At 35.3% G+C, this 138,104-nt stretch overlaps 1 protein-coding gene and 1 long non-coding RNA gene across 7 annotated transcripts in view; one reads left to right on the top strand and one right to left on the bottom strand.

Moving 5' to 3' along the window:
• Nucleotides 1-22,808: 22,808 nt before the first annotated feature.
• LOC120535374 lies at nucleotides 22,809-86,628 on the bottom strand. Of its 6 annotated transcripts, none has more exons than XR_005634890.1 (10): nucleotides 86,543-86,628; nucleotides 86,179-86,299; nucleotides 77,857-77,959; nucleotides 68,827-68,972; nucleotides 68,384-68,447; nucleotides 63,924-64,052; nucleotides 60,929-61,096; nucleotides 35,700-35,882; nucleotides 23,263-23,326; nucleotides 22,809-22,926 (listed from the first exon to the last, which is right to left on the bottom strand). It is a non-coding gene; the product is annotated as an uncharacterized LOC120535374 (long non-coding RNA). The 6 variants fall into 6 exon arrangements; XR_005634892.1 differs by having other exon boundaries at nucleotides 68,384-68,444; XR_005634891.1 differs by lacking the exon at nucleotides 60,929-61,096.
• Nucleotides 86,629-96,134: 9,506 nt separating this feature from the next.
• Nucleotides 96,135-138,104, top strand: part of tshz3b (teashirt zinc finger homeobox 3b) — a 93,921-nt gene continuing 51,951 nt past the window's right edge. Inside the window, exons 1-2 of the mRNA XM_039763166.1 lie at nucleotides 96,135-96,723; nucleotides 97,217-97,629. Of these exons, the coding sequence (XP_039619100.1) occupies nucleotides 97,590-97,629 (40 nt within the window). The 5' untranslated portion in view covers nucleotides 96,135-96,723; nucleotides 97,217-97,589. The remainder of the gene's footprint in view (nucleotides 96,724-97,216; nucleotides 97,630-138,104) is intronic.

Raw genomic sequence — 138,104 nt, 5'->3', positions numbered from 1 at the left:
AGAGCTTTGAACTATGGCCAAAAGGAACAAATCTCTGATGGTTCACTCTCAGGTTTTCTGGCAGATCCAGATGGGCCCTTAGATGATTCTGTTTGAGTTACAGTTTCTGTATCGCTACTTTCGTATTAGGCTTTGGTTATGCTCTTGATATTATTGACTGATGCATCTGTACTCCGCTCTCTGTAAATTTCTCAAGATGACATCTGGCCTCCCAGTGGCTTCCCTCACAAGTATTTTTCATTGTCTTCCTTTTCTAGACAGTGTCTGGGCAGTGGGATGTAGCTTTCATTTCCTGATTTTTGAGCCAGCAGTCCTCAATGTGATATCCAGACACTAAAAGTAGCTTTTTTTAAAATGTTTTTCCCAATTTTATTTTGTAATCTTTGATACCACTTTGGAATACTTTTTAGTACTCCTTTTCATTCCTCTTTTTCATATTCACCGTGTGACTAATAATTTATCAAAAATATACTGATTTGAACAAGATGTGTAAGTATCGTAAGTATCACTTATTAACCAGAAGTATCTGAATGCACAGCTGCCTCACAATAAGGAGGCCAAGGTCCACGTCCCAGGTCCCCCCTGCCTGAAGTCTGCATGTTCTCCCTGTGTTGGCATGGGTTTCTTCCAGGTGTTCAAGTTTCCTTTCACAGTCCAAAGACATGCAAGTTAAGTGAATTGGTGATGCTAAATTGTCCATGGTGTGTGTGTGTTTGTGTGCTCACCCTGTGATGGAGTGACGTCCAGTTTAAGGATTGCTCTTGTCTTGTGCCTGCTGCTTTCTGGAATAGGCTCCAGCTTCCCCTTGACCCTGCCAATCAAGTTTTGAATATGGATGGAAAGACGAATATTTCTGAAAGACACAGTATTAAAATATGGACTTCTTCATTTTATCTAGTAGAGAGGTCCTGAAGTTCTGCATATAAAACCATTTTAGAGACATCTTTTATGTAGTTGAAAGTCAGAATCTACTACCTTGTTGTTCCCACTAATAGATCAAATTTCACAAGTATGGAGCCACGTGATAACTGAATAAGTTCAACTTTACTAATAGATAACACCAAACTAAACTACATGAAAGTGTTTTCACTATGCATATTCTAATTATATATAACTTCTACATTTAGGCAATATTCCAACTTCTCTGCCTGTTACAGCACTGCCAGGGTTATTGTTCTGGCACAAGTTTACTCCTTGTTTATTTAGTCTTTTAGATGTAATTTAAATATAGGTTTTTAATAGTTCATTTTGCTTTTCTGTTACATTATTATTTTCTTTATTGTACTGTTTATTATTTTTATTATTGTGTGTTATGATATTTTTAGTTCTTTTTTTTTAATATGTCCTGCCTGCTTTATGTGGAGCCAAATGGGGCAGCTGGTGGACTTCCCCAGCAAGTAGGTTGCCACTTCAGATTAGACATTGTTGAATTGATTGTTAGTGTCTCACTTGTTTTTGCTCATTCTTATTTAGATTTACTGGTTTTGACCCCTGGCTGTTGGATAAGGTATTGTTTTTGGATTATGTTTGATTTATGTTTCTGCCTTTTTAGGCAAATCTTATTTTCCTGCCTTGCTTTTTGTTCTTTTTTTAATTTCCTTTGCAAATCAGAAAAGATTTGTTTCTTGTGGGAGTTGGAGATTTTAATGGTTTTCCTCTTCTCCCTTTTGTAGACTTTTTTGATATTTGTCTGCTAAAGCTCATAACTTCATTTTGGGTCTGGGCCAGTCAGTAGGCCTACCTTTTAAGTTTAGGGTTAGGCTGCCTAGAAGTGAGGCCTAGCCAGTATCTTAAGGAAGAGCTGTTTTTTTCTGTGTGTCTTTTAATGCCCTTATTGTGCTTCATTTGGCAGGACAAAATAAAACTAGAAAAATACAAAACATATACAATATACAATGATATAAAAGTGAAACAAAAAATGTATTATTAAAAATAAGCAATATTTCTTGTTGATTGGAAGGTATGTATCTTTAAGAAGGATACTAATAACTTTATTTTACTTTAAGCCTATATTATTTTACCATTGTTCAACTATTCATACTGATAAAGTGCACCCAACTTTTCAAATGAAGCAATTCCAGTCAATTGTGTTACAAGACAAGAGTAAATACTTGAATTGATCTTCTACTGGAACGGTCATTCCTCCAGGTTATACTCCTTTTATATTCATAAAGAGTAATCCTGTCACCTCCTTCCTAACTCTGATGGATTGAGTTTAAGCATATCCAGTCTTTCAGATGGAGCATATCCGGGGTTGTGCTCATCTGGTTCCATGAAAAGAGAGAAAAGTAGGCTCTGAGGCTTCCAGAATCCAGCCAGCAGCTTTGGATGTCCTGTCAGGTACATTTTAAGGAAATGTCTCAGTTGAACAAAGGTTGTAGTGGGAATGGTGGTTTTTTTTTAATGGATGGTTCTTGCTTATCAAGGTGGTTGTTAGGTAGTTTTCATTTTATAACACACCACTACTACCACCACTAATATATATTTTCCAGGTAGTAACTTGTAAAACTGTGAAGCATACCAGAATGGTACATATAGAATACTATTATCTCTTGTGGCAGACGATCAGGTACTTTGCCCCACTGGGAGAGGGGCAATATATTCCCCTGGACGCAAGAGGGCAGTTCCCATGGATTTCGTCAGGGCCACGGATACAGAGCTGTGGGGGTCCGTGGCCGCCACCAGGGGGTACCTCGATAGTTACTGAGCCATGGACTGCAGCACTTCTGCCACACAATAAAGTGCTGCTGGAAGATCATCAGGGAGCACCTGGAGCACATCTGGGTGTGCCATAAAAGGGGCCACCTCACTACATTCAGGGAACCGGAGTCAGGTGGAAGAGGATGGAGCTTGTGACAGGAGCAGAGGCAGCAGAAGAAAAGAAATGCAAAAGGGACTGTGAGCTATATTGTGGTGTTTTGTGCACTGTGTGTGTTGTGCGCAATAAACGGGTGTGCTTTTGACATCTGGAGTCCGTGTCTCTCTATGTCGGGGCTGATCTTTCACACTCTATATATATATATATATATATATATATAAAATCCGAAATCTGTCTGTCTGTTCACTTTTCACGAGAGAAGTAAGAAAGTGGGTTTTTTTCTATAATTTGCTTGAACATTCCGGTTGATTTCGCAACTTCTGTCGTCGCCCCGAGTATTATAGTTCACTTGCAAGAGCGATTTATTCACGCTAATCCGAGACAGAAGCTGAGGGGAAGGGGAAACTTGACGTCAGGAGCGGGGAGCCTGGCAGGGCCCTCCGCACTTACGCGCCAGCCTCCATTCGAGTTGGTGTACCTGTTATCATGTTTTGGAGCGTACCTTGGCTCTGCTTAGCTAGTGATACCTGTTTGTTTATTGATTTTAAAAGTTTGTCCTGTTTAACTACTATACGGGCGGAGCTGTGGGGGCCAGCTAGTAGATTATAAAATAAATAAATGAAAATATTTCAGTATTCCAAACTACATAATCCAAATTGAAGGCTGGAGGGAGGCCAGCTTAACTACAGAGAATATAATAGCAAATGAATGTTACAATGTATATGTATGACAGATTAGTAGCACAAATAAGCAAGCATTGAAATTAAGATTTAATTCTATACATCAGCGTTTCTCAACCTTTAAGTATTTGCGACCTGAGTTTTCATAACAGTTTTAATCGCACCCCCCTAACATTTTTTTGACATGTAGATGCATATTTTATTATACCTACTTAACTTTTATCGACATTTACCTAACTCTATATTGTGGTCCCCGGCTGGGGCTGGAGCCTGGCCGGGACACCCAGGAGGAGGAGAGGAGGGCTTGTGCCTCCTCCAGACCGCAAGGGGGCATCCATCCTGGTTATGTTGGGGGCCACGGGTTCAGGGCTTGGAAGCCCAGCCCTGTAGGGACCCGTGGTCTCCGCCCGGCGGCGCCCAGATGCCGGTTTACCCCGTGTGGTCTTTGGCCGGGGATGGAGCCCGGCCGGGCGCTGGAGGACCAGAGGAGGGCGTGTGCCTCCTCCAGACCAAGAGGGGGCGTCCGTCCTGGTTATGCAGGAGGCCTCGGGTAGGGGGCTTGGAAGCCCAGCCCTGTAGGGATCCGTGGCCACCGCCAGGCGGCGCCCCAGTGCCTATTTGTCCCGGGAGCCCGGCACTTCTGCCACACCAGGAAGTGCCGGGGGGAAGACGACAAGGGATACACGGACGGCTTCCGGGTGCACAGCCGGCACTTCCGCCACACAGGGGTGTGGCCAAGACTAATTGCCGGAAAGCAGCTGGAGCCCATCCGGGTTCCCATAAAAGGGGCCGCCTCCCTCCAGTCATGGGTGGAAGTCGGGAGGCAGTAGTGACAGAGCTGGAGAGAGGACAGGAGGTGGCCAGGAAGCAAGGCACAGTGACTGTGGGCCCTGGACTTTGGGGGATTCAGTGCCAGAGGCGCTGGGGATTGTGAGTGCACGTGACTTTTGAGATTGTACTGTGTAAATAGTGTAAATAAACGGTGTGATGGGTGAAAACATGTTGTCCGTCTGTCTGTGCCGGGGCCAGCGTTCACAATATTTATTGTTCTAGTATAAGAATGTAGTTTAAGTTAATTTGTTTTGGTTTCAACAGATGTTTTTTTCATATTTTTGATTCTTGTTTTCTTTTTTTCACATCTTCGCGCCCCCCTTTTTGTTACTTCATGCCCCCCTAGGGGGGCCCACCCCACAGGTTGAGAACCACTGCTATACATTCATATTTAATGCAAATGACAAAATATAAATTACACTTGGAGAGCATTGATTTAAATCTAATGAAAACAGAAAGAGATGTACTTGTTAAAACAAATAAAACAGTTAAAGTAAATCAAAACATTTGTTACAGTTCTGAATGTTATTTCCCATTTCTTCAAGTACGTAAATCCTGACTCTTTGCATAAAATATAATAGTTGAATTAAAATGTAGTAAAAGAGAAGCTAAATATTTGTTCTGTGAAATGTTAACATTTTAGCCATTGCACTGCCCCTAAACTCAGTGTGAGTTATAATGAATTCTTTGGAGCTTAATTAAGAATTCTGAAAAAATGTTCAGGTTTTTAATTGTATCCCACATTGTCATATAGATGTTTAAATCTCATTTTTAATTTTATAATTTTTACTAAAAGGGCATTTATCATGCATACAATATTATTGGCTAGAATCAAGTTCATTCAGCAGACCTTTATGAATGTATTGCAATATTCAATGCTGCAATACCAAGACAATAAAGCACTCATTCACAAAATAAGACTTGTATTTATTATGTAGTAAAGACACAGTAGAAAGAAGAATATTTTTAAAATTGTGTTATTTTATTTAAATATTATTCTGATTGCCTCTCAAACCACACATTAAGAGCTGCTAACAAAGGCAAAGAATTTTGTTTTATTCCCTTATCATGCCATTTTAAAAGTTTTTTAATTATCATCTGTCCATTTCAATAAATTGATGTTTATGCACAATTACTATTTGAAATTCATGGTTTTGTGTATCCAGCTTGAAATGTGTGGTCTAAATAATATTTTGGAATATACTGAATGAGGAACTGCCTTCACATCTATTTATGGTTTAAACTGTTCTTGGCACCACAGCATTCTGGCTTCTTAATAATCCAAACATGTTGACGGTACAGTTGCTATAAAACGGATTGCATTTTTACAAAAGTACACTCCTCAGTAGAGAGATTTGCAGTCATCCATGCATGTCTTTTGCCCTGTTCTTAGTGAGGCTTTGCAACCATCCCAAACACTGCTCGATGATGAAAATTACCGACAAAAGAAATTAGGAGCAGAAACCCATGATTAGGCTAATGCATTGATCAAGTCAATTCTTCTCTATTTCAATGCCAGCACACCACATATAAAAGCATCATTAAAGAAACTTTACTGTCTCTCCCACTAATGGCTCGCAATTTGAGCATGCCCAGATGATTGACAGGCCTTGCCAGGCCTGCCTGTGTTGTCTGCAGAAGCCACATCAGATCAGCGGAAGCTTAAAGCTAAGCATTAATTATAGATATATGTCTGTTTCTTTGATGATGGGAGACTAGTAGGTGCATCCTACTTCTATCACACAAAGAAATGCACTTTCATGCCTCTTTTTCACTTTGTCACATCACATTTGGGAAAACAACAGTGAAAACATAACTGTTCTCTCTTTTACTTTCTTCCATTACCCTGCTTCCTCCACACAAATACTAAAGCGAAAATATAACCAGTTAAAGGTTGAACACTTGTCTGCCAGCTAACATGAGTTAGGTATTTTGAGGCTTTAGAAAGTATATGCTTGAATTACTGATTTTATGATTTTATTAGTAATGATAAGGCTATCCTTATATACTGTATATGTATAATATATATATACAGTATATAATGTGGCACTCTCGCCTGTTTGTTGTTTATAATTCATGACATTAAAGAAAACACTGAAAACTATAATAATTTCAAAATGTATATCATATAGCTGAGCATAATATTGTAACACAATAAAAAGTTTCTATTTGAAACAGAATCTGAAATAACAAAAAGAAAAAGGTTTAGTGATCAATCCTTGACTAGCCATTTATTTAGACTTTTATGGCCTGTGACTAAGGATAGTATGTAAGTAGTGTTGTATAATAACAAAGTGTAAATACCTTATGACTGACTGTATTGGGGTATGGTTTGTGAATATTTCTACTTTACTTAAGTATACCATTTTGGTCCTCCTTCACTTAGACTTCACTATATTTTCAAACACAAATAGCTACTTTTACTCCGATCTATTTTTCTGGATGCATTCATTACTGAAATATTAATCCAAAAAACAAATGAGCTGAACAAATACACAGAAGGCTTTACTCAGTCAATGATCTAAAATACAGGATTAAACTGTTTTAAGAAAATTTGCATATATGAAGCATGTGGAACAATTTATAAAACCTGATCATCTGTGTAGATATTCCACCTCACTACAGTCCACAGAAAGGAGGTGGAGCATAACGTTGGTTATGAACCATCCCGGTCTCACTCAGATCCACAGCTGGTGCCACTGCATTAAGACACTTGTCATTGCAGCCTGCCAAATGGGGCAGGGCTAGATTCACAGGCTGCCGCGAGGTGTACTTGTCCGTTCATGTGCTGTGGTTTATGCACTGCATCCAGCAGGGGGTGTATGCTCCCTGGGAATATCTTCATTAGAGAATGCAGCTTTTACTAAAATAAAAACTCTTGGTTTTTACAATATATACACACAAACACACACATCTACTCTATATACAGTATATATAATCCTAGGCCTTAAGGTGCAACAATTTTTTGCAACGATTTTATGTGACGTTTTTATGTCACTTTTTTGTCACAGTTTAAATCGGGCTTATTTTTAAAACCGACATATATATGTTTGGTATCATTATTTTCAGAGTTTATCAAACTTTAATGAGATGTTATTAGATTTTCAGATTCTTACTTTCATTTTTAAATTATAAACTAAAAAATATCAAGAACTAACATCCCGCGAGACAAGACTTTGTGCCAAAAGATTTAACCATGCCCGGGGCCAGAAATAAAAGACAAAGAGTAGGACAGCTACTGTACAGGCTTTTAAATGTTTGAAGTGCTGCGCGAGATGCAGATCACGCGGCAAGGCAGCAGCACCAGCAAGTCAGCAGCTGATCGAGCAAAGAGGAGGTAAAAAAAAACTGTATTTGTTTCTCATTGTATAACTGTTTAAGAGGAGGTTTCAAAGGAGCGACCGTGTCTCTTTGGGGTGCATTCAGCCTCCCTCTTCACAACGCGAGTGGCAGAGATGCTTCTACTTCACTGGGGGTGGGGTGCTGATTCTTAGATATAGGCAGAAAAAATAACACTAAAAAATGATACACTTAGCTTCTTTTATCACTGACATAATAATACACTTTTCGAAGGAAAGCTTCTGGCAAAAGCATGCGAACGCAAGGTTCCTGCATTTTTTTCTGGCCACATTTTAGACTGCAGCAAGCATGGTTCCTAGCTCCATCTGTCTGTAGGTGAGCCATCCTTTTCATCTGTCTGTAGTTTCAGTGTATTCGCCAGAGCTTTATACTTTTCTCAAAGTCTTTGGTTCCAAAATAGGAACATGCACTTGCCAAACATGGGCTGCAATCTTTAGCTGGCATAAGTGAAATGGAAATAGAATACAGTAACTGTTGACCATCAACTGACCATCAGAACCACTCTCTTTTAATAGCCTACCTTAGTTGTCTCCTCTTGTCTCTTCCCATCTCCCTGTCAGATTGCTTACATGGCAGCAATGCTTTCTGCCTGTCAAGCTTGTTGGCATAGTTTAGATGTTTTCAGCTGTGTCAATTCGTGATCTTAGTTACCTGTTTTCAGTAAAATATACTATGGAATAAATCTTACAGATCACAGTGGCATATTTCAAACCTTAAGCTACATGCATCTTGCAATGTGTATTCCTCACATGTTTTCTCACATTATCCTGGACATTGCAGCTCCAAAATAGATCATTAACTAGTTGAAAAACCAAAAGATGATTCTTTTCAATGTAAAATTAGAAGTGATAAAGTCTAGGTAAAGCAATTTAATAAACATTATTTAATGAAGTGCACTGCTTGATTAGGGTCTATTATGATGACTTATGCGATTATTCAACTAATTCTACCAACTTTCTGTAGTTTGGTGTTATTCAAATAAAAATGAAGATCTGTTTGGGCCAGGGAACACTTAAACACTTTCCATTTAAATGAATATTAATTAGTTGTCCACATTATGAATATTCACTCTATGAAGGAGATTTCAGGAATGGATGAGCACCTTCTTAAAGTGGAGAAGGTCTGTTTCCTTACACATATTTGTGCCCTTTCCACTGAATTAAGATACAGTCATTAAGGTGTCCAGCTCTCACTGAATGTCACTGCTGTACAGTATATTCCAGGTATGTGGCTCACATGCAAAAAGAAGATGCCCTGCATTATTTTAAGTTTTTAATGACTTTTGTGACATATATAAAACAGGAAAAATTTGAACACTTACTTGTACTTTACATACTTAAGCACACTTAATATCAGATACTTCAAAACATCTAAAGCCATCATTTTCCCCTGGGGACATATGAAGCTTATGGGAAACTTTTACTTTTGAGGCATTTACCAGAAAGCAAATTTCTACATTTACTCAAGAATAGCTGTTATGTAGACAGGACAAATTAAAAAAAATATACCACACTGTGCAGCCACTATGGCACACTCTTAGGTGTCTTGAAATAATAACTCTAATTTCACAGACTGTCCCTTCTCCTAATTTATATCTAACTTATGAGTAAAGTCTTAGGATTGTTTTTGACATGACACTGGTGTGCAGAGCTTGTTAAAACACTCCCTGTCATTCAGCAGCAATGAAGGTAAGGAAAAACTTGATCTTTCATGCATTCCCTTTTTCGGTCCCTGTAATGAAAGTAGAACTTTTGCACGCCTGTCACATACTACAAAAAGAACAACTTTGCAGGTCAGATTATCTGTGTGTTTATATGGGTTTTATGTTCCAGTTAATCAAAAGACATGCACAAAGATGACCTGCAATATGAGTTAATATGGGTTTGTGCTCTGTGATAGTCTTATACACCAGCTGGGCCATTTCCTGCTTTGCACTTCTAAGAATGACATAGAAAACACAAACACTGGAAAATGGTGTAGATTAAGATTTTCTAGTCATTAATTTTATTATGTTTAATCCTTAAAAAAAAAAAAAAACGACAGAAATCCAAAGCCTCAAATAACCTTTCAATTAGGCCAAGGTTCTGCGAGTCCCACAGGGTTATAGGGTATTTTATTTTTATTCTAGAAGGGGTACCTGGTGCTGCCTAGGGTGGAATAATATGCAGATGCAGTCATTAAATTCCCTATAAATTTCACTAACTGAGTCTGCGGTAGGGAGCCACTCCTAAAATACGTTCTGCAGGTACTTCCTAATAAAACGCACATGTAGTCACTAAAAAAAAAAGTTATGTGGGGGAAAAGTTTAGAAGGAAACATTCTGTCTGATCTTACCTGATCGTACAAAAAGGTAACCTGGAGGAAAACGTTCAACAATGTGGATTTGCGTACCAGACAAGCACACATTCAGCTTTATATATTTAGAACTAACAATATTTCTATGGTTATTTGAATGCAAACATTGGCTGCTTTGCCTGTGTTCTATACAAACAATGAATTGGAAATTTGTAATTCTATTATGTCAGTGATGGGCATCCACCTCATCCCTGCTTGCTACCTTGTGCTAAGTTTTTCTAGTTTGGGCCGTCGCTTACAATGATCCTTGTATAAAGTCTCATAAAATTGATGGATGAAAATGTATTATACTTGTCTTGTAATCTTATCAGTGACTATAACTCCCAATTGGGTGATTTTTTCAAAAATGTTATACTTAAGTAATTTGAATAATAATTAGTCACACACCCTGCCCCACTAACAACAGGACATCAGTCGATGCCATTTTTACATTACTTGAATTGGAACCTGCTGTTCATTAAAGCTACTGAGCTGTGCTTTTAACTACATGACATTCAACAGTACTGTTAGAAAGTGTGTATGCAAAGTTCTTTCCTAACCAATGGAACTGCATTCTGTTGCCACTGTTCTTTTTGAATATGATTTAACTGTTACAAAAATATTTATAAAACAAATATATGATTATTGACCCTTTAATGAAAAAAAGCTGAAAATACACCAACTCTAAGGTTAACTTAGTCCCTAAATGCACTTAAATGTTACACCATGTATGCATTTTTTAACTTGCTAAGCCATAATTTTGATTATTTGCAATGTTCAATCTTCTGATGGTCCTTAGTTTTTCTTGCAAGTGTGATGTTAGAATGATGGTTTTATGCAACAGATGAACTGATGATTATATAAAATATATGCTATGGTAAAAATAGCATCCCTGGTTAAGAGTATAATAAAGAATATTTCTGCACGTAAAAAGGCATTTTATTCTTGTCAAAATTGAGATGGATTATTTGAATTGCATACATTTTAAAGCTACTAATTAGCTTAATTATGCATCCAAGTGATGTAATCAAAGATAAACTAAAGTACAACTGATAATCAAAAAGGCTTCCAGAATTTGCATCTATTGAGCCAAAAGTTTACTTACTAACACATTGCACTCACATGGACAAAAGATAATAATAACATAATATACTATAGATGTGGAGCCTGAAAGGTCTTGAATAAGAAGAAAAATGACCATTTTTAAAAGGAGTGAAGAAGAATTAGCTCTTCACTTTGGACTGAAATACTCAGAACAAAGGAGCATAACAAGCAGCTAAGGGACCTTTCTTTAGGGCTTTGGTCTTCTGTAGATAAAATGAAACCTCCAATTATGAATTCCAGTACAATTGACCTAATGGTCTCTGCACAGCTCTAGTGTCTCCATATATCCCTTAAAGAAGTCACAGTTGTGCTTTGGCCTGTCTACTAAATGTCCAGTCTCCCTCCAGATATGTAAAAATTAACTTTGGATCTCAGTTGTTGTTCCCAGCTTCTCATGTCCATGTGAACTGTGTCCAATTTACTGATATTCAGGATTTTACCTCTTTACAATCTCCCTGAATATCTACAGGTACACCAAGTTACACTATCAACAGTAAACCCACTATGGTTTACATAGTCTATTAAATAAAGAACAATAATAATAAGAAAAAGAAGTAAAAGAAGAAAACTATGATACACAATAAAACAGTATAATTTTATGGACTAAACTTAATGTGCAGCATATTTGAGGGAAAGACAAGAAACTGAATTTTTTGTTTACACTATTAATAATTACTTAGTTTAAGGCATTGGACTTTAAACCAAAAGGCTAGAAGTTCAATCCCTGATTCTAACTCATTGTTTCACACAACTAAAGTAATTTATTCAGCTATCCTTTGATTGATAAGTCAGTGTAAAATTAAACACTATTGGTATCTGTAAAGGTCTTTTTTAAATTAGGGAACTGTAATTTATATTCTGGTTTCCTAGACTATGATATAAAATGAAAAATAAGAACATTTTATGCTAATGTACTAATCCAACACCAACATTACTGGCTTTTGAAATTGCAGCATAGTTAGGAAAACATGTTTCTTGTAAAATAGAGAGCCATTGATTTTATTTACTTCAGTTCGTAAGTGTGGTATTCATTCTCACTTTTGAAATGAATTAATAGTGCTGCATCTTGTGCACATTATGGCAATTTAAATTTTGATGCATATTAGTGCTCTTAAAAATCTTTCATTACTAATGATAAACCATTGTGATTTGTAAGGGGCATTGCAAACCCCAAATCCCAGACACAACCTCACAGCCACAAGTCCCATTTTAAATAAAAGGTTTATTAATACAAGTACCTTTCCATACAGGCTTTTTGTTAAACACACAATATAATAAATCTTCCTCTCTCTGTGTTGTCTCTTCTTCTGCTCCACTCCTCCCAGGCAAGCTTTATCCTTTCTCCACTCCTGACTCTAACTTGCCTGGATGAGGCAGAGCGGCTTGTTTTATCTGAGACCCAAGTGTACATTTGGTGTCAGGGCATTGCCTCTATGAAGTACTTCTGGGACAAACAGAAGTCAGAGAAAGTAGGGATCATATATCCTTGCAGTACACCCTGGCAGCATTCATTGAAACCAACATGGCTGCACTCAATGTCACCAATTGTAGGCATTCCCTGTGGGTAACCTGCTGGGTATTGATGCCCTGGGATGCTGCCACCTAGCCGGGAGACAATACTCAAATGTTATTGTCTTCCCTGGACCTTCCACTGTATTGGATCCCGGTTCCATCCTGAAAATTGTAGGAGTTAAATCTTGATTGTTTTGATTGCTATGAGGACCTCGGTTTTCTAGAAGGCTAGGACAACAACCTTTTAATCTCTTTTCGTATTAGTGTCCCCTCTTTTCCTCTCTGCCATTCGTTCACTTTTTTGTGCCCTTTAGTTATTCAGTTCACTTCAAGCAGAGCTTAGTCTCAGTATAAAAGTTAATCAACGTGCTTAAAGTCCTATTCAGACAGGATTAGTTGTACACTAAGAGGTAACCAAAGTTGACTGCCACTCTCAAAGAATGTGTATTATAGTTTTATTTTCCTTTATGCTTATATTTTATTGGGAGAGGATAGGGGCCATGAAAATCTTTATATTGATTTGGGGTCCTTGGAATAAAATAGTTTGAGAAGCACTGATCTAAACCATGCAGTAGGGTCAATAGGTACAGGGGTATATGGAACTATTCACTGATCACTTTTATTATATGCAACAAAGAGACCTCAAACAGATCAACTGCTGCCACTCATGGTTATCTTTCTGCATTTAGCAAAGTTGTCGTCTGCCGCTTCAGATGAATTTACAGCTTCCTTTTTAAAAGAAAACGTTTGTGAATACAAGCCTAACAGATTATGTCCCTTCTTGGCCACAGCCACCATAACTGTCGGTGAATCTCTCAGCCTATCTACCATCGTGACCATCATGACTTATTTTTGTAGCACATGCATCAATCCATGAAACTGCTTTCTAGAAATTTACAAATGCCTTGTAAATGCCCTGTTTATTATTATGATGTAACGCTTTTAATTGTACGTATTAAATACATAAATGCATACCTGACATGTTACACGGTGAAGCAATAGTCTGTGTTTTTGTTTTATAACTCCAGGAAACTATGTTCAAATTCCAGCATGCTCACTGTCAGCTGTCATATTTTTACTTTGTATGTCTGCATGAGTTTTTCACTGAGTACTCTGGTTTTTCTCTCACATCTAAAAGTTGCACGTATTAGAATAATTGGAAATTGTTTCTTGGCCTGGTATGCAAGAGTTTTCACTTTTGCATATTTATAGCTTTCGATGGGAATGTGTACCTTTCTTAGGTTGATTCCTGCCTTGAGTACGGATGGGACAGGCAGTGACTCCCTGAAACCCTGATTGATTAAGCAGATTCAGTCAATGTATAGATAAATGCAGCATAGAGAGGCAGAATATTAACCCTGCTTCAATTTTTAATTTGAATGCTTGATTTATTGCGGCTACACTGCTCTTTTTATGCACAGTCAAAATGCATGTGGATTAATTTTTGTATTAAGTGTATTATATGTTTACTTGTTTATGTGTGCCTTACAACGGACTGCTTACCTTTCAGAAATGATTCATCTTTTGTGCAGATGGGATAGAACAGCAACTCTGAAATGGAAAAGTGAGCTGAAAAAATAGGAAGCTGCATGGAATTTTAAGTGGTTAGCTTAAGAAATAAGTTGAGCGGAGAGGTTTAAATTACACTGGTGATCACAGAGCATGAAAGTTTAAAAGCTATTTCTCCATCCACTTCAACATAAAAGAAAGTCATTAGTCAGTTCATTTACATGCCCATCCATATGAGTAGAGTTGACTTGGTTGGAGTTTGCCAGTTTAGCTGTGCTTTGTAAAAATACTTGTCTAGGATCTCTTTCTTCAGAGATGAGACATGTTCTTTCCCCCAAGGTCCAGAGCGCTGCGCATTGACTTAATTCTGCACAAATCGCTCCACTGGTGTAACTGAGGCAGTCCGAATTCCCCCCGGATCATGGTCCTTGTAAAGGCACCATCTCACACTTAACTCTGCCTCGTCTTTAAATAAGTTAAACCTAAAGGGACTTGTTTGACTCACCACCTCCTGAGTGGCCTGAATTATTGATGCCAGCTTCAGATGTGTTCGTTAAGCCTCAGAAGTCGTATATGAAGAAAAAAAAAAAAACTGTTTATGCTCCTACACATATTCAAGTGCCACACAAAGTGTACCAGCTGCCATATGGATTGAGAAATTTGGTTGTTGTATATTTTACTGTGAAATCAAAGAAAAATGAAAAACAGAACCATGTGGATATGCATAGAGTACAATATTTTCTGATAATTAAATATGTTGCTTTTAAAAAATATTTGTTGATAATGTTCATCTACATAATATAATATTGGAATGTTCACTGACTTTCTTGTTGCAGGAAAATTCTTAATATCATTTTGCTCTAAGTTTTAATAAGTGGTCAGTGGCATGTAAACAGAAGCTCTTCAGATACAAAAGCTAAGAGGCTACTGGCAAATCAACAGTGTTTAAATGTAGGTTAAAAACTATATTCATTATATCATGAAAAGGTTTCTAAATGGGTGAATTTTAATGATGGTATGATATCTAGCAGGTCACCTAGCTAACTAATTAAGTTTTCTTAATTTTGTTCTCTTGGCTTTAATTATGCTAAAAGTACATTTGTCCAAATTCTTGCCATGCATTTATTCTAGATTTTAAAATTCTGCTTAATCCTCGAAAATTTTCAGTTCCTCATGGTAACCTACCAGAGAACATTTTCAAATATTTAATTTTTGAGTGTGCTTTTTTCATTACAGATGGTTAAAGGAAGCCAAAAGATATCCTTGCAGCATCTGACATAAGGAAGCTATTGACCTTACACAGAACATTAACCAATAACAATGCACTCACTCATGCATCATATATTAATTTGTTTGGGATATGGGAGAAAACTAGATTATCTGCAGAAAACCCATGCAAACAGTGAGGACATAATGTGTAAACTCCACAATGAAATAAGCTGCACTGGATGGCACCAACAAGTAAGTGTAATTGGCAGAAGGAGACAGATCATGATCAGGGGGTTAAACTACCCACGGAGGTAACCAAAAGACAATGGAACAAATAAACAAAGCCCATGATGTGAAACAGAGACCACTGTAAAAGAAACAGTGAGAGAAGGCCAATAACCAGAAGTTCAAGTTACCAAAGCCAAATCATCATAGTCAAAACATGCAGAATTTGTAACCAGGGAACCTTTTGAACAAACAACAATAATGCTAGTTTAAGAATAAACACTTGATGTTTTGACTTAATCCACAAACCTGGACAGCCAGGAAGTGCAAGACGTTGACCTTTACACTTTCACGTATTACACACTTTTCTAACAACATCTATAGACACAAAACATTTCAAACAGTGTTGCAATAGAATGTAATTCATTATTAACAATGTTAAAGAAACACAAAAACAATAAACAAACACAACCACTTGAATCTTTGACCTCTGAAATCCCCAAAATAATACAAATTTTAAGACTTTCAAAAGATGTAGAAAAATCAAAATGCGAGTCAGATCATAACACTCAATGTAGAATAACAAATTTCTTCAACATTCAAGAAGTTGTAGCGGGGCTACATAGTAGTAATAGTGTTGTCCGTGTTCATACCACGTGCGTCTTGTTTCCATTGTCCTGTTTGCTGTTTGTGTGTGTCAGTGAACGCCGTCCCCGTAAAGGGGGATGGATAATGGAAGGAGACCGTAGCCCCAAACCTGGAAAACACCGGTTTACAATTAATGAATTACATCCGTCACGAGACTATAAAAACAATCAAGAGGGAACAAAGAGGGGGAAGAGAAAAGAGAGAGAAGAAGACTTTCATTTCACGACCACGAACCACCTGTACCTGCTGTATTCCACATTGCGCATTTCCATCCAGTTTGTTTTTCATTCTGCCAGACTTACTCCAATACCCTCATCACGAGAGACTTCGGGGGCGGATTTCATCATCCACCACACGCCGAGGATACATGGTGAGGCTGTTCCATTTTGTTCCGGGAATTAAAAACACTCCATATATCGGTTAACCAGTTATCTGCATTCAGGACAATTGTTACTCGGACTCAAGTTCATGACCGTTCATTTCCGTATCTCATTCATTTTTTGTTATTCATGTTGTTTGTTACATGTTACAAGGGCAAGGGAAATAATTTTATGAATTCCTTATATGGTAGGTGACTTTGTTTTCTGTTTGTCCATAAAACCAAAGGTTGTTTTTTTGTTTAAATGGTGTCCCCTCTACTCTTAAAATAGTATTTCTAAACTTTAAAAGTCTTAGCCCCATTTTTGTACTTGTGCAGATCTTCCTTTTTGATTTGGGGATAGGTTTCCTTGGGTGAGTCTAAATAAGTGGCGCCCAACCTAAAAATAGGGAAGGTCTGGCTTTTTGTGTGGTGCATCCATTTTGCTGTTTTTTTGAGTCAAGAATCATGGCAATAAGGAAACGGGATTTTACACAATTATATATATGTAATAATTCATACCTCCATTATCCAACCCGCTGAATCCGAACACAGGGTCACGGGGGTCTGCTGGAGCCAATCCCAGACAACACAGTGCACAAGGCAGGGACTAATCCTGGGCAGGGTGCCAACCCACCACAGGACACACACAAGCACACCCACACACCAAGCCCAATTTAGAATCGCCAATCCACCTAACCTGCATGTCTTTGGACTGTGGGAGGAAACCCACGCAGACACGGGGAGAACATGCAAACTCCACGCAGGGAGGACCCAGGAAGCGAACCGGGTCTCCTAACTGCGAGGCAGAGGCACTACCACTGTGCCGCCCTAATTCATACATGTAATTATTATTGTTAAAAAGAGCAACCATATATTTCCCACTATTTTCACATGTGACAGCTGCATAATATAAAGAAACTCTTCTTAAGCACTAACATCATATAGACTGCATCGTTATTGCACTGAAGACCATGCATTAAGAACATTAAGTCAACAATATAAACAAAAAAGAAAGCAGACCAGGACCTCTAACAATAAACTGTAATATCAATTTTTCTTCTATATCAAAATACAATATAATACAATACAATTTATTTTTGTATAGCCCAAAATCACACAAAAAGTGCCGCAATGGACTTTAACAGGACCTGCCTCTTGACAGAGCCGCAGCCTTGACTCTCTAAGGCAGGGGTGTCTAACTCCAGCACTAGAGGGCCGCGGTGGCTGCAGGTTTTCATTATAACCATCTTCTTAATTAGTGACCAGTTTTTGCTGCTAATTACTTCTTTTAATTAACTTGACTCAGGTCCTTTAGTTGTATCTTGTTCCTTAATTAGCAGCCAAACAATAACAAGACACAAAACAAGCCGCCACATCACACAATATCTGAAAATAAAGAAAGGTGAAGGTCTCAGTAAGGGTAATCTCTCAACTCACCAAAACACTTTGACAATGTTCTTATGAAAAACAGAAAAGAAACAGTTTTGGAAATGTCAGCTATGGCAGAACGAGAGCAACAACAAGCCGTGGAATTAAATAACGAGTTTAATTAACAGCAAGAATTGGCTTCTCATTAAGAAACTGGCTGGAGTTTGAAACCCCAGTTTAGCTGGTCATCTGTTGGCTCATTTCACGTCTCATTTCTGTTTGGCTGCATTTTAATGAGGAAACAAATCAATTCAGAGGACTGAATCCTTCTAACAGGGCTATTAAAATGTGAATTAGCAGTGAAAACAAGTCAATGATTAGGAAATAGGTTAGAATGAAAACCTGTAGCCGCTGCGGCCCTCCAGGCCTGGAGTTCAACACCAGTGCTCTAAGAAGACAAGATAAAACTATCAAAAAACCTTGTAGGGAAAAAATGGAAAAAACCTTGGGAAAGGCAGTTCAAAGAGAGACCCCTTTCCTGATAGGTTGGGCATGCAGTGGGTGTCAAAAAGAAGGGGGTCAATACAATACAATACAATACACATAACAGAACAAATCCTCAATACAGTATAAAAATTAAAAAAAAGTATGGAGCAGAATGAAACAGTAGATGACATCACATAATATGATTTGGATTTGTTTAGACCAGTCATTAACGGTATTTTGCAAAAACATATTTTTATTTTCCTAAATGGAAAAACTGAAGAAAACGTATCTGTCATAGCACACTTTTTGCAGGGCACAATCATGGCTAAAACAAGCTATCAAGACTGTTGACATAGTAGCAGTGCTCTTCTCAAGTAGCAAGGTTCACAGATTGTCTATTGGGACAGATCTTTTCTGTTTTGGATCAAACTAAATAATACGGTACCGTGGCTGTCTGTTTGTCTGTCCAGGATTTTAAATCACCTGTAGCTCGCAAAACGACCCATTGACATGAAATTTGGTAAACACTTACTATGAGACCCCTATTATCCATTTTTGGGGTGAAGATTGGCCTCCAAGGTCAAAGGTCAACCCAGGAAGGTCAAAAATCAAATTACCTGAAGCCTGAAATGTGGTACACATATACTACTCTGAACTACAGCTTTATATTAAAAGCGAAGAGTTTTGGAATTATTACCCTTTTTATTTTTATTTTATTTTATTCTAGAATCAACTCTCGGCAGCAGGGTGGCTATGGGTCGCATGCATACGGGCGCCATTCACATCCCTACCACCTTCGCTGTCACTTCCCCTGCCTCTTCATATCTTAAATCATTCTTGAGGCGGATTGAAGACTTAAGTGCCAGCTTAAGTGAAAAAATAAGGAAAACGCACTAAGTAATTGCAACACAAAAACTGAGTTAATCAGTTTTAACATGAAAAGATGCTGACGAAAGAAGAGAAGAAGCGGGCCGCTAGGGTGGAGAAAAGAAGAGCTGCTCAGGAAGCAGGAAGCACATTGATCTCTGAGCAAACAAATGGTAAATGTACAGAGAAAGAAAGTCAAGTGTATTTACTGCAGAGGTATATTTGGATACATAAACTGGCACTGATATGTGAAATACAGTATGTGGTACATCTGTTCCTCCTACCTAACTGAAACTTGGAAGACAAAAGAACCCAATATCCTGAATCTCTGAGAAATATTACTGTAATGATGAGAAGAATGTTTAATAATGTACTATCATCATATGTTTAAAAACAGATGAAAGTATACCTCTTAAGAATCTCCTTTCAAGCTTTGATCATTTGGGGTATCTGTTTCTGACAGGCCTTATAAACAAATATATGTTAGGATAAATCAGTGAGTGAATGAATGAATGGGTATCTACTTAATTATAATAAATTATTTGTGATTTGGAATTAGGTAAGGGTTAAAAAAATGCTTATTAATTTTAAACATTAATGTGTGATTGTTTTCTTGACTGAGCACTGTTTTACTCATTGCAAACTATTAAGTTTAATAAAACAAAAAAGTAATGGCTTTGCCACATTAGGTGGATTTTATAATTTATAAAATATAAAACTTTGAATGTGTTTAATATTCTAATGTTTTAATAAATAGGTATCCCATTATTAGAGTTGAATTTAAAATCGCTGTCTTTTCAGACTGGCCTTCATGAAACTGAACTTAAGAATCAGTCATGATGAGCCGACTAAATCTTTGCAACCACCTTATGTACAGCACTCACCGCATACTGACACATAGCACCTTCTCGTGTTGCTTGCCAAATGGAGTTCTCAGTTAAATAACTTTTGTGTAGTTTCCTATATTGCAACTAGAGTTTACTGTAAATAAATGGAGCAGGTTTTTGATTTGCTGACCAAAAACTTGCACCATATTTTTGTATCATATAGAGCAGAAATCCTCTTGTCGGGGCATACCACCCTCAGGAATTTAAATGTTTCAAAGTACCAGTATTTTTTGGTCTTAAGTTGTTAAGTGCTGAACTGTTATTAGGTAAAAGTAAAAGTGATATTTCTTTATCCTCTCTAAATATTGTATTTGGGGTTTTCCAACAATGTATTACTTATAGTTTTTTGTGCGTATGTGAAAGTATGTGTGCGTGTCTTTTAATTTTTCTTATGTAGACCTACCTTTTTTTGTGTTTATTCTTTGTAAACAAGAGCACAGCTTGGTATAGAATAAAATTTATAAAGCCTTAAATTTTGAAACTTCCACTTTGAACAAAATACAGAGTTCAGAGATTGAACTTAATTTTTGGCAAAGAGGGAGTGATTTTCTTTCAGGGTAACAACAAATGATGAACAATTTATTGGCTTTGGGGGAGTTCTGGCTGGGGTTTATAAAGAACTAGCCAAAGTACCCAGAGTTACCCAGGTGTAAATAAACGGAGGAAAGCTGTATTTTAGAAATACAATAGGGATAAACACAGCCCACAATAGGACAAAAAATGTACTCTTGGACAGAAGCTTAATCCAACAATTTAATGAAATTGTTATACAAATTAGTTGCGAAGACAATGCTGTACATACCTGTGGTCTTTAATGAAATTCTCCTTTGGCCGTTACATACCTTTGTGCATTTTGAAAGCATCTTTCCATCAGCCCTAGCTGCACTCCTACAGCCTGATGATGATTGTAGTCCCTGCACCAGTGCTGGCTTTTGGGATACCCCCTTCCATTATAACCCCTCTCTTTCTCTCTAGAGTTTAAATTGGACCAAAAACATAACACATGCAAAATGTGTAATTGGTGTACAAATGGACCTACATACATCTTATGATTTTATTTCTATAAATTGCTTTGTAAATTACTGAATACTCAGATAGTTCTGAATATTTTCATTTACGCAAACTCTTTAAAGCTGCTTTTATAACACCATTCTTTTCAAATCTTTGTCAGGTTTGTGAGATGTGTTGTTGTGAGACTGCTTCAGCGTACGGAGAAGCATTAGCTGGGTAATACAACTTATGGAAGATTAATATTTAATAAAAAAAGTCAAATTGGTTCAAATTTCAAATGTCATGCACCTAAAGCTTCAATTTTCTCTTTTTTTTTTTTTTTGCTAGCGTTGTTAAATCAGACTTACCAATTTAAGGTTATTATTTCAAAATTGCCATACAATGACCTTTGTTCTCTTGTTTTTGAACTACCTTATATGAGTAATCAGACTTTGTTGCTGCTTATGCCAGTGCATTAATAGTCATTGAATTGGGCTGATTATTATTGCAGAATTTAGTCATAACTGGAGGCCAAATCACATTTGCTCTTGTACCATTCCCATATTTGTTATATGTGCTTTAGTCAAATTATAGTTGCTATACTTATAAACTGATCAATATTACTTTGTTTTTAATTTAATAAAAAACAATGACTAATAAAAATTAAGTGTTTGTTTATTCGTTTTCAGGAATTAAGTACAGTATACTGTTTCAGTAGCTCTTCTAATTGTGTGTCTCAGAGAATATGCATTTCTGGTAACACAAAAATATTTTGTCACATTGGAGAGATTTGCCTTTTGTTTTAAAACATTACCAAATGTCTAACTAATGTGGAACTTTTAAAAGACTAACTACATTCATTTGATTTTGGAGTGATGTCTAATCAGATGTGTTCATGGCTTAGCACCTTGTCCAAGGCTGGATCCTGTTTTGCGTTCAGTAGGGATTCTCAGGGATTACTCATGATGCGATATCATCATGATATTTTGCCAAGAATAACAATAATATCTTGATGGTTACACAATTGCGATAATAAATCAAAAGACAGTTGTCTCTGATATCATCACAATAACTGATTTACTGAAGGAAAAATAATCAAACAATTTATCATCTTATATTTTATTAACTAAAGCTTGAAAAATATACATTCTGGTAACTTGGAAAAGGCTGAATTTACATTAAAAGTCACAGAATTACAATTAAATTTGCTTGTGATTAACTTGAATAGTTAGACATTTGTATAATTTAATGTTGCTGTTCAACCTAACAAACATATAACATCTTTGGATGTGTTTAAATTTCAAATATGCTTGTTCTTATTATCATGTATGCTCCATTGAGCGGAGATTATGTCACTATCGGTGGAAAAGGTTCTTTCTGCAGACACATTCTGGATACATATAAATATTTTTGCTAGATTTGCAAGGATTGGGTATACTTGTCCCTGCGATTTCCACCAATCCAAAGGGTCATCTGTGAGGGATAGAGGTGGACACTGTGGGTATTGTTTCATCTCCTTTTCTGCTTATGAAGCAGCAGTCACCAAAGGAGCTCTGGAGCTACAGTTGCATGTCTGCCCAAGGAGGTCAGCCAGTGCAGTTTTTCTTTTCTTTGGAGTCTCAACATTCGAAGTATCAGTCCCAGGTTCATTGATTGTAAGCTTTTCTGTCCCATGCCTCCTCCTTGTACAAGAGTACATTCTTGAGAATTTGTTTTCACTTCTAATGAGGAATCCTCCTGTGAAGTAGGGCACATTACAATATTATTAAAATAAGTAGTACATAAATAATATGTTATATAAACATTTTATTATGACAAAATTGTATAAAAATAACAACAAATGAGGAACATTTTATTGGTTTTGAGAAAATTCTGGGTGAGGTTTATAAAGAACTAGCCAAAATACCTAGAGTTGCCCAGGTGCAAATTAATAGAGAAAAACTGTGTCTTGGAAATACAATAGGGCTAAACACAACCCACAATAGGCCTGTGAAGAATACAAAATGGGATCACAGTACAACATAAACAAAAATCCAACATTGTTAAGAGTAAAAAAAAACACAAAACAATTACCTCAGATTTAGATTCCCTTTACTTCAAAACCCCATACTAGACATCTGAAAGTTCTAAGCCATTGCTAGAATGAACACAGAAATGTATAAATATCAGAGATCATAATAAATAAAAGACTTTTTTTATACTGAAAGCATTTAAGTTAAACAATTTAGCATTTTTAAGTAATAAGAGGGTGAGGTGTAAATGCAACTATTCTATCAGTGAACTGGCAGATGAACTTTTGAGCAACAACTACGAGATGCCCATAAAATCAAAACAGAAAAAAAAAGATGATAAAGCAAAACAAAACTGAAGTCCAATACAAGAGACAATAGTCATGGCCTAGAGAATAAGAGGGTCAAAATCAAAAGTACACGCGAGTAACAAGCACAAAGATAAACTTTGAATATTTCAGAGAATTTGGTATTGGATAAGGACTTGCACTCATAGCCATCCTTTTATCCTGTCACATCGATTACACATGGGTCCTAAACTCAGAGGCCACACCCCTGGCAACACTGGAAGTTAGACCTAATGATGGAAATAAATAAATAAAAATAATTTTTTTTAAAATAATATTTAATTTATCTCTTTTTTGTCATTGAATCTATAATAATGTTCTGTCTGATCTCTTAGCAGCTGGAGAAGCTAATTGACTCAGTGCATGAGTTTTAAATTTTGCTTCACTCAACCAATTAAAACATTGCTTATCTATGATGCCAGCCCACTACCATATGATTTAAAAGTAATACTTAGAAATAGATTCCTATTTTATTAGTATAATTATTTTTTCACTGTGCTATTTTAAAAATGCCTAGCTCTACTGCTAGATATCTTTTTGTTATTATATAAGTCTAAAACAGCTGTTTCTGACAAAAGCAGAGGCATGATATTCATTTTTTTTCTTCACTAAAGTTCTCAGTGACAACCGCTAAGAAAACATTCCTGATTTTACTTGTATATGATTCTTCAGGCTGTCACAAAGCATGCACTGACATATTTTGTGGCAGCTTTCCTTACTTTGTATGAGCACAATGTGCCTGATACTGCCAGGTTAGGCTCCTGCCCATTCTGATTCTGAATTGTATAAAATGGGTTCAAAATGAATGGAGGTTGGAATGAAATTTATTTCATATTCATTATTCACATTTATATTTTTAAGGTTTAAGGTTCCCAGTAATGTGACGTCAGGGGTGGAATTGTAACTACAATGTAAAATAATCAAGCACACTTGATTCTGCTTTTTAAGTTCAGTAATAAAAGATTTAACCACACCTGGGGCCAGAAATAAAAGACTAAGAGTAGGACAGCTGCTGTACAAACTTTGAAATGTTTAAAGCGCTGCGCAAGATGCAGATCACGTGGCATGGCAGCAGCAACAGCAGCAGCAAGCCAGCAGCTGATCGAGAAAAGAGGAGGTATAAAAAAAACTGTATATGTTTCCCATTCTATCACCATTTAAGAGGGGGTTTTGGAGGAGTGATCGTTCAGCCCCCCTCTTCACAACACGAGTGGCTGGTGTGTAGCGCAAGGCTCGGGGGTTGGCGAGTGAAGTGAGCAGGGGCGAACCCTCTAGTATTCAGTATCTATGTATATATATTGTTAGTGTGCTTGATGGCCATGAAAGCTTAAAAGTTTTATTGCTCCCAGGTAAATAAAGAATTTCTTGAGTTAATCTGTTTACAGATTCTCGAATTTGTCCAGCTGCTTGAGCAAAACTATTCAACAATGTTACTTCATTCTTATTGCACGTCTTTCTGTTTTTATTTTACATTAATGTTTTTAGTTAAAACATTTCATTCCAGCAAAGCACTGTGATGAACTGTTTTTGTGATTTGACAGCATTTATATATAAATATGTTTGTATGTGTATAAGCATTATTTATATATATTATAATTATCTTATTATAATGTTATTTGTGTTCCCAAGGTGCAGGAAGAAAATAGACATCCTAATACTGATATATTTTTATTAAACTTTCAGTTATTCAACAGCAGTGTTAAAGAGATAAGAAATGTGCATGCTTAATAAGCCCTGTGTAATTAGCAAACCATGAATGACACTAATTACTAAGCAGTTATCAAGAAAAGCTAAAATTATTATGTAATGATTGCTTTATAATAAGAGTGTAATTTTTCTACAGTAATCAAACATTTACCCCACCTGTAAATTATTGTAACCTATATGTTCTTCATCCCAGAAATTTCTTATAAAAAATCATCTACACAGTACAGATTTGTTGGCTCAACGCTCAGCAATATGAAAATCTTGATACAAATGTTTCTGTATTCAAAGATCATAGAAGGATATTCATTTGAAGGTTCAATGACATTTTGAAATGAGAGCATCATATATAAAGATGTCATAGAAGTAGCCTCCTGCAGTGAAGTTAAAAGCAAGAAGAGCAATATGAATGCTATCAGAGTTTCTGGAGGCTATGAAATTTTAAGGGCTTTTTATTTCCTTTTTAAAAGAGAGAAGAAAGAGTTTTATGTTTTAAATGTAAACTTTTTAGACTGATCACTTCATTCTCTGTGTAGGTTAAGTTAATCTTGGCAGTAATTCTCTTTTATGATAATCCTGAAAGTGGAAATAACAGCATGTAAAAGAATAGCTATGTGCGGTGTCTGATATGAGCAGGTCATATTTGATTCTGAGAGGTATTTTTGAATAGTTACTGAATAATTAAGTACTGATGATGAGTCTTAATTCCACGTATTATACTGCCAAGTTCTGCAAGATCTGGACTTTTTTTTGAAAATTGAAATTTTGGTTAATAACCTGGTCTACTGAGCAATGCCAAATCACACTTATGTTACACAATGTATGTTATATAAAATCTTGAAAGAAAAATATGTGGATATGTTCTGTTTTCTGTATTTAGGGTACAATGAGAGATCCACGTAATGAATAGTGTTCAGGGTAAGGATGGGCAACTTTAGCCCTCAAAACAGCTTTGTGCTGCCTCTGTACAGTTGAGATCTATCTTGTATCTAGCAGAGAGCTGGTTTTACATAAAATGATGACATTAAGCTAAAGTACCCATGCACTTTTCAGTTCTGAGCTCTGTTTTCCTCTATGTATGTGGCACTGTGAAATCTGCATGCTTAAATGTTTACTACATATGCAGTACTTTATGTTTCTAGCTTGATAATTGATTTACAGTTGCAGAAATAAAATAAATAAGTTGTTTTAATAGAATGTATTAAGGTGAATACAGATCTAACATACAGCGTTTATATCCTGGTCCTGAATTTGCATGTATTTGTGTAAGTTTTTCTCAAGGTACTCAGGTTTCCTTCCACATTCCAACAATGGAAATGTTATCATTTAATAACTTCAAACTGGACCAATGTGAGTGAATGTGTATGTGTGTGTGAGTGTGCCATGCCATGAGCTTGTCTGTCCTGGTATTAATCGGAATACGATCAGGCTCCTGAAACTCCATAACTACATTGACTATGGAGGATAATATGGGTTTATCGTATTTGAGAGAGTGAGATTAAACTATATTATTGATGACAGACTCGAACCTTTGAGACTGAAACTCAATGGATGGATTTCTAGCTGGCAGAAAACACTTAGTAAGGCAAAGTAGAATGATTAGGCCACAGAAGTGAGGTTTGATCTCTGTATCCAAAGTTCAGACAAGAACTAATACTGGTCCTGCAGAGACTAGGATCCTTGAAGACTACAAATATGGTCTCATCAGTAGAGGCTGCTACCAATGACAAATGTTACTGAAATGGTAGACGGGACCCAATGGGCTTACGTTCTCAAAGAATGGTGCATTTGAAGATCTCATTAATTAGACAAAATGCTTTTTCCAGTCCTCATGCCCTAATACATTATTTTAGGTATTCATAAAGTTCAACAACCTACTGTAGTAAATCAAAATAAAAACCTCTCTGCTGGGAGTTTCACAGCATTTAGATAAATTAACAAAGATTTGTTATTTTTTACATCTTTGTTCTCCCTGTTTTACTTATATGGAGTCCTCATTTAACATCTTAGCATTTTTCCAATACATTTCCAAAAGAATAACATGCTGAAGGAAAGTTTTTCAGGATGTATATACAGGGTGTATAAGCCATTACAAGGATTTAAAAATTGTTTTCTTTTATTTATTTGGAAAACATCTTTTAATATTGCCGGGAGAAACTGTGATGTTGGGTGTTAGTTTCCAGTGACAACATTTAGAGAGGTTAAAGTTAGGAAGGGAAGATAAAAGTTTCACATGACTGGTGTATCATGGAAACACTGCAGACTTTGATTTTTATGAACTGACTTTTAAGGAGCCGGTAGTTTCATTTGGCAGCCAAACATTGACTTCTTTTTGATTTACAAAATATATTGTCACTTTTTCATGTCATTATGCAAACACAAGTGTAGTTGCATAACCTACTGTATTACCAGTTTTTAAACTGCTTCATCCATTCTAGAGAGCAATAAATGGATAACTGAAAGAAAGGTGTTACAAAGCTGTTTTTCTTCAAATTTTTCTGAAATTCTCCTTATGTTTTTCTTACAATTCACTGTTATGGTTTAGGTTTTGAATATTAGGGATTTCAAGTTTATTAGCTTTTTGTTTTTGATATATTTTAACAAACTAAAATATTTTTGTGTGATTTTCTTAGTTTTAATGGGCACATCTTTTTCAGTATATTTTGATGTAGCCTTGGTACAGAGCATGATATGTCAGTGTGAAAGGATCAAAGGTTAGCACCTCTTGATTGAATTTTTGGCTTTGATGTCTGATACTCTGCCTTTCTGGTTTCAATCCTCACTATTTTTTTTTGGTTAACATCTTGTATCTTGATCATTTTCCATTTACTACTTGTATAGACAGAGAATAAAATGCAGTCAGGAATAGAATAAGGAACGAAAATCTGCAAAGAGGCAACCCAAACTTTTCCACTTGCAACAGAGTAATTAAAAATAATAACACCCAATTGTTTTAAGGACAGTCATTCTCAAAATGACTGCTGAAGTCTTCCAGTAGGACTAAAAGGGAAGTAGACAGTATCCTTTTGAACACCAACCCTACTGTCTCTAAAACACTGAATTGCCCTAAAGTCTCTAAATATTTAAACTGGTTACATTAACACAGTCAGTGTTTTTATATATGTCTAATGAAATTGGCAAGTAATCCATGCTTACTCTGGTTTAAACTTGTGATGTACACCATGTAGCTGGTGCTTCATGAATTTGAAAAGGCCAGAGTAAGAGTGACACCACTCTTCATAAGAAGGTTTGGTTCCAGTGGCAAAGACCTTCATACTTCTACTTTGCCACATAAGTTAGATTTCACATCTGAATAATAAAGTTTCATCTAGCAGTACCTAGATTTGGTCCACATATCCTTAGCAATCAGCTTCTGGATGGTGAGCCCACAGGTCTACATGCTTTCTTTGGGCTGAGAACAGCTGGGAAATACAGGACACATTTCCATCTGAGGTACACTACACTAACAAACATCAGCCACATGGCTAGATCCATAAGAAGGTCATAGTACCCATGGTTCACATTGATTGAATAAGAATCATCCTGAATCTAATTTAGTATTTTTTATAGGCTCTCTTCTTGGTTTAATTTTCTCAATGTAACTCAACCAGAAGCACAAGAACCCCATATACATAGTTCTAACAATCAAAGAGTAGCATAAATCCTTCCAACAAGGCAAATGAGAGTTACCAAAGGGTCAGTGCAGCCGCTACAGTTTTGTACTGGACTATGGAAATGAAGAAGAAACTACAGTAGGTCCATGCATAAAATGATTAATTTATTGGTCAGTTTATGCCCTGTCCCTCATCTATGATAACAAAATTCAAGTTGTAACTGAAGGTATGAAGTTGAGGATACACAAACTGACATTTATATTTAATTTTGTTGAACTTGTTCCGTATGACAGGGTGAAGAGTTACATAATCCAGGACGATCATAGATTTGAGTTGCTGCTCCTCATGACTGAGTAGAGTACATTACATGAATCAGGGCATCTTTTGAGACATCTAGCAAGAATTTCATCCAAACACCTAATCTATGTCATGTTTCAAGGATGATTCCATAAGAAGAAATCCAGTAGTAATTCCCGGACATGCCGGAGAAATGTTACCTGGAAATTCCCATGAATCATGCAGAACATTATTGCTGAGATTAAGGATTTCTGGTCTGACTAACACAGCCTGTTCCCTCTCAACAGGAGACATGTGTTGAAAATGAGAAAATAATAATCTGAGCTTTTGTGAGTTTGTGAACAAATTTGTTCTTTTTAAGTTGACTGCAAGAAGAATGTGTCTGTGATATATGCACCTGCATATTGTACATAGACAAGAAATACACCAAGCTTCTACTTGTTGATCTAATTACAAGCAAGAAAATATTTGCTATCTGGTTGGAAGGTAGGCCCATTTGATCTACATTATAAAACAAAAATAAAAAAAACAAAATATGTCCACTTACATCTACAATCCCCATTTGCTGTTCTACCTCTCTGCTAGAAAATCATGTTCAAATTGACCTAACCCTCTGAACTCATCTGTTTCAGACAAGGAGTAGCTTTTTACACTCGACAAGGGGAAATTTCACCATTTATGAAGAAGTTATGTGCTTCTCCAAAAGGTCTCTGTGTTACCATACTAAATTGCCCTCTGGTTGCTCTTCAGCAGAATGCATCACTGATCTCTGGTTTTGTTTGAAAGCTCTAGGCAACCACTGCATAAGTGTTCCCTTGCTACCTAGCATAATTTACATAATAGTAAGACATCACCAGAACCTCCATATACACCAATACGTTTTCTTTTATTAGTGTCAAGAAATTATTTCAAGACAAATATACGATTCCTACTGAGGTGTGGCTCAGTATAAATTGAGACATGGAAATTTATATGGTGGTTCATGTGGACCTTTTAATTGAAGAAGAACCACTCCATCTCAAATCCTATTGACTGCAATCTCAGACTAGAAAATGATAAGAATTAATTTTCTATGGTCCTGGATGTACAGTGTAATATTTAGGGTGATATTATATAGTAAAATTACAGCATGAATGTTAATTCAACTAACACCAACTGTAAGTAAAAAGCAAATGTGAAAGCGCTCACTTACATAATCACTTTTTGAAAGACGTTCAAGTGAAAATTGAAAGAATTTGCAAAATACGCCAATGTAAAGCTCATAAATGGAAAAGTATTTATAAAGAGGTAAACACCAATTCTGCACATATGGATTTCCTTCTTTTTTAAAGACAGTTTAAAATTTCAATCTAGTTTCTAAATGTATACCAGAAATTATTTTTTGTTGTTTTTTTTTTCGCTTTTTCTGTATTCATAAGACTGTGATCTTTTACTCATTGTATTAATAGGTTAGCAGTTGTTTTCTGGGTTACATTTATTCTTACTTGGTTAACATGAAATAGTATAGAGACAGATGTCACAAACTGTAAGAATGCAAGCTGTTTGATACAGAGATACAAGAATACCTCAGACCAAAACATATCACATTACTAACAATGATTTTTTTTCCCTTCATACAGACCATCAATGAAACAAAGGAGACTTTATGTTTTTATTTATTTATAAACTGATAAAAACCCAAGGGCAAAAGGGTATTGTTTATTCATGTTGATTGTGACTTTAAAACCACAAATCATTGCAGCCCAGAAAAAAGTTAGAAACAGATTATTTCCAATATTGCGTTTTCAAGAGAACTGTGAACCTGGATTTCATTTTCATTAGTATATTAACAGGTATCATTACAGCAATGCATAGATTACATTTTTTAGTATCACTTTACAGAAAGGGAAGAAAATGCAATTGAGACATTCAGTCTCGCTTGCCTATATCCTTCTCTGGAGTTTTATATATTCTTCTGTCTACAACAGAAGACATAGTGGCTGGTCCTTTTATGGGAAACCAGCATTCAATCCGCTTTGTCTGAATGAATCAATATTCTTGTGAAATGACACCATGTTCAAGTTATTTTATGTTATGTTGATGGTCAGCTAATTTTGGAATGGAGACATTTCTCCTCGAGGCAGAGTTAGTATAATTTAGTGGAAAAATCTCAATCAAAAGAGGCATGTAGGCCCCTGTGTCGGACAAAAAAGAGGGCAGATGTACACGTGAAAATATTTACACAGTTTTACATATTTTTAATATGGATTGTACCTTTTGGATGTAATTTCTTTTAAATTACATGTACCTATGCTTCTAACTAGCTTAAATAATACAGAAGTAGAACCATTAATTACATAGCTATAGAGTATTTTAATCTTCATGTGCGTTTAGAGTATGAGCTAAATGGATTGGGGGTGGAATACTCAAGCAAAAAGCATCGGTCAGTTACTATAGGAAAAAATTATGTGAATAACAAAGATGTTTAGCAATTCCTTGACATCATGCTTGGATTTTTGCCAAAGGGTGTTTTTAATCCACATTTAATGAGGAAAATTAATTATTAGCCCTCAGCAGTGTGACGATACCTTGAGAGATGCAACTAAAATGTTACTATTTTTTTCTTATTTCCTTGCACATGTTGGGCACCCACTGTTATAGTTTTTTTTTTTTAAATGGTGCAGGCACTGGAAAGGTAGAATTTAGTGTGTGACTCATTCCAATCTTCATTTCATAGGGATGTTTCTTTTTTTTAGAAATGGGCATATATGTATTTAATTGAGACATATGAACACAACTGAGAAATGACCACAAAACCTTGAACAGCAGGCAGACAGACAGACAGTTAAGCAATTCATTGAAATTATTGAGTCAGGTGAAGCCTTCAAAAGAGCAGACTGAGCAGTGCCGATTCATGCACAGAGATAAAGTGCTGGCTGCAAATATTCATTTAACACTAAATAAGAACATGTAAATATCCATGATTGCCAGACAGAGAGTTAAGCAGGCAGCTAAATAAAAATTACATTTTATTGCAGACATAAAGTTTGGTTTAACGTGTGAATAAAAAATAGAATTAACGTAGAAAACATTTTCATGGCCACTATTACTCTTAGCTTCTGTGCTTGTTAGTATTATCTTTAATTCTATTTCTTGTGCACATATTATGCTTGTCGTAACTCCATTTGTATTCAAGAATATTTCGAAATATTTGTTTTATCTCATGAATGGTTTTGAAATCAAAGATTTAATAAGAAAGCAATTTTTTTATTGTGTGATCCTGCAATTACGCTACTAATGTTATTCACAACTGTGAAAGGCTCATCTATGCTACCCTATGTGCTGCAGTTTAGATGATATGACAACAGCCCAGCATGTTTTATGAGAAGCTTGACTGTAACAAACTATGCCACTTTCATCTCTCTCTCTCTCTCTCTCTCTCTCTCTCCTTGGTTAGCATTATTAAAGTCATTGGACGTTTCTAATGTTTGTTTTACAGTCTTTACTGAAATTTTAGTTGGATCATAAAGGCTCTGTGTGCATTAAAATGCAGTCAATACCTGTCATAAAAATTAAAGTGAATAATTGCTCTAATTCATAGCCTTTGGCTCTTTAATATTGATAGTGGACTCCTGAGTGCAGTTCTGAGGAGAGCTATCAAATACTTGTGTGTTCCCGGTTTTCAGATGCTAATAATAGCTTGTACTTGATTAAAAAAAAAAAAAAAAAACTGTCCTGTTCAGGATCTTTGCAGAAAAAAGCAAACGACTGCACAAACACATCATTTATCCCAGACTGACCGTGTGACATTGCTACTTTTTTTTCAAGAAGGCTCACATGCAGTGCATGCCTACAAATTTGACATTGTTTTTCTAAGCCTAATTTATGTCTCAAGTTTGAATAACAAAGTTCATAAACTGCAGTTTGAACATCTTCATAGGCAAAAAGGGAAAATGCAATGAACTGATTTTATATGATTTTATATATATTTACAGATATACATATCCAGCATATACAGTGTTGATAATGAATAATATATGTGTAGAATGCATATCAAACATAAAATCACATGCTAAATGAATAACTCATTATAAACATTTTGCTGAAAATAAAATTACTTAAAATATTAGTCAAAAGAAAACTCTTTAGTATCTTCATTACTACAGCATGATTAAAACTCTCTACTTCATATTCTACTTCTTTATTTTGTTTTTGTTTTTATTCACATCTCAGTAAAACGCAATTCAATTTTTGCTGACATGAACACATAACTATGCACTTTATAATCTAGTAGGGATTTCAAACTGACTAAATTAGTTTGCCAGAGTAGTTATAATGAAAAACAAAGTGATAACCAGAGTGTTCATGAGAAACAAAGGGTCAGTTTCCAAAATCAGAGAGATGCAACAATGGGAAAGAACTATAGAGTGCTAAGGGCATTTATTAATGTTAATTCCTGCATTACAGGTTAACCTTAATCTTTAACAAATCATTTATAAGATGTGAAATACTATATAGTACTACAGTAAAAACTATAGTACCACAAATTTTCTATTTGAGGCAATTGAATTTATAGATTAATTAATAACATTTTAATAGTTGTATCTAAATATCTCTGATTAAGAAAGTATGTTGTTATCATATTTTACTTTAATGTTTGCTTTAGATTTCTTTTTCAATATTATATTTTCATTGTGACATTTATAGGCACAGGGATACTAATGTACAACAGCTTTCAGAGAAAGAAACCCCATGTCTGATTACGCAAAAAAGTAAAATAAAAAATTAAAATAACACATTTTGATAGTAAACACCACAACAGGCTTTCTTGAAATTCATTCAAATGTTAACCAATGTGTCCGGACTGAATATTACAACATGTTGTTAAGATCTTTAGTATCTCAGTTACATGTGTAACGATATTCAAGAACTATAATCTTAAATGACTTTAAGCTATAATACTTGTTCCTTTAACTATAAACCTGCCATTTGCAACAATACAGTTCACGTTAGCCTCAGTAGGTTAATGGAAAAGGGGATATTATGTCTGTAATATTGTAGGATAAATGATTATTGATTTAATAAAGGTTGAAATAATCATTAGCCTTCATCCATTTTACTGACTTTTGCTGACCTTTTTACTTCTCATTCAGGGATCAAATTTGATTTTTCAATACTGTGATTTGATCATCTCACACATTTATTGGAAGTACAGTAGAAAGACTGTGTAACATTCACTCCAGGTCTGCAGAATGCCCAGCCTTTGCTTAAAAAAGAGCAATTTTTTCCACTTCTAGTTTGTAATGCTGTTTGTAAGTCCTTCACAGGGTAGTATTTAAAGATTTTCCTTTTAATGCTTACATGATAGTATAATGCTTATAGATAGTACACTGTTTTTTTCTGTAAATTATAGCAACAGTATGGGTGTTCTTTACAGTTTTTATTACCTTTCATTGTTTACCATTTAGCACATTTTAAGACAGACATGTGCACTTTGCACTTTTTGTACCTGAATGACTAGAAGTAATAGCTACTAGCCTGTTACAATTAGATGATACAAAATTGTTTCATATAAAAATATTTCATAGCATTCATGTACATGTACACTGTATATGTTGTGGCCTCCGGCTGAGGGTGGAGCCCAGCCAGGATGCCCAGGACGACCGGAGGAGGGCTTGTACCTCCTCCAGACCGTGAGGGGGCGACCGCCCTGGTTGTGTTGGGGGCCACGGGTAGAGGGCTTGGAAGCCCAACCCTGTAGGGACCCTTGGCCACTGCCAGGCAGCGCCCCGGTGCCTGTAGACACCTGGAGCCCAGCACTTCCGCCACACCAGGAAGTGCTGGGGGGAAGAAGACAGGGGACACCCGGAGGGCTTCCGGGTGCACAGCCAGCACTTCCGCCACTCTGGGGCGTGTCTGTGGAGGAATGCCGAGAAGCAGCTGGAGCCCATCTGGGTTCCTATATAAGGGGCCGCCTCCCTTCATTCAGTAGCGGAAGTCGGGTGGAAGAAGGACGGAGCTGGAGAGAGGACTGGAGGCGGCCAGGAGAAAGGCAATCAGACTGTGAGGCCTGGACTTTGGGGGATCGGTGCTGGAGGCACTGGGGGTGCACATAACGTAAATATTGTAAATAATATTGTAAATAAAAGTGTGTTGGGTGAAGAAATGATGTCCGTCTGTCTGTGTCCGGGTCAAGTTCCACAATGTATATTTATGAAGCAAAAGCTACTGACATTTACAAATCACAAGACAAGGTTGCCAGACAGCTTTTCTTATAAAAGCTCAGAGGTTAGTAGAGCAATTCCTCCTTTCCCTTTTATCAAAGAGGGCAGTCTCTTCCTAAGAAATAAATGACTAGTATGTGAAATTAGAATTTTAGGGTCTCTCCCCCAATTAACAGAGCTGTGGGCCTGTTTTGAATCATTTCAATCAGAAGCAACCTTTCAGGTTAGTTACCAGTGGCAATAACAAGCAAATTATCCTTTATTTTATCCAGTTGCCTTTTTACATCTCTTTGGTTATGAAATCAGAAAGAGTAGTCCTCTTACATCGCCACATACCTTCGGTTTTGGAGGTTACTGTAAACATCTGATCATCCTTCAGGGGCTATCCTTTCTAATACACTTCTGCTCCCGTCTTGAAAACAGAGCAGAGCAGTTTCAAAGGCATCTGACATTGCCAACTCTCTTGACAGTCGTTTCCCCTATGATTCTGGCTCATTATGCAGAAGAAGGTGGAGCAATCTATGATGACACACATGTAACAAACATACTGTAAGCAAATTAAAAGTTTAATAAAGGAAGTAATTCCAGGCTAAAAAACCCTTATGTTTACAGAATGAAGTTAAGTTTTGTGAGAACATAACAAGACTAAAACAGCTTACAAAAGCATTACAAATGTCTGTTGTTTATATATTGCAATACAAAAACAGACTGATACATTAGAAAATGTTAGGACACCACGAGGGCCTTCATGTAATGATGAAATTTTATGAAAAGGAGTAACACATGGATAAACAATGGTTATGTGTCTTGCTTCTTTGCTGAGGACCTTCTGTTATTGTGGAAATTTATGATTGCTGGATCAGAAGATCTTGGACTGGAGGCCAGGCTTATACTTACTGTATGTCCTCTGGTGTCCTATAATTAAACACCCTTCAAAGTCTGGAAGTGATTAATATAAACAGTGCTATATAAATGAAACACAATTGTTTTAGCATGATGCTTTTATGATTGCTGGATCAGAAGATCCTAGACAGGAGGCCAGGCTTACAGTTATGTCAATTTGTCCTCTAATTAAACACCATTCAAAGTTTGAAAGCGCTGTATAAATGAAACACAATTGTTTTAGCATGATGCTTTGAGCTACTAAGCAGAGAAAACAGACCTGATACCCATATGCTTTTCAAACTAAATTCCACTGGAGGTTGGAATAACTTTATCACAATTACATTTACATTTCCAATAAAAAATGATTTACTAAAGCAAAGCATTAATTAGAGGAAACCCCTTCCAATGTATGCATAGAGACAAGAAGACCACAGACACTGACAGCAATGCTTAGCCATCATGCTGACTGAAATTTGAAGACTGGTGCAGTTTATAACATGCAGTAAACAGTGGTGTGTCAATGTTTTGATGGATGTCAGTGAAGTGTTGTTCATTGAATAACCGCTCTTTAGAAAAAGTCACTCATTTTCAATGGCCTTTGTGTCTTCTGTGGCTCAAGCAGAAATCTAAAAATATTCTGCAAATGCTTAGTCCCTATTATAATCACACTTTCTTGTTGACTCAAACATTAAGACAAAGGATACAATAAAACAGTAGTTTTCAATATAAAGAAACATCGTATTAGATCAATTAGATTTTGATAAGAGTAGGCATCATTTACGTATATTAGTAAAATGTTCTTTATAAAGTCAAGCTTATTGTCTAATGTGTACATAGTACAATAACATTTATGTTTGCCTGCTTGCATAAATTTAAGAAAAGGCATTAACAGCACATGAACTGGCACTGAACATTTTTTATAAATAACATCTGGAGAATAGATGACTTGCCAATATACCCTGTAGTAGATGAGGCACCATCTAACCAGAAGCTAAAGTAGGTGAAACCCCAATTGTGTCCTCTCATTTCACTGACTACAAAATCGATGGACAAAACCCAAATATCAGAGATTTTAATGTGATAGCTTTATACATAAAGATCAATGATGTATGTGGAAATTAGAAAATACCTGGCTTCTGTTAAAATGCTAAAAACGTTAACAATGGTCAGCTTAGAATTCTGTCAGTTATTAGAAAAAGATGTTAGAAATTACATCACAAGAAGTCCTCATCCAGTGCCTTATCAGTTAATTGGTACTTAAAAAATTGAGACTAATACCAGCCAATATGGAGTAATTCCTATCAAATCATAAATGAGTAAGAAACATACTAAAGCTGGGAAATAAATAGCCAGTGAAAGGAAGGAATAAGAGAAAGAAAACGTACCGTTATGACAAGTTCATGCAACTGCAGGCCTATTTGGCCTATCTGCTGAGACATTGATGCGATTCCCTGCATTTTTAAAGATTAATGACAGCCAGTTTGATAATTTATTTGAAAGTTTCTCCAGAAAAATGGAGCCTTTTGGCATGAGGGAAAAGTAAAAGGCCAAATCTTAATTTTTCCTGAAAAATCACCTCTTTATTTGTCCCAGGAGGGAAGTTTAGCTTTTTTACACAAGCCCAAGAAATATTATCATAACAAAGAAAATAACAACAATCCTTCTCAAATGCACACAAGATTTACAAAATGAAGAAAATGTCTTTCTTGGCTAAAGATAAAAGAGAGGTCACACTAAATCATCATAAAGGTGTATTACTATTAGTATAAAGGAGCCCCAGTAGCATTTCCTGACACACTTTTCCTGAATAATATGTTGGCTGGAAGTATTTAAACATAGTGTGTTAGAGAGAGAATGTGCAGAATTGTTTATAATGGCCACCAGTTTCACCATCATTCTCTGCTTTGCTACTACTTCCAGGGTGATTGAAAGTGCATCACATAACTGAGCCTGCCTTCTTAATTAACTTGATGATTCAGTGGGCCTCTCTTGAGGTGATGCACCACAGCTAGCAAAATCGCACCAGACATCAAGAAGTTGTAGAAGATGTGAAGGATGTCACTACCATATTAAAGAAATGCAGTCTCCAAAAAAAAGAATCTGCTCTGCCCTTTCTTACTTAGTTCTTCTGTGTTATGAGACCAGTCCAGCCTGTCATTGATATGGAGCCCAAATATTTCTAACAGTGCATCACATCCACATCCACTCAATGAATACTGACAGGATTTAGAGGCTGTTTGGCACAGAGAAGACTATAACCAGTTCTCTACCTGACTCATATACTTTCTATCATCTCTCTTGATTGTACAAAAAGCATATCTTTTAATGACAACAATCGCAATTGACCTTACCATCCAAACAAAATGGCTAAATCTAAGTCTAGCGGGAATTTAAATATGATGGTAAAGTACATGTTAATTCACCAACAGACACCTACTGTCTTAGTGCTACCACTAAATAATTACAGTTTTGCATTTGTTATCCTAAAAAAAAGGAAGTAGAAATGGTTCAAACCAAAAGTGGAGAGCAGTAACCAATGGTTATGACAACTAGCATCACCGAGTTCAAATTCCTGCCACATCAGTGTCTTTGTGGAGTCTACAAATTCTGCCCATGTCTTCATGACTTTTACTTTAGGTGCTCCAGTTTTCATCTTAAACTGACTGGCCATCTAAACTGGCTCCATATGGTAAATAGTGGTGTTTGCGAGTGCAGTGGACTGGGGTTAATACCTGGCTTGTCCCAAATACTTCTTGTAAAGTACTCGGATCATCCCCAGCCTTTACAGTGATACACAGGCTAAATAAATGAATGAAGGTTTCATATTGCAAACAGCTGCCAGAAGAATTTAGAAATGAAATCATATTCTAAAAATTCTGAAGCACTTTGTAATCATACAATTTTTCAACAGTGTATGTACAGTTCCTAGTAAGTAACCCATTCCAGCAGTCCTCGAGTGCAAGGCAGGAGCAATCCTCAGACTGGGCACCAGCCCATTGCAGTGTGAGCACCCCTACAGTCTCACTAGGGCCAATTTAGCAACACCAATTCACCTAATCTGGAAGGACACTAGAGCATGTCCTAGAGCACTAGAGCATGTGAACACTGGGAAAACATGCAAAATCCATGCAGATTAGCATCTGGCATATAAACTCTGGTATCCTTGTTGCATGCATCACTACGACCAGTGTGCTACCGTGTTACTCCCCTGCTTTATTATATTGTTATTTACTATGATAATATGAAAACAGAAAGCACTTCTTTTATTTCCAATTGGGATTAATAAAGTATCTATCTATCTATCTATCTATCTATCTATCTATCTATCTATCTATCTATCTATCTATCTATCTATCTATCTATCTATCTATCTATCTATCTATCTATCTATCTAATTAAGATGTAGAAATAGGTACTCTGCTGTTTAAGAAATAGTTCCCCTTTGCAGCTGGTATTAACATATTTTTTTAATTATCTTATCACAGTTAGATGGAAATTGATCAAATTAAAAACCAGTTATAAATGATCTTATATATTCAGATCATTCAGCCCATTCGGCAGTGGTCAGAAGTGGATGGCAAGATGCATTTAACACAAGTGTAAATGCAAATGTATTCTCTTTTTGCATGCAAAACTCATATATAACTAGAAAAAAATACAATTTTGCACAATAAAAGTGACATCAGATCTCTTTGGACAAAATGCTCACCCCAGAGATGCATTTTTAACACCAGGTATAAATGTAATCTGCCTAGATTATAAATGGATACAATCCATATTCAGAATGGATGTCAATACCAAGTGTAAAGGGACACAAAGTAACTGCATAAAATAATCAGATAATTTAATGACAGATAAGATAAGGAGCCATAAGTGAGATTCTTATTTAGTGGCTTCTTATTGTTATCTTAATATAACTTTCTTAATCTAAATGATTGTCATTGTACAGTAGAATAGAGCCTATCCTGGAGGTAAGTGGGAGCAAGACAAAGAACCAGCCATGAAAAGGGTGGGAGGAAATAGCAACAACAACAACAATGTTTTCTTGTATAGCCCAGAATCACACTAGGTTTGCCTCAATGGGCTTTAACAACCTAGTTTTTTGATAGCCCCCAATCCTCGACTTCTTTAAAAGACAAGAAAAAAATCAAAGGGAAAAAAAGAAAGTGGAAGAAATCTTAGTAAAGGCAGTTCAGAGGAATACACCCCCTTCCCCCCTTCCAGGTAGTTTGGGTGTGTAATGGGTGTCAAAAATAGGGTAAATACAATACACAAAACAGAATAAAAGTAATCCTTTTCACAGAGGTGGATGGCTAATCTATCATTGCCGTCTCAGAAATACAATACAACAGTACAAACTAGTTTATTCCTGCACAAAGTGTAAGTGTAGAGTGCCACAACGATTCTTAAGGCAAAACTCAGATATGTATCTACACTCACACAAAGCCCACTTGGAACTTTTATATATTAATTATGTATTATGCTAATAATAAACTACAGCTTTTAATTAAAAGATGCTATTTTCATTGATCGTCATGTTGATTCCTGGGTGTTCAAGTTTCTTTTTATTTCTATGGGACTAAACTGCAAAATATCTTTCTGCACTTTGTACATATTGTAAAGATAAAGATCCCATTACAATATGACTATTTTTTTGTTTTTTTTAAACAAATCTTAATAATTAATGGTTTGTATAAGAGATTAGTCAGAAGAATACAGTTTATGAATAGAAGTATGATGGTCTAGGTTTAACAATAGTATTAATTTCTTCCTCTCCCAGCTGCTATAATGTATAAAGATCTGATTTAGTGGTCTTTCACTTCAGTCCTCAAAAGCTGAAGTGTCTTCAGTTATTCTCTGCAAAGGAGCTATCATTAACTCAAGCAGTTGGATCATTTTTTCTACATGAGATAAATGTAATGTTTTTCAAGATAAAAATTCAAAAATATATATCATGCTAAAACAAGGAATAAAATGAAACTGTATTTGTGTATAAATTTCTATTCAGCTCTCTCCAGATGATGAGCTTTTTAAATATATCTTTTTGTAAATGATGCACTCATATTATGTGTGGGCTTAATAAGTTAATTTGTTATTTAATGCATATTCTTAAACAAACTATAGACTGGCAAATTAGCAAGTCAGAGACCATGATGTTGACATCAGCTAATTACAAGGTACTTCATTGTTTTAAAATTAGGAGAAATGTTTTCCACATGCAGCAGCAAGTTAATATCTGTTATCATTAATTAACTACAAATGACAGGGGTGTTTTCAAACAAAAAAAGAAAAAAAAAATCAATTTGTATTGTAGCAATATTGCTTTTAAATAAAATTCAAATTATGCTGTCTCTTGAACATATATAATTGACATATATTAATATTGACATAAAAAAGATTTTCCTGTCAAATTGCAGAATCTGTTTGTCCTTATACTATATTTTATCTCCCCAAAAACAAAATAAAGGCAACCCTGTGCCTAACCTTGCCATCAGAATTAAACTTCTCAGCTACAAATCATGCATTCTTTAAAGAGGAACCCACCACCTGCTGCTTATTAAGCAAAAGTGTCATATTGATGCCAGCAGTATACTGATTCAATGAGACACTTTCATAACTACAAGAACCTCTTCTGAACCAAGCAGCAGATAAGTTAAAATAAATCACATCTGCAGTCAACCTGCACTTTAGAACACCAAAATACTCTTTGGTAGAAATCAACAAAGTAAGCCATCTGAATGCCGCCCAAGAATAGAAGAGCATCTGAGCAGTTACACATGGAACACTGCCTCCCCATTATGATGCAAGTGCAAAGTTTGTGTCATAAATTTTTTTTTTTTATTATTAAATTAAAATGTACATATCAAGTTGCTATTAAAGTCAATCTTGGATTTTTTTTCTATTATAAAAAACAGTGGACTTGACTAGAAATATTACATTAGTGTTGCTAGAATACTTATATGTATCAAACATGAATACAAAACCTTAATAATAACTGTTTTTGTGATATAATCACATTCATGAACATGTTACTTACCTACAGAGCATTATATCTAATATCTATGTTATATACCTGTAAAAAACCACAAAAAATAGAGTTTAAGTTATAAGAAGGTTTGGTATACCAGTTGGTATTCCCCATTAAGTGAAATTGGTAGGGCGTGTTGAGTCTGACATACCTAACTCTAAATTATATTATCTTCTATTGGAGTGGTGGAGTTTTAAGTATTTTTGACCAGAAGAGACAGGGTTAGAGAGGGAAATCTATGTCGGGATCAAAATTTTACTTTCAGGTCATGGTTTGTGGTCTGATGCAGCATTCACATGCTATCGGACATATTGTAAATGGGAGTTTCTGAAATTCTATATGTACACCTTATGAACTTGAAGCTATGAGTCTGATTTCGGAGAAAATAAAGCTACCCCAGTTCTCCAGTTTGTAATATAAAGCTGACTTTTTCGAATGTATAAAATAAAAAATATAACCTGGTCAGCCAGAAATGCATTTTTTGTGGTCATATTGCATATTGCAACTTGATACACATTTAGTATGTTTAGTTTACTCTTTATTTTAATGAAAAAGTACAGTTTATCTTTTTTTGCTTATTTTGGAAACCAGATAACAGATCAATAATAACTTGTCCAACTGGAAATTCATGCAATCGTACTGAATTGGGAAGGTAAAACATCACAAGCCAGAGGGCCGAAAACTCCAGTATCACACAAGGGTAGAATGAGGATGAAAGAGAAAAACATGTAAGAAGCTTTAATGCTCAATTTCTTCTATCATGTACTCATGAAACCGGTCTTGACAAAAAGGCACACTATGCTTCACCTATTCAGCAAAATACTATATTTTTGTTCTCTGTTTATAAAACTTAGAGGAAATGAAGTAATTCTTTAAGTAACTATGATCCCTCTGCCTAATCACTTATTCATATTTAAATTAAAATTAGCAGTATCTGTAAATTTGTGTAAAAAGAAGGTGATCAGCTTTCAGATATTTATTTACTATTTAAAGACAAGAAGATTACAAAGTAAAAACATGTCCAAATCCATCATACAAGGATTAGCCTATATTATTATTTAAGTGATAGAAAGGCTAACATATACAATTCATGCAAAGAACTGGATTTGAAAAATGCTGCAGATGTAACAGACCAAAAATTTACAGGAGAATCCTTCAATATAGTATGAGCCATACTAGACAGAAGAAAAAGACATTGAGAAACATTGTCATTATAAAACTCTAATTTATATAAACATTAAGTCAGATATCTAATTGTTTAATTAAAACATTTACAGCTTGCACAGATAACTACATTTCTTAACTAAGTATGACATCTCAACATATTTTAATGGTGAATTGAATAATGTAGTATCACAAAATTGTATGTGCAGTTAATTAAATAATTAATTTAGTTCTTTAACTGAGAGTCAGAAAACTTGACAACACAGACTGTTTTCATTTGCTGCCTGATCTCAAAGTGTAGTTTGGCGTTTTAATTAGCCATAAGAGTTGTTCTCAGTCTGCCACCTGTTGTGTGAATATGGGAGGCATCTGAAGAACTAACTCGCAGAAAAACTTCAGTCAGGAAAGTCACTTCACCAATGTGGAACTTTTCGGCGCAATCATCACTGACATTCTTTTGAACGCACTTGGCCAAAATAATTTGTAAATGTCAAATTTTGCAAATATTACACTTTCCGTAATAGTATTCATTTAATGCCACCTCTTTGCTTTAAACAAATTACAGTAGCTGAAAAATTCAGTTGCTCTGGTTTTGACAAAATCTAATTTACAAAAGCACATAACTCCTCATATTACATTGGTTGCTTGTCAAATACTGTATTGATTTTACAATTTTGCTGCTGATATAAAAGGCTCAAATGTACTTGACAGATCTGCTTGAGGTTTATTCTCCCATTTGACATTTACAGTCTATGGATTTTGAACTGCTTTGCATCCCAAAATCAAGTATGTGCTCTATGGGCAACTGGGCATTCTACTCCCAAAGGCTGACTGTCTAATTCTCTTTCTGTGTCAACCAGAACCTTTGCTTAAATGGGTGTTTTCAAAAGTAATTTGCAAGTAAGTTCTCTTCCTGTACATTGTTTTACAATTTCTTTTAATTATTATCTTGCAATTCTGTTTAATCACTAGAGATTCACGACTATATAGGCATAATTGTATATGTTTTATTGACAAAAGAAAAGAGTGTAATGGTTTAAAAAGGTTGGGTTGGATTGGTTTATGTCTTCAAAATGAATTACTATATTTGTTGATCTCGCTAGCCAGACGTTTCATATTGGCTGGCTGGACAATGAGATCACATTATTTCTGCACAATGAAGGCATTGTTACTCTACTGGAGCTAGTTACTCTTTTAAAAATGTAAAGAAAAAAGATGACAGTTTACTTATTACTTTAATTCACAAATACTTAATCCTTAAATATTTCTAATCCAGTGATATCCATTACACGGGTTACAGATAATTGGAGCCTACGCTGGACATGTAGAAGAAACCTGGAAGGCACAAAGGGTTTTTGAACATTTCCTAAATATCTTACATTCAGTGACTGCTAAATATTTTTTATTGCTGAAAAACAGATCAAGCATTATTTCACACTGGATATTTTATTATATGAAATCATCAGCAGCCTATACTGAATAGACTCTTTTACAAAACATGATTGCTACAGTTAGACAGTTTTATATTGAAAACAATCTTCTTCAAAGAATACATTTGATATAGAATGATACAGTTACAGGCTAATTCTCTTTTTGAAGGTTCAGTCATTCTTGTATATCTCATTTTAAATTAATTACGTGGGGAAAACTAGTGCAAACAAAGAGAAATGTGAAAATTCCACTGTAAAATCAAACTGTGGTCACTGGAGATTTGAGGCAGCAAATATTTTGTTTTCGTGACACCTAAGATTCAATTACAGGGAAAAAGTTATAACATTCTCAAAAACCTTTATTCCAGGGTTGTAGGAAGCTGGAGTCCATCTTGGCATTATCAGGCACAAGGCAGAAACCATCAGTGAAATGGACACTAGAGAACTGCAGGGTTCACACACGCACACATACTGTTCGTATACGTTCATACATACACACACACAGCTGTTCGTACAGGCACAAATTAGAATCAACAATCAATCAAACATGGACATATTTGAGGAAGTCTGGGGAAAAATGGGGTAAACCAGAGAAAAACTACGCTCTATGGAAGAGAACACGTAAACTCCACGCAGACAACAGCAGCAGCAGAACTAACTATTGTACCTGTGTGACTCCCAACAGCGAAATTATATTTTTTCAATGATTCTTTCTGTTAATTCACTTATACTTGTTTCACACATCACACAAGTTTTTAAAGCCATTGTTTTATAGATATTGTTTTTGAGTTTTGACTTGTGCAACAATGCAGTAAAATGTTATAACTATATTTCTTATATAATACTTCCTTTTAGTATACTGCAAATATTTTATTCCAATACTTTCAATAAAGGGGAAGTTATGAAGCAAAGAACAAAGGTATTTTCAGGAAACGCTACCTTATTTTGTAGAAAAGTTAGGTGCATTTAAAATAGGTACAAACGTAAGGGCCTGCTTCAAGTCACTAAATGCAGCGACTATCTTTTCAGTCCATACCACAATGTTTGGGGCCCTCTTCTTTGTCAAATCAGTCAAGGGCGCCGCTCTCTCTGAGAACAAACCAGCGGTAGTTCCCTGCCAACCCAAGAAAGACTTGGAACTGCCGCTTGGTTCGTGGATGGCTATGGGTATGGCTTCACAGTACCTAGACCCACCAGGTAGCCTAAATACTTGCCTTCACTCAATCCAAAGGTACATTTCTTGGGATTAATCCGAAGTCCAGCCTCACCAAGTGTCCGCAATACCACTTTTACCTGCTGTAGGTGTTCCGTCCATGTGCTGGAATAGATGACCACGTCATCCAGGTAGGTAGCACTGTATGAGTTATAAGGCCTAAGCAGTTTTTCCACCAGACGCTGGAAGGTTGCCGGAGCCCTGTGTAACCCAAATGGAAGGATACGATACTGCAAGTGTCCACTAGGGGTGCTAAATGCTGTATTAACCTTCACAGATTTCGTTAAAGGAACCTGCCAGTGCCCCTTTGTCATGTCCAGCGTGGTCAAATATTGAGCTTGTCCAAACCTCTCGAGAAGGTCGTCCATTCGTGGCATTGGATAAGCATCAAATTAGGAGACTTAATTAAGTCGACGGAGGTTGTTGTAAAACCTCCTACTCCTATCAGGCTTAGTTACTAATACAATGGAACTGGACCAGGGACTATGACTTTCCTCAATTACTCCTAGTTCCAGCATGTGCTTGATCTCAAGCTCCACTTCAGCTCTTTTTGCCTCTGGAAGACGAAACGGATATTCTCAGACTATAACCCTGGGCTCTGTCACAATGTTGTGCTCAATCAGAGAGGTCCTTCTTGGGTTTTTCACTCACTACCTCCGGGACAGACAGGATAACTGTTTCCAGCTCCCGTCGCTGTCTGGGACCTAAATCCATACCAAAGTTAAGGCTAGCCATGTGAGCAAAGAGCGTGTGGGGCTGACAGGAGGAGGGATCGGGATCCCTGTCCTTCCACGGTTTCAGCAGATTTACATGATAAACCCGCTCCCTCGGCCAACGATTGGGTTGACTTACCAAATAATCGATGAGTCCTTTCCTCTCCTTAACTTCATAAAGACCTTGCCAATGGGCAAGTAATTTAGAGTGGGAGGTAGGTACTAGGACCATGACCCGATCTCTCAGGTGGAACTCCCGGAGAGACGTGCCACGGACGTAATATTGTACCTGTGCTGCTTGTGCCTCTTCCATGTGACTTTTAAGAAAGGGCAGAATTTTACCAAATCTTTCCCGTAATTGTGCGATATCTATACTAATAAAAGGCAAAGCCCTCACTGACTGACTAACTCACTCACTCACTCACTTACTGACTCATCACTAATTCTCCGTGTAGGTAGAAGGCTGAAATTTGGCAGGCTCATTCCTTACAGCTTCCTTACAAAAGTTGGGCAGGTTTCATTTCGAAATTCTACATGTAATGGTCATAACTGGAAGCTATTTTTCTCCATTTACTGTAATGGAGTTGAGCTCGATGGCCGTGGGGGGGGCGGAGTTTCGTGTGACATCATCACACCTCCCACGTAATCATGTGAACTGACTGTCAACGCAGTGTGTAGAAAACCAGGAAGAGCTCCAAAAAGCGCTGAAGAAAACATGCATTATATAATTGAGAAGGCAGCGAAACAATAAGAAGCGAGCGAGTGACATATACAGCCATATTTATGAGTGCTGCTACTTCAGAAACAAAGCAAGGTGTAAACCTAAAGTTTAAATTAAGTTCATAGAAAGGCTGCTGCTGGTGTTTGTCATGCCCATGGGTAATGCGGGATACAAGTTTAATGAGAGGATGCAGGATATAAACGAGAGTTTTGATCACTTTGTAACTAAGTTAAAATTGGGCTATGCTTATGCAAATTCCGAGAGACTGTGTTTGTGGGGGATTGACAGTTAAGGCGGATGGGGGAGTCACGTCATCAACTCCCCTCCCATTCACCTCATTTCGCTCTGAGCTGAACTCCGCAGCTAACGCATACAGTGTTACGGAAGCGACTTTGTGACGCTGCCACCAAATACTCACAGAAAAATCCACAAGTTAATACACACGCTGTCTCTACAGTTTCTCCACACTGAATACTGCAGGCACTACTTACAAAAGGTTACATTGACAATCGTGTTATGTTATTTTTAAAATGTTTCCTTTTCTTAGCACAAGCACAGCTGAGAAGTTTCGATGCATATGCTCCATAACACGTTAAAAAATCACGCATTTAATCACACTTTGCAATACAAGCAAAGGGGAACTTCTGTCAATGCATGATTTCATGGTACACCGATTACATTGATCAGCGCTTCCAGATTCATTTTACCCTCACACACCCTTGGTTTGAGAAGAAATATGAAAAAATATGATGTTAACACAGAAAAACAGATCACCAATTGAAGCTTTATGAATAATCGATTCGCCATCAATAATTGTTTTGGTAAAGCCATACTCAGTGTAATCCTCCTTCCATTTTATAATTTTTCCGCCACTAGCCATGATTAAATGAACGGTAAAAAAGTAAGAGTGAAGCGAGGGTGACTTATTCAGGCAGGCAGGCGATGGCTCAATAGCTCGAATTTGGATATACTGTAAGTAGGTTCTATTTAGTCGCCAGAAATATCTTTGTTAGGAATGGAAGTTGAATTTAGTCTTTAAATTTCTATGGTAAAGAAAACGTTATGCGATGATGACTAAATTTAACTATATAAAGTCAAAAGTTTTATATATAAAGTCATTCCCGAATATATAAAGTCAAACCTTGATTATATAAAATCACTGTCGGAATAAAGTCAAAACTTGAATATATAAAGTCAGCATCGGTATATATAAAGTCAAAACTTGTTTCTGAATATATAAAGTAAGCACTGGAATATATAAAGTCAAAACTTAAATATATAAAGTCAGCGTCGGAATATATAAAGTCAGCGCTTTATATATTCTGACGCTGACTTTATATATTCAAGTTTTCACTTTATATATTCCAGCGATGACTTTATATATTCAAGTTTTGACTTTATATATTCCGAAAGTGACTTTATATATATTTAAGTTTTGACTTTATATATTCGGGAATGACTTTATATATTCAAGTTTTGACTTTATATATTCTGACTCCGACTTTATATGTTCACAAAATCAATGTATTTGCCTGTTTAGCACCCCATAGTATATGTGTTTGTGTATATATGTACACACATATATATATATATATATATATATATATATATATATATATATATATATATGTATATATATATATATATATATATATATATATACTCGTATGTATATATATATATGCCAGCAACACTCATGACAATGACAAAACAATTACATTGTCAATCATGTTATGTTATTATTAAAATGTTTCCTTTTCTTTTTACTTCTCCGCTGCCAAGCGCGGGTATTTTGCTATATATATATATATATAGATATGAGAACAACACTCATATCAATGACAAACCAATTACATTAACAATCATGTTACGTTAATTTTAAGTAAATTTTACGTAAAATTACGTAAATTTACGTTTACGTTTCCTTTTCTTTTTCATAACTTCTTTAACACACTACTTCTCCGCTGCGAAGCGCGGGTATTCTGCTAGTATTCCAATATATTTGTAGAGGGAAAAGCCTCTTCTTCCCATCCTTCTTTTAAGATATCTAATATGCCCCGGGGTTGTTGCACATACAATAATTCAAAAAGGGAGAACCCCGTGTAGGCTTGTGGGAATTCCCGATAGGCAAAAAGAACGAGGGAGAGGAGCTGATCCCATTTCCTTCCATACTCGTTGACCACTTTGTGAAGCATTTGTTTTAGAGTCTGATTGAATCTCCCTACCGTTGGTTTAAGGATGATATACCGCGGTCATTAGGTGCTTTATCTTAAGTAACTTAGTTGTCTCCTTGAACGTCTCCGAGGTAAAAGGCGTCTCTTGGTCCATCAGGACTTCCTCATGGATGTCGTCTCGCGCAAAGACCCCTACCAATTCCCGTGTGATGGCTTTAGAATTAGCTGAGCGCAATGGAACAGCTTTGGGGTATTTGGTAGCATAATCCATGAGGACTAAAATGTACTTGCATTCTCGGGCTGAGGCCTCTAGGGGTCCGACTAAATCGATCCCAATTCGAGACCGAGAGGAGCACAGTCCTTCCTAGTAATTTGTCGCAATTGACACTCCGGACAGGAAGTGCAAAAGCGATGAACCTCCTCATTGATTCCCGGTCAATAAAAGCGAAGCATGATCCGCTCCAGGGTTTTCTTGGTGCCCAAATGGCCACCAAGGAGGTGGGCATGTGCTAATTCACAGACCTGCCACCGGAAGTTCCGTGGGATTAGCAGTAGCCTTCGCTCCTAACCCGTCATGCTCTGCTATGCGACATAGAAGGTTGTTTTCCAACACAAAGTGAGGACCCTGGTGAGTGCGCTGGCCATTGACCAGGACCACTGCATTTTTGCCAAACTTATAGGAATCGTCATTCCATTGCTCCCTTTTAAAAGAAGCTGGCGTTTCTCTAAACTGAAACTGCAAAAAGGAGTTCTGTCTCAGCACTGGTGGATGACGTATTCTCCGCCGGCTTGTCACACATTATGGAGGCAGCTTGAGACGGCTCATCCCCATCTACAACTAGGCCTGAATTAAAACCAGGAGTGGTATGTGTCTTACTGCTTTTAATTTTACACCAGTCCCACCCCAGTATCACCAGATGTGGTGGATTTGGGAGGACCGCCACAGTTAATTTCTGTACCAGCGGATTTCTCTGTGGATAGAGGTTATACTGGTCTTAATTTTTAACCACTGTTGCGGCAGCAATGGTAATGTTGCTGCCGTAATCAAATAAGGCTGTGGTCTTTTACCCGTTTACGATCACCACGTTTGTGTGTGGGACCACCAATGGGTTAGTCAGAGCACACCAACCCCTCCTCCTCCACCACCTGCATTCCTCCTCGCTTCCAAGTGTTTTGCATGCCCATGACTCCAGGGACGTCGGCACAAGCTCCGGGTTGTGGGGCGGGGAGGCGAGATTTTGGGACATATGCCGACTGAGCTCAACTAAGGGACGGTTTAGCTCCCCTAGGTTGCAAGGGCTTGTTTTCACCTGGCCATAACCAGTGCCCCAATGCAGCCCCACAATGACCAGGCTTGCTCATGGGTTGGCCGCTCTTGGTCAAACCTCTGCTTTCTTACTTTATTCACCTGCCTGTCTGGGGCACCCCAGGAGGAAATCGGGACTCTGCCTTCACAGGGAGGCAGACACTTTCCTCCTAGAGAGCATAATAAGCCACTTTCATCTCCCCCATCTGGAGCAGCTCAATTCTGTGAGCCCCCCCTGTACAATCCCTGGCCTGCCCAGGCTGTCTAGATAAGTGTGCCGGGAGCGGAGCCTGCACCGGGTCTCTCCGAACTGCAAAACACCTTCCCTGCCTGAAAACTCGGTCATGGTATGCTCCCACCTGGGTGTTGCTGGTCCTGTCCCCTTCTCTTCCAGGATCCAACCTCCCTACATGACTATGCCAATGTCAGAAACTCCACACAGAGCCATAGCAAGGTTTGGGGCAGCCCCCCATATAATTGGTATCCTGGCTGCAAAATCATGAATATATTACACAGCACTGATATGCACAAAACCGAGTCCAAAACAGAACTGAATAGGAAATAGGAACAGGAAAAGGTGGAGGCTTTTAAAGGGGAAGACAGGAAGTGAAGTCAGATGGGTCGGGCTCATAAAGGTCTTCAGCCATAGACTTGAACCCGGACATGACATCAACAGGGCCAGGTGGAATCTCCCGTGGATGGTGTGCAGGAAAGTGAGAAAAAGAATCAGTGCACTCTGCCACAACCCGGTCTGACTCGGAATTGCCCTTACTCAAGCCTTTTAGCTGACTCCCATGCGCACGTGTGTGACAGTAGAAAGGTCTAAAGAGGGAAGAACAAGTGTTACTGACGAATCTCAATTGACTATCAACAACAACTTGACATTGCAAATGCCCTTTTCAGAGAAGACAAACAGATTATGTTGCTGCACATTTGGAAATCTACAATGATTTTGTACATGCCATAGTGCATGATGACTTGGGGTACCATAAAGGTTGTGCAAGTTGGGTACCCTTAAAGCGTACTGTTCTGCACAAGCAACAGCACATAGAGATTACAATCCAATTCCTGAAATGTTATGAAAAAATGCCCAAGTGTTTTAAATGGATGGTCAATGAAGATGAGACATGGGTCCATCATTCTGAGCTGGAAAGCAAGAGACAAGGCGTACAGTGGAAACACCTGTCTTTTCTGACAATACTCAATGAAGAAAATCATTATGATCTTGTTTTGGGACATGAAGGATCCTATTCAGGAACACAGACAATTAGTGACCAGTACAAAGTTCAGTGTCATTAGAGAGTAACTGCAAGGTGCAAGTTGAGGCACAAGAAGAGGAATTCTGTCAAAAAACATCTTACTCCTCCATGATAATTAACATCCCCATGCAGCCGTCACAACCGTGAAGACAATGCAATAACTGCAGTTTCAACATCTTCCACATACCCCTTATAGCCCTTATGTAGCACCATGTGACTATCACATCTTTGGTGCACTTAAAGAGGCTCAACATCATTGCAGGTTCACCTTCAATGATGAGGTTAAGGAAGCCCTGGATTTAGGAGCAGCCAAAAAGCTTCTTCTCCCAAGAAAGATACAAGAAGTGTATCGACCTACTGGTAGACTGTGGATAAGGGATATAACTGTTATGTTCATCTTCTCAAAGTTAAGGGTAAGTTGCCTAATTGAAGTATCTTATTGAATTAATAAACTGAGGAGGAATGAACTATACAGAGGATTGCTAGTCTTCTATGTACAGTAGAGAAATGGGGTTCATTTAGAAGGTGAGGAAATACAATCTGTTTTTTAAGATGAAGTAAATAATGATTTTGCAGTCAAGATGTTATTCTCATCAAGCTGTTCAAATGATATGTTCTTTGTCTGTAAAGGGTTTCAATATCGTGCTCAATCAACAATCTAAATTAAGGATGTTTTAGTAACAACAGAAGCTAAGAAGCAAATGTTTCAGCGTATCTTACATTTTTAAATGCAGATGCCAGACCAAGGATGCTTATAACCACCACAAAAAACATGTTCCCATTCACACTCCCAGTAAGCTGGCAATAATGGCTTATAAAAGATGTTATGAGTAGTATTTTTCCACAAAGGAGAAGTAAAGTTGGATGATAACTAAAATAGACCAAGGCTGCTTTAGAGTAAAGAATCTCAGTAAACACACTCATCCATGTAAACATATTGATGGGAAGTCATCCACATCTGGCAATGATGGCTTTGAATGTCTGTCAGATAAGCAGCTATTGCTTTGATGGACCTGCAGCATATAAAGAAACAGATCATTAATGAAGCAAATGCAAGGCATATCAACAGAAATCAAAGATCTCTGTCTTTCTGCCTAGTTTCTAAATAAATATGTGAATGGATGGGTATGTTATTTAAAATTTTCTGTTATGTATTTTGATTGAGATGGCGAAAAGAAGTAATATATTAAAGTTGAATGGTTTAATGAATGATAAAAATGAAATGCAAAAGAAGCATAACTAGAATCATTCTTAACTTGGATGAGTTTAATACAGTTTTTTAGGTCCAAATAAGCATAAAATGAAACATTTATCTGAAAGAGCAAATATCAGGAAGACACACCAGAAAGAATCCAAAGCAAATAATAATATATAGAGTTTATTTAATTAAAGATACACAAAATAACCTGTCCCATAGCCAATAAGTCACCATAGGATGTGCTCTGTCGTAATATGTCTATCTGAAGTGCTTCTATTCCCTGCCAGGTAAATAATTAATCTGTTTGTCTGTGTTTGTGTATAGTGTGAAATGTCATTTAGATTTCAGTTCTGTTTTAAAACAGACTGCTGAATGCTTTATGGTGCAAAGGCACGTCAGATGCAGTAAGTCTGATTTGAGTTAAAGCGGTAGAGAGAATGAAGACTGATATCTAATGTAGTTTTTGTGTACTTCTATCTGCCTGTCATGTTTTCCTTCTACAATAACTAACCGATTGGTAAATGTAGTGGTTTTTTGAAATTGTTTGAAGATGTGAGATGAGTGAGATTTCCATTTAGCAGAGTGATATGTTGTTTTTAGTCAGTCTGTGTTTTTCGTCTTGCCAATTAGAGATAGACAATAAACTAATCAATTTAATATGTTCTCATCATTACACATGATTGTCATTATTTTACATGTTAATTAGCTTTGTGAATCCAATCCTTGCCATTCTTTTTTATCTTCCTTGAGTTGTAGAATGCATTTGAGCCTAAAACTCAAAGTCAGTGCATTTCCCCTACAATGAGCTTAAAAGATTTTTTTTTCCTGTCAGATTTAAGTGCTAATAACTATTTCATGTAAGCCATCATGAGAACCGGTACTCAAAACATGTAAGAATTGAGACCACCACTCTTTAAGTAAAATTGTGCAACTTTATGTCTTAAAAAGATTAAATTGGGTTCATTTCCTGCATGGTATAAAAAGCGGTTGGATTGTTTTAACAGAAATAAGTGACATCTAAGTTAGAGCCAAAAAGGTCCCATTAAATGGCTGCTGAGCTGGACTTTTTCATGGTATATTGGATAGTGTTTCAAGCTGAGTTTTTCTGATTATTCATTTGTTGCTCATTAATTGGTTACATGTTCCTTATCTATCATGTCAATAAGTGCAATTATCCAAGGACTATAGATAAAAGTATTAACAAAAACAACAAAAAAAAATGTAACTCAAAACAGAGGTAGAAACATGATTCTATTTTTTTTAAGTGTCTAGGCATTTATTTTGTTTCAGGTTAAGAAAATTTTAAGTTTCTTAACATAAATCTATATGTCTCTGTGACCATTTCAGTAATGAGGAAGGCATAGCGGAGTTTGCATGTTCTCCCCGTGTCTGCGTGGGTTTCCTCCGAGTGCTCCGGTTTCCTCCCACAGTCCAAAGACATGCAGGTTAGGTGCATTGGCGATTCTACGTTGTCCCTAGTGTGTGCTTGGTGTGTTGGTCTGTGTGCTATGCGGTGCGCTGGCGCCCTACCCAGGTTTTGTTTCCTGCCTTGCTCCCTGTGTTGGCTGGGCTTGGCTCCAGCAGACCACCGTGACCCTGTAGTTAGGATATAGGGGGTTGGATAATGGATGGATGGAAGGCATAACTCAGTCTTGTTTAGCAGAATACCCAACATCAAAACATTTCAGAAAATTGGAAATGTGGCACTGTTTAAATCTAAATCACACAACTGTTTGATGGACTGGTGACCCTTCTATAACTGATTCATGCTTTAATTGCAGTAACATTTGGAGAGCCTCTAGTTTCCCCAAACCCTCTATTGGAAAAAAATGGATGGTTCAAGGATAAATAACATGCAAAGAATACTATATATATATTTGGTCATACATATTATGTGGAAGTCTTTAGCCACATGTTAGAAAGAGGACAAAACAGGAGATCAAACTATTTACAGTGCTATACTAAGATTTCATGCTTTTTCTCAGTAATGTTCTAATATACTGTATGATTTGGTAATGATGATATTCATAATAATGGCAGTAGCATTTTTAGGAAATCCATTACAATGGTGTAGCATGTTACCCAAAATATATATGTGATCAAAAAGTCATTCATCATAAGGATGTAATTTGGAAAGAAATCAAATTTGCTACAAAACTTAAACATTACCACAACCATATCACACACGACGCTGTTATATAACCTCTTTGCAAGATGGTTTGAGAATATCTTTAGTTTTTTTAAAAAGCAAGCATACTATGTGTGTATTCTCATCACTAGTTTTGATGGGCAAAATTTGCCAAAGTGTTTTTCACAGCAAATATGCTTTGTTCGCCAGTGACCTTGCTCACCAAAGTATTTCCTGGAAATTCACTGTATGGATGACATAGGTAATCCTTTTTTTTGCAAGCACCCTATGATTCTTTGCGAGATCAGCGTGATGTCACAGAGCTGTACCAGCTATAAACAGAACTTTCACACATGCTTACTGTAAGGTCACTGCCCAGTCTGCTTCAGGTATGCTTGATGGCAATACTCTAACAATTGACATTTGCACCCAGATTGGTATGAAAAACAACAAACATTTGCTCTACTTTCATTTGATGAGTACATTAGCTGATCATAATGAGAATATTATGAGTTTAGCCACAGAATATACAACACTGATCCCTGTGAACTGACAGTGCAGCATGGCATGGCTAATTTCCAAGCTTTATTAGCTATGTGCTTCCCTTCCCTTCTCCGCGCTCTGGGGTGACCTCTGGATCTCTGGGCTTGGAACTCCCTTCATCTTCCGCACGTTTTTGGGGGCAGGTCTGTGGCCCTTCACACTCACTATTGGATGCTCCTATAGAGAAACCTTACACATACAAGCGTGCGTACGCACACAGGTGCTCACATGGTGATTTCATAAGTATGACTTGGACATCTTCAGCACATGACCTAAGGTTGTGGTTGGCCCTAAATGCCTTAGTAATAATTACTGTATGATTGTCAGCAAACATTTTTACTTTTATATATCTTCATGTAGCTGATGCAGCAATGTTTTCGTCTTGTGGTATACCCCCTCTCTTTCTGCAGGTCCAGAAGCGGATTCTGGTTCATTTATTGTTTATTCTATACGAAAACCCCCCCTTCCCCCTTTACCTCCATCTCTTCCTTTTCTCTCTTCTTTTTCTTTCACTTTTGTCTCCGTGTCCGGTTAGAATCTTAAAAACATATGAAAATATTTTTAATAAAGTTTTGGTATCAGGCGTGACGTCAGCAGAAGCTGTAACGCTCCACCTGAGAGAAAAACTGTAAGGCTAGTCGCCAGCATTCAGACATCAATTCTGATTGCTTCACAGCCGAACAGGACACGGTAAAAAAAAATGTGCTTCCCTTACGAGTCAAAACAAACCTTAAAGGAGTCCTCCTCAAGTCAGTAAGAGTTCTTGTAAAATAATAATAATAATGACATAATTATATTCACAAGGTGCTTCTAACTTCTTGATGGAAAAAAGTGCAAAGTATCTGCACAGGTATATCAGAAACAGAGAAGACATTAGAGCTGAGACCAGAGCCCTGACTTCAAACGATGGAATAAGACAGTCTTATGCCTCGGTGACCAATGTGTTGTCTAACCCACTCCCACTCCGGGGTGTTCTATCATCAGTACTCATCACAAATCTGAATTTCCTAAGAAAAATGTAATAATAACTTTGGAAATATAATTATTTTTGGTGGCATTTTTGTTTAATTGGGATTCCTTTATTTCTTTGCCATTTGGATGAAGTATGAAAAATAATGAATGATTTTTACATACTAAAGTTGAACGTCACAATTAATGTCTAATTTTCTTGAAAAATCAATATGCTCATAGTGAACCAAAATGGTTTAATATACTCTCCATGTTGTTCAAGATGAAATACATTTTACAGGCACATTAGATCATATGATTTATAAAAGCAGAGAGCCAAAATGATAGTTAAGCAGGATCTTAATCATAGGGTCACACCAGATAAATCATCAAAATTACTACACTTTGTTGCTTTAGTTTTAAGAATTTTGGAATAACAACAAAGGTGTTGTACTTTTTTTTTACTTCCAAAATATAATCAGTTAATAATGTATTAGAAGTTATCATAATAAAGACACTAAAATGTAAACAATTTTAGAAATAAGCATAACTAAATTAAGAATGTTTGTTGAAAGTATACTCTAAATTAAATTACCATTTCCAAAGTGTAGAATTGGACGAATGGATTAGAGGAGGTAGAGAATGCGTAATTTTCTCCTCATCCTATCCTAAAAGACCTCAGTGTAAAAAAAAAATAATAATTTTCAAGTCATTTATTAAAGCTTCCCTTGAGCAAAGGACTGAGCTACATTTACTATCAGTCGGCCTTGCAATCATTTGGTATGCATGCATGGAAACCAGAAATTAATAGTAACTAGAAAAATCTTTCATCTTTTTAATCATTTTTTATTTAATTTTATTTATGAATCACAAGTCTGGGAATTCATTTTTTTGTTTGCTTTTTAAATTTCACTGTAAAGCTTATTTATTTTTTATGTGTCTTTTGGGTTTAAAAGTTTATTTTTTTACTGCATGGGGTAAACAAAACATACTTCAAACAGCAAACATGAGTTATATAAAAGCTCCCGTTCCGATCAAAGTCCAAGAACTGACTGGATATTTTGCTTGTCCATTTGCCTCAGCACATAACATTTGCTTTCAGGGCTTCCACATAACTTTATCAAGGCTAGATGGGATCTGAGGCATTACAAAACATGCCTATGGGTTCAGAAGTAAAAAAAAGCAAATCTGTAGCAGACAATTACCATTTCAGGAGTGTGGATATTGCATCCCTGGGGTCTGAATTAGGACATCAGTCTTTAACTTCACATCATTTGTATTACTGAATGGCACAGCAATACATAGGCACTTGTCTTCTTATTTCAAGATCATACATTATAATTACCCTAGTTAAACCTGAGGATAAAATATCATGCACTTGATTTATTTTAAAAACATCTTATTTTCATTACACGTCCCCAGAGCTTTACATTTTGTTTTCAGAACAGTTCAGATGCCCTAATTTGCTAACTACAAGCAAAAACATATGGCCTATTTGATACTTTATCTTGAAATGAATTATTGTTTACAGCAGTCAAGTCTTATAACATTCTTCTGGATACAATTCAAATATTCATAATCCTAATTTTTATTTTTATTTACAATCCTTCTGAATTCACTAGACCCAGAATAATATTACATCTTGGGCTGAGATTAAGCATGAAATAAGAGGTAGAAACGCGACACATATTCAGATGCAAGTAAACTGATTTTTTCATTTTTGTATTCATGCATTTGTACTTAGTGTAATCCCAAGAACGGGTCATGGGTGGCCAAGGCCTATCTCGGAAGTACTTATTTGCATGGCAGGAAGCAGCCATGGACAATGTGCTACTCTACAGCAGGACTACCACAAGAACACTTGCACATTTTTTATGTGTAAATTCCATGTGGCCAACGCTTGGGCATGGAACTCAAACTCCATGAGGCAGCGGTACTACATTGTGCTACTGTGCCAACCCTCTACAATATTAATGTTTCTATTCTAACTTTTTTATACATTACTAGGGGGCTCCACCCCCTGCTCGCTTCGCTGGCCCACCCCCGTGTTTGGTTTACCAGATATACAATTTAAAGAGATTGTTATTTTCATGGGAATTGTTACATATGTATTATTTTCACTTTTACTTTAAAAACTTTTGTAAAAACAGTACTTGTCCTTTATTTCCTTTATTTGGTTACATCTCTTTCTTGCATAATGTATAACACCGCTCGTGTTGTGAAGTGGGGCCGGCTGAATGCACGTAAGGAGATGCCGTCGGATCATCTGCTGTCTTTCTGCTGCTGACGAGCTGCGTGTTCTGCTTGTCGCTTGTCGTTGTTTTAAGAGCTGGGAGCATGTGATGCGTGTCTGCAAAAAGCAATCCAACAACTGCTAGGTTAGATGTCCATGGACTTGTTTTAAATGATGGCTCACTGCCTTGTTTCGTGGGACATTGTAAAAACATTACTTTTCCTTTATTTCCAACCCCGGGCGTGGTTAAATCTCTTTCTTGCAGGACGTATAACGCTGCTCGCGTTGTGAGGGGGGAGCAGCGCCGATCATTTTAAAACCTGTACAGCCGCTGTCCTTTTTGCCAGTTCATGTGTCTGCTGCTCGCGTTGTGATCGCTTCTCCGTGATCATAAATATACACCTGACTGAACTGTGTTTTCTTTGAAATTATACTTGTCATTTATTTAAATGTTTGCGGGACCACAGATTCTCATAGTGTATGGTCCATTATTGTGTAAATCTATGTTTTGTGCATTGAGTGATGCAAAGGCGAAAAGACTTTGTTTTCTGCTCTTTGCCTTTTATTTCTGACCTCGCTTTGTCCATTTATTTTTTCAATTACATCTGGTCCTGATGATTAATTTCCTTTTGTTAGCGCCAATGCGATCTTGACTCTCTTTTTTTGATACTGTAGCGACTGACGTAATAAAGTGTCACAAAAGTTTTACTTGAACAATCGCCGACTTCATATCCCCAAACACAACTTTCTAGCACCCTTTCCAACCCCTCATCCCCCCGGGTCCCCCCACTTACTGCATCAATCAATACCCCGCTATCAGTCTTCCATGCTATACTCCGCCCTCCCTCAATCAGACCTAACAGTCACTTAAAACAAAAAGGGCTTCAACCTGGCTGGGATGCTACAATACTTTCGAATTGTACTACTTTCATATTCTTTACCTTTCTCTGCATGTGTATAGCGCCATCGTTTTTTTGAGCCTTCGAATTCCACTGCTTTCATAATCTCTTATCTGCCTTTTTTTCTCTCCAACGCTTTTAGGTCTCTTTTCTCTGCACTGCTCTTTCTTCTTTGCTTTAGTCAATGACATTTCATCTAGTACGTATTGTCCTTATATGCTTTATACATTACATAAAAGAGTTAAAAGGTCACCTCTGGTGGCTAGTACCTATTTGAATTTTACAGAGAAAACCTTTCCTTTGCAGTTTATTAAAATACTTTTATTTAACCTTCCCAGTATTGAATTTCTTCGTGGCTCCTGAATATTGGTTTCCCATTTTGGCTCTGACAAATGATCAGGTTGAGTCATTGTTTAAAAATTGGCGTGTTTCTTTGTTTAACATGTATCACCCAGTCCTTTTCATTTTTTTCTCTTGCATGTCAGTATATCTTGTAAAAGATGACGCTGTTGCTGTTCACATGATCTGAAAGTGATTCTGTTGTTGATGTTATTTAAGATGGTAATGTGGAAGTTGTTTTGTCTAATTATATAGGTACAAGCTCAAAAAAAATTTTTCATTTTGCTAGGGATTAGGGAAAGGAATTTAAAGCAGCTAGGAATCTGTTTTGTTTTAAGACTTTGACTTTTGTCTCTTATTTTGGTACCCTGTTTGGTTTATTACCATGTTTCTCTTGGATTTTGAGCACTGCCTGTCTTCTCAGCAGGCAGTCCCTTTTGTACCTTCATTTCTCAGGCGCCTTTCACTTCTGCATAACTAGTAGGCAATTCTGCTTATAATACAAAGAGGCTGTTTTGTTTGATGGTCACTCCGGTACTAAGATGCTGGCATCTTAGGAGAAAAGCAGGAGAAATTGTTTAAATACTTCATGTTACTAGAGTGAGAGAAATTCAAAATGCTGTTAAGAAAAATAACAAAACAGATCAAATTTAAACAGCAATATTACTTAGCATGTTATTATGAAAATAAAGATTAAAAATTGTGCAGGCTATATTAGTAGGCAATGTAACACATTTTCAAACTCACTTAATTCATATCAGAGTCACAACAGGCCAAAGCCTAACCTGGTAGCACAGCGCATAAGGAGGGAAACAACCTTGTACACAATGTTATTCCATGGCCAACAATTACAATTATATGAAAACATATTTTTGAAAAAAAAAATATTCTTTAACCTTTGCACAAACTCTTTATGTATTCAACCCCAACCTATATCTGTGCCTCATGTCAGCTTTAAGTAAAATGTCAAAATATTAACGTAAACATTAACTTGAATCATTTTTTAGGCATCTTTCTGACTAGTGGCTTACGTTTCTGATTTGTGTCTTTTGTTTTTTTCTTCACTGCCAGCGATATCTTAGCATATGCTGTAATATGATTTTCCATAACACAAAAGGGTTAGGTGAATTAGTGACATTATATTGGCCCTAGTGTGTGTTCGGTGTGTGTGTGTGTCTGCCCTTGGATGGACTGGCGCTTTTTCCAGGGTTTGTTCCTGCCTTGTGCTCTATGCTGGCTGGGATAGGCTCCAGCCATATTTCCAGGTTAGAAAATGACATGACATGAATAAATGGCTATGAGACTATAATCCTCTAATCAGACTTTTGACAAATTATTTATTTGATTAAAAAGCTAAAATTGCAAGTAGATTTAATTTGTTCAGGGTATGAATAGAAAAATAGCAATGCACATTTTTTAGGGCCTTCTTGTGAGTGAGCTACTGTATAACCTGATGACCATTAGTATACATGTTCAACAAATAAGATTAAAATTGGAAAAATACTACTTTTTTCATCTATTTTTATCCATCTATCCAACTACATCCCAACTACAGGGTCACAGGGGTCTGCTGGAGCCAATCCCAGCTAACACAGGGCACAAGGCAGGAAACAAACCTTGGGCAGGGCACCAGCCCAGTGCAAGGTGCACACACACACACCAAGCACACACTAGGGACGATGGAGATTCACCAATGCACCTAACCTGTATGTCTTTGGACTGTGGGAGGAAACCGGAGTACCCAGAGGAAACACACACAGACATGGGGAGAACATGCAAACTCCACGCAAAGAGGACCCGGGAAGCGAAAATTAGTCCATAACACAATTTTAAACTAAAAAAGAACATAAATTTAAACATTCATAGTGTTGCATTAATTTTCTATGAAGCAACAAGCTTACTCTACTAGAATGCATGAATATCAGTGTCTTCTTAGCTTTCAGCCTGAAAAGTCCATTGCTTCATTGCTTTTTCAAGAAAATGCGATTTATTGCTTCTTTTTTGGTAATTGCATAAAATGTAGATTGCTTACATTATCTGACAGTTGCTAATTAAACGGAGAAATAAAAACTTGTTTAGAATAAATAGCTATTTATGGTATTCATTTCATACAAGCAAGCATACACAAATGCTATGATTGATAAATAATTAAATTTGTATACTAATATCCCAATTTATATTTACATCCATCATTCAGATTTCTAAACCTGACAATGTCATTTTTGGGCCAGAGAGGAGGATGCTATTAGCTCACAGGCAAAAAACATATCTTCTGTTTTGTAAAATTGTTCCAGTTTCTTAATTGTTTGTCTGTTTCTTACCACATAAGCCTATCACTAAACTTTGCATCTTTTGGCTGCCTCTTTATTTTTCCCTGCTGGCTGAATGCATTATTTGTGAAACGTTTAAGCAATGGCCTTGTGATACTTTGAAATTGTTCATTAAGAGCTTGTCAGTATACTAATTAAAATACACTTTTAAACTTGTGTTATAACAGAAGTTAACAGTTATCAAGAAATACTAAGCATTAGTATTTTAAAGCTCTGGCTTTATCACTGCTCACACACATTTTAAAACAATCAATCAAACTTAAGTATGCTAGAATGAGATGTTAACCTGGTCACGTGTGCTGAAATTAAAAATATAAAACTTGTGTACATAAGAAGGAAGAAACACATATATTACTTTGTCACTTACATTTTCCAATACACTTGCACATAAATAAGGAAAAACTCGCAGTTGTATACAATAAGAGTGGAAATGTTAATCTGGTTAGCCCAATATAACCCTGATAGAGTTACTCTTTAACATTCTTGTGATCAAATATTTCAGGGAACTCTGATATACAGTACTATTGCTTAATGAGGGCAACATATTTCTACAGTGAAAGGAAAGGGAAAAGAAAAAAAGATTGTGGAAGAATAAGGTGGTTTATAATTCATGAAAAATGAGAGATGTTAGAAAAGCAAAGTAATTTTTGACATTTCAATAGCTAAACAACAGCAATGTATTTGATGTATTGGTAATGAACATTTGTTTTTCTATTGTAGGTGTTCTTACATATACCTGAAAGAAAGCTATGATGAAGAAATAGGTGTAATTCAAAAATACAGACCTGTTTCAATAGTTTATGATATATAGCACAATGAAACATATTGACTATGACCAAACACATTTAACAATTATTTCTGTCATTAGACATCATGCAGGCAGTAGTTAATAAAAATGATTGTAAATATTTTAACAGCTGCAGGAAGAATTAATTACTTGCCATTTTATTATGTTTTAAATCTGACAGAATAAATACCTTAAACCACCCAAAATCAAAAAATACTCATCCGGTAAGGTATTTGCAAACATATTTCTTCGAAAAACAAACCTTCATATATATGGCTATCATCAAGTCCCATGTAAAGAACTACTTGCACCATGTGGTTTTATTTTCTTCTGTTGATGAATATAGTATCCCAGTTCTTGCATCTTCAGCTAAATGGATAGCCTAATCAAACTTTAAAATAACATTAGAGGTCACAAGTACAGTAATGCTAGTGGGATACAATTACACTGCATCCAATATTTTAGACATCTGAATTTAAAATATTAAATTAGTGACATCGTTCCACTTGTTTCTCAATGACATTTTGACAGTACTGTTTAAAACTAATGATGGGAACAAAACTACACCAACAAATGTTATAGTCAGATACTGGCCAATTATTCCTACACATTCACACCTAGCTAAAAATAAGAAGTAAACTATTAAAAAGTATCTTTTTATGTATTTAGCCATCATTTAGTATTCACCAAAGGGAAGCAGAATAAGAGGAATTAGAATATGGAGAAGAACACTTTTTAAAAAGTAAAAAGGACAGAGGTTATATTGAAGTAGGACAAAACACCACTCATTCTGTGATGCAGGAATGGCTGCCATGTTTTCAGATTTAAGAAGAGTTTTTACCACTGTTGCCACTTACTTTTTGATATAAGAACCAATATGTTTAAAAATAGGAATAAAGATAAGTATCAGGAAAGTGTTTTAAATCCAAAAGCAAATGTGAAACTCTTCTGCAACTTTTTTTTATATCTCTGAAATGTGTCTGCTTAACTAGAATGAAGACTGTGTAAGAAAATCTACATCAGAAGTGAAATCATGACAGGCAGCATCCTTTGAAAGGAATTGGACTTTAATTTTAAAAAGATGCCAGCTCAATTCCTTCTTCTGATTCAAAACAATCTATTTTGTTTGGTTCTTGTTATTTCTGCAGAGCCATTCACCTTAAACCATTTAGCTTTAAACTCAGTCTTTGATTAACACAAACTAGGATGTGCATGAAGTAGCAGAAAAATTGTTTGACCTTAATGAAAAAGACCATTCCCTTCTTATTCATTAAACACAACAGTGCTACATTATAATGGACATATAAGACACTAGTTGAACTTTTTTGGTGAATGTACACAATGTTATTTCTGGAGATAACAAACCATTGTAAACTAACAACAAAACATCAACTAAACTGTGAAGAATGGTGGAGGAAGCATTATGCTTTGGAGATAGTTTTCTATCTGGATGGCTTGCAATCATTGAGGGTGCAACAAATTCCAACCTGCACTAGAAAATTCTACCGGACATATCAAGACATTTTCCTGTGATTTCATTCTGCATGATGATGATACCAAGCAAAGGATTGAATTTAAGACCATTTTAAATGGAGGAAATGTTCAAATCCTGACCTCCATCCCACTGAAATGATCTGAATGAAATAATTTAAACAGGATATTCTGCAGATATGGAACAACTAAAACAGTGGGCCAAAATGCCTCCTAAGTACTGAATCTGTCAGGACAGTGCAGGAAGTGTTCTGTTGAGGTTATTGCTGCTATGAGAAGTTTTACCAAATACTATTTATATGAGGTTATATACTTGACTGTCTTATATATATTTCTTTTCTGGTTCGGCCTGCTTCCACCTCAAAACCGGTCCCGCCCACACGCAGCCGACACGGCATTTCTCGATTCCTATTCGTCCTCTTCCAAACCCCTCCTCATGCTGCCAGCGGCTCCTCCTCAAAACTAGTCCCACCCACACGCAGCCGACACGGCATTTCGCGCCAATCTTCTGAAGTACGCTTACAAAATAAAGTAAACTCTGCATGAACCGAAAATTCACTTCTCCAGCTAGATTACATGCTCAGAACCATCAATCCCTTCGCTAAATCATACAAACACATGCATGAAATCGCTCAGTCAAATCCAACAGCATCTGTACGAATGCTTTTTGAGGAAAACCTAAGGCAGGATTTATGACTATACAATGCCCCGACATGTCACACCAATGTTGCAGCGATTTTCGTCGGAGAAGATGGTGAACCGCCTGCCGAAAGGGACATTTGCATCTGTCCCATAGGCAACTCTTGCAAACAGATTTCCACACTCAATATGAATTGCGATCCAATGATTTACCCATTTTTATTCCCTTACGGAGACATTGGCTAGCACAAAGATTGACATGTTCCAGATAAAAGACCGGCCAAGTGAATAAGGCTTACTCAGTGCCAATTTTTATTAGAAAAGATTAGCAATGAGGAATATATTTAGTATTTTGCAGTCCAGCGGGCAAACTATTCCAACAGTACGTTGTAGATGCGTATGTTAAAACTGAGGGCGTGCGTCTCAACTATCTCAGATTAGATCAACAAGATTTGCGCGTGGAACAATACAAAGGACTGTCAGATGCACTGCAAGCAAACGCTGAAAATAACAACGTACGTGTAGGCAAAGTGATCATATTACATTCACATTACACATTTCCAGGAAGTCCAAGACACATGCAACAAAACTAGCAGGATGCCATGGCCATAGTACATAAATTCGGACAGCCTCATTTATTTATCATTTTCACATGTAATCCTGCTTCGCTGGAAATTTTACATGCATTGTCGGATACCCAAAGATCGGAGCACAGACCTGATATTGTAGTACGAGTCTTTTGGATTAAGCTGCAGGAATTACTTAGAGACATTTTACAACAACATCTTTTTGAGGTTGTTATTGATTATATTTACGTAATCAAATTTCAGAAGCGCGGTCTTCCTCATACCCACATGCTGTATACTCTTCACAATAATTCTAACAACTAGTCTTCAGCCACGGCCAGTTGTACATGGCTTTTTCTAGATCTTTCGACTCATTATCTGTTGTCACCACCAAAACACCTATTCACAACTGTGTCTTTCAAGAAGTATTTATTTCTTCTTGATTTCTGAATTCCTTTCTCACTGTTTTCCGTTCCTATTCTTACACTGCCGTATGCTACAGTGGGCTTTGGCTAGTATTTAAAAATATGTAAAACTAGGCCAATCTTTAATGTTGCATTTGATATTTGTTTAATCAGACAGTCTTTAACTATTATTATGACATAGATGTAGATCTGGTTACATTTTCTTTATTGTTAAGGACATGCAAGGTGCCAGAGGAGAGCTGTAAACGAAGAATAACCCGGAAAGGAAAACATGGCAAGGAATTGTGGTCAAAGGGGATAGTTAGGGTGAAAATTACCAAAATCAAAACAAGATTAAGCAACCAGGAACAAAGTTGAAGGTGGTCAAAGCTAAAAAAAAAACAAACCTAGCACTAGTACTTGCTTAATTCTGTAACTGTCATTAATGATAGTGAGGGTATTTTGGATCCACTGAGGGATAATGAAGAACACAAGCCATATTTAGAGTGAACTTCTGTTATAAACATGACAATCACAGTCACTTGATCACTACAAAGAATGTCATTTAAATATGGAAAATCAAGACAGCAATAAAATTAACTTTATTTCACCACAAAATAAATATTAGACTAGATTCTATATAAACCAATCCCAGAAATAAAACAAAAATAATGCACATAACTGCTTTTATATTACTGTTACGTTATGTTAGAACCTGATATGTTTCAGGTTCTAATGTCTGTTTTTTATTCATTTGCTATCTTCTGTGTGTTTTGTGGGTGGTTCCCCAAGTGGTGGTGCCCCTGTCCATTACCGCAAGGGATTGCAGTCAGCCCTATAAAGGCTAAAAAAACCCACAGTCAATAACAACAACAACAATTTATTTTTTTTACAGCCCAAAATCACACAAGGTGTGCCACAATGGACTTTAACAAACCCTATTTTTGACAGTCCTCTCAGCCTTGACTCCCTAAGGAGACAAGAAAAAACATCCCAAAAAAAGGGTACAGTTGTAGGGTAAACATGGAGGAAATCTTGGAAAAGGTCATTCAGGGAGAGTCCGTTTCCTGGTTGGTTGGGTGTGCCATGGGTGTCAAAGAGTCCCTTGTGGTTCATTGAATGTGCTGCTGTTGGTGAGAGTCTTTTGCTGTGATTCTGCTCTTTGTGGATTTTACTAGATTTTTGACCTAATGCTCTGTTTTGACTTTTTATTCTGTAATTGTGATTGGGACATGTTTGATTTGGATTGCCTTTGACTTTTCAGGCATCCCCTCTTGTGTATTTTGTGCTCTTTAGATCATTGCTGTCTTCAGAGCAATTTTGCAATAATAAACCTCTTTTTTTATAAAATCCTGTGCTTGCCCTTCATGTGCAGAAAGAGTTGGTTGGTGCCCCCACTCCCTCTAGTAGGTATTTTGGGATTTTTTTATGGGACCTCTCTACTTCATAATACAGAGAATCTACTTAAGAAAGAAAAAAATTTGATTAAAGCAAGGGAAAATTTTAACCAGGACAACACCTTATGCAGAGACTATAGTAAGAATAAAAAGTGATATATTGAAAATATCAAAGCTAAGTTAACCTTTTTATTTATTTTCTTTGGATGTGCATAATCGTGATACCTGTAGTGGCCTTCAGTTTGAACATCTTTTCTCTTTACTTGGAGGACAAATAACTGGATATCTTCTAAGGGAAACAAAATATATAATATCACTGGTCAAAATATGCCCGGAGTGATTTATAAATGGCTAAAGACTGTGTCCTTTTCTAATTTAGTAACTACCCTCTGGATAAATTAAAAAGGCAACTGATCTACAAGGTCAATTGTGACATTCATCCAGAAAGTAACAACTGACCAGTCTTTAATCTTTTTCTTTCCCTTCTGCAGTGGGTTCTGGGTCTATTTTCTGCCTTTGTTGTCTTTAATTTACTTCACATTAACTTCCCCGACACTAAATCCATTCATCATTTCAAAGTTATTCTATTTTGAACATACCCAATGAAAGACCAGTAGCAGATATTTGGTGTGTCCACCTGTGAATTTTCCAATGAATAATTACGTTACCATTTTGCCGCTCCACTGTAGCAACTGTTCTCCTGGCAAGATACAGAATGATACAGGACTCCCACAGCATATGTAGAATGAATTAAATTCCAGTGCCATTTGCCTGGGAGTAGACAGGGTTAGGTTTCACTTTAGTATAAAGCATTCTAGAGAGAAAAGTGGAAGGGAGGAGAGAAATCAGTGTTATTATATATATATATATATATACAGTGCTTTGCAAATGCAAAAAACTCTTACACAGTTTTCACATATATATCTTTTAAGCATTCATTTAAGACACTTTAAAGTAAAAGAGTATTTCACATATCAGTAATAAACACAAGTAACTAGAGAGCACAGATTAAATACAAATATAACAATGTTGATTGCATACTGTAAGTATATACCATCAGTGAATTCAGTCACTAACAATACATACAATGAACTGACTGCAATATGTCCGTTTGCCACAAAAGCAACATTCCCAAAGTAAAAATGTCCTGCATTGTCAAGATTAATAATCAAGCAGAAAATGTTAAAGTGAAAACACAAACATTCTGTCAAAGGATTTTTTTCACGATTTCATGCAAAAAAGATATTAGACAGGAATTTTGCTCAAGTTAGCTTTGCTGTATCAAATCTACAGCGTCCTAGGTAGGAATTATGCCATAGTTATGATTAGTTATCAAAAAGCATTCAAAAAATGTAAAATGATAAGAATACTCCAGTGAGTTCTAAGCAGAAACTATATCTTCCCAATTTTTGTTCTTCAAGTACATATGGATAAAAGGAGACTATTTCTTTCTCTCATTACTACGAAAAACTCCAGTTCTTGATTTATTGTCAGATTAATAATGAATTAAAACTGTGTTATGACTTAGAAGACACAGACTTACTGTTACCCCCATAACCCTATTGCTGTATGATTTTAAAACAGCCACTGTTCCAACTCAGTACCCAAAAGTTTATAGTATAACTGCATTCTCAGAATAATCTTATGCAGAGTGTCACCTTCTGTGATTATTCTATTTCACTCCATAAACATTTTGTGCTTAAATGAGTACCCTGTATAAACTAAGTGTATCACAATCTAAAAGATCCTAAAGCATACCTCTAATAGTTCTGTGTCTGGATTTTGCACATTTTTCCTATGTCTGCATTGGTTTTCCTCTCACAATCCCGAGATGTGTACTTTAGGATAAATTGAATCTTTAAACTGGTCTATTATGAATTGTTGATGTGTTAAACACTGGTTTCTGCCTTGTCCCCAAAATCGCTAGATAATTGTTGACTCCCCATGGCCATGTAAATAGATAACGAAGGTCCATAAAATGGACAAATGGACGAAAAAAAAAGCAAAGAAATAAACATAAAAAGTAGATTCATATAACATGGACAGCATTCAACACAGTTGAGTTAATGCCATTAAGTAAAGTTACAAATACTAAATATGCACACAGGTGTAAACATTCAAAAGAAGCATAGGTAAACAGACCACTCAAAGAAAATAGAGTAAGAAACCCTTAAAAACTATAAGTGAAAAATATTTCAATCAAAATTATGGCACAAACCACCCCGTGAACCAAGCACTGACAAGAACAAAACAGTAACAGTACTTATCAGTAGTTGGAAATAGTTAAAACAGTGAATATCCAGCAGAGTGGTCTGGGTTCTCCTTGGCATCCAAAAAGGTTCAGAATAACTGGGCCTTGTACTACTGAGCCCTGTAAAGGACTGTGTTCTTAATCTTTTTGGATTTTCTCTGAATGTTCTGTTCACATTTATTGCTTTTGAATATTAAAATCTGTTTGTGTATTTAGTATTTATCCCTTGTCTTCATGGCAGTAAATCCACTGAGTCAAAAGCTATCTTTTGCTAAATAACTTACTTTTTAGTAGTTTCTGTATCTGTTCAGAAAAGTACCTACTGTCATCAGCATGTCTGTCTGTCTGCATGACACAACTTGTCTTCCAATAGACCAATTTTGTTGATATTTGGTACACTTATTTTTCAATGAAACTTATACAGAATTTTTATTTTCATTGAGATATCCTGAACAAAGTGTATAGTACCAAGTTTTGAAATTTCAAAAACTCCCATTGAAAACCACTGGCAATTCATCAGACATGTCTGTATTAAAACAGAGCAATGTTCTGTGCAAATTCAATTATGGATTAGTTTACTGTTCAAAAGTTTCTCTTCAGAAAGGCTGCATTAATTTGTATATTTTGTGTATTTTTATCTTATACTTTTTCAACAGCCACAGCAAGGCAGTAAATCACATACTGAGTCTTGCGTGCTGCAACTACTTATATTACATGTTTACAAATCTGAACTACAAATAGCAATAAACCCTCCAGAACCAGCAATTAACAACAGAACATCAAATGATGCAAATGTTTCATCAGTTCAGCTTGAAACTGCTGTCTATAAAAGCTATTTCAATCCCCACATACCTATATTGGGTCCATTTTGAAATATATTGAATTTTATTGTAAAGTTCTTTTAAAAACATGTATTTTATGTACTTTACTAACACATGTAATTGCAATTTTAATGCTTTTATTTTTAACATGACTTAATGGCACAATAATTTCTAATAAACAAAATGTGATAACTAAGTTTATCATGAAGTCAATAGAAATTTTAAAAATACTGCAAACAGTTAATTAAATCTCCGACTGCACCAGAATCTTACACCATGCTTCTGTCTGTTTCCTTTTGGCTTTAGATTTTAGTTATATATTAGCAGTACATAAAGGAAAATAATGACATATCTTTTCCATTGAGCAAATTATTACTATTAGTTACTAAATAAAAATGTAGAACCCAGGCAGATATTTTGGATTTCCGTGTTTAAGAAATAAATGTTTCAAAAGTAATTACACAGTAGCAGTTCAGAGCAATATGACTTCCTCTGATATATAGTAGCAGTAAAAACTGCTTTACAATGCTGGTAATATTTGGCTAACTTACACCGATCAGCCACAACATTAGAACCACCTGCCTAATATTATGTAGGTCCTTCTTGTGCCACCAAAACAGCTCTAACCCATTGAGACATGGACTCTATAAGACCCCTGAAGGTGTCCTGTGGTATTTTGCACCTTGACGTTATCTACAGATGATTTAAGTCATGTAAGTTACAAGGCAGGGTAGTATTTGCAGCATTCCACAGATGCTCAATTGGACGGAGATCTAGGGAATTTGGAGGTGAAGTCAACACCTTGAACACTTTGCTGTGTTTCTCAAACCATTCCTGAACAATTTTTGCAGTGTGGCGGAGCGCTTTATTTTGCTGAAAGAGACGACTGCTGTTAGGGAATTCCATTGTCATGAAGGAGTGTACATGGTTTGCAATTATCTTTTGGTAGATGGAATGTGTCAAAGTAACCCAAGACCCAAGGCTTCCCAGCAGAACATTGCTCAGAGCATCACACTGCCTCCACTGGCTTACATTCTTTCCACAGTGTATCCTGCAGCCATCTCTTCCAGAGGTGAACAACACACACAGAACTGGCTGTATCTAAACTTGCATAATCTAAACGAAAACATGAGTGATCAGACCTGGCCTCTGTCTTACATTGCTCTATTGGATAGTTCTGATGCTCACATGCCTATTATAGGTGCTTTCGGTGGTGGACAGGCATAAGCATGACCAGTCTGCAGCTATGCAGCCATATTCAAAGTGCATTGCAGTTTGCTACATGTTCTGACAACTTTCTCTCATCAGCAATAAGTTTTTCAGCAATTTGAGCTACAGTGGGTCTTTGCCTACCAACCCCCCACCTCACCCCATGCATCAATGAGCCTTGGGCACCCATGACCCTGTCACTGGTTGTCCTTCCTTGGACCACTTTTTGTAAGTACTAACCACTACAGTTGGTTATCTATCTATAGATACTGGGAACACTCCACAAGACTTGCTGTTTTGAGATGATCTGACCCAGTCAGCTAGCCACCACAATTTGGCTCTTGTCAAATTGGTTCAAATCTTTCCTGCTTAGATTTTTCCTTCTTCCAACACATCACCTTCAAGATCTGTTTTCTTGTAGCCTAATATAAACCACTTCTTGACAGGTACCATTGTAATGAGATAATCAATGTTATTCTCTTTACCTGTCAGTGGTTTTAATGTTACTGCTGATTGATGTATATGCTAGTGTGATTAATAAAATAGAAACATGTATTAAACAACATTAAATAGAATTCAGTGTCCATAATCCTTTAGTGAATTTAACATCTGGACCAAAATCTGCACCTAAAGAGTGCTATAAGGTCAAAAATTAAAGTTAGATAGATAGATACATACATACATACATATATACATACATACATACATATATAATTTTTAAATAGTTAAAAGAAAAACTAAAAATAAAACCAAAGCAAGAAACAATTTAAAATGACCATAATGGGAAGAAACTGAGGGAGAGTGAAAAAAAAGAAATTCCCATATAAGCAAAACACAAATTAGTGTAGTTTTTACATGTTAATATGCTTGGTCTAAATTGTCCTCCGTTGGGATTTTCTCTTTGGGGGCAAGGTCTTTGTTCCCTTTTTTTCAGTTTGTTCATTGACCCCAAGCATGTGTATTTGACTTGCAACCCTGGAAATTCTCTTTAAAAATGAAGATCATCTGACTAGCACACTTCCGATCCTACTACCAGATAATGATTTCCTCTTGTTGAATACATGGATTTAGTCCAGCTCAGTAGACTAGGGCAGGCTGTGTAGAATAGACTGAAGAATCTCAGAGGACTTTAACTTCCTAATAATGATGCCACAGAGGAGGTATACTCTCAGCCCACACTAAACCTGCTTAGTGATTAAACAATTAATTGGGTACCATTTTCTATAGAGGGCTTTTATTTCACTAATCAGACCATCATTAGAGTTGCAAAACCTAAAAGATAAAACTGGCCTTATTATTTATTTATAATTTAATCAGCTTCCAGGTAAAGCATCAAAAGCAAAGGTGTTGACAACAGATATGAGAAGAGAATATATAGTACAAAAGCAACATCTGCAAAAATACTTTTTATAAAAGGCAGTCACAGCACAAGTTAAATTTAAATGAACGTGATTATATGTATGTTAAGTTTAACACCTCTGAAATACATAAAATACTTTTTCTATTAACAACATGCTTCCTTTGATGGCAAATCCATCAATTTATAGTTTTATAGTTTCAGCCACAGTCTTTTTACCAAATAAATAAATCTAAATTTGTATTTGTAAACAGATTCAAAGAATTAAATTTTAATGAAAATGCAGGAAAATATTTTGGAGTTCAAACTAATATAGGTGTTTGAGCAAGCCTATTGGTATTTTCATTTATTATGAAAACTATTTCATATTTATTTTATAGTGTCTTTTTTCAATTCACAGACTTGCTTAAGTAAGGCAGATCAATTTAATACAGGCCAAAAAATTAACATACAACAACATGGGGGGAATTTGCGGTTATCATGTAGATTTGGCTAGAAACTAACACCAGATCCCTGGCAACAGTGCAATCAACTGTACCTTCTTTCTTTTAAATATTTGCAGGGATTAATATAATGTTCAAAAGTTTATAAAATGTTTTAGAAAATGCATACATTCAGCACACTTCATCCAGTTTCTAAACCTGCACCAATCTCAAGGCAAGAACAATACCTGGATAGGAGGTCATCTCACCACTGGATGAACACGCACACACCAAGTTCAATTTAGTATGACTAATCCATTTAAACTGCATGTCTTTGGAATGTGGGAGGAAACCGGATCACCTGGAGGAAACCCACATGGACATGAGGAGAACATTCAAACTCCATGTAGGAAGCACCTAGAACTTGAACCCTGGTCTCCTTGTTGCTGTGACACTCAGAGCTACTCAATATTAGATGATTATAAAGTATGGTTAAGTGAAGTGTTATAGAAACATTTTTAGAAATTGAAAATGCAAAATAATTTGGCATGTGTTTTAAAAAGTTTATTGATGATCCTCTGTAAATAGTGTAGCATGAATGTAATTTATTCTTCATGTGAAATGAACATAACATACAGTGACTTTAGGAATTACATGGACCTCTCAAGTGACAAAGGTTCATTATGTTCCCTATTAGTGTTTTGTAGTCTCATATTATAGTCCAGGTAATGTCTAATTCAGTTACCTTTGTATAAATTACAGTAGACAGTCAATCATACTGTTCTATGCTGTAGGTGCATGGACACTTTTGAACGCTGATAACTAAAAACAGAGCAGAAAATTGTATTTAGAAATTACAAACAAGACATCTGTCAGTATTTTAATATACCGGCATATTGAAACATACACATTTTGTTTAATTTATAATGCAATTTTTTACCAATTAAACTAACCAGTATGCTTTCAGATGACGAAGGAATCCAGAATGCTAGTGTAACAGGTTTCTGAGCTGGCACATGGGTGTGAAAGAGGCATGAGGCATGGTTGCAACAGTAGATATGCTGTAAAGTCAATTTAAGGAAAAAGGAATCCACACTATTCACAGGAAGGCTTATCCAAGTGTCAATACAGGTAAACAGACTAGAGTGCTCCCTGTACATGTGTGCTGGATGCACAGAAAGTGCAGTAGATAGAGCTACCATCACAAGTAAAAGACAACTACTACCTAAATGGAAGTATGCAAATACTGTTCCTGAATACCAGAGGGCAGGTGGTCCATCAAAGGTTGTTGATGCCTGAACCACCTAAGAGAAAATCAGTGAAGTCAGGGAACCAACACCAGAGATGGCAAGATCTCTTAGCCACTATTGTTCACACATTTTCAGAAGGAAACAAATGATATTGTATCATCCCTACATGAGAGGCAGAAGCTAGGGATCTGCCCTTAAGACAAAATCCTTTAAAGAAGTTTTGGGACTCAGGGATGTAGAGTTACTTATTCATTTAAGTAGGTTTTGGTTTTCTGGGATGTAGAATTACCTAGGACCACTAGCAGAAGCTCAGGACCTTCCCAGATCTTCCTGAAAACATCTCTTACCTTGGACGTAGGTCAATTATAGGATATAATGCTGTCTCAACATCACTACGCATTTGAGTATGTAGTGGGAAGAAGAAGGATGGCAGTTCAGAGAAAAGAAAAAGAGAAAAAAGCAAAGTAGTAGTGGTTGTTTAAAGCTATTTAACGAGTACCCAATAAATGGACAAGCCAGCACACTATACAGATAATGGTTTAGTGCCTGTATATGTAGTTAAGCCTAGAAAGGCAACAGGAATTTGCTTTTGTTTTGTTTATTCAGTAGTTTTGGGAAACCATCCTTTGCGTATATTCTTGGTGTAATAAACCCCATCATTATTTTATGCCTTTGGTATATTTTGCTAATTTTGTGGATCAGCACTGCCACAAAATTGCCCTGTATTTTCACACTGGAAAAACCCTATATAGAAGAAAGCACAAACTTTTCAAGGAATATGTGATACAACATCTCAAAAGACTGTCCCACCATTTCATCTTAAACATTATCAATAGTTCTTTAATTAAGTATAGGATCAGAGGCAGATGACATATATGCTTCAAGTAATGAAACAGAAGTAGAAGCTTATCATAAAGGAGACTCCAATCTGTCTTAGAATGTCAAAGAAAATTATCCCCTTTGTTGGTATCTTTTAAAGAAACATTTGGATCACAAAGCAAGAAAGAGTATTTGAGAAATGTTTCTGGAATGGAAGAATGCTCATCACCTTGAGGCACTGTTTACACTATTGCTGTAAGATGATTAGCTTTTCTATGGAGAAATATTTCAGAGAAAATAAGATAAATATATAAATATGGCATTACATAAATAAAAACACAATGAAATGTGAGCATAAATATTTCAATGTGTCATGAAAAATGTTTTTGTTGTTCTTTATGTTTTTATTCATTTCTTAATCTTCTGATATTCTTCTTTATCATTGACACATCAACAACATGAAATATGCTTTGAAATGCAAACTGTCATTTTCATCTGTTGAGGTGGTAGAGCAAGTACTGTTTTTTGATCAGTGCATCTTCAGTAGAGTGCATGTAAATCTTAAAACATCAAGTGCTACCTTAATAGGCAGACAATTAAGATTCTGACTTATGGGAAGTTGATAAATTCAAGGCTTCTTGAATTAAAGTTGTTACTTCATGCAGTAATGCTGATCAACATTTTTTTTATGCACTGATATCTGTCATGGACACACATAGTCACAACTTTGAGCATATTTTTTGCTTGCCTTGGAAATTGTGTGGGCCATAGGCATATGTAAAGTTGCGAAGTCCAAAGTCCACTCCACTGATGATTCATCAATCAAAAAGTAATAGTCACTAGAGCCCACCTTCTTAAATTAAATGGGTAAAATTGAAATGATGCATTTTAAGATATAATGCATATTGTATGTGGCATCACTAAAATGAAAAAATGCTTAAACAAATACATAAATAAATAAGGAATAAACACATATTTAGTGAAACGTTTAATTATTTATGTTCATATGTCATTGTGTTTTTATTTATTTATTGACACATTTCACAATGCATTCATTTATTTGCAAATTTTGTTTATATAACATACTGAGATCAACACTAAGATTTGTTTGTCCAGTCTCTCTGAGCAATCTGATTGGTGAGTATAGCTTTGTTATGATTGGCCAGTTTGGCTGTGGAGATGCAACGAAAGAAGAAGTGATAGTGTGAGACTCATGAGTAGGAGTAAATGCACATGAGGCATGCTGAGAGAATCGCCTTCAAAGATGGCAAGTATAAATCTGGAAAAGAAGTGAACAAGGTGCCTCAGAAATAATGAGAGAGTCTGAGAAGCAAGCTTTACAAAAAAGTGCTCAAGAGAGGGAGTGCTGGTTAAGAGACGTTCACACACGCAATTACAGAGGAAAGGTGCTAAACGTACACATAGGGCAAGAGATAGCAAACTTTTAAAAATTATTTGATTTCCTGTCTTCATCAGGTACCATAGCTAGTTTCTTAATAAATCAACAATATCAATGTATGTAATATATAAAACAATTTCATCAATTAGCTATACATCCGTTTTCATTACCTGCTTAGTCTATGGGATCAGAAAAAGATGGTACGTATGGTTGATCCCAGTGAGCAAAAGGAACGCGCCTTCCATGAATGCAATTCCAGTCTATGAGAACTTTCTAAAGGATGATATGAAGGGGAAATCAATTAAAGAGTATATTGTATGAAATATAGCAAAGGAGTAATAGTACAAGTTCAGATACCTATCAAAATAAGCAATATTACATAATGGATGTCTATGTAAAATGCAAATTTACAGTATCCTTCCACTCCTTTCATATGTTCAGTCCATCTATTGTAAACATCTGTTGCAAAACATTTGACACAGCTGTATGTCAGTTTATTCACTGGCCTTGTTTGTTTAGGTGTGTCCATGACTGAGTTAAAATTCTGTTATGTGGTTTATAATAACATACTGTACAATTAAACCAGCTTAATCTAATTTGACACTGTGTGGTGGTCCTAGCAGCTTTGGAATAAATAACTTCCGGATTGGACACCAGTCCATTGCAGCATCCACAGAACCAGTTACTCTAACTAATAGGTTTGGGGACATAGTTGAAAGACCTACACAGAACTAGTGGGATTCAGACATAGGACCTTGGATCTGTGAGGCAGCAGTCCTAACCACTGTGTGATTGTGTTATCTCTCTCTACATTGTATAACTTGCTATTTGATCAGAATTAAACAGAATTTTGCATTTTTGTGGGGTAATGTTTGTTCAGATTTAAGTTATGTTTTATTGCTCCTTCTGCTTATAAGCAGATGTAGACTAAATAACTTGATTAGTGTAAAACAGAGGTCTTTAATATGTTCACAATAGAAAACATAATAGACAATTTGGGGTAGCAGGTAAGACTTTGCAATTTAAACCATAAGCTTATTGGTTCAGATCTTGTTTGACAATCACTCTTTTACGTACTCTGTCTTGCTACAAATGTAATGTAACCTGGTCCAGTAAGCCATCTTAGGTAATGGTGATGGTTATGTACTTAATAATAATTGCAAACTGCTTCAAAGGTCAGTCATTCTTACTGATGTAATACATTCGGGCTAATGAAGAGCCAAAGCATGCAACTTTAGAAAAAAAAGGAAGCTGTGCCAGTCTATGACATGGCACTCTCATGCATATACTCACATTCACTCATGCTAAGGCAATTTTGAGTCCTTCAGTAATCTAACATTTGTGTGTTTGGAATATTGGAGAAAAGCATGTGAGACCCGGAGAAAATTGCATAGATAAGGAGAAGGCCTTAAAACTCCATATAGAAAGTGACTGGGCAAATGACTACAGGAGCTTCTGAAGCAGCAATACCAACCATGGAATCAACATGTCACTCAAGTCTTAACATTACTTTATTATATTTGTTTTGCCCCAAATGCATTCACCTTAATCCTATGTGTTTATATAGTGTCATTACATGAGCTGAGCAATTTATTTCAATCTAAAGAAGATTTAACCTAACATAGAATTTTCAAAACCCCCCAATCTATTTCAGGGTCATGATGAACAGAGCCCACCCTGGCAACCTTAGGTACAAGGTAAGAAGCAACCCTAGATTAAATACTAATCCATCACCAGGTCCACTCGTGCTAACACCTAACACATAATCTTACAGAGTTAATTTATCGTTACCAATTGAAATCATCTTTGGGACGTGCATTTAAATAACAGAATCCCCCATGCAGACACTGAAAAAGTGTAAACTGTACAAACCAAGCAAATAGCCAAAGGATTCAAACTCCCAGGACAGTGGATCAATAAGATGGCAATATTAAAAACAATACTGATCGTATTTAATGTTATGTTATTAAAAATAAAAAATATTCATCTACCAGTGCATCTCCAATGGTTTCACACCTAAGGAAATCTGCAAGAATACATTTTCAGTGGTAGAAAGCAAATAAGTTCAATTAAAAGTATCTAGTTTGTTTGAGTCAGAAGATTCAGTTTTTTACACTCACAAGCTACTTATCTGTGCAAATGTAAAAGAAAATCTGAAATTTATTAACATATTCTTATATATTATGTTGTGCTGGACGCTTGCTCCAGTGCATAAGACCCAAACATTAATCACTATCCACCTGAAGCTTAAGTTATGTAAACCAATAAAAATACCTTTCTTTACATAAGTTTACAAAGCTAACTTTTAAAATTTAGCATCTAGTTCACATGTACATGCATAATGTATAACTCTTCCTATGTGTTGCTAGATAACCTGCAACTGTTTTTTTCTTTTGTGTATATATTTAATTTCCTTTTATGGCTACATGGAGGGAGTGCAATAGATTATTAGCAAAACACTACATATATTTTAAACAGAAAATATTACCTATAAATGGGTTAATAGACAGCTAAATACTGGCAGACTTGACAGGTGTTACAAATATAAATACCCCATGATGTGACAGACATATACCTAAATACATGTGCAAATACATAGTGCAAGAAAGTAAACAAAATATGCTTTCTTCATAAACAGAACATATAAATTACTGGGTTTTTTTTTGCTGATATTTATAGGGTGTGTGCTTAGAAATATTTAAAACAGAAATGTATTGCTGTAAAAGGGAAACCACTGAAATGATTAAATTCCTCCTGATCTAATCCAACATTTCATCTTCTTTGTTCATAAAATGTAATTTTATTAGAAACACTACAAGCAAATGTTTTTATTTTTTAAATAACCATATCTTAACTCTAGGGACGGCAGAAAATGTTACCTTAAAAGTCTGAATAATTTTGATTATCTCAGTGTTTAACACCTGTATATTCACATTTTGTATGTCACTTTGAAAACTGTATTTATTCATTGATCAATTGTTGCTATAGTTTTTTCATTGTTCTCACAACAGCATTAATTTCTCACTTCTAAAATCTTTCATGAAATCTCATTCTATTCAATGCCAGACTTTGTCAATCTTTACAGAAACATACTTTTCTTAGAGAGTCAACCAACACTAATTCTTAGCTTGATCTCATTGCAGCTATGATAAGATTTAGTTCCTCTATAGCCTGGCTAGCAAAAAGAACAATAGAAAATGAATGCCAAACTGAATAAGTAATGAATTTCCTTCTATGGCTTCTAAAATGGTTAATATATTATAAGAAAATTGTGAAATAGGAATTGATTGTTCATTAGCAATCAAGTAATAGTTACAAATTTTTCTAATTATCGTCATATTACAGTATCTAGACCAAGAAGTAAGTATTTCACAATCTGGATGCTGTCATTCATTCAATACCATGCTGATGGTTATATCAAATAAACTTAAACAAATTGCCTCAATTTTAGTATAAAATCACTTTAATTGTGATTTGCGGCTTGTGACATCATGTCTGTGCAACTCTAACTATGTACAGGTGCCGGTCATAAAATTAGAATATCATGACAAAGTTGATTTATTTCAGTAATTCCATTCAAAAAGTTAAACTTGTATATTAGATTCATTCATTACACACAGACTAATGTATTTCAAATGTTTATTTCCTTTAATTTTGATGATTATAACTGACAACTAATGAAAGTCCCAAATTCAGTATCTCGGAAAATTAGAATATCTATTAAGACCAATGCAAAAAAAGGATTTTTAGAAATGTTGGCCAACTGAAAGATATAAACATGAAACGTATGAGCAAGTACAGCACTCAATATTTAGTTGGAGCTCCTTTGGTTTGGATTACTGCAGCAATGCGGTGTGAGATGGAGTCGATCAGTCTGTGGCACTGCTCAGGTGTTATGAGAGCCCATATTGCTCTGATAGTGGCCTTCAGCACTTCTGAATTGTTGGGTCTGGCGTATTGCATCTTCCTCTTCACAATACCCCACAGATTTTCTATGGGGTTAAGGTCAGGCGAGTTTGCTGGCCAATCAAGAACAGGGATACCATGGTCCTTAAACCAGATACTGGTAGTTTTGGCACTTTGTGCAGGTGCCAGGTCCTGTTGGAAAATGAAATCTGCATCTCTTATAAAGTTTGTCAGCAGCAGGAAGCATGAAGTGCTCTAAAACTTCCTGGTAGACGGCTGCGTTGACCTTGGACCTCAGAAAACACAATGGACCTACACTAGCAGATGACATGGCACCCCAAACCATCACTGACTGTGGAAACTTTACACTGGACCTCAAGCAACGTGGATTCTGTGCCTCTCCTCTCTTCCTCCAGACTCTGGGACCTTGATTTCCAAAGGAAATGCAAAATTTACTTTCATCAGAGAACATGACTTTGGACCACTCAGCAGCAGTCCAGTCGAGACGCTTCTGACGCTGTCTCTTGTTCAAAAGTGGCTTGACACAAGGAATGCGACAGCTGAAACCCATGTCTTGCATACGTCTGTGCGTGTGCGTTCTTGAAGCACTGACTCCAGCTGCAGTCCACTCTTTGTGAATCTCCCCCACAGTTTTGAATGGGTTTTGTTTCACAATCCTCTCCAGGGTGCGGTTATCCCTATTGCTTGTACACTTTTTTCTACCACATCTTGTCCTTCCCTTCGCCTCTCTATTAATGTGCTTGGACACAGAGCTCTATGAACAGCCAGCCTCTTTAGCAATGACCTTTTGTGTCTTGCCCTCCTTGTGCAAGGTGTCAATGGTCGTCTTTTGGACAACTGTCAAGTCAGCAGTCTTCCCCATGATTGTGTAGCCTACAGAACTAGACTGAGAGACCATTTAAAGGCTTTTGCAGGTGTTTGAGTTAATTAGCTGATTAGAGTGTGGCACCAGGTGTCTTCAATATTGAACCTTTTCACAATATTCTAATTTTCCGAGATGTTTTCATGTTTATACCTTTCAGTTGGCCAACATTTCTAAAAATCCTTTTTTTGCATTGGTCTTAATAGATATTCTAATTTTCTGAGACACTGAATTTGGGACTTTCATTAGTTGTCATTTATAATCATCAAAATTAAAAGAAATACACATTTGAAATACATCAGTCTGTGTGAAATGAATGAATCTAATATACAAGTTTCACTTTTTGAATGGAATTACTGAAATAAATAAACTTTGTCATGATATTCTAATTTTATGACCGGCATCTGTATAGTGACTGTGTTTGTAAACCCATTGGGGAGGGACAAAGAGGTAAGACATTTTGTTTAGGAGTAGTTATATTAGTGGGGACATTTTATTTAAATATTTCAACTCAGCAGCAAAATCTGTTTCATATCCATAACCTTTCAACCTCCCATGCCAAATTTTGCATTTCCTCATATGTCAAAACTTTGTACTCACACTTCCTAAATTTCAACTTCAAACAATGAATAATAAATAAGAAACACTAAACAGTTTGTTGTTTCTATTTACCTAAAGTCTAATGTATTTTACTATATGACAGTATTACATATTGTTATTTTCCTCCTATGGTCTTGAATCATGTTTCTTTGAGTAGCTTCTCAAAATGTACAGGTGACACATATACTGTACATCCATAAAGAGATGTATATATAAAAACAAAAGCATGAAAAAAAGACCTGTGTTCACACCAAGTAACAAACCTTTCTGAATTATTTTATGATAATCATGTGGTTTGTTAAAATATACACATTATATTGATTGCTGCCACAGTGTAGGAAGTTAACTTAGTGCCATTATTAGCATCATCAGAGGTGTTTGGACATGCAAAGGTATATATAATGTCTGTTCATTAAATGTATTTAAACATATTTAAATGCATTTCCTGTAATACTACTTTGAAGTGTAAACAAATGTGTGATTGCTGTTTTTTCCAGTGTTCCGTAATGCCTTGCAAGAGATGAAGCCAGAATAGACTGCAACTAACCCAAAGATCACAAAAGTAGTAAAACTGCAATCAAGTTTGAATGGGGTCTATGAACTTTAAGATCATGAATCTGTGTTAAACACTATGTAATATGCACCCAACAGTTATATTCATCATACAGTAAACTTAAATATGATATTTTCTAGTTTAATGCGTTATGCTGTTTACAAAAAAGGCTGAAACACCGCTTCTAAAAACTGACACTGCATTTAAGAAATTCATCAGATATTCTTTATGCCATAATTATTAGTGTAATGTATGTCCGTCTATCCATTATCCAACCCGCCATATCCTAACTAAAGGGGCACGGGGATCTGCTGGAGCCAATCTCAGCCAACACAGGGTGCAAGGCAGGAAACAAACCCCAGGCAAGGCGCCAGCCCACCGCAGTGTAATGTATGTCCTAAAGTGAAAACATTTAAAGTGACACATTTTTAATACACCTTTACAAACTGCTTATAGTAGTTTGATTATTTGTACATAATTAAATATAATTTAGAGAAATAAATATGTTTGCAGGGTAAGGCAATGTATATATTAGAAAATATAGTATTCAGTACATACTGTAAATAAGCACATTTAAATTTAGACTTAAGTAAATATAATTTAGGAATTTATAAAAACATAATTATAAAGTTCTACTGCGACCCGTAATTAGATTAAAGCGGTCTGATAATGTTATATTTATATATGAACATTTTTTTAATTAATAATTTATTTTTTAAAACTTTTTTTAATATCTACACAAAATTGACAAAAAGGATGAATAATAAAATGATAGGGATAAAAGACTTGTATAATTTAGCATGTATTAAAAATAATTACTGTTGTGTTAGAAATATAGTGAATAATTTTTAAAATTACACACATTTTATTAATGGCTGCTAAATCATGTGCAGCTTAGCAGAAAATATTTTTAACAGACAGATACTTGATATTACATTTGCTGTTATCAAAATGGCCAATAATGCATGTCACAAAATGTGAAATACATAACAAGGCCATAGAACATACGTGGTCTGCAAGTGGGCGACTCTGAAAACCTCTTGGTGCTTATGAATCACATAAGCATCCACTAATTGGCAAATGTTTGTGTGCTTGAAATACACTATGTTACACTATCTGTTTAGTGTGGAATGCCAGTAGAAGTATATCACAAATTCTGTTTGTTCTGACAATGATAATTAGTCTATAAAATAAATACAGCTATACAGTATGGGCTGTGGAACTGCCAGTGTAGTGGAAAAACCCTGTACTTAACCTCTGAGCAGAGACTGAAGAAGAAAGGTGTGAAAATTGATAATATTGGAAAAACTATGCTGCACTCTAGAAAATTACAGGCATCAAGTTTGTTGTTTTTGATCTGGTTATATTTGAATTATAATGAACACTGTTATAAAGGCATTAGAAACCAGATTTTTCTATTCCTAATCTGTTGTTCACAACAAATGTGCTTATAATAATGTTGAACATATAGAATAGTATTGAACACAGATAGCAAATAGCATGCAAATATAAAAGGCAGGAAGTCTATAGATCATGCTTTAGTAATTCACTTTTACAGCAACTAAAAACAGCCTGAGTCGTTATTAAATTGTGTACATAAAAGTATAACTGATTTAAAACCTATCGTGTTTTACTAAACAAAAAAAGAGGAAGTTTAAACTAGAAACTTGTACCAGACTACCATTTTTATTGTACTACACTTAAGTATTATTATTATTATTATTATTATTGGCAGTAATAGTATTGTTACACCAAGGTATTTCATAAATTAAGTTTAAATAACAGGAAACATAAGTGAGCTTACCTAATATATATACCCAATATTCCTGTGTCTACACTCCCATTATCAGCAAACTTGTGAACAATACTCAGAGAACAACTCCAGTATATTTAGCATATACTAAATATACTTTTCTGTTTTTATTATATATGAAGTATAATTAATTACTCTACACTACAAGATTCTATGCTCATTAAATAGCTTAGAAACATTAACATGCATTGCTGCAAAAAATTATCATGGGTTATACAGCGTATTCTGTAAAGTTGCATCTGCTCCCCTAAATCGTATGAACTCACTTATTCTGTCTTATTTCATATTGAGTACTATTACACTCATTCACAATGAAAAATGTGTAAATGTTCAGTTAAGGCCTGTATGTCTATTTTGCAGTTAGCAAACTTCTTCATAAATTGTCCATGGGGGTGTATAATACACAATATGCATGGGATATGTAAAAATTGACATACTGTAAATGGATGTCTACATGAAAGATAGCATAATTCATTGTGATTTTCAAAAAAAAAGAGGAAAATTCATATAGATAGATAGATAGATAGATAGATAGATAGATAGATAGATATCAATTACTAACAACAAACATCATTGACTATCTTGTATATAGATACATCTATCTAATCTGAATCTAATCTAATCAGATTTATATCAGATTAGACACCTAATATGATGGTAGTTTCAGCAGATAGATAAAGAGAAAAAAAGAGATATCAGAAACTTATGCCAAACATCATTGCCTATCCTGTACTAACCTGTGAAAACAATGACAGAGTGGACATTCTCTTATCTTCATTCAAAAGCAGATTCCATTTTTTTCATTTTTAAACGTCTTTCTGTTGGTATATTGGAAAGAATCTTCAGGTGAACTAAGAACTGAAAGTATGAAGGAAAACAAAACAAAAAAAAAAACAACTCAGTGTAACTAATATAATCACAAGTTTACAGACAAAATACAGTATGCTGTATGTCAAATGTTATTAGGAGATATGATAAAAATGTGTTTTTACTTCATTATTTGTTAAATGTGATACTAGTTTAACTATTTTATTTGAGCTTTAGCATAATATGCAGGCACAGTTTACATTCTAATAGTTTATTATATACAGTACTACATACCTTTTTTGTTGTCAATATAGTGTACATTTTTCTTAAATTCTGTTTTCAGCTCTATTTTAATCACCATTTCTTCCCTCCTGCTTTTGCCCTTCTAAGAAAATAAATGGTGTTATATTATTACTGATTGTTTAGCGACTTGTTCGGGATGACTTTAATTGATCACAGCTGGAGTTGCATATGAAAGGTATGGTTCCTCCACAAATTTTTTTTTCTTTTTTTCACATTTGGTTGAGTCGCGTTAAGAAACCTGTTTAATAGTTAGGTAAGCAAGACAGGGACAGAACTGCTGTTGCACTGCTGTGAACAACAAAACACCAAGTAATTCAGATGATGTCTGATCCGTAGCACATAAAGTGCTACTAATTGTTTTCATTTTAATAATGGAAGTGCTAATGAAAATGGACTTTTATTAAATCAGCTAATGAGTAATTACAATTAGTTTGACACAAATTATTCTTGTTCAAATAAGCATTTAATTGTACTAAATGATCAGTAAACATATACCTTACATACTATGCTGACATGCTGTTAGTTTTAAAACAGTGTATGACCACATCAGTTCACCTCCTTAGTAAAAGAGAAAACTGATTGATGTGCAGATTCCCAAAATCATTTTACTGGTTATCTTGCAATGCATTAGCTATGACTAGCTCATAGCAATTTTCTTTGTGCCTTTCTAGAAGATGTTAACTATTAGATTCTGGCACTTTCTTCCTTATTCCTTTTCCACAATTGTTCGTCTGTTTCATATCTAGGTAAACATTTGTTCCACTTATCATTTCTCCACAAAATACAAGTATCATTAGAGCTGCGGAAACCACAATGACAGCTGTTGCTCATTAAAAGCTGTATTACTGATATAAGATGCTGCTAGCAAAGTTCATTCCAGAAACTAGTTCTGATTACAATATACTATTAATCAAGTATGAAAATGTGAACTTTTGGTGAGTACTTACACAACACAATTTTGCAGTGTTTTTAAGGTTTCTCTTTAATTCAGGTAGAAGTAACAATACTATGATGTCTTCAGATATGGATTTTTAACTGAAAATACTGAACAATTAATCTACAGTAAGATCTGCTACAAAGAAAACATGATTATTATATGTTTACTATTTCAGTAAATGATGCTAATAAAATTACTAAATTGATTATTCTACATCTTTTAAAAGCCTAATAAAAAGCATTCCTTTCACCTTAAAATTATGCACAATATCAAAATAATATTGGGAAGAAGGATTGGTACTAGTATAATCAGTAGAATGTATAAATTTTTATTATAATGATGATATTTTTGCTGTATAGTGTATTCAAATAAAACTCTCTTGCTCATTTGAGATGTGGCTTAGCTGTTAAAAGTGAAATTCATGAATCTATCCATTTTTCTAACCCTCATCCATTTCAGAGCTGAGGAGAATAATTTAAATGTCAATGCATATAAAGAATATTTGGGGTGACCAACGGTCTTAAAAATGCATTTACAAGTGATAAAATGTTAATGGGGTTATGTAGTAAAACTTCATGAGACATACATATTTGGTGTGGAATGCAAACAAATGTTACATTTAGACTTATCTTAAAAATGAATCTAAATTGTTCAACTAAAATGTCTCATAATAATTAATAAAAACAAATTATTCTTCTTATTATTATTGTAATAATAATTTATTATTAACACTTCCAGAAATATTGTTTACAAGCATTTACTGTAATTATTTACAGCATACAACTGAAATTTGAGAAAAAGATAAGGACAGTAATATAAAAATACTTAAGCGTAAAAGAGGTGGGTTAATATATTAATTTTTCTATGTTCACAATCACATAAATCAAAAGAAGCAAAAGACTATCTTGTGTTTTGACTAGCCCGACCCTCTTTGACCTCTGCCAATTTTTATCTCATTTTTGTTTAACTTTGTAGATCAGACTTTAATTTTGAAGCTGGTTCTGAAGACAGTGATGTATAGGTTACATCAAGCAGGGCTTAAATTACCCACTCCCTTGTGATTTGAGGCTAGGGAGCTCGATGCCCTAGTAACAGGCAGGGAAGAGAGGTGGTCAGCACATGGCCTCCAAACTAAGCCATTTGGTGATCAAGCAGCACAATATTAAAACCAATATGCAAGGCTCTGCATTCATCTTTGTTAAATAATATAAAATACTGCATATGTATATTTTCTTAGACTATGTGCACTTGCCCTCTTCACACTGTTGCATTAGAAACTGTTTATGTTGTAGAATAATATATATATATATATATATATATATATATATATATATATATACGTCAAAGTAACATATCTGAATTTGTTTTTTCTTTTGCCATGTCCTTCCCCAACCCTGGCCCAATGCTTAAATTTAGTGCAGCGAAAATAAGTGTGCTCTAATCTCTTTGTAAGCAGGTGTCTGTGGCAGCATAATCCAGTCCCTCTTGGGTACAGTCTCACAACATTAGCCTTCAGTTCCATGTTTATTCTTGTTTATAATGATGTTATTTGTATACTTTTTTCAAGTCTTTTGAGATCATCTTCATACCAGAAGTAAGTTTTCTTTTGTGCCCTTGCATGACAGTACTATGCTTTTTTTTTTAAGTATTACAAAAACGTTTGCAATTTACATGCTGTGTGATGCTGGCAAACACAGCAAAGAACTTTATACACATCATACCCGCACCACCATTCACATCTATCTATCTATCTATCTATCTATCTATCTATCTATCTATCTATCTATCTATCTATCTATCTATCTATCTATCTATCTATCTATCTATCTATCTATGTATTTTAGAATAAAAAGCATCTACAGATTGCAAAATAAATGCTTGGTATCTCAGTCTCAAAGAACTGTTATCCTATAGCTCGCCAAACCCAGGCAGAGCAGAACTGACCCTACCTCTTCACAGAGGAGTCTATTGCAAAGGATCTCTAGAGAATACAAAGCTGCTCAAAACGGTCGCAATGATTAACCCCTATAAGTCTTAAACATAATAACTGTAGCCAATAACACAAAACTGTATGAAAAATGTTATCGTTGAAAAGATGATACAAACACTCGAGAGGTTTGCTTCTGTCGCCGCCGCAGTTTATATTCAGGTTCAGACAAAAATTTTGACTCTTTTAAATAAGCAAATTTTATAGTGCGGCGTTTTGTTGCGTCCGAAATGAACGCAGAGATCAATGCTTTAATTGTTACTCTATTACTAATACACGGTTTGGATTTTGACATCTTATAGTTTAACGACGTTAGTTTTATATATCACAATTTAAATTTAAATGTGTAAAGGTAAATTCAGGGCATCTATAAATGGACAAATATGTTGTATATTATATTAGCAAGAAGAAACAAGGAGAACACTAGTAAACCATTCAGATTCTATCTATCTATCTATCTATCTATCTATCTATCTATCTATCTATCTATCTGCAATAAGTACCAACCAACCGATTTTCAAAAACTTAGTAGATAGAAATTTTATTTTACTAACTTCGGCGAACATTCTCAAAAGCAAATACTGATTTTTTAAATAATGATATTAGGAGAAATTGCATATTTCTAATTATTTTACCAAAAAAAATCAACGAGTTTGTTTATTTAGTAAGGGTGGATACAAAAACCACGGCATCCTTGCTTTACAAAGCGACACTTAAGATTTTAGTGATGCTTGGCGTATATTTTTAAAATGAACTGTACCTCTCCTTAGATGCAGGAGTAAAGTAAAGATACAATAGATCTGTCTGTGTCCAACTGAACATGTAATCTAAGGTGTTTGGTTTCGGCGTCAGTCCACTTTTAACATATTCTCTTATTTTCTACAACTGTGTATTGATTATTCATGCGCAGTTATAAATGTGTTTAGTTTAAAAACAGAGCACACGTAACGCAATACGTTTTCATAACAGGTGTTCTCAGTCGCTGTCCTTGTTTTCAGTGTGCTATGCTGCTGTTGACGAGTTTTTATAGCAATTCAATGTCAATCAATGAATCAATTAGGAAATCAAGCTTTATTTTATATAGCGCCATTTCCAGCCGCGCCATCATACACCTTCATATAGTTAAACAGTAACAAATGCAAACACGGAAAAGTAATATAAAAAGCGTGAGAGAGTCGGAGAGAGAGGAGTGCAAGAAATGCACTACTAACACAGACCCCAAGAGGATTTGCTTCTGTTCAGAATAAGTCGTAAATTGGAAATGGGTTGCTGAAAAGGAGTAAGACTTAAAAGATTTTTTTAATGCTAAGTAGCACAAAGTAGGACCGTATAGGTAGTAATTATCATGTGTGAATATTTTATCGGATACCACAAATATGATTAATTTACAATGTAAAATTACGCGTCCTCTGCGGACACTTTGGGGAAAACTGATATTATCTCACGTTGTAGAACTGTTCCTGATTGGTGGGGTTAGACAGGAACATTTATAATATTTTTCTTTTGGCAATGGAGTAATTTAACAATGTCATTCCTGTGTAAGAACACTGACTCAAGTGCCTGGAAGAAGGTCTTTTTGATGACAAACTATTTCACCAAAATTGTAAAAAGTATTGTTTTGGAGTCTCTTTCATATAGTTTAACCATAAGTATCACTGCTTCATTATAATTGTGTTCGTATAATTTATTTTTAATTTGGCAAATTAGAACCATTTTTGGAATTAAATTATTATTTTGACGAATACTTATATGATTAAATCTAACCAGAGCACGGCTACATAGATTTCAGAAGTATTCGAATATTTTATATAAAAATGTTAATGTCCTTAATTCATTTTTTCGTAGTGTACAAATGTTAAAAAGTTAAGTTTTCTGTACTTTCTAAGGCAGTTGCACTAACTGCAGTTACAGACCTATTACACCGTTACTTAAAAACTTGAAAAGTAGCTAAACTTGTGCAATGAGTAAAAAGACAAATCACATTATCCGCCAGATGCGAAATACTCCCGCCTTGAAGGTCATTTATTATTATCAAATCATGATTTGTGCCTGATCTTAAAATATGAACAGAAACAGCAATATACGTATGTTAAAAGTTGGTTATTTTAAAATGATGGTAATGCAGCTAACTGATTTAACTATTGCCTTCTTGTAATGACGTTGACGACGAAGATTCCGATAATACTACAACCGTGTAAAAAAATGATATGTATAGCGCCTTTCCACAGTCAAAAGTAAACAAACTTATTGCATATGGATTATTTTGTGCAGTAACATTTACACATCAATATAACTGTTGCAAAAATTACATTTAAAATAAAAAATATATTTGAAATTTTGTGGATCATATCCCATATTTGTATTTTAATGCTTCTTGGAGACAGCCATGAAAACCTCTGTGTATTAAACTGATTTGAAAGCAATTTAAGATTGCTGCTTAAAATGTAATTTATAAACTGGTTCTTCAAATTAATTTTACCCATCAAACGACTATCTTTATGGTGAAATCAAAATTTCACCAGACAACAATTTAGAATAAAACACCGGACGAAAATATATATATTGATTAAAAGCAGACAGATAAATACATTGTGATCATTTTGCACCAAGAGGAATCCTACTACTACTAATAATCAAATTAACAGTAATAATAGCATGTAGGCCCATTATTCTTTACCGGCTGCATCCTTAAGATAAATTCTCCCTGTCAAAATATGTGCCAGTTATGAGGAACAATTAGTTGTATTTATAAATGTGAAAACTTCAGAAATAAAACATCTTTTAGGCTGCTGTAAAAGCAAAGTGAGGTCAATGCATAATATGCGCAGACACAATATGAACCTTGAAACTACTAACGTCGAGTTTACTCCGGGAAGGGGGACTGAAACAAACTCGCGAGTAAAAAAATCACAGTAAAATAGGTTATTTTTTAATGTTAAGAAAATATTCTTAGGACTTAAAAAAAGTGAAAAAACAAACGTTTGCTCTTAGCATCTGGAAATTACACCATCTTGCAGATGACAACAGGTGGGCGTGTAAGCTGTACTCACATGTGGCATGGCTAACGTCAGCTTGAGTTGTCTCAGTCTGTGTTGAATAAACCGTCAGCTGCGATTGGGTTTTAGTTTGTACATCCGTCCATTATAAAACTGAGTTCAGTTTGACACTGAAAAACAACTTCAGATTGGCATTCAGCACTGAGAAGATTAGTATAAAGTTAGTGATATCACATGGTTTACTTTATTACAACACCTAGTTCCCTGACAAACCAAGCCAGCAAGGTTATTTATTTACATACAGTAATATTAAAGTAAATCTATGTATTATTTTGGGACAGTTGAATTGGTAACACCAATAACAAAGACTTAAAATAACCGAGATTGCATTTTATTCCAAGTTCAATGACAGTAATAGCAAACACGATGGTAAGCGGACTAGAAAATGGACGGATGAGGAACACATGCACTATGTTCCTAACGTGCGGGCATGCAGGCTTTTTTTGTTGTTCTTCTTCTTCTTCCTTTGCTTAAGGATAAGGTCACCAGGCGATTTCATATAAAGCATGTGATACTTTAAAATTTTCCAAACACCTGTTATAGGGTGATGGCTTCCACTATTTGGCCTGTTAAGCCAGAACAGAGATGTACAATTTTTGGAAGCCGGGGATATGCAAAAGTTCTCTTGCATCGGAGTACCTATCAGAATTACATGTACTCCAAAATTATTGTCCATAAGATAGGGGATTAAACAACAGTCTGAACCCCAAACGTTTTTCTTCGTCGTTTTTCTCCCAAGTCAGTTTGCAAAGATTTGCCCCATTGTTAAAAATCGTGAAATTAATTTGTCGGGGTGAAGCAAAACACCTTTTGAGAAGAATCCAGTCAAAATAAACACAATCAGAAAGAATTAGTGCTTATGTTACATATAGTCTTGAGATTTATTAATTATTTTGTTTTACAAATACTCATTCCGGTCCATTTAATATCATTTGCGAAGTAAATTAGGATAAAAACATGTAATTTATAACATAATGTGCACAGTTCATCATTTTGCCATTCTTCTAAACATATTCTATACAGGTGACGGAATAGTGTTCGAATATTGGTTGACATGTTTTGACTGATGTAAAGGAAACACAGCGCAATACACATATTAAATATTAGTATCATCTATGCGAGGCACTGTTACTCCTGTATTTTCTTACCTGGGATACCATTTCATTTTGGTCATAACAACAGCACCACCACCACCACCACTAATAATAATAATAATAATAATAATAATAATAATAATAATAATAATAATAATAATAATAATAATAATAATAACAAATGCCGTATGATAAAATATATGCTATCATAAACCATACACCTTATATGGATATATACGTGTATGCGTATCAGGTGCAGTTAGAATTAATTGTATTTTACATGAACATGTGCCTTTGGTTTCCTTCTTCCTTGTTACTGAGTAATTTTAAAACCTGAATATCGATTAAAATATGACAGAGTTATCGAAACTGTAAAGGTTTGTACTTAACTGCGATTAAAGGTGATGCTGGTCTAAAACCTGCATATTGTTATGAAATTTATAAAAAATATTTCTGTTGAGAACAGCTGGAAGAAAGTATTTAACAGGCACATAATAAACCGAGGAAATGCAGAATCCACACTGACAGGGTAAAATTCTGTACAGTTAATTAAATTGGGGACCATTTTGTTATCTGCTCCACCTATTAAAAACTGTTCTGTCAAATAATAAATACATTTCTCTTTATTTGCATTTACTCTCTCTGAGACGTGTTATAAGCAAAATATAAAACTGAACATGCATTAGTAAATATGAATACACCCGGTAAAATGGTAAAACGTGATAGAATAGTTGAATGTATAGTTTTTTTTTTTCTATTTGATGAAACTTACTTTCAGACCAGCATTAACACAATCAAGTACATCAAGTTCAAGCCTCATATTTCTTACAAAAGAAAAGGACAACTTTATTGGAAGGAAATAAATGACCAGAAAAGAAGAAGGAACAAATACAGATGAATGATTGATATTTGATGGAATGTAGATTAAAACAAACTTTTCTAGCAGTGTAGTTAGCACACAGCTTTAAACAGATTAATTTTAAAAGCGACATGGAAACTACCAGACATACCCTCCGTTTCTGTACACATAAAGTATATATATTTTTAAAACACATCTAACTTTCCAACCAAGAAAAGCTATTTATATTATGTATTAAGAACATCTTAATGAACGTCCGATTTTCTTTACACTCGATCATATTCAAAAGCGAAATGGTGTATACTAAATTATACAGGAAACAAGCAATTCATATAATTGTACTTTTAATTGTATATCATATATGTATATAAATACAAAAACAATTAGAAAGTTCGTGGTTTTTAAAGTGTCCGTCGATCGGGTTCAAACATCTCATGCAGCACTGCTTCTGCCTCTGTTTTTTCTTAAAAGATGTTTAAAAAATTAAGATCACCCCGTAAAACCGCGATTATATTTATTTATTTATTTTTACTCAGATGACAAGAATGTGCCTGCCCTTAAGGCGTAATGTTACTGTCAGCGTTCGTGTTTAGATATGTGATTGTCCTTACGAGCGCGCATTACTACCATTAATTGGAAAAACTGCGAGAAATTTGAGGTGCGCACATCTGCTGTCGGTCTCAGCCTCCTGTGCGTGATTCTGAAGAGCCCTCTTGCGAACTTGTACAGTATCCGTGTGATTTGTGAGGAAGCTCGGGGTCTCTATTATGTCTGAGGTATTGTCGCTGCAATGTGCAGCCAGTATGACACATTGATGGATGCGCCAATGGTTAGACGGACAGATGTTTGGGCGGATCTAACGGCATGCAATGCTACGGCAGCTCCCTCTCTCTCTCTCTCTCTCGCACACAGACACAGACACACGAGCACACGACACAGATTGGGCTGAAAACATCCCGAATCAGTGAAAGTCAGATCTTTCTCTTCCCAACAAGAGCCGGGCTGGCAGTGACACAAGAGTCGGATATTGTTATCTTTCCAAAAACAGATCCCTTTTTTCTCGTGTGTCTCTTTAACAAGGTTTAATCGTCCCTCTTCTGTGATCTGATCACGGTGAGTACTGTAAAGAAGATACCGGCGAAATATCAGAGGCACGGAACTGAACACACATTCAGCAGCAGAAGCAGAATTTGAAAACTCACCGTTTTCTTGTTTGAAAGAAAATATTCGTCATTTACCCCCCTCACAGACAGTAGCCTTTCCCCCCGGGAATGGACCGTTGCGTTTTATCCTAAAGATGAGCTGAAAAACACGGACAACGTATCCATCTGTATTTGTTTCTTTTCTCCTTAAAAAGTAATGTGAATCTCCAGTAACTTTGGAAAAAAAGAGAACACTGATAAAAAAAGAACCACAAAGCGGCACATTAATATGTAAAGACGCTTGCGTCTGCATTCTGCAATACTGTAAGGAATTTGGAAGGATCCCAAATCTTGAGAGAAGGAGGGGATTTGGAGAATTTTCATCTTACCGTAAAATTGAATACGTTCCCTTTTCCTTCAGAACTGTAAGAGAGAGAGAGAGAGAGAGAGAGAGAGAGAGAGAGAGAGAGAGAGAGAGAGAGAGAGAAACTGGAGAATTGTTTGTTACTGATTTTATTGCCTGACTTTCTTTAAAGCGAGGACGGCATCTGGGTTTAAGGAAGTCGTCTCTGATTTGCTGCTGCTGCCTTTAAATACCAACTATCAGCCACACAAAGAAAGACAGAAAGAAAGAAAGACGCGAAGACAAAAAAGTGTTATTAGCAGCCAAGTAAGTGCTTGGCAATAGCTCCTGATCCATGTTCATAAAGCAGTTGAAACACAGTTAGAGTCTATCCCCTCCTTCTGATGTACATTACAGCAAGGGACATCCAATCAAACACGTATCTCATCGATTCGGACCTCTCTCCAATGGATTTTGTATGTGCATTTGGGCAAAATAACCCTGTGAGACAGTCTATCAAAGGCGAGTCTGTCCATTTCGAGTAATATTTGTCTTGTTGCCCTGTGAAACCGATAAAGACATTTACGTCCGGTGTAAAAGTGGTTAGGAATTCACTTGGATTTCCAGATGGAGGCTCCAGGAACATGTGCCAAATAAATCCTTAGGCTGCTGCTTCCTTATCTAAGATGTGTGTATTTATTTATATATTTGGGGACGTATATCACCTGAGAAATCCCGTTTATCGACAGAATATGTAAGTATTGATTTTTTAAAATTTTATTTTGTTTTCTTTTCCAGTTAATTATTTTCTCCCTAGTGCTCGCTTTACTTTAGAAGTTAATTTAAATGCAATCTTGTACGCAAGTTGGCAAGTAAAACCAAGTAGCTCTCGGTCGGTTTACACGATCTTTCCCTAGTAAATTGTCTGTGTAGTTCTTAAGTGAAATGTTACTGTTATTTACCTTCAATTACATTTCCATTTCTTAATTTTGCCCAAAATTGAAACGTTGTGGAACATAAAGTTGCCAGTATTTCCCGATATTTAACATAAAACAGGTAGTTTTGCAAGAATGTGAGTAAGAATAATAGATGAGCATGCGGCTGCTGTGTTGCGTGCAGCCCGGTCTGACGAAAGGCACGCATGGCAGTGTTATAAGTAATGCACGGTAAAAGAAAGAGTTAATGTGACAGTTGTTTGCCCCTGTTTGCTGACTTTGAGTGACGCGATCATCTCGTTTTCCTTTAAGCTTGCCTGTTGCAGCTTCCAACGCTGACTGAGGATCGCAGGAGGATTTTTTCTTCCACTTCTTCTTTTTCCCTTTTTTTCTTGACTGTACTACTCGTCTCCACATCGTGATATCCAAGAAAAGGAGAATCCAGCCCATCGTTTCTGCCGAGCTTCTTTTTTGGTGCTGAACATTTGGACTTTTTATTCTTTAATTTTTGTCTTTTTTGTTTTGTTTTTTGAAAACTACCGATCTATGTAATCCTTCTGAAATCAAAGCAACTGTCCACCAGTCCTCTCCACCACGGGTATCGTTTATGAAATCTCCTCAGAGAGGTGGACCAGCTCAGGATCTCTGGGGCTAAAATAACTCTTCCGAAAAATCCGAAACAGGCATGCCGCGCAGGAAGCAGCAAGCACCAAGGCGCGCAGCAGGTATGGGCTCGGTTTCTTTATTCTATTAATTACTGTTATTAATATCAGTGATCATCTCAGGATCAGCAGAAGTAAATGACAGTGGTTTATTTGCAGGCATGTTACTGCCTGAAACTTGCCAGTACTTTACTTTTTAAGTTTGTCGAACAGGACGAATTTATATTTTTATTTGATTTTTTTTTTTTTACTTTATTTCTAGAGACCTTGATTTCAGTTTAGGGGGGTGACGCAGCCGACTTTTGTTTAACTATAATGGTATGTTCATCTGAACAATTACAGCGGCATTATCTCATATCTCCAGTTCAGCTGCGAACTTCTTGCTCGTCCTGAGCTATTCTTGTTTACACATTACTGCTTTTTTATGAAGCCGAAACGATGAATGCATACAAATCATTCTCCATCATATGTTAGTTTGCTATTCTCGTGTTTGCCTTGGAAGTTGCTTACATTTAATTTGTTTTTAATCTTTTTTTAATACTTTTTTGCCTTTTCTTTGAAGTCCATTCTGTTGTAAAACATTTACTTTAGAGACTTTTTGATGGTTTCCTTGTAGCTCCAAATAGTATCTTGCAGTCAACAAAAGGAATACGTGAACTGGAAGAGGGTTTTATGGACAATTGCCATCCTCGATTTGATGGCTGATTGATTGCTTGTCATCTGGCTAGCCTTTGATCTATTCATTCCCGATAAACATCAATAAATCACTCCCCATGGCAACGCCGGCTCGATGACGTCATGTCTACTCTGACAACTACCCATTAAAGCAACTTTAATTCTATCCTTTATATTGTTCGCCTGCGCTTTTGAAGTTGTGTCCTACAAGCCAGTTACAGGAAGCAAAGCAGGGAAAGCTTAGGTGCATCATCAGCAGGATACCAAGGGGGGGAAAGGCACCTCCACTACACTGTGCTTAATTTATGAACTTGTATATGTAAGACATGGAAACATCTGTACATGAACTGTAAACATTCTGCATATATTTTTAGAGATTCATAGATTATGGAATCATTTTAATACATTTTAAAAACATGTTGTTTTCCACATTTAGTATATTGTAGAATTTCATATTTTACAGGTTCTCTAAGTCATTCGAAGTGTGTTCATTTATATTCAGAACCTTAAATTTCATGGCATTTCTGTCTATAGAATAGTAAATCCATTCATCTGTCCATCCATCATCAAACCTACCTGCATAATCTATTTCAGAATGTGTAGAATAGTGAGATGCTTTATTTCCATTAAACAGTCTTTAAAATCTAGGTGTGACTTGTCAGCTTTTCACTACATTTGTAACTTTATATAATATATAGTTTTGTCAGCATTTTCTTGCACATAATGTGTTCTTATATCCATGCAGATGTTTACTTTTTAATGGAATCAAGTAATTTTAATTCCAGCTTTCAAAGATTTGTTGAATAATGTAATAGGTACATCATTTATAGGAATAGGTTTACTTATTGGATCACATCGGTTGTGTAATATCTATCTATCTATCTATCTATCTATCTATCTATCTATCTATCTATATGAATTTTCCTCTTTTTTTTTTAACATCACAATGAATTAAGTTATCTTTTATGTAGGCATCCATTTACAGTATGTCAATTTTTACTTATCCCATGCATATTGTGTACTATACACCTCCATGGACAATTTATGAAGAATTTTACTAACTGCAAAATAGACACAGGCCTTAACATTTACACATTTGTATTGTGAATGAGTGTAATAGTACACAATATGAAACAAGACAGAATAAGTGAGTTCATACAATTTAGGGGAGCAGATGCAACTTTGCAGGATACGCTGTACAACCTATGATAATTTTTTGCAGCAAAGCATGTTAATGTTTCTAAGCAATTTAATGAGCATATAACCTTGTAGTGTAGGGTAATTAATTATACTTCATATATGATAAAAACAGAAAAGTATGCTTTTTATGAGGACAGAAATATTTACTTTTATTTAAGGTCATTTTTAAATTACCATATACTTTAAAATGGAGAAGGAGTAATGACAATTTAAATTCATAGTATTTTTTGTAGATGAAGTGTAAATGTAAAAGACAAAGAAACCAAGGATATTTTACATAAATAAAATGAGTGATTTTATAAAAACGGGCAAAGTATCACAGTTCAGGTGTGTATTAGTTTATTGTTGAAACTTCAGATTGCTTTCTGTGTTTCATAGAAATGTGTATGGGTGAATTTTAAATGGCATAAGTATAGTCAGTTCACTTGGAAATATATGAAAAAAATCAACACATGGATATAGAGAGAGATTATTGTTATTTGTGTTAATATTATGAGCAGTTGTAATTTTTGATTTGAGCAGGGCTCGTAACTGAAACAAAACTGTAAGACTAATAGAGGGTGGAAGAATGGTTTGCTCCATCAAAATGACCCGTCAAAATGACTTTGTTTCATATTTGATTTAATTGTCTCTCTCCTGACAGGCACATTCATCAATAGCTTAATGGTCAATCAGAAGTTGGCAGAGTGAGTGCTTTCATTCTTTCCCTTATACTGGGTTAGGCTTTACTTTATCAAAATGCTTTTTCCTAATGGATATGGGGGTCGACTAAAGGGCTGCTTATTTAAGAGGAATGAGAAAAAATAAAACATTTAGTCTGTTGATAGGCAGATGAAGACAAGTAAGTTAGCTGCAAGAGTTTTTTTTTTTTTTGAGGCCCAGCAACTTCCTGCATTTCACCCACCCCCATTCGCTGCCCTTCACAGCTGCAAGTTATAAGGTTCATGACTGCTTTGTGGCATACAAAGAGTGATGACAAATTGATTGCTTTGCAGAGATGGAAAGAACAAGAAAAGATGTCAGACGATGGGACTTGATTGGGAACTTTGGGAAATCCAGTCCCCAGCAACCTTGAGAATTCATGAGATTTTTTCCTCTTTTCTTTTCCTTCTTTTTTTTTTTCCTCCCCAAACTGAAAGGCCTGCTCAGCCGTATAAAAAGAAAAGTTGTTTTGCCAGCTTCATTAGTGTTCACCTAATTAGCTGTAAACCTGATGGATTTCTGACAGCTTTAATGATTGGAGATGACAAGCTCCGCGCACTGTCATCCTGCAGAATTAGGTTTGCAGCTAGTTTGATGTAATCAAGTTGATATTACACAGTCCTGCTTGCCTTTAGTTGTGCATTAACTCAATTTTCTGCTGCAGGTGACAAATGGGCTTTGGTACCTGGATAATCATGTCATAGGAATTAGGGTGCTTTTAATGGTCTGGAGTAGAATAACAACAAAGGAGTCTGTGCCATGCTCAGGCTTGTAGGCATGAGAGGCAGGTGCACAAATGCTTTCTTTCTGTTGAGTGGAGCTGCAGAGCGTGCTCACTCCTTTGAAAAGTTAACAATACTAAAAAACCCTCTGTGTGGGTATGGACAACAAATCATAAAAAAAAGTGATATCTTCAGTTTTAGGAAGAAAAAGTATATGAACACCATATTTTTGAGCCTCTCAATCCCCCTTTTCCCACACCAAACAGAATGCAGATATCATCCAAACACAGACAGAAAGAAGCAAATGCAGATTCTTGAACTCACTACCTGACAAGGAGAAGTACGAAGCTATGCTTTTTAAAAGTGTATTATTATTATTATTGTTGTTGTTATTATTCATTACATAAGAATATTCACGAGGAGACAAGAACCACGGAATTGCCAGTGGGAGTTTAGTTTAGAATTATTTTCCAAATGTTTTTATTCACACAGTTGTCTGTTTTAACACCTTGAAGGCCTTCTGGCATCAAGCTTTAATAATCCAATTGTTGCAATAGGCTGCAGAGGCTAACATACAGTTTGACAAGTTTGCACCTTGTGTTATAGCAACATTTCGTACAGAAAAGAACTTGAAAAAAATAGTCATTTCTGCAAAATGAACATTTGCAAGAAAAAAACAATACAGGCATTAGACAACGCTAAAGTGAATCAAGCCCAAATAAATTTTGGACAAAAAGGTAATGCTATTAGTCTCATCCTTTAAGTACATTTTGTAAAGGAAAAAGAACACCATTATAAACCTGTAATAACATGTATCATGTGGAATTCATATAAGGGATTGTTGTTTAAGCTATTTTCCTGATGTGGCTGGTACCTATTTTTAGGTTATTTATTACCCTTTTATAATAGAATAAAATCATTTTTCCAGATGTGCTGTTTTATGGTTTTCAGTCAGTAGTGAAATGTCAGATTGAATAATCTTTAGTCTTTTTGTGTACATGAATCTAAATTGACCCAGAATGAGTGAATGAGGGCGAGAGTGAGATTGCCCTGAGACTGGTCTGACGCTGTGTTAAGGGTTTTCCCTTGCTTTGCACCCGATTCTAGTAGGGTAAGCTGTGGCGTCCATAACCCTGATCTGTGTAAGCAGGTTAGAAAATAGGTGAATGGATGGAATCTTATCTAGGCATACAACATACATTTTGGTGTTTGTGCCATCTAATTTGTTTAATTATCTAATAATCAATATTCCTTTGTGAAAAAATATTAAAAGGACTTTAATTCACCTTTAGTTCTTTTCTACCTCACTGTTCCTTAATACCTCACCTTTCTATTTTTATATAAAGGGCACTAGAGGAAAAAGAAAGACGTTTTAGGGTGGACATCACTACTCCCACAATGTTTAACATCGTAGTTAAGTTGTTTTTCAGACTTTTTGTTCCAACTAATATTTTGTAACCATGAATATGCAAAAAATTGTACAAATTAAAAGTAAGAAATAAAAATATAAAACACAGATGAATCACATCTCTAATAACACATCTGTGGGGCATATGGTATATTTTCTTTTCCTTCTCTGAAGTCTTTGTTAAAGATAATGTTGAAATTAGTTTTAGCCTTTAATGTATCTGTATTTATAAAAAAAATAGACTGATTTATTTTACAATGAAAGCATACATATATGCATACATACATGCATTGTGTCTTTTAGACCCATTATCTTTTATCACACAGACCAGCATTTTGCTTTTCTTCCATAGTCATTCACAACTGCAAGATACTGCAAGCGTCCACTAGCTCCAAATTATTGCCTATATTTTTAAGCTTGTTCTACCTATAGCAGTACCGTTGTTGAGCCCTGGCTGGATTACTCGTCTGCCACCCTACCACGCATTACTCTCATGGACAGAGATTCTCCCTAGCAGCCAACTGACAGAATGATTAGTTATGGCCGTCCTCTGCCTTTTTATTGCAAGAAGTGAACAACAATGAAGAGGGTTAAGAGACACTGGAAAAAAGAAAGGAGAAAAACAGAATAATAGTGAGAAAGCGAGGGGAAATTTTCTCAAGAATCTCCAATTGATAAACAGAATTTTCTAGAATCGACTGTCACTGTTCCCATTAGCTTGACAGCTGTCAATTAGGGCTTCACTGTTCTCCTGGGCTGTAGTTTATTGCATGCAGTTGATGCTGTCATTTTGTTCTCAGTTTTGCCTTGAGCGCTATCATGAGCAGGGGAGAAATAGTCAATAACTGATGTATCAGCAGTTATTTCTTAAATTGGCTCACAAGTCGGCATCTTTCTTTTTTCTTTTCTTTTTCTTACTAAAGATTATTTTGTAAAGAGATTACAATGAATTGTGACGGCCATGGGGTTATAACAGATTTTACAATGGCATACTAACCAAAAGCTCCAAATGTAGTCCCGTCATTAGACTGTTTAGAAATTGTTAATTCAGAAATCGTCTATTAACAGGGTAAAGAAAGAAAGAATGAAAGAAAGAAAGAATTGACAAGGAGGCGTGAACTTTGTTTTCCAGTTGAATTATAATTTAGAATTATTAGAGTTGACTTTTTTCAAATCAAATTATAATTTAGAATTATTAAAGTTGAGAGTGCTCATGAAAGAAAGAAAGAAAGAAAGAAAGAAAGAAAGAAAAAAGTTTTAATATGTTCTCTTATTTCATATTGAGTTATAATTTTGGGTGCACTTTCAGATTCCTAGTAGTTTTCCTTGTGCTCGGATACTTTTCAGGCTTCAAAAACAAAATATTTCTCTATTTTCAATTATTTTCTTCATTAAAGATGTGGCGAGGAAGAATTGCATGTAACTATTTTGATCTTTGGAAATATACCATAGGAGCTTTACAGTTTTCAAATTTTAGAAGAAGAATGCTTATAAGTAAACATTACGTATAAGGTTTTGAGAGATCTTGATGAGAAATGGCGTATTACTTATTATCTTTAATGTATAAAGAACCTGAATATTTTGTGTATTGAAATTGTCCACCACTTCAACGGCTTGAGCGTTATGAACGTTGTGCATGGATTTGCTACTTGCCATTTTGGGTCCCATAGAAAATATGTTGACTGGAAGCTACTTGTTCGCTCTTTCATTTATAAAATAATCCACATGATGAGCCAGTGTGCACATACTGCTGAACAATGAGACAAGCATAGCTGTACCAGTAACATCTCTTTGATAAGGTTTAATTCTAGCGTGTATATTTAACAACTAAGAAAAAAACCTGAGATATTTGTTCACAGTTTTTCAGTTATATAGCTGGTTGTCAGTTTTCAAGGTGTTCTAATCAAACAGTCATAAATCAACAAAGTTAAGTGTGGAGACTACGATAACCAACATACTGACTGAAGTTTTTTTTGCCAAAAAGCTCATTGTGATGTCTATGTTAGTTTAACTTCTTTGAATAGCCAGTGGTTCCCTTTTTATCAGCTGTGATGTATTATTAATTGTCAGGGTACATGTGATAAATTATGGATGCTTGTTCCTTTCTTCTATTAAAAAGGTGGGTTAATGTTAAATCTTATGGGACTGATGAGTACTATTAGTATTTAATCGATTTTTTTTTTTATTCATCGCAGAAGCAGAATATTATGATGAAAATTGTTATTTCTCAACTGCTAAATGACATCTGTATACAAAAACAGACTCTTATGGATGCATTCACTGACTTTGTAATAAGAAATGAAGAAATTTAGATGTAAGGAGGCAATTTAGACAATCAAAGAAATAATATGTAATATCTATTGTCTCTACATAAAGACCCAAGAAATATGCATCATTTTAATAATAAAAAAGTCATTAAAACAGGAGGGTGAAAATATTTTTGCTGCTGTAATTTGTACCTACAACAATAGCAATTTATTGTGAGTGAGAGATTTTTATAATTACTGAGGGGCATAATCAATTGCTATTAATTATTTCCCTTGCTGATTAGCAATTTAAGTGCTTCATCAGATGGCAAATACATTACATCTGCACATCTTCCTCTTATAAAAATAGAACATCTTGGGAAGTTAAAACTCTAGGTAGCTTAGTAGTCTTCAAAGACAACCTCAATTCACATCATCATAACAGGGTGGAAGCTTAAAGAGAGGTGCAGATTTGAGCCAATAACCTTTAAGTGAAAATGAAAACACAATCTCCAAACTATTTTTATTTTCTCTCCTACAGGCCCCGTTAATACATTATTTATAAATCCAATGTGACATTTAATATTTCAGCTGAAATCTCTGCTGTAAAGACAGTTCTGTTGTAATAGTACTTAAAAAAAATAAAAAAAAGGGGGGTTAAAAAAGAAAGGGTGAATTTAACATGGGGGTCTCATATTATAGCATCACCTCTCTTTTCTAAATTAGTAACATGATTGTTAACAACTACTAAATGGTAATAGTAGTAAAAACTTTACCCTGCACAGTCTATTCAACAGGTATAGAAAAGCAACATTCAACAGTTAAAATGTTCAAAATGTTACATCATGTTGCTGAAGTTACTCTTTGAAAAAACATTTGCCTGTTAAGGGGTTTCATGAGGATTAGAACGTCAAAAGGGACGCTAGAGGGACCTCTAGGGTCAGACCTTGCCTGGGGGGTTCCTGTGAGGGTTAGTCCAGTATCTGTGGGGCTAGATTAATATATCATCTCATCCTTCCCACCCCCCACAATCTTCCGTGCACCCCCCGAGGAGGCTCGGCAAGGCTACGTGAGAGTGGCAGCCATCAATCACTCATCAATGGCACCAAGTCTGTTTTTCTTTTTTTTTTTTTTTTGATGGCAGTAATGATGAAAGGTCTGGGAACTGCATGGGCTGCTATAATCAGGGCCAGTGCTGACATCCTTCTCAACTTTGACAGCGCCTTCCTTTTCTGTGCTCACCGCCAAGACTATCTCAACTGATTTTTTTTTATTCATGTTTCATGTACTTGATCAGTCTCAGATGCTAGGAATTATAATCCCCTTATTCAACAACTGTATTTTTTCATACATTTATAAAGGGGAGGAGAATTTTGAGTATGTGCATTGAGAGGGTGATATCAGGGTAAGGGTTTTTTATTTTGTGGTTGTCTTTTCTCTCCCCCTCCCGCTACTATATCCAAGGCAGGTGTGAGAGGAAGTCTGTTTTTGTACTGTAGGCCTGTTGCTAATTAATGTTCCTCCGTAAGATTCTGTCGGAGTTGAGTAATGTTTTTGATCTTTATGCCTGATAACTGCATACTTAATGAGATTTCAAAGCTTCTTGAGATGTGAGTGCAGCTCCCTGCAATTATTGACAGATGCCTTTTCTTTGCCATTGGGTTCAGCTCCATAAATCCTCTTGCTGTAATGAGGTTCAGAAGTGCCACCCTGCCAGTGAGCTAATGAAAAGCGGGGGTGGTTTGGGGGTGATGGCAGGGAGAGGAGGGAGGGTGGTTGTGGTGGTGATGGTGGTGGTGGGGGGTAGGGGTGGAATCACAGTAGTCTGACACATTTCTTTTTTTTCCAAGATGTACTCTGCTGATGTCAAGCTGTGGGTCGCGTTTTTTAAAAAACACACTAATTTTCTAATATATAGGTCTTGCCATATATCTGAAGTTGGGAATCCTCCTAAAGAGATACACTATTAAAATTACAAACTCAATTTTTAAAAGTGCACTCCAACTGTATACTTTCACATGCATAATTTAGTTGCTAAGTAGGGCAGTTTGTTTTCTCTTCTTCTTCTTTTTTTTTCTCTTTTAATCCTTAAGGAATTGATTCAGAAAAAATAATAAAAGAAGTCCTCAGCACCCCAGGTTTACATTAAATCTTCCCTGAAAATGCTCTTACAAAGTAGATTTCATTTTCAAGAGTCCTGAAACCGAATCCTGGTGGTGAATAGCTGTACCGAGCCAAACAGTCGATTTCCTTTTCAGCAAAGTCATATATCATTGACCCACCCTTTCCTCCTGACAGAATGACGTGTGTCATTTATCAAATGGGCCCTGCCAGACACGGAGGGAGGGAGAGGGAGGGAGAGAGAGAGAGAGAGAGAGAGAGAGAGAGAGAGAGAGAGAGAGAGAGAGAGAGAGAGAGCACAGAGTTTTTCTGTGAGGCCTGTCTTCTTCTTTTAGCACAGAGTTGGTGAAATGCCACTACTGATTTAGAGAATGTTAAACGGCTTTGGGGAACAGGGTAGTTGGGGTGAAATCGAGCAGCATGTACAGTACATGGGGCTGGAAGGCAGAGAAAAATTAAAATGTTACAAGACATTTCCCAAGCTTTCTCTGTGTTGGTTATTGCGTAGAGCAGGTGATGAGCAATGTTAGTGGGTGTGGAAGATGTCTAGAGGGCGAGGGCGGGGGGTGGTGGGGGGAGGGGTTGTCAAAATCAGACAGGTATCATTCAGAACTACATCAGCTTACTGGGGGTTGTGTAAATGAATCTGGGCTCTCTTGGTTTCACATGATTCAAACGTGCATTATTGAAGATGGATGTTTCTTAAAAAAAGATTGATGATGGATATCAGGCCTATGGTGCCATTTATCATTTTGAATATTATTTAGACTTGCCGTGTAAAGCTGTAACTTGAGAGTTGGAGGAGCAGGGATAGAAAGGAAGGCTTAGATGTGCAGGATTTGATGGATGGCTTTGCTTTCTTGTTGTTTGTTACCAGATACCAGACGGTCATTATGGGACTGCCTTGCCACTTTTTTGTGAAAAAAAAAAGGAGGAGGGGGATAATGTTTAGAAAGGGCAGTTTTCATAATTGTGATAAATTAAAACAAAGTCAAAGTCAACAGAATAAGCATTGTTTAAATTGTGAGTGTAGTATTGTGTGTTTTTATAGATGGGTTGGATGTTGGCAGCCGGGTACACTGAATGAGTACCAATCAAAAAAGAAATAAAGGACATTTAACAGCTGGGGTTAATTAGTATAAAAGGGAAACTGCACTTTTTTCTTTTTCTTTTCTTTAATTCCCTTAGTGTTTCCTATACTTAACCTTACATCTGTCTCTGAGGGGGGGAAAAACCCACTGTTAAAACTACATTCATTAACTGGGTAGACAAAACATAGATCTCTGTGCTTTCATTGCAGCATACTGTACTTTAATAGAAGGAATTAAAAATAAGTTAGAGAACATGAATTTATATCTACTTAGGTTTTAAACAGGTGATGCGTTTGTTTGATCATACCGTTGCATTATGTAAAGTTCTTTTCAGCATTTGGTATGCTGAGATAGCAAAAACAATAGGTAAGCTTGTACCCTTTCTAAAAGTGTTCTATTAGTGGCATAATGCAACTGTTCCACTATATACCATTATTTTCACCTTTATATCCATAATTTGTATAATTTTATTTGTATTTGTCCTGAGTGAAGTTTCAGTTTCATGGTGACCATATGAAAATTATTAATACTTTCATTGATCATGTTTACATTTAAAAAATGTGTCACTGAAACTGAGGTCCTGCTCCTTTTTTGTGATAAAAGTTAATCATTCATTTTCCATTTCATCCACTCATCCATCCATTTTCTATTCTTTCTTATTCTTGTTTAACATTATGGGGAGCGGAAACCTTTTCCCAGCAGTAAGATAGCCCATGAGGTTGCCCTCTTGCATAAATGCATCTCCATTCATTCATACACATCGTCTTACTGGAACATCTTAAGGTTTCCAGTTAGGCTAAAATGTGTATCTTTGGGATATGGGTGGAAATGAGGAAGTGAAATAAAAATCCATGTAAGAACAGGTAAGTGTTGCAGGAATTGGTAACTGGAACTGCGAGGCATCAGCACTAGCCATTTTGCCACTGTGACATGCTGTTATAATTCATACTTTTTGGTACAGTGCCTGTTATTCCTTAAGATGATATGTGTTATGAATAGCTGTCAGTCATTTTATATGTTATACATTTCTTTAGTCAGTGCTCCCACACATTATTAAATTTTACAGCTAGGCAGATGATATAATATACAAAACATAACATTTTTAAACCTACTTCAATTTTCACAATCTAGAAAAATAAACTGTTGTAATAATGAATGTGCATTTTTCATTAGTACTTAACAATTTATTTTCTAGCACCTTTCACGTAGCACTTTTCATAAACACACAAGTCATTTTATTAAAGCAAAAGAAACAATAAGAGCGGATATTTAAAATATGATGCAGGTTATAGGCACTCAGTTTCTTGTTATACACTACAGAATCCAAAGGTATTAGTCAATTGCAGTTACTTTTACTTCACTGGATGTAGCAACACTTTGAGTGGGAAAGCAAACAGATCGTTTCAGATCTACACTTTGTATTGATAATATATTTTACTTGAATTAGAATATTTATTGTTTTTTTTATATATCTATAACAAAGAAAAACATTATAAATGAAAGACACTTTGCTCCACAGACAGTCATTTTGTTTGTCATGGAATTAATTCCCAATATAGCATCTTGTCTGTCAAACATTACTGTTTAAATATTTTTCTTACATTTTACTGCTCTGTCATCAACCCATTTATTTTTTGGTGTTGCAAATATTTATGTTTGCTTCTCCCTGTTTATATTATGCTAGACCTAGGCATTTTGAGTTATGTTAATCAGACTCAAAGGTTAAATTGGCCCTGATTTGGCCTGTTAAAATGGTTTGTAGAAATCAACTTGGGTAAGCAGAGTACTTGACCTGGCATTGCTTATTGCTATTATAGGCTATGTAGGTGTAGTTGTAGATATAGTTATGTATTAACAATGGTTGAAGTCTATCCATTGGCTTTTTAAAAATGTGCAGTGAGGTTATGGTTTGTGAAGTTTTATAAAAATGTTTTTGTTTTGCTGCTTTGCCCTAAGAGGGCAATTTTTGCTTTTCCTAGCCTAGCGGTGAAAGACACATCTCTCATTACGCTTTATGTAGGCCGAAGAAATACGGGGATCTTCTAAATGTTTAGTAGTAATTTCATGTTTGCTTTAATGAAACCCTAATGAAATGGCATCATAAGCTTTTTGTTATCATATCCCTGCACAGTTGACACAGTCACCATGAGGCCAATTGATCTTTTTCATAGGTACCTTGACAACTGAAGCACCATTCACCATGCAGAATCTAGGCAAAATTTTCTGTGGTGTATGGGCAATACTTTCCCTTTAATTTTAGAAAACCCTTTTCTTTTGTATTGAATTGAAATGTGTTGGGGGTCAGTGGTTCAAAAGGTCAGTTGAAACAGCATCCCTACTGTATATTTTCAGATCTGAAACTGCAAAGATGCACATAACATTTGTAGCATGCACTAATATTTTATACTTGACACCAATCTGTGAAACTAACTCTACACATTTGAAATCTGTTGTAATAACTCTCACAATAGGAATGAAAGGTGACATTAATGTATATATATTGTATATATGTGCATATACACACTCACACATACTATATATTATATATACTGTATATGATGCCCTCATACATATAAAGCTTTATTTAAAAATGATACAAAATAACAGTTGACCTAGATGTTGTTATGTAATTTTGGTAATAATAACCATTATTATATATTTTCTGCTTTTAAATGGAGTGTTTTTTGTTTGTAAGATATCAGGACTAAGTGGTATTTTCTTTTGTCTTCGAAGGAAAGAGAAAAAAATGATACATTTGTTTTTACTGTGGTTGTTGATGCATTTTTATCTAGAGTAATGGAAAATTTTCAGAAATACTTTAAAAATCTCAGATTTCATTTGTGTAACTGGGTGAGATACCCAAACTATACAAAAAAAAACCCAAAAAACTATAGGTAGATAGATAAGGCATGGGAAGGCACAGATAGTTCCTGCCTTGTGCACAGCATTACTGGAATGGGCAATGGCTCCCTTACAGTCCTGCTATTTTAAAAATATTATGTAATATATGTATGTATATATATTGTGTATTATGTGTCCATACATACATACATACATAATACACAATTCTTCTTATTATGTGTATACACACATAATTAACAATATATATACATACATATATTACATAATATTTTTAAAATAGTACGACTGTAAGGGATCCATTTCCCATTCTAGTAATATTGTGCACAATGCAGGAACTATCTCTGCCTTCCCATTGCAGTGTGTATCAAATATGAATTATATAAGCATGTTATACATAAAAATGGTATTTTGTTATAATTATATAGGGAGACTCATTTTATTTATGACTTATGTTTAGCACCCATTAGTGTTTCTTATCATTGATAACAGATGACTCCAATATTTAAGTTATAATCACTTAATGTGTTAGCCAATTCCAATTGCTTTTCATTTGCCATCTGCATTATTTGCAGTAAGCAAATGTACATTTCACTGTGTTTGGTAAGTTGTTTTCTCTGTAAAGGTATGTTTATTTATATGTGTAAAGCATACAGTGCGTTTGGTTGAATATTAAGAATTGCATACATTCTGCAATATATGTTTAATATATTTCTGTTCATTCCATGAAAAAAACTTGCATGCTGTAGGTATCTAAGAAACAAATTGAAGAAAAGCTGTAATTGCAGGAATTGCTAGCAAGCAAGCTGCATCTATATATTTATATATGTCATATGAAGCAATGCAGTGATTCATGTTCTCGATTAGTCTCCTATTTTAATTGTACATGTTATAATGTTAATTTCATACTTGAGGTTTTCTTCAACAAAAATATTTTGTAAACTGATTAATAATAGAACAGAATTAGTTACTAGAATTTTGCTTCACTTTGAAAACTGCTATACAACAGAGTGGTTTAATATAACCACTTGATGATTTAATATTTTTTGAAATAATATTTATTAATCCAATTGCTATTGCATTTTTAAGTCCATATTATTTGCAAATAAAAGCAAAAAACAGCAACCATCTAAAACATGGAACCATACTAGTAGTACTTCAGTAAGTTAATTCATTAAATGTGTGTATAGCGATGAAATACAATCAAAAGCATACATAACCATTTTTGTTATTAAAAGATTAAGAATCGTTTCAGACATTAACATACTGTACGTTTACTAATTTAAGGAAACTCTACCCTTCTTGGTAAACATCATGATTAGAGTTGCTATGTCATAGCTCCAGATTTCTGAGATTCCTGGTTTGACTACTGTCTCATTGTGTCTGTATATGCTTCCTCTGAACACTCCATTTTCTTCCCATGATACAGTACATCTCGTACACAGTGTGGTAATGCTGATTGATAATAAAAATTGTCCCAGTTTGAGTGAGATTAAATGAGTTTTGCTTGTGATGGACTAGAATCCACTTCAGAGCTGGCACCTGCCTTGCACCTGACACTTTTAGGATATACCAATATCATGTATTGTAATGGGAAGGTTCAGTAAATGAATATATGCATTTACGTACCTTATATATCTAACATGCCATTCTTATGCCTTCTACATTCTTTTTAAAGCTTGACAACCGATAAGCCATTAATCAGTCAATCAAACTTAATTTAATACAGATGTGCAGTATACTGCATACATACAGTATAGTCTGAAACCCAAACAGCATTATCAACACAGATGGAATGCTAATGAGTATTATATTACTGGTCTTCCTGTGTTATGCACAATATTACTAAAATTCAATTCAAAAAGAGAACTGACATGTTAAGGGACTTGTTTAGGGTACAAGGTTAGTCAATGTTGGGTATTAAACCTAACCTAACCTTTCTGATTTGCAGTTTAATGCATTAGACACTGTATACCACTATAAGTATTTAGCAATCAATAAATAAATTAAGCCTTAATTCTTATTATTTGTACCCACTCCTACCTGAATATGCTCTTTAGATCATTTTTTGAACTGTAATAGTAGTTATGTGTTGTTGATGCTGATTGATTTGTTGACTGGAAAAATACATTTGAGAAAATTTTGGAAGATTCTCTGCTCTGAAGTTTTAACTAACTTATTTAGCTATGGTCTCTGACAATTGTCAACTAAGATACTGTTCCTCACTCTTCTCCTGCAGCATTTTTATATGGTTTATAGTGCAAAATACACTGTTCAAAAGGCATGACCGAATCCTTAAGGCTACAAAAGACTAAAAGCAACTCAAGCACAAAAGTGAGTTTTTCAAGTGAGAAAAAGCTGCACCTTGTCACAGGGGAGGTAGCGTTGAACAGCTGAGCCATGGATTGATTTAGGGGGATGAAGGAACTTAAATTTCATAAGAAGTGTTCAGTTTAGGTAAATTTGATCCAGTGATGGAAAAAGGATTTTTTTTTTGTTTTTGAGTGTCTTCATTCTTATCCCCCTTTTTCAGTTTTATAGCAGTAGACATGATTTATTGTAGACATCCATCTTTGGGGCTCATCCATCACCTCTTGGTTGCTAGGCAATCATGGCAGCAGCTGTTTGCTTTGAATCAGACAGAAAAGTTGTCAATCATCAAAGGCAGGTGAATAGCATTAGAAACACGCTATTGTCAGACGGAATAATTAATCAAAGAGAGAAAAGATAATTAAAAAGATATGACCCTTGCAAGTACTTACTCTAGGTTGCTTGAAAAAAAAAAGAAATAAAGTGGCCTGGTCTTTTCAAGACATTTTACCAGCTGAGTGCTGATAAAATTGCTCTTTAGTGGTGCATCATTTTTAATTAATAAAAGGAAATTTTTTTACATGATATAAAAAATGGAATCTGTATTTATATATACTTGTTTTTGCTATGTTTTTTCATGCAGGGCTTCATAATATTTCTTATTAAACCTCATTTAAGATTTTGTTTTTTCGATAGTAAAAGTTTATTCCCATTAGTGATTGTCAAGCAACTTTTTATTTTGTATCCTACCTGTTCTTGCCCATTTTCTTTACCTGCTCATTCTGGACATGACTTCAAGGAACAGGAGTCTACCCCAGCAGTAAAGACTGAACACAAGCATATGTCCTGCAGAGGAAGCCATTCTATTGCTAAGCACACACAAACATTTTCCTTCACGCCGGAACAATTTATACATGCCATCTGACCTAGCAGTAAAACTCTGAGTAAACGAGCTGGATATAGAGAAAAACTATAAACTCCAGACTCTGAAATCATTGACATTTCTGAGAAAACAGTTCGGGATATAGAGAGAACCGATTTACTCACATTCTAAACTCAAAACTCTGGCTCAGTGAATTACTTGCTGCTCAAGACTGGTGCCACACTTGCTTCATATTATTGTTGGTGTATCATCAATACTGTATTTAGTAAATGAACACTTTTGAAACAGGCATTCACAACAAGTTCAAGATTCCATAGCAGTGGTCTTGGTCAATTACTGAGGTAAAAAAAAATGTCTTGCTGGAAATCTTAAATTGTTATAGATGAACATGCCAAATAAAAACTTCACAAGATGGAGCAACAAAACGTTATTGGTAATGTCTGAGGGGCAAGGGAAACTGTAACAGCCTCTGTTTAATTTGGGCTTATCAATACAGGTCTCCAAGTGATTGGTATATGAAGGCAGCATAAAATCAGCTAAAATTTGTCTGTTTCGTAGTGCCATTTATTCATAACTGTATTTTGTAACAATAGTAGTGATTTGATTTCTCTTCAGAACTGTGTCTTTTCCGCTGTCAACTACAGTATGTCAGCTTTTCCTCATTCTCTTGTTATGCTTTGGAACTAAACCACAAAGATTTTAATATTCTTATAAAATATATATCTTATATATATATAAACTATGAATTTCTTAATTAACTTTTAGTAAAAGAAAGAACAAAAAAGAAAAAGTTTCCATTTACTTCTGATTTGTTTCCCCTATTACAGAACTGTGCTCTTTCTTTTTGAAACATCAAAGTGCTATGTGTACGAAAATCTAATATAACTATAGTAAAACACGAAATGTCATCCAATATATTCTGTATATACTGTACATGCACACTGAACCATACAGATACCTTAATTATTTTTATATTTTTTAGGTTCTTCTAGTCTTCCACTTTTAATGGTTCTTACAGCTTCTAGTATTGGCAATGTAAGTAAAGTGAAATAAGTTAAGACTAGCTAGCAATACATATAAACCACAAAGAAGTTCTAGGCTGAGTAGAAGCATGCCATAGTGCAAGTGTAATTACATTTAAAAACCTTTACATATTAGCAGTCAGATTAAATAAATATATCAGCAAATTGACAAAATTGGGATTATAATTTACCTAAAAAATAGAAAGTAAATATGTTAAGTAGACTTGCTTTAGTTAGCCTCCGGTCTTGAACTGGGTTAGGTGGGTTCAAAAATGGATGGATGGATTGATGGATATTTTATTAATCAATGGATTTAATTTATTTGCAATTACATTCACTATCATGATAAATAAGCAGGTAAGGTACATATTTATTTTATGTATGTATTTATTTATTTATTGTGTAAGCAGAAGTATAACTTTAAATGGACACTAATAAGCTAAGGTATTTAAGTACCTATGGTGTGTATGTATGTAAACTTACTGAGTTTCAGAAAGTTCAATCAGTGTAGGCAATGCTAGTTGGTTGAATGTGTGAGTGATGGTTGAAAGTTTGACAAATTCTTTTATTGCATGGAGGTCATATCCTGGTGCAAGAGGAGGGAGGCTTTATTACAAACTCTCCTCTGTTGGGGTTGAGGTGACATGCGGAAAATGTATACAGATGATGAATGCTTAAGTACTCAATGCCACATGATTAGTGGGTTAAGCAGTTAAGAAAGTACTGTAAGTTAAGCAGACAATTTAGAGCATGTAAAGCATGTAATAAATATTTTTGAAATTGTCAGTTAAGCAGAGGTATAAGCAAAGTTATTTAGCTGATTTAATAAGGCAAAAAAGTCACATGAGTAAAACACAAATAACCAAGTATACCAAAACTGTCAAAAATGTTCCCATTTATTACACTGTCTCAGGTATCAAGATAATTACTAAAGGGTGAGAAATTTTAGATACTGTAAAACAAGAAATAGAGAGACATGCAAAATTGGATTTTTTATAAGTATCAAGTTTAAGCACAGTATTTTTGGATCAGATTACAGTTACATGAATGACTTTAATATGAAACATGTTGTCCACAATACAATTTGGATTTATTTCTCGACTATAGCTGCTTATTCTAAAATCTACAATGTCTTTTTTTCTGTATAATTTTGTGGCATCTTATAAGTAAACATCAGATATAAAAAATTTGATAGTTTTCACGTAAGTGTTTCAACATTATCTTTTATTTGACTCACCCACATGATGTCCCAGTTTGCAGTGTTGCAGTCTCACAGGACATTGAAAGGCAGTTGCATGTTCCATGTGGAGTTTGCAGTTTGGCTTTTTTTTGGATGCTCCTCCTCTGTGTGTCTGTAAATTTTGTTTCCCATCACCCTAAAACCACACCACAGTGTTTACTGGAAACTCAGACTGGCTTAGTGTGAGTATAAGTGTGTGCTTAAGTGTGATCTGCTAAGGCTGGTTCCCGTTCAAGTGCTGGTTCCTTGACCATGGTAACGGACAAAGTGCATTCAGAAAACAGGCGGGTGGCTCATTTGACAACGAGAAGTACTACTCATGTATATCAAAATAAAAATACAATTTTCATACATTTTGAAAGTTAGTGAACACAAATCGCATTTACTGTGCACTGGCATAGAAATACAATAAATGTCGAAGAATATTAATACAAAACAGTCAGCTATGTTTTTCCAGTTTTTAGTAATCATTTTATGTGTTTTAATCAAAGTTTAATTAAGGATGCTCTTCCGCTTAAAACATAAACTTTTTTCAAATAATATTTTTATTTGAATTTCTTCATTATGTAGTCAGCAGGTTTTTCTGCCTAAACCATTTAATTTTTAAGGATTTTTTACATTGGGAATGCTTGTCACATCATTCTGGTTTGGTTTGTTTATGTGAATTGTAGTATGACTTTACAAGATATGGTAGAAGTAAACTTTACTATTTTTATAACAAAATCCACAGCGCAATATATTGGCAACATTTTTCATTTAGTCTTTTCACACTGCTAGTTTTAATTACTTTACAATAAGTACCGAATGTATGTTTAAAGCAAAATTTGTAGAAAGATATTGTTCCAAATAATTTTTACTTAGATGCTCAAGTGATCGATAAGTTACATCTTTTCTGGAAATCCATCTGAGTCAAATAACTTTACAGACAGCAAAGCAATCATTTCAATCATTTTCAAGAGAATTGTTATATGCATGGTGTTCATTTATTAAAACAGGACTTCGCTGAAGACTGACATTTTTAAAAGATCTATAATACAGGTCATAGTTCTAGTATAAAAAATTAAAATTAATCATTATTTAAAAATCAGTGTCAGCGTTAAATCACTATAAAATCTGTTATAGTGTAACCTGAAATAGGTATAATTGATGATTTCCATGATCTAGTTAAAGAAACACTAACTACTTGTAGGTGTAAATCTAAAATATAAATGATTAAACAACTAAGGAATCATGATTTATTGTGGTTTTGCTAAGCTGTATTCTAAGAAGAAAGCTTTCAGTTTTCACATTGGCCAACTTGCTTTTTGGGTGTCGTGCTGTATAACTCAAATGCGAGAAGAAAGCAGATATTGAAAATCAATAGATGACTAGTGTGCAGAAATCCTTTTAAAATATTCATGCAGACTTTTTCTGTCATTATGAAGAGACGATATTGTTTTTACTGATTTAGTTACTAATTTAATTCATTTGCTAATTCCCAGCAGAGATTAATTCAGGGATGGACAACCTGGGAACCCAACGATTAGGCAACCACAGTGATTTAAGAAGTATTGATTTATTGACATCTTGTCCATGTTTAATTAAACAAGCGTGAGCCTGTTTGAGTCTAATCCATCCTTGTTTAGCTATAGCGCCTTTGCAGTCAAGCTGACTACAGTATATCATTGCTGTATTATCTTATGTATAAAGTCTTGTAAAAACCAAATGATATAAGTGCTCCGTTGCTTTTTTAGATCATTGCAAATATGTGTTGAGTATTAATTAAATGTATTACTAGAAACATCACCTGATATTTTGCATTGTATAGAATTATTAGTTCTTTTCATATGAAAATAAATGATATGTTTTAGATATTTAAAAAACATACTTAATGTAATTGTTATGATCAAATAATATAGAAGGGGGGCATCTTAAAAATACTGCAATTACTAAAACTTTTACAGCTTGTTTCTCTTTGTTTTATTGTCTTTAACGCAAATCAGTTTCAAATGGTAGAGAAAGCTTGTATCAAAAAATAAATGAAGGATTCAATTGATTTGACACATTGTGATGTATTACAAAGAACTTTACAAATAAATTAAAGTTAAACTGCAAAATACATGCAGTCATGTACTGCGACAGGGTAGTGCATCAGGCACAAGAAGTACACATTGGTCTATTTAATTTCTGCTTGCCCATTGCAGATTTCTCGGAAGCATCTGTACAGTAGCTATGTAGGTTTAATTCTCTTTACTTCCTTTGTGAATGTAAGCATGTCTAGAGTGAACAGTGCTAAATATGATAAAAAGAATGACATTTAATGAAGTAACTCTTGGGCAAGATTGCTTAGTTCTTCAGTAATGACCATATTTCAGCAGAGGGTATTTGTGGAAATAAATACTTTCAAGATTTTAAAATGTGTATAGCTTGTAGCATAATAAAATGATAAAAACTACAGAAACAAATGCGGCAGCTCTCTGTCGTCTGTCTCGTTTTCAAAAGTGGTTATAGCCAAGTTTGGTTCGTTGATAAAGTTAGTGTATTCAATATGTTAGCACACTTGTATTATAAAGGGTTCATGCATAAACAGTGAAATAATTTTTTTGTACGATTTCCTGTTGCTCTGCATATGCTTACAGTGCCAACATATGCAATGCAACTCTGTCAAACATCTGTGGATATATTGCCTCATTTTGATTTCATAAAATTTCTGACTGGTTGTAATGCTGCACAAAACCCATCTATTTTTATATAATGCCAACATATCTTCTCTAACTGCGCTGAATCCAACAACCAAAGTCTTCTTGAAGGCTGTTGAAAAAGGAGGACCAACTAAGTAAGGAGGAATAAAGCAAGAACCAACCCGAGACTATTGGTTGGTTCATGACAGGAAAAAAAGACACACAGTTACCAGGCAATTTACAGTTACAAGCTGATACTTTTTTTTTTTTTGTATTAAGGGAAAAACGTGCTGGAGAAAATAGAAGAATGTGCACTCCAGTTATACCAGTCAGGAAATTAAGTTGTACTCAAGTGTTGTTAAGTTGATCATTGTGCTGCCTCTAGGATAAAACAAAAGTCAGTTATTGCAAATGCAATTGAAATGGTTGTTTAAGTAATTTTATTTTTTGTGTGAACAGTTAAATTTGGAGTAGCTACTCTGCCAGCTTCAAACCGCCTGCTGTACAAGTTTCCAGTAGAGGGAGCAGTATAGGCAGATGCTCAAAGATGTTTCCCTCTAGGCCTTTCTAGAGAATTAGCATGTTGCCCAGGAGAATTCTAAAATGGACAGTTAGAGCAGTCAGAACTACTTTATGATTAAGCAAAATGAACATGGGTGAATCCCACTTTAGTTTAAAATTGAACACTAAAAGTGTAACAACTTACAACCTTTTAATTGACGTGTCTTTAAAATAATGTCTAGCTATGCAGAAAAAGTGTCATGAAATATTTAATCAGGAAGGTTTAATAGTACATTCTGCCTATATGATGATAACATCTAAATGGATCTAAATGGATGTTTAATGACCTATACAAAATAGTGTAAAAATTAATATAAAAAATATAATCACTTACAGAGTTTATTTCCTAGGTGACTTGCAAATGCAAACTTGCAAACAAAGCAACAACGAACGTGGCTATGAGGAAAGGTTAAATATTGTAGATAAAATGGAATGTGTTATAAAAATTATGAACATTATGTGAGATACTGTTGAAAGTTGTATAGTTCTATAAATAATAATAAATAATAATAATAATAATAATTTATGAAGCTCTGTGTTCTCATTAACATATAACATTTCATGCAATGACCGAGGTCTGTAATGTGTATTTCACATTCACCTGTTGACCTCATAAAAAGAATGACCCCAGTCTTTTTTTCTAAGTTTACACCCATTTATCTCTTCAGCCCACTTGCAGGCTCAGTGGAGTCATATCTGTGAAAAGTCCACACAAACAGTGATCACAGTCAAAAGTGAATTCTGTTCTCTGGTGTTGGACCACTTTATAACATTACACTCCATCTGTTATTAATGTCATGAATAGCTGGAGTCTATTTCATAAGCTAAAGCAGTAAACCAACATCACGGGTGAGGAGGGATACCAGCCCATAACAGGGTGTACTCATGTCCACACACCAACCTTGACCTAGTTTTGGCCAAACAAGTTTTGTATTCAGTTCATAATCAATTTTTTGGACTGTAGCTTGTTTGCCACAGACATCCATCAACACATAGGATGAATATGAATTATCCACACAAAATGCTGATACTGGCCAAGATTCAAATTATAATCAAGGAACTGAATGACAACAACGGAACTCACTGTACCAGGTACCCTGATAAGAGGAAACTTACACTGGTGAAAAAACTTGCCTAGATGTCACTGGCTTTGCTTAATATCAGTATGTATCCTGTCTAATTTGAAAACCTGCACATCTCTTGCCATCTGCCCATGCAGTTAACACTTGTTGGTTGAATTCCTATATAGTTAAACTAGTAATACATATTCTTTATGATACCATCAGAAATTTAAAGGGAAGCACGTTTAAGACGAAAGTCAGGAAGCGCTTCTTTATACCATGGGTTGAAGTAGAAACCTTGACATCTTTTTTAAAATTTTATCTTCATGAGCTATCAGGACAGCTCAGCTATTTGATTTAATGTAATGGTCAAAATGTATTTTTTTAAGTCTGTTTAATTACAGCTGTTTAGGATATTTTCATTCTACAAACAGTATAACATGTATAAAGTACTTTATGAACAAAAATATACTTTTAAGGAACAAAGTGAATAGAAAAGTGCTGAAAAGGTGACATTTCAAAAGCATAATAGAATTAAAATTTGAGCCCATTAATAAACCAAGGCCCCAGCAGCCTTATCCCTCATGCTACTGTTTTATCCTGACATTTCTAATGACTTTAAAATTGTCTGAACTGAATACTTTAATAGATAAATAGAAGTATTATTATTATTATTATTATTATTATTATAGAAGTGATATTTCGTCCTTTAAATATGTGGGTTTTTATATTACTAAATATATATATTACTTAGTATATTACTTAGTTATTTATTTTATGCATTTCTCTTCATGGAGTCCTTTGCCCTTCACTGCATTCACTCCATTAAGGGAATATCAGAGTAGGTTTTATTACACTGGCCTGAATTTCTCACCTGCTTGACACTGTTTTTTGAAAACAGATAAAAGAAGTTGGTGAGAAGCAAGCAGTGTTTGAAAATCCACCTTAAACCGTTCTGTAGCTGCCTCACATCTGCCTTTTTCACTGATCTGGTTTGGGTGTTTGATTAATGAAACAACTTTCACTTGTTTATTTTGTGGCCAATTATCATCATTATTCTTTGCAGAGTAGTGATGCCATTGATAAGAAGGCGTCCAGGTTTTCTGATCAAGAAGAGAGGTGTGGGAGGTGTTTAAAATAATAGCAGTGAAGCTGTAACCTTAAGGCCAATGAACAATCACGGTGCTGAACTATGGTTTCATGTTGCTCAGTTTTTAAAGTCTTTGCTTCCTCTATCAGCAGATGTAATCCTTAACTAGAAGCACAAGTCCAAAAATTAATTAATTTCAAAGCAAGAATATTCTGCAAATTCATCTATGGTTATGTTTTTGTTTTGTTTTTTTTTTGGTCAATGTAGCTAACCCCTTGTTATTTCTCTGCAGACTTTTTATTGGTCCTCTGCGGAAGACACTATTGCAAACAAAGTACAATATGCTGGATCAATACTACAGTCTGGTCTGCATCTGCTAATACTGTTAACCACTCATTGATACCTCCATAATTAGCAGAAGCTGTATGGTTGCTAGCATAATCTCATCACAGCTCCAGAAGTCTGAATACTTGTTAAGAGTCCAGTCTATGTGGGAAATTCAAGTAGACCCCGGGTTCACAAGTGTGTATAGGTTTCACCTAATGGACCTTTATTCAGAGGTTCAGAATTTCACACTTCCATTGTAATTATTGAACACCTACCTAGACTTAATGGTATTACGACCGAAGCTCAACTACTTATTGCTTGATTTATACCAGAATGGCAAATTTGCAGTCAATGTCTGTAAAATCTGAAAAATAGTTACAAAATGCCTGCCTCTCCTATCGTCTTATATTTTGCCATTTAAAGGACAAAAGCACTTCTGGAACTAACACCTGCTGTAGTTGCATCCCCTGAGGATTAATTGTTTGTTCAGTGATTACAGGAAGGGCAGTCTCTTCCTATCAGTAACCATTATAATATTTCATTCCGTATTCGTTTCCTTGTACTGCATACTCATCTGTGCATGTCTTTTTTTATAATACTGACCCAAATAGTTTTATATTCTTCAGATGCCCCTCCTACATTTTGGCCACTCCCAGAGGCCATGGAACAATAAATCTGACACTGTGCTGTTGAGTTATGGAGGCTACATCCTTTTCCGCTAATTTTTCACACCACATATACCAGAGGAAAAAAAACCTTCGTTGCAAGGTTAAATGTACATCGAATGAAAATGGCTTATAGTGGAGACATTTGTAATTTGGAAAAAAAACTCTTAACTGCAGTCTACTTTACCTGATATACAGCAAACTTTGTGGTACATGAATGTGTGCATGTGTATTATTTATTTTACTTTATACAGTATATGCACACTGCTGGCTGCAATCATTTACTGTCTTATAAAACAGTAATGCACTTGATTATCCTCCTCGGGTGGGTTTCTGCCATCACTGTATCTTCTGATGTATGCTGTTACTTAAAGAATCTCTTTGTCTCATATCATTCCTGTCTCATTGTAGTAAGCTGTAGTCCAAGATTAAAGGTTGCAGACCCACAGAGCATGTCTTCAACACTTGTTGTATTACCAGTTATCTATCTATCTATCTATCTATCTATCTATCTATCTATCTATCTATCTATCTATCTATCTATCTATCTATCTATCTGTTTTAAAGTAAATTTCATATCTGTCTTTCTGTTTTTATCTGTGTTTCAATTTGTTGTATGTTGTAGAAATAATTTACTGTATAGCTCGTTTCACTATACTTTTAGGTGACTTATTTTGGAGTATTAGCATTTTCACAGCTCACTCTTAAGACCTATATGTGTTTTTCAGCCATTGACTGGAAAAGATTACTATAAGTTTATTGTTTAGTCTGCTATTGCTTCTGTTTGATGTTTGCAATATTTACTGTATTTTATTTAGAACAATAACTTTTCAGTTTTGGTTAACTAATTTAGTATGTTTAAATGTAACAGCGGTTGAGAATTATTCAAGACAAACTATAGACCTGTTTTTTTGAAGGTTATATTTTTGATGTTGTTGACAGTATGTACCAAAAAGGCTTATGTATGATGAACATGAATTGTGTAGTGAAAGATACGAGAATTTGTAGAAAATGCCCATGAAGGTTAAAAACTTTTTGAGACATATCAAAAATCAAAACTGAGAGGTAGTATTACATCAATCTGCTTTCCTCAGGGGTATGTGAGTACTGCTTGGCCAAGTATGTATATAGTATATTTACTGTAGCTACCATCTGAAAAACTGGATATGGATGCATCATACTGACAATATAAGCCTACATGTTATATGCAGAGCCAGCTGATTTACTTTAGCTGAGAATTTTGGGTTCTATAGTCTATTGTGCGACATGGTGGCACAGTGGGTAGCGCTGCTGCTTCCCGGGTCCTCCCTGCGTGGAGTTTGCATGTTCTCACTGTGTCTGCATGGGGTTCCTCTGGGTACTCCGGTTTCCTCCCACAGTCCAAAGACATGCAGGTTACGTGTATTGGCGATCCTAAATTGTCCCTGGTGTGTGCGTGCCCTGCGGTGGGCTGGTGCCCTGCCCGGGGTTTTTTTCCTGCCTTGCTCCCTGTGTTGGCTGGGATTGGCTCTGCCAGACCCCCTTGACCCTGTAGTTAGGATAATGGATGGATAATCTATTGTGATGTCCTGGAAGTTGTGTCGATTCAGTGTCTATATTTAGTGTTTGAAGCTTACTGAGTTTCATTCACTTCCTTTCTTAAGCAGCATAGTGGAATCTCCCATTGCAGAGATTTCCTTTGATGAGCAATTTATCCATTCCTAAAGCCTTTCTTATTGTTTTGGAAGACAGCTCAATGTGTTTTTTTCCTTTCTTCTTTACAGTTTTTTTTTTGTAGGCTGAAATCTATGTGCAGTAGTAAGTTTTAACTCATTCTGTGCTAAAGAAATTAAATAATATAAAAAAAGAAAAACGTCCTTTAACATCTTAGGACTTGTGTGTTACTGCAGTGGTAAGGCAAGAAGTAGATCACATTAGACACAAGAGTGAAAACGTTATGGAACATTCATTGAGGGAATATCCCGAGCATCTTCTATCTTTCTGCTTTACTTAAACCCAGTATAGCCTAAAGCCATGCCCTTGGCAAAAAGCATTTTCAGCTACCTAAAGCTTTCACTTCTGACACCACGTGTGCCCTGAAGATGCTTTGAACTTGTGGCTGAAGGAATAGCTTAGCTCTAGATCATATCTGTGTAACATTTTCTAAATGGACATTACCAAGGTGTTAGGCTTTCCTGTACGTGCATTCTGGAGCCGAGCTGTTGCTTCTAGCGATATTTTTGCATTAGGTCTGAGATGAGGCAATCATGTTTATGGGAATAAAGAAATTTTTATATGCTGAGAAATCAGAATATGTTCAGATGCCAGGCAAAGTAAGTAGCTGCAAACCATTTATTGGTGCGGCTGTTGTAAAGAAACTCTTTGCTTATTAATGTTTGTGTGCCTGATGGATGGAGAAGACAGATTTATGATGAGGATTTTATGTACTTGTCAATAAAGGAGTTTGCTCACTTTCATACCAGGCGATGTAAAAGCTGCCTGCACTTTTGAAAGTCTGGTCTATCTGATAATCTGTCTTTCTGCTTGTATGTCTCTCTGTCTGCTAACCCTAACGTCTGTCTGTCAGCCTTCCTTCCTTTCTCTTTTTGTGTTTGTCTGCTTGCCTGCCTGTGGCAGCTTCATCCTTTGTCTGTCTGTCAATCTGTTCCCATCACATATGTCTCCCTTTTGCCTGTTTCCTATTTTGTCTTTGTTTGCCTTTCTACCTTTTTTCTTTCGTCCTAAATTTTATTTTTGGCTTCCTTCCATATAACAAAGACACATACCTTAAGTTAGTTGACCACTCTAAATTGCTGAGTTCTGTTTGCTAGTGTCTGTAATTTTGATAAAATTTAAGCTGCAACTTAAGTCCTGCATGACCACCATATAAAAGTTAAACAATCCTCAAAGACTTTTTTGACTTAAAAATCATATTTTTACTTATCTAAATAAATGTATAATCCACATTTTTATTACTAGTTATGCATTTTTTCACAGCTAGGGTAGTGATAGTATTGCTCAACTGATTTAAGATCAGACAGTTGTGTTGAATACTTTGCTTTCTGTGTGTTTTACAGTCCAGTGCCTTAAATGCTGGATCACACTGCCTGACAGAGTTACAATGAGGTGTTGGAAGTTACTTGTTATATTTTAAGATACAGTGAGAGTCACATTAGCCATTCCTAATTGTAAAATGCATGTTGTAATTTAAATTGTGATTTCATTCATGTTTTCAGTTCTCCTTTGAGAAGACCTTCCATAAAATGTATTATTTTATTATTATATTAATCATTTTCTAATGCATAATTTTGGACAAAATTTATCAATTTATCGTAGAGTGAATTAAGAAAAACATTAGAGCTGTGGTGTTGGACTGTGTTTAGATTTAAAATGCAATAGCTGACATTTATTTCAACATATGTAATCAACTTAGATGAATTTGTTCATTTTTAGTATACCATTTTTAATTTTAGGAATATTGCATACTGTACATGCAACACAAAGAAGGCAAACCATTAAAAGACAATTCTCTCTTACAAAAATTAATTTTCTCATAAAAGCAAATGTTGAAAAAAATCCCACTGGATGTCAAAAGGTAATTAATCTACATGTCTGCATGTCCAGTAATGAATCTATGAGGAGCAAATGCTTTACACAGAACTTCCAGAGTGACATCAAAAGATCAGAGCTTTAATTTAGCGTGAGGTAATGTTGAAATTGTTATATGTTTAATTGTTCTATCTTAGCTGCTTACTAGTACTTTACTATGTGTATCATATAGTGAAGGGCTCAAACACGACAGATAAGAGCCAAAGTAAAGGTTTGAAATTTTACCTTGTTTTGTTTATTTGTTGCAGAATTGAGATATTAAAGAATAAGAGCACATTTGTTTATCTCATATATTTGAAATATAAATCTGCAGTAATGTATTATTACATCTATCATGCCTACATCCACTGTGGATTTAATCTTCATTTGCAGCAACTACTGTAAGTGATAAAAACGGAGTAAGCCACTGAGTACACTGTGTTATTATGCCTGTGTAAAGCCGGGAGTGTAACACCTTATTTCATTTATTTTTTTTCTTTTGCCCAAATACTAAATCACATTTGCTGTTTCTCTGTGCTTTACTATTATTGTTTCAGTGGCATATACAGTACATAAGATTGCTTTTTTTCTGCACTTATCTTAATGATTCAAAACATGATTACATGCTTTTATGCTTTTATTTCTTTTTTGTTTTTCTACAGACTGATTAAATATCTGGAAATAACATTCAGACGTATTGTCTAGGCTTTCACACTTTAGTTTTGCTATTTGGTATTATTGTATCTTAAGTGCCGTGGAAATTAGCATTTAAAAATTTGAAGGCCTTAACACTTGTTTTTCTTTTTAATCGATTTTAGCATTACAGTTTTATTAAAAAAGGCTATTTTTCAAAATCATTATACACAGTTGTTTTTAAAATCGTAATGTAGTGGTATCACTGAGCACTTTCTTGTTTTTCATTTACTCAAGTAATAATATATATTTTAGATTATTTAGCACTAACCCTTTTTTTTTGCACTTTTACCCTAATCCAACAGCCTTTTCTTCTGGTACAGTAGGTAGTAACACTTGTTTTTTCAATATTATATACACTTCAACCTTAGCCAACTATATTTTCTTTTCTTTTATTTTTTTACATTTTGTTAGGACTGCATGTTCTATGTGCTTGTTGTATATTACCTTTCAGTTGATGTCCTAATTCTAAATCAGAATTACTACTAATGTCTACTATTTATCCAATAGGTTCAAGAATTCTTTTAATATTTACAATATTTATTTACGTGTATTTGTGTGTGTATGTATTCATTTTTTTATGATGTTGGTCGGTTTTATCAAGCTTGTTATATTTTTGTCTACTGCCCATAAATCAGATTAATCCAATTCATGGTCACAAGGAGTACAAAGTCACACAGCATAAATCATTGGGCTTTAACTCCAGTAACTAACTTTCTGAATTGTGATAGCGCTGGATTTTTAAGGTACAAGGTTGTTGAAGGTCAAAGCCTAACCTGGCAGTATTGTGAGGCCAGAGTACCATAACTGATAATGGATGGAAGGATGTCACTGGATCTTGTCATCCAATATTTAACATTTCTGCACTCTCATTAGTCATGTGAACAGTATGTCCCATGACTTGACTCAAGGCTGATAATGTTTTATTCTTGGTTACATGTTATTCAATTAAATCTAAAAAGTAATTCTGATCTGTGTTGTTGGTATAAGATAAAAGATAATGTGTCCTTACATGTCTTTGTTCTGATGAAATGGAGATTTAATTCTGAGCAGTTATCCCTCCATTTAGTTCTTCAAACTTTCTAACCTCATGCTGCGCTTGCTGCTGGAGGGGCAATGCTAAAAGACTCAGAACAGTTGACACTGTTTATAAATTCCAGAAACGTTAAACATTCAGGTTGCTGGAATTTACAGAGCTGGCACTGGGTATGTGGGAGCGGCATTTATCACATTAATCAATTACAGAATATATTGAGAAATTCTTGGCATTACATTGCACTTTTCTGCAGACTTTTGATTCAAAGATTCACAGATATGCTTTTGTCTTAAACACACGCACACGCACACACACAAACACACATCCAGCCACACACATAACATGAGCAATAGGTGCGTTTACGTCTGTAAAAACACAGAATGTCTGCATGTGTAATATACGTGGTAATTTGTTTATCCAGAGTTTCATGCCTCTTATCAGACAATATGGGGAATTGATTAAAGTATATAAGGGCAGCAGTGACATTTTGTAGTTTATTTTTTAGGAGGAACTATGAAGTTTGGGTCATCGGCTCTACAGTACAAAGCTATAGACAAAACCCTAAACTTTTCTGCTGGAAATGAAGTTGATGCCAACTGTTTTTGCTTATGGATCTGCATCAGTCTGGGATCATTTTGTTATAACAAACTGCAATGCATTTGTCAGTAGTGGGTTTGAAGAAAAGGGCTGCAAAGATAATTTTTGCCTATATTTTCTTTGCTTTATCCATCCATCCATCTATCTACCTATTCAATTAATATGCTGCACTGAATTATAGGGTGGTGGGGACCCCTGGTAATGTTGGCCGTGAGATAGTAATCGCGTGTCTGGCTGAGTTGCTACTCTTTCATAGATGACACTCATGCAAACACTCAGTCTTACTCATACCACTTTTCAATCAATGTTCGCTTCATCAATAAATTTGTGTTTTATATAATAACATTATTGGACACTGTTTTATAAACCAGTTTTTAGGATTGCCATAAAAATAAATTATATAATGGTATAGTTCAGTAGATTTACACACTACTTTATTCAAATCAGGAGAGAAGTATATGAAAGGATCAAAATCACTTAGCACCCACAACTATAATAAAATCAATTGGCCTTGTGTTTATCAAAGCAGTTTGAAAAAGGCCCTAGAGATTAAAGCTATTTAAAAAGTATTTTTCACAGAGAATATGTACAGTATTTACCAGGAAAGAAAGCCTGGAAATAGCAGACATATATCAGCAGCTGTGCAATAATATACAGTATATGTGTTTTAAGAGGCACTTACTTTTTTCCAGGTTAGAGCAAACTAGTTTCATATACTTGATGAACACGTCTTGCAGTTCTGCCAGATCCATGGCAGATTCAAGTCAGCCCCTCTCCTCTCACTAAACCTACTATCATTTCTTCACATATGTACACCTTGAGCCTAATGACATTAAGATAAGAACTGTCAACTTCTTTTTTTTTTTTTTTTAATTTAGTGCAGAATTGCAAAGATAGTAACTAGGTACAATTTAACTGTTGTTGAAAACCATATATTTTGGTAAAGACAATAAATAAATTAACAAAAGGATGATGACTAACTTTGTTGCTCAAAGTATGTTTTCATAGCTACATGGTAACATTAAAACCGTCTGACCCACTTAAGCCGTTATACTTGGGGCTTCAACATTCATGATATTCAGTGTGCAAACATAAGTCTTGAAAGTACTGTTTATTAATTTGTAATACCCCTAGCTGAGCTAGCTAAAAGTTATTGTTTCTTCCTCTTACACCATTCTTTTAAAGAGGCAGCAAAAATACCCAAGCATAGCAGTAAATCCATTCAAAAGATTTCATGCAGGATCCTTATTTATTAGTACTGTTATGCATACTCTCTGACTTACACTCTGGAGGAAGTGAGCATGTACTGTTAAGCTTTTTTGCAGAAGATGTCTAAACATTGTCACATGTTAACGGTGACTGAAGCACATTTGATGTTTTGAGTCACATCAGTGTCTACAACTCTTTTCTTTGTTAGCCTTTGAAAATATAGTAAATACCACTGAGAAGAAAATCTTTAGTTCACATCGAATTCCTTTACCTTAGTTATGCATCTATTTGTTTAAGATTTTATTTTAAAACATAAGCAGCACAGGGGCATGAAGACCATTGAGCTCATACAACAGTTCAATTCAGTTCAGTATATTTTTGTATAACGCTTATCACAGAGTACACACGCAGAGTGCTGTGATAAGTTCTTAGGTAAAATGCAAATATAAATTTTACAAATTACTAAATGCAAAATTAGTACACATAAAGACATAGATCTGTTTAAACACATAGGAAAACAAAGTTTGAAACTGAATTAAATAAATGGAAACAATATCTGTTCATTAATTAATTGTCAAACTATAGTCATTCAACAACGGAAGAAAAGAAAACAAAAACTCCAGCAGCATCCCTAGAGGAAATAAACCTCTGGGTTGTACATGATCAAATGTAAGTGAGAATGTCAAAAACAATCTCAGACATAGTCAAAGTTCTAGAGACGCAGGCCAACTAGTCGCTCACTCCCTCCTTGGCATTCTATAGTATAGTCTGTGCTGGGCCATCCAATCTGATAAGAAACTCTTTCTGTCCAATTGATTTAAAGACTCCCAGTATTTCAGATGACGTTTCTATGGGCAGGAGAACAGCTTGGCTGTAGTACAGTGACACCAAGTATCACAACAAATGCCTAGAAGAGAAACAGAATAGAAGAGGGTTATTAACAGTTTATAATTATTGTAATATTTATATTTTTGTACCAATGACTAACAAACAAAGATGCAGAATGCACAGCATCTCTAGCCCTGTAGTATGCCTTCAGTATACATTTAAAAGTTAAGACTTAAGGGGCATCTCTCATATAAGCAAGCAGATTATTTCATAGTTTCAGAGCCCTGTAACTGAAAACTAAACCTCTCACTGTTATTATATTATTCTTTGAAAACGTAAGTAGGTTGGCATGTTGAGTTCTTAATGTGTATTCTGGTTTGAAAGTAATAACTTAAAATATGTAAAGAAGTTCTTAGTCATTTAAAGGTCTATGTGTTAAAAGAAGGTTTTGGAAATTAGCCCTAAGCTTAACTGGAAGCCAGTGTAAAGACTTGAGAATTGGAGTTATGTGTTCATACTTTGTAATTCTTGTAATGATTCTTCTAGCAGCATTTTGAATCAAGTAAAAGCTGCATGAAGAACGATTTGAACAGCCTGTGACCAGTGATTTGCAGTAGTGAGTCTTACTAGAAATAAATGCATGAATTTATTTTAATGACACTAGCTATCCATGCCTAAATGTTTTCTTTGTACCCACAAAACATAGCAGGAAACAGGGATAAAAAGTCATTTCACAGAGTTTATGGTTGGTTGCACCTGTCCTCTGGTATTGGATAAAACATATTTTTTTCTGTAGTTGGCTCAGAGTTTTTACTCTGTCAGAATGTCCCACCATTCAGAGTTTCAGTCTGTCCTCTCAGCTTAGAGAATGTACCAGGCACAGATCCATTTTAGAATAAATTCATGATATTGACTCATAGTACTTCTTAATTGTATATCTACAAATTGGTAGAAAGCAAAAACTTTCAGAAGAAAAATATTCCTAAAAAATAAACAGAAAGCTGCAGAATACAGGCAAATGACACATTCATCCAGTTAAGGATTTCCAAGCCCATTAAAGTAGCAACAACACTCTGATCTTGCCATGTTCAGTTCAGAAATACTTTATATGGTACGTTTCAAAAGAAACAGCTCTAGTGTATTTATCATCCAGGATTAGAACAATATTACATAATAAAAAGAAAAAAAATCAATGAAGCATCCATCATACAGTGGCTAAAAAAGAATAGTAAACTGATACACAATAGTAGACCTACTGCTTGGATTCCTACTTTTTTAATTAAAAAAACACTTTGATGAATACAGTAACAGTTATCATAAAATATTTGTCTTTTAAAAACATTAAATCATTATCTTTTATTTCTTGGCATTCAAACATATTTTTGGGAAAACAAGAAAGATGCTATGCCCTCACTAATAGCACAATCATTTTTCTCAGCTGTGATTTAGATTGCAGAATTCACTAGTGTTAAAAAATATTTGGTCTTTTAGCAGACAGCTGAATGATCACCTGCGTTAACAGTCCTCAAGTGAGCAATTATATATGCAGACATGGAGAGATGCTCCTTTTCACACCTTCAATAGAAAACACCCTTTGGTGTTACCTGAAAATTACCAGCGACAGTGTGCTTTTTGTGTTACTTCAGTCACTGTTGTTTTGTCTCAGAAACAGTTAGCCTTTTAAAAGTAATATTCAATGATTTTCTCATCATCTGTTAGTAGGCATAATAAAAAAATATTGTTTGATAAACTTTGTGGCATGGTTAATGCTATACTCATTTCTGTTTCTGCCAACAATTCAGATGCACTATATATAAGGCAATTAAATCAGTGGTCTCTGTTTAGCAAAATATTAGCAACAATGATAGATATCAGCCACTTGCAATGTTTTTGCAGTTCACTTGGTTTTAAGGATATCTTTTTTTACGTATTATGATTTGCGTCTGTACATTTTTTAGCATTCAGAAAACTGTTCCTTGCAGTTCATGAAAATCAGATAGAGCTGACAACATACAGTAGTGCTTAGTTGGTATGTAGGGTAGGGGTGTTAAAAGCAGACCAACAGAGGTTCTCGTCTGTAACCTCTCAGGTGGTTTGTTTTGTTTGTTTTTCCCTGTGTGATGCAGATCAAGACAATACTTAGCTCTAGGGGACAACTGGTCTTCTGTCACATCCATACTCTAATATTATATCTAAAGATTAATAACCAATACTTTTTTTGTATATACCATTTTGGAAAATATTAACATTATTTACCATCATTTCATGATAGTGTGATATGCTTTGGCTAGGAGCCTTCTTTTAATTTATTCTATGTAGCCTTTTTCATAACCCATGCCAGTCTATTAAAGGGCAAAATCAAACATACTGTATGTTAAGGCTTTCTTATACCAAGTTAAACTAGAGATGCTAGTTAACCTAATTCGCACACTTTTAAAATGTGTAGTAGGAAGAATCTATAGTTACTGGAGAAAACCCACATGGACACAGAGAGGATGTGCAAGGCAGCAGATTTAATCACTGTGCTACCAGGCCACCGCTAATTTTATTTTATTTCTGTTTTTTTATTACAATTTACATGCAATTTCATATTTTCTTAAATAAGAATGCATTCTTTCTCAATATATGGCTGCATGCATAGACAATGAAAGCAATCAGAAACCAAAATCAGATTAAATATACTAATAATTTGAAAAAGACATTCTTCATAAAACAAGGAGTCGTGAAGTAAATCTATGGAATGGAACCTGGAGAACAGAAAAAAGGAAAAGAACTGTAATCTCCATACTTTTGTTTTACAAAACTCTGCATTTTAGGCCATTGATTAAATCAATCCATCAGTCACGGTATTGTTTATATATTACATTTCATGAGCACCCTGTTGCAAAGCACGTTACAAGACAATTAAAAGCACTATAATGGAACAAGAGAAATCATAAAATGACCTGAACACATGCATGGTAAAGAGGGAATAAGTGTGTGCCGTTTAGTGCAGTAGCAGCAAGCATAATGTATTGCAGTTAGGACGTTGAAACTTAGCATGTATCGGTTTGAATATTGTAAAGAGCTTGAATGTCATTGATAGAGATTTTGTAAAAACAGGTCCAACAAAGCAGCACAATCTTTTGTAATTTTGGAACACCTCAGTTGTATAGAGGTTTTAATAAGCATGGTAAAAAACCTGAAACTTTTCAACAATAATAGACAGTCCCTTCTATAAGTATTGTAACAGTGCCTTCATCTAATGTATGAACATTCATCCATCCATCCATTATCCAACCCGCTATATCCTAACTACAGGGTCACGGAGGTCTACTGGAGCCAATCCCAGCCAACACAGGGCATAAGGCAGGAAACAAAACCGAGTAGGGTGCCAGCCCACCGCAGAATGTATGAACAGTAGGGTTCAAAAACAATGCCAAGGACAAGTTGTGCTTTTCCAAGCCATGTCTAGTTTTTGTTAGTGAAATCCAAATGTTTCACTTTCTTATTGCCCATGAATGACCCACCTCTTCATGAAGCATTGCTGGCAAGTAGAGGGCGGAAGAAAAGAGCTGCTTTACAAGTCATGATGTTGATCAAGTCACTTAACCTACGCGTGCTCAAATAGTAAATACATTAAATCATAGCTTTTTACTTGTGATGTGCTTTGAGATGCAGTTCAATATACAGTACAATGGCATTCTATGTGTTTATGTGCAGATGAAAGATAAATCAACAATGTATAATGCACAGAACTTCTAAGTGGAACTGTGCTATATAACAATAAAGAAAATGTTCTCAAAACTTAGCTACATCTCAGTAAATAGAAAAAAGTTGTGTTATTACAACACAGTGGGCAACCTTTCAGGCTCGTGGCAATTTGAACTCAGGTTTAGTTGGAGGATGTGATGACTCCTGTATGGAGTTTTCATTTCCTCTCAGGTTTAGTATGTTTTGTATGCTGTTTATATATTGTTTTTCTTATCTAATTTTAGTCTGTGCATCTTGTTGATCATTTTGAGCTAAATTGCGTGCATGGAAATGTGCTACAGAAATAAATGTTGTTTTAAAATCGAGCAACATTGAATACAAGGCAGTAAGCAATCTTTGAATAGGAGCCTGTTTGAAATCTTAAATTGACCAAACAGACAACTCTTAGTAAAACTACAGTAACTATCAACAAACTCAGGCCAACACAATGAGACCTCCACAATGAACCGACCCCAGAGTAGAGTGGTAGCATCTGTAGCGGCTGTTGGGTCACTTTACTTATGTGAACTATCTTTGGAATTCGAGCGTGCATAACTGCCATCTTAGAACAGACCCGTGTTCTATCAATAATGCTTTCCTACCCGGAGTCAGTGGCTGCTGTGATAGGACTAAGCTCTGGAGTGACTTAAGTTTAAAAACGAATGATTAAATTAAAAATGGCATTTGGAAATATAATTGTTTCTACAATATAGAAATATGGTGTCTTAATTGCATTTGTTGAAATTGTCTTATAAAATCTTTTACCATCAGGTTTTTTATGGATTATGAGGGATTTTGGTAGAGAACATCTAGAAGATCCATTGTAAAAAAAGTCAGATGTTCTATTAAAGAGTTAAGCCTGGGCATGAAAAATAAAAAAAATCAAAAAACAAATGCTGCAATTATATGCTTCCCTGTTTAATCAGAGAAACACACGTTATGCATTAAAGCAGACGTTTTTCATTTTCAGAACACCTTTTTCTGTGTTTTTTTAATTTAAAATTAGAGCAGGAAGTGACTGCATTGCTAGACCTGTGTCACATATAAAAGCTTACCAGTGGGGCAGGCGCTAAATATGTTGCTCAGTTTGGGTAACAGTTACATTTTTTGGACATGGAAAAAAAAAACATACTTCTTTAGCTTAAATGAAACATAGGCAGAGATTTGGGATGAGGGGCAACACAGAATTTGGGAGCATGATGAAATGGGTAAATTGGAGAAGCCTTGGCTTAATATTTATGATAATTTGTCTAAAAGCAAATAAGAGATGACATTGTAAAAAACAAGTCCAGAACATACATTGTAATAATTGCAAGTGCAGTAGTAAAATAACTTATATACACAAAACTGGCAGCAAAAAATATTTTATACAGCAGAATTATGATCTTATCATCTTGCAAATTTGTCTTTTATGGTAGCTTTTAATTTTAATGTGTGTTGCTGTGCTCTTTTTTATTGTTCTTCAGATTGGTTCTTTGCTGTGTAATCTTGTTCTAATGTATGGTCTGTTAAAAATAAAATAGGATTGGGCTGATGGTGGATTTATAGTAATTATAGTCATTTTGTAATAAGTATTTTTGGTGCTGTATTGTTAGTATTATTCTCTTTTTCTTTAAGATCTAAGGTAATGTTCTTTAAGCATTATTATATTATGTTCAAGAGTTTGGTTTTCAGTTAAATGTGTACATTTGCTTCTTTGGTGTATAATAGTGCTTTGACATTTAGATTTCAGAACATGTGACTTGAGTAGGCAGTTCTGTTTCTACCAGAATACTTCATTGGACTAGTTAGTACATGGTATGCATTTTCCTGTCATCACTAAAAGTATATAGAAGAAATCATATTTAATTTTTTTGATTTAGCTAGGAAAGGTAGAGCAGAAAGTGATGCAATCTTCAGAAGAAATATCAAAAAAGTTCATATTAATGTTGATCTTACACATACTGCATATATACACACCTGTATTATTTCATAGTGCTTACTTTCGACATAAAGAATGGGTACATTAAATATTTTCCTTCAGTTGGCTTCAATACTAGTGAGAAAAAAAAAAAGAAAAGGTTTACATCATTACCTTTTACTATAACCTCATGCTTTCAAAAATGAAGCTACGTGACATTTTTGGTTTTTTTACTAGATTTATAAAAATTCCCTTCTTTCAAGCAAATGCTGAGATAAGGTGATTGTAATATGTCATGCTGCCAATCACATTGTTATTATTATCATTAATATAATAAATAATGCTTACTAATGAAACATGCTTTCAGAAAGCGAAAAATAACCATTTTGTCTCATACTGTACCTATTTACATTTTTTATGAATTAGATTAAGCAAGTTTGAAAATGTTATGCGTCACAGACAAACATTCTTGACATTCATACTTCTGTAAACAGATGTTTTATTTTTTTTTAATTTTACAATACAATATACCGATAACTGAGCTATCTCATTTGATCTTGTATTCCATTCCTAGACCTTGACTGACAGTAATATCAGAGTCAGTACTGAAAGAATACTGAAAAAATGCAAATTTTATTCATTACTGTTTAAGAGTATTTTTTAATAAAGTGGATATTATACAGTAGTATCATTAACATCAACAAACTCAGGCTAACACAATGAGACCTCCACAGTGAACTGACTACTATAGAACTTAAATGCATGACCCCGGAGTGTGAATGTATATTATACTTTTGTTTGCTTTATTAAAGACAAGCGTAAAAAAGGAATCCTGTTGTCCTTATGACAAATGGTAATGAAACAATTGACTAATTTTACTAACTTTGCCAGAATCGTACGGTTTGTTAATCTGTCTTTGCAAGGCATATTTCAATTTGTAAGTGGAAACCTACATTGTCTCCATTATATTTTAGAGCCTACAATAAGTTTGGATTATTGATTTCCATTCTTAGTCAGTGCTGTCCTGACCTAATGAATGCTCTTTTGGTTGTAGTTCACTGGTTTATTAATTTTGTTTAATAAAACTGATACTTTCCAGTATAAACCTATACAAAACTAGTGACTTTTTATGTATAGAGTATAAATAACTACAAAATACAAAGTTGTGATTTATTATATACATATGCACAAGGTAGAAATCAACTTTGTGTAGTGTGCCAATCTGTCTTGCTGGGTGCATTCACACCTCCTCACACCCTCCCTCTTGCTCAGCTCACTCACACCTCCACACACCCACACTCTTAAATGGCCTAATCACCAATTAACCTTACAGGAACGAAATTCACACAAGCATTGATAAAGTTTTGATTCAGATCCAGTCTCCAGTCGCTCAGCAAGTTTGGTGCCAACCAGTAATGTCTTCATATTTAAGAATCAAGATTGTTTTTAGTGCAGTACTTATTAAATGTTTATGCTTAACTTTTTGCATATACTGTATATTGATAAACTTTCCAGTGAAGCATATGACAAACACCTGACATTAAGTGATTGGATTAGTAATTAATATATATTTCTAACCTGTAAGACATATTTTTCTTCATATTTTAATATGTTAATGCTATAATGCTAAAATATACCTGTATCTTTTTCTTTCTCTATTTAGAAGTTGGAAACTAAAAAAGATACTCTTGACACTGTAAAATTCCAAAGAGTACAAGTATACTAGCTTAAGTCTTTTCAAAAAATATATTAAGGAGCTTACATGACATAATAACTACCCAATAAGCCTCCAAATAAGAGGAAAATCTATTTTTAAGAAAGCATGTGTTGTTCAGACAAATTTAAGGATTATTTCAGCATAACTTCCTTTGTTATCTACATCTAAAACATCTGTAAGTGTTAGAATTCTGTAATGTTTATCCACCTGGAGGTAACAGCTCCGTCTAGTGAGTTCTTGTGAGTGGATGTCTAATGTGTAGCTGGAATGCAAGAAAGTATTGTGAAATAATACCAAGCAAGAAGTGCTGTAATTATGTTAATTCTGACTTATGCTTACTTAACTTTCAGTATGTAACCTTTATGATTATTTCTATTTGTATCAAGCAGCATAAAATATACACACCCAAACATATA

Source organism: Polypterus senegalus, chromosome 9, assembly GCF_016835505.1.
Source record: "Polypterus senegalus isolate Bchr_013 chromosome 9, ASM1683550v1, whole genome shotgun sequence".
NCBI lineage: Eukaryota > Metazoa > Chordata > Cladistia > Polypteriformes > Polypteridae > Polypterus > Polypterus senegalus.
The sequence above is the reverse complement of the archived record's forward strand: the minus strand, read 5'-3'. Positions and strand labels throughout refer to the sequence as shown.